This window comes from Rhinoderma darwinii, chromosome 5 (assembly GCF_050947455.1).
Source record: "Rhinoderma darwinii isolate aRhiDar2 chromosome 5, aRhiDar2.hap1, whole genome shotgun sequence".
Taxonomy (NCBI): Eukaryota; Metazoa; Chordata; class Amphibia; order Anura; family Rhinodermatidae; genus Rhinoderma; species Rhinoderma darwinii.
This window is the reverse complement of record NC_134691.1, coordinates 40,089,908-40,234,086: the sequence shown is the minus strand read 5'-3', so window position 1 is coordinate 40,234,086 and position 144,179 is coordinate 40,089,908. Positions and strand designations below refer to the sequence as shown.

The window sequence follows — 144,179 nt, the reverse complement described above, 5'->3', positions numbered from 1 at the left end:
CATGTATAGAAGCCTGCCGTGAAGTTGACTTAGATACAGGGCGCCAGCAGACAGTATCATACATGGCCATACATACATATATACAAACATACATACAAGCATGCACATATATACATGCAAATATACATACATGCAAACATACACACATATATACATGCAAACTATCATACATACATGCATACACACACACATGAAAACATACATACATACAAACAAACATGCAAAGATACATACATACATATATACAAGCATGCACAAATATACATGCAAACATAAATACATGCAAACATAATTACATACATGCACATATATATAAACATACATGCAAACATACATGCAAAAATAAAAACATGCAAACATACATACATGCACATATATACATACATACATGACAACATACATACAAACATACATGACAACATACATACATGCAAACATACATACATGCAAACATACATACACACATGCAAACATATATACATGCAAATATACATACAAACATGCACATGTATACATACATGCCAACATACATGCAAACATACATGCACATATATACATACATACATACATGACAACATACATACATGCAAATATATACATGCAAATATACATACATACACACATGCACATATATACATACATGCCAACATACATGCACATATATACATACATGACAACATACATACATACATACATGACAACATACATACATACATACATACATACATACATATATATATATATATACACACATGCAAATATACATACAAACATGCATACATACATACAGGCAAACATACATTCATGCAAACACACATACATGCAAACATACATACATTCATGCAAACATACATACATACATACAAATATACATACACATATATACATACATACATACATACATGACAACATACATACATACATACATACATACATACAAAAATACATACATGCAAACATACATACATACATGCAAATATATACATGCAAATATACATACAAACATGCACATGTATACATACATGCCAACATACATGCAAACATACATGCACATATATACATACATACATGACAACATACATACATGCAAATATATACATGCAAATATACATACATACACACATGCACATATATACATACATGCCAACATACATGCACATATATACATACATGACAACATACATACATACATACATACATACATGACAACATACATACATACATACATACATACATATATATATATATATACACACATGCAAATATACATACAAACATGCATACATACATACATGCAAACATACATTCATGCAAACACACATACATGCAAACATACATACATACATACAAATATACATACACATATATACATACATACATACATACATGACAACATACATACATACATACATGACAACATACATGCAAAAATACATACATGCAAACATACATACATACATGCAAATATATACATGCAAATATACATACAAACATGCACATATATACATACATGCCAACATACATGCACAGATATACATACATACATACATACATACATGACAACATACATACATGCCAACATACATACATACATACATACATACATACATACATGCCAAAAAAAAATTATAATACGTTCATACTTACTTTCCTCCTGTCCGGCCTCCAGCGATGACGTTTCATCCATGTCGCCGCTGCAGCCTGTGATTGGCTGCAGAGGCGGTCACGTGGGATGAAGCGTCATCCTGACGTGCGTGACCGCCACTACAGCCTGTGATTGGCTGCAGCGGCGAAAGGGATGAAACGTCATCGCTGGAGGCCGGACAGGAGGAAAGTAAGTACGAACGTATAATTTTTATTTTTTTATTACATTTATTAAAATTGTATTTTCCGCGCGCCGAGCATGTACTGTGAAGGTTGCTGAAAGAGTTAGTGCAGCCCATTAACTCTATCAGCACCCCGGACAGTAGCATGCTCGGCGCACGGAAGTGACAGGTTCGGTCAGAACTAGTTCGATCCGAACCGAACTTTTTTGTGAAATTCGGCGAACTAGCCGAACCGAACTTTTGATAAGTTCGCTCATCTCTACTCCTGAGGCGATCGCGGCTCTGGAGGCACCCATTTCCCCGGAAGAACTGGCATGGGCACTGAAGGACTCACCCACTGGGAAGGCACCGGGCCCGGATGGTCTGCCCCTACAATATTATAGAGCCTATCTGGACTTGCTCTCGCCCCACTTCTTCCAGGCATTAAATTCTATTACTGAGGGGGGGTCCATTCCCCGAGACATCTTGAGGGCCCATATTACGGTCATACTGAAGGAAGGGAAAGATTCCTCCCTGTTTTTCGTCCCATTTTGCTACTTAATGTGGATTTAAAACTATTTGCTAAGATCCTGGCACAGAGGTTGACTCCGCTCTTGCATAACGTGATACATAAAGACCAGGTGGGCTTTATGCCATCGCGGGAGGCACGGGATAATACCACTCGAGCGATTAATTTAATGTACCAAGCAGCCATTGCTACCCCTCCCACTTGCTTTCTGTCGACGGATGCGGAAAAGGCCTTCGACAGAGTCAACTGAGATTTTATGCAGGCTACCTTGCGGCACGTGGGCTTAGGGGCACACATGATAGACTGGATTTCGGGTCTCTACTCTTCCCCGTCGGCACAGGTCAAGGTCACATTGCGGGCATAACCCTGGGCGAACGGGTCCATAAGGTTGCCGCCTATGCGGATGACCTACTCTTCTTCCTCACGTCTCCCAGGATTTCCTTGCCCAACCTAATGGCGGAGTTAAATAGATATTCGAAATTATCTAACTTTAAGGTCAACTATCAGAAGTCCGAGGCTCTCAACATTTCGTTGCCGCAGAATCTGGTCGACGATTTGTCAGAGTCCTTTCCATTCAAATGGGCAAGAGACTCCCTTAAATATCTGGGGGTGCAGCTTCCTGGGGACCTGTCTCGCCTTTATGCAGTGAACTTCCCTCCGCTGCTTCAACGGGTGAAAGGTGATCTGGACTCGTGGACTTCGGGAACTTTCACATGGTTTGGGAGGTGCGCAATTTTCAAAATTTATATTTTGCCGCGGATTCTGTATCTCTTTCAGGCCCTCCCGATACAAGTCCCACGCCCGTTCTTTCAATCTCTGTTGTCTCTCCTACACAAATTTATCTGGGCGGGGAAACCTGCGTGTATTGCCCGTTCCATGCTTTTTCGTACAAAGCGGGAGGGGGGTGTGGTTCTTCCGGACTTTATCTCCTACCATCACGCCTCCCACCTGGCACAAATCCTAGACTGGTTCAGACATAATGAGATCAAGGAATGGGTGTCCATGGAACAGGCATTTCTAACGGTCCCCTTGCAGACTTTACCGTGGTTAGGTAAACATACTCCCCTGGCCGCACGGACACACCCGACGATCGGGCCCACCTTGGCAGTTGCGGCACGGCTTTTTCCTAGTGCAGAGATCTCTCCGTCCCCCTCTCCCCTGTACCCGATTTTGGGTAACCCTGCCTTTCTGCCGGGGCAGGAAGGAGGTCCTTTCCTGCTATGGCTGAGGGCGGGTCAGGGACGTGCGACGCACTTCTTGCAGGAGGAGTGTTGGATGTCGGGCGCACAGTTACAGTCCTTATCAGATCCTGTCTCCTTTTCTGCATGGCAGGTCACCCAGCTACGACATTTCCTGGCGAGCTTAATTAATCCGGCGGCGTATTCGCGTGATAGCTCTCCATTCAAACTTTTATGCACAGGTACGGGCACGGTGCGACACTCCCTGTCTAAACTTTACAGGCTTTTGGTTTCGCCCTCTAACCAGCGCATCCCTTCATATCTGCTTAGCTGGGAACGTGACTTGGGGCTCTCATTCACTCCTGAACAGCGAGATCGTCTGTTTATCATGACACATAAGTCCTCAATGGCCAGTAGATATCAAGAGGCAGGGTTTAAGATTCTGTCTCGTTGGTATAGGGTGCCTTCCAGATTGCACGCTATGATTCCAGCGGTTTCACCTCTGTGTTGGAGATGTGGGGACCATGTGGGTACAATCTTACATATTTTTTGGGACTGTCCACTCTTGGCTGATTTCTGGTCCGAGGTGTGGCACATTTCCTCTAAATTTACGGATTTTTCCCTTCCAAGAACACCGGACCTTTTTCTGCTCCACCTGTGTGAGATGCCTTTGTCCAGTGGCGTAACTACCGCCGTAGCAGCAGTAGCGGCTGCTACGGGGCCCGCGGCATGAGGGGGCCCGTGTCGCCCACCGGCACGGGCCTCCACCATGGCCGCAGGCTCCGCAAGCAGCCGCTATGGCTGCTATAGCGCGACGCCACTGAACAGTACGGCAGAGCAGGGAGGTATCTCCCCGCTCTGCCATTAAGCAAAAGACATGTATCCCCTATCCACAGGACAGGGGAGACATGTGTGATCGCTGGCAGCGATAGGGAGAACGGGGGACCGAAAGTCCCCTGAAGTTCTCCATCACAAACCTCGGACTTCCGTGGTCTGTGTCGTCAGCTCCGTAGAAATGAATGGAGCGCCGGTCCCGCTTGTGCGTATGCGTGACCAGCGCTCCATTCATTTCTACAGAGCTGCGCAGACGCCGGAAGTCAGAGGTTAGTCATGGAGAACTTGGGGGGACTTTCAGTCCCCCGTTCTCCCTATCGCTGCCAGCGATCACACATGTCTCCCCTATCCTGTGGATAGGGGATACATGTATTTTATTAGGACACACTGTAGGTCGCATTTTTTTGGGAGGGGGGACGCTGTATGGCGTTCCCTACAGGGGGGGAACGTTGTATGGCGTTCCCTACAGGGGGGGGGGACGCTGTATGGCGTTCCCTACAGGGGGGGGACGCTGTATGGCGTTCCCTACAGGGGACGACGACGCTGTATGGCGTTCCCTACAGGGGGGACGGCGCTGTATTGCGTTCCCTACAGGGGGGGACGCTGTATGGCGTTCCCTACAGGGGGGGGAACGTTGTATGGCGTTCCCTACAGGGGGGGACGCTGTATGGCGTTCCCTACAGGGGGGGGACGCAGTATGGCGTTCCCTACAGGGGGGGGACGCTGTATGGCGTTCCCTACAGGGGGGGGGGCGCTGTATGGCGTTCCCTACAGGGGGGGACGCTGTATTGCGTTCCCTACAGGGGGGGACGCTGTATTGCGTTCCCTACAGGGGGGACGACGCTGCATGGCGTTCCCTACAGGGGGGGGCCGCTGTATGGCGTTCCCTACATGGGGGACGGGACTCTGTATGGTGTTCCCTACAGGGGGGGCTGTATGGCGTTCCCTACAGACCCCCCCTGTAGGGAACGCCATACAGACTCCCTGTAGGTAACACCATACAGTCCCCCCTGTAGATAACGCCAGACAGCCCCCTCTAGGGAACGCCATACAGCCCCCCTATAGATAACGCCAGACAGCCCCCTCTAGGGAACGCCATACAGTCCCCCCTCTAGATAAGGCCATACAGCCCCACCCTGTAGATAGCGCCATACAGTTCCCCCTGTAAATAGCGCCATACAATCCCCCTGTAGATAGCGCCATACAGCCCCCCTGTAGATAACGCCATACAGCCCCCCTGTAGATAGCGCCATACAGTTCCCCCTGTAGATAGCGCCATACAGCCCCCCTGTAGATAGCGCCATACAGCCCCCCCTGTAGATAGTGCCATACAGCCCCCCCTGTAGGGAATACCATACAGTCCCCCCCTGTAGGGAACGCCATACAGTCCCCCCCTGTAGGGAACGCCATATACCCCCCTGTAGGGAACGCCATACAGTCCCCCCGTAGATAACGCCATACAGCCCCCTCTGTAGATAGCGCCATACAGCCCCCTCTGTAGATAGCGCCATACCGCCCCCTCTGTAGATAGCGCCATACCGCCCCCTCTGTAGATAGCGCCATACCGCCCCCTCTGTAGATAACGCCATACAGCCCCCTCTGTAGATAACGCCATACAGCCAGCCCCCTCTGTAGATAACGCCATAAAGCCCCCTCTGTAGATAGCGCCATACAGCCCCCTCTGTAGATATCTACAAAGGGGGCTGTATGGCGTTATCTACAGGTGGGCTGTATGGCGTTATCTACAGAGGGGGCTGTATGGCGCTATCTACAGAGGGGGCTGTATGGTGCTATCTACAGAGGGGGCTGTATGGCGCTATCTACAGAGGGGGCTGTATGGCGCTATCTACAGAGGGGGCTGTATGGCGCTATCTACAGAGGGGGCTGTATGGCGTTATCTACGGGGGGACTGTATGGCGCTATCTACAGAGGGGGCTGTATGGCGTTATCTACAGAGGGGGCTGTATGGCGCTATCTACAGAGGTGGCTGTATGGCGTTGTCTACGGGGGGACTGTATGGCGTTCCCTACCGGGGGGCGGTATGGCGTTATCAAAAGGGGGGTTTGTAAAAAAGGCACTATCTACAAGCGGGGGGTTGTGTGACACCCTGGGGAGGGGGGGCCCCAGTCAAAAGTTTGCTATGGGGCCCAGTCTTTCCTAGTTACGCCTGTTAGGGATCTACCAGGTACTTCATCTAGGTATACTCCTGGGATTAATCAATCCACACCTGAGGCCAGACCTGTTCGACTGACACCATCTCCCACCAACCAGGGTGGCAGGCTCAGGAGTGGGAGAGCCTATCGCGGCCTGGTCTGTCGGAGTTAGCTCCGCCCCCTGTCCTTTATTACCTGCCCTGTTCTCTCCCTCAGTGCTTGTAATTCTTTTGGATTCCTGGCCCCACTGCTGCTTGCTCCAGCCTGCTTCTGCCGTGCTTCTGCCTTGCTGCAGTTCTGCTTGACCTGCTTTGCTTTGCCCCTGGCTTGCTTCTGTCTCCGTGCCCGCTCGGGTGTACTCACTTCGTCCTGGTCCTGACTGTTGGTTCGCCGCTCCGTTTCCTCGTGGCGTTCCGTGGCTACTGCCCCTTCCCTTGCGTGTTCCCTGTTTGTTTTCCATGTCCCCTCGACAACGTAGGGAGTTTCGCAGAATGAATGGTCTCTGCTTCTACTGTGGGGACGACAAGCATCTACTGAACACCTGTCCCAGGCGCAAGAATAAGAAGCCGGAAAACTTCCGCGCCTAAGTGATCATCGGGGAGGTCACTTGGGCGCACAGGTATTTCCCGTTAATGTGAAACGCAATAAAATTTTGCTTCCCTTTCAGGTCTCGTTTGCTGGCCGGTCTGCCACGGGCAGTGCTTTCGTGGATTCTGGCTCATCTGCTAATATCATGTCTGTGGAATTTGCTATGTCTCTAAAGATGCCTTGTATTGATTTACCTTATCCTATCCCTGTAGTAGGAATCGACTCAACTCCCCTTGCTAATGGTTATTTTACTCAGCATACTCCTGTTTTTGAACTCCTGGTTGGCTCCATGCATTTGGAGCAGTGCTCTGTACTGGTGATGCAGGGATTATCGTCTGATCTGGTTTTAGGCCTTCCCTGGTTGCAGTTGCATAATCCCACGTTTGATTGGAATACTGGGGATCTCACCAAATGGGGTAATGAATGTCTTATGTCATGTCTTTCTGTTAACTCTATTTCTCCCCGGGAGGAGGTAAACACGCTTCCTGAGTTTGTTCAGGACTTCGCCGATGTGTTTTCTAAGGAGGCCTCCGAGGTGTTGCCCCCCCATAGAGATTACGATTGCGCTATCGATTTGGTGCCTGGTGCCAAGCTTCCTAAGGGTAGGATATTTAATCTTTCATGTCCTGAACGTGAAGCTATGAGGGTGTATATCCAAGAATGCCTGGCCAAGGGTTTCATTCGCCCCTCGACTTCTCCTGTAGGTGCTGGCTTCTTCTTCGTGGGGAAGAAGGATGGTGGTCTTAGGCCGTGCATTGATTATCGTAACCTGAATAAGGTCACCGTAAGGAACCAGTACCCACTTCCTTTGATTCCGGATCTTTTTAATCAGGTTCAGGGAGCCCAATGGTTTTCTAAGTTCGATCTACGGGGGGCATATAACCTTATCCGCATCAAAGAGGGGGATGAGTGGAAAACTGCGTTCAACACACCCGAGGGTCATTTCGAATACCTGGTCATGCCCTTTGGGTTGTGTAATGCCCCTGCTGTCTTCCAGAATTTTATTAATGAAATCCTGAGAGAGTACCTGGGTAATTTTCTTGTTGTGTACCTTGATGACATACTGGTGTTTTCCAAGGACTGGTCCTCCCACGTGGAGCATGTCAGGAAGGTGCTCCAGGTCCTTCGGGAGAATAATCTGTTTGCTAAGACTGAAAAATGTGTCTTTGGGGTACAGGAGATACCATTTTTAGGGCAAATCCTCACTCCTCATGAATTCCGCATGGACCCTGCCAAGGTTCAAGCTGTGGCGGAATGGGTCCAACCTGCCTCCCTTAAGGCGTTACAGTGTTTTTTAGGGTTCGCCAACTATTACAGGAGATTTATTGCCAACTTCTCGGTCGTCGCTAAGCCTCTTACGGACCTTACCCGCAAGGGTGCTGATGTCCTCCATTGGCCCCCTGAGGCCGTCCAGGCCTTTGAGACTCTCAAGAAGTGCTTTATCTCGGCCCCCGTGCTGATTCAGCCCAACCAAGAGGAGCCATTTATTGTGGAGGTTGACGCTTCCGAGGTGGGAGTGGGGGCCGTCTTGTCCCAGGGTACCAGCTCCCTCACCCATCTCCGCCCCTGTGCTTACTTCTCTAGGAAGTTTTCGCCCACGGAGAGTAACTATGATATTGGCAACCGCGAACTTCTAGCCATTAAATGGGCTTTTGAGGAGTGGCGGCACTTCCTGGAGGGGGCCAGACACCAGGTAACGGTCCTTACGGATCACAAGAATCTGGTTTTCCTAGAATCGGCCCGGAGGCTTAATCCTAGACAAGCTCGGTGGGCACTATTCTTTACCAGATTTAATTTCTTGGTTACCTATTGGGCTGGGTCCAAGAATATTAAGGCTGATGCTCTGTCACGTAGTTTCATGGCCAATCCTCCTTCCGAGAAGGATCCTGCTTGTATTTTACCCCCTGGTATAATCGTCTCTGCCACGGATTCTGATTTAGCTTCTGATATCGCGGCTGATCAGGGTGCAGCTCCCGGGAACGTCCCTGGGGACAAACTGTTTGTTCCCCTGCAATACCGGCTGAGGGTACTCAGGGAAAACCATGACTCCGCTCTATCTGGTCATCCTGGCATCTTGGGCACCAAACACCTCATTACCAGAAACTATTGGTGGCCTGGGTTGCCTAAAGATGTTAGGGCTTACGTCGCCGCTTGTGAGGTTTGCGCTAGGTCCAAAACCCCTAGGTCCCGACCTGCGGGCCTACTACGTTCCTTGCCCATTCCCCAGAGACCTTGGACCCATATCTCCATGGATTTTATCACCGATTTGCCTCCATCTCAGGGCAAGTCGGTGGTGTGGGTGGTAGTCGACCGCTTCAGCAAGATGTGCCACTTTGTGCCCCTTAAGAAGCTACCTAACGCCAAGACGTTAGCTTCTTTGTTTGTGAAACACATCCTGCGTCTCCATGGGGCCCCAGTCAATATCGTTTCTGACAGAGGGGTACAATTTGTTTCCTTATTTTGGAGAGCTTTTTGTAAAAAGTTGGAGATTGATCTGTCCTTCTCCTCCGCCTTCCATCCCGAAACTAATGGCCAAACGGAAAGGACCAACCAATCCCTGGAACAATATTTAAGGTGTTTCATCTCTGACTGTCAATTCGATTGGGTCTCATTCCTTCCCCTTGCTGAATTTTCCCTGAATAACCGGGTCAGTAACTCGTCAGGGGTCTCCCCGTTTTTCTGTAATTTCGGGTTTAACCCAAGGTTCTCCTCCGTCTCCCCTGGTTGTTCCAATAATCCTGAGGTAGAGGATGTTCATCGGGAACTGTGCACTGTCTGGGCCCAGGTTCAGAAGAACCTAGAGGCGTCCCAGAGCGCACAAAAGATTCAGGCGGATAGTAGACGTTCTGCTAACCCCCGGTTTGTCGTCGGGGATTTGGTCTGGTTGTCGTCCAGGAACTTGCGCCTTAAGGTCCCGTCCAGGAAGTTTGCTCCCCGATTTATTGGACCTTATAAGATCATTGAAGTCCTCAACCCTGTATCCTTCCGTCTGGAGCTCCCCCCATCCTTTCGCATACATGACGTCTTCCATGCCTCCCTCCTTAAACGCTGCTCCCCGTCCTGGTCCCCCTCGAGGATACCTCCTGTTCCCGTTCTCACCCCTGAGGGGGTGGAATTCGAGGTGGCCAAGATTATGGACAGTAGGATGGTCCAGGGCTCCCTCCAGTACCTGGTCCATTGGAGAGGATACGGGCCGGAGGAGAGGACTTGGGTACCTGCCCGTGATGTTCACGCTGGGGTATTGATCAGGAGGTTCCACCTTCTCTTCCCCACTAAACCGGGTCCCCTTAGTAAGGGTCCGGTGGCCCCTCATAAAAGGGGGAGTACTGTTAGGGATCTGCCAGGTACTTCATCTAGGTATACTCCTGGGATTAATCAATCCACACCTGAGGCCAGACCTGTTCGACTGACACCATCTCCCACCAACCAGGGTGGCAGGCTCAGGAGTGGGAGAGCCTATCGCGGCCTGGTCTGTCGGAGTTAGCTCCGCCCCCTGTCCTTTATTACCTGCCCTGTTCTCTCCCTCAGTGCTTGTAATTCTTTTGGATTCCTGGCCCCACTGCTGCTTGCTCCAGCCTGCTTCTGCCGTGCTTCTGCCTTGCTGCAGTTCTGCTTGACCTGCTTTGCTTTGCCCCTGGCTTGCTTCTGTCTCCGTGCCCGCTCGGGTGTACTCACTTCGTCCTGGTCCTGACTGTTGGTTCGCCGCTCCGTTTCCTCGTGGCGTTCCGTGGCTACTGCCCCTTCCCTTGCGTGTTCCCTGTTTGTTTTCCTGTGCACTTAGACAGCGTAGGGACCGCCGCCCAGTTGTACCTCGTCGCCTAGGGCGGGTCGTTGCAAGTAGGCAGGGACAGGGCGGTGGGTAGATTAGGGCTCACTTTCCCTTCACCTCCTTCCTGCCATTACAACGCCCCTGCCTTTGTCCATGTATAGGCGCTCAGTCGTCCGCCACTTAGTGAACGCGGCGAGAGCATGTGTACCTGCGTTGTGGAGACAGACCTGTCCCCCGTCGCTCGGCATGTGGTGTCACAAGATCCAGGAGATTATGAGAATGGAGGACCTCACAGCATCGATGAAAGGGTCCCATTCATCCTTCCTCAAAACATGGCGGGAATGGATCAGGTATCAATCCTCTGAGGAATACAAGGCCATCATGGCTCCGGGTCCCCTTCCCTAGGCTCAAGTATGTCAGACTCATGTCTATCCTTCCCTTTCTTTCCCTCTGTCCTTGTATTATTCTTTCTTTCTTTCTTCACTATATCTCTGTTTTACAATGGAGTCTTATGCATCGCTGCGGGTTCAGGGTGCATAGCTCCATGCCTTCCAAAACCATTCTGAGAGATATTGCACTTGTTTTTGTTCTCACTGAAATTTTTTTTTTTTGCTATCTAAGTAACTGGCCTGAGGCCGATGTCAATACCACATTGGTGTGTTCTGAAGGTTTTGTCTGATTGTCTGTTTATCTTTATGTTACAAAACCAAAAATAAAAGAATTTATAAAAAAATAAAAAATAAAGGTGGAAGTCTTCCAATTCTTTCAGGTCACTCTTGGTTGAACTTGATGGACATGTGTCTTTTTTCAGCCGTACTAACTATGTAACTATGTAACTCTTTTATATTAGAAATATATCATCTATGTATCACCACCACCTCAGATCTTGCCTTAACAGATGGGATACATAGATGTATTCCTCCTCCTATATACTCATAAAAATATTAGCAATAGTGGGCGTGGCATTTGCGCCCATAGCAGTACCCCGCAATTGCATATAAAATTCATGCTCAAATAAGTAGATACATGTGAGAACAATCTCGAATAATGTTAACAAGAACTCACAACTTTCTAACGAAAAAGTTGAGTTCAGAAGTTTTTTAGGTACACCCGCCAAACCCCTGTTGTAATTTATAGAGGTGTACAGACTCACCACATCAAACAATACAAAGTAAATGTCACCCACAATCCTCAGATCCACATCCTGTAATTTCAGAAGAAGATCTGCTGTATATTGTATATATGATAAAGTATCCATAGCGAACGATCTCAAAGCTCTGTTCAGAAAAATAGCTGTATGACTCAAAACTGAGTGAGACCCGGAAACTATTTGGCACCCAGGGAGGTTATTTAAATATTTTTGCACTTTCGGAAGTATATATATAACCGGTGTAGCCGGACATTATAATATTACCTACAGTATGCATTATGGGACTGGAAGTCTAAATCCTGAGGCTTGCACCTACCATTTTTATGGACATATATAATGCTGCTCTTTTTGTATTATTTTTTTTAGATAGATATATAGATAGATAGATAGATAGATAGATAGATAGATAGATAGATAGATAGATAGATAGATAGATAGATAGATAGATAGATAGATAGATAGATAGATAGATAGATAGATAGAATTTTGGATAATAATAAATAGATAGCACCCTTCATCTTATCTGAAAACCACACTTTGCCTTTGGAGTGGATTAGAATTCTGGATGTATTATTTTTCGTGGTTCTATGGAACTTTCCAAATTGCCTTTTTAGGGGGCCTGTATTTGTAATTGGTTCATGCATAAGAAACAAACCAATATCCATTACTTCTAATGATCGCCATATGTCTATTAAGATCAGTCAGCCACAAGACGCTCAGTTTACAAGCAAACATCATAGGCATTAAACATTAAAAAGTTAAAAAAATATATGTTGCTATGGGTAGCAGAAAAATCAACATAATAAGTTTGGTAACTACTAAGGTAAAATATATAAATATATAGTTTATTATTGGGCAACATTCAGCAGTGGGACTTCACATAACTTGAATGTCAGATTTGAATATTATCTCCACCTTTTTTACCTAAAATCCAGGCTCTTGCTCCCCCTCCAACTGTGAAGGACTACACCTTTATATGTCGACTACGTTTCTCTAGATAATTAAAAAAGGACACTCTTTTGTCAAATGTTTGGCCCACAGACTATGGAAAAATTGCAGTGTATGTCTGGATACCTTCCAGACGTAGATACAAACACCAAATGTAGTTGGCGAATGTGACGTGAGTATTTTATCACAATGGTCAGATGTGCAATTATAGGCTGTATTCATGCAGTGCAGTTTTATGTGCTCTGTGCCTCAATTATTTGCTATTTGAGGGACAGTATGAGGGGGGTCCCAAATCCAGGAACCCTTGAAGATAAGCTATTACTCTAAGAGAAGTGGCTGCATGGCACTCATTGAAATCAATGGGCCATCAGTGTAATACTCAGTTGAATAGATCCTCCAAAGCCGCTCTGAAGTATTTGATCATAATGGTCAGATGTGCAGTTATAGGCTGTATTCATGCAGTGCAGTTTTGGACAATTTCAACCTATGTGATCTGTGCCTCAATTATTTGATTCTTGAGCTATGAGAGGGTCCCAATTCCAGGAACCCTGTTACGCTGGGATAAGCGGCTGCATGGCACTCATTAAAATCAATGGGCCATCTATGCAATACTCAATTGAGTAGATCCACCAAAGGCAGAGATGCTTGGTACAACAGCTTTCTGTTCTGGCTAATAGAGATGACCTGGTGGGGCCCCAACTTTGTTACATGCATATGCCCTAATGGTTAGGCGTTAGTGTTCCTTTGTTCTCTCTGAAAAATATAATGAAATATACAATCACTCCTGGGATCGAACAATCCTGTGATCAGGCTCCGCTGCACCCAAGTTATGGCAAAATTGTGCCATGACTGATCCAGCTATATATAATACACCAGGCATACTTGACCCCGGTTAGGATATACAAAATGGGACGTTTGCCTTCTTCAGACTGTCTGAGATGCCATGTTCCGGAGGCAGATTTTTGGCATATGATATGGCCATGCACGGTCATAAGGGACTTCCTATCCCTGTTATCGTTATCGTCCTTAATGCATGTAGGCATCCCTTTATGTCCTAAGATATGTTTGTTTGGTGTACTGGATGGGGAGACATGGAATCACCACACTAGAATTTTCTTGAGAGAAACTCTGTTTCTAACACGGAAAACAATAGCACAGCACTGGATGAATGATCGACCTCCATCCATTGGTCATTGGAAGGGATTGGTAAATTCTGTAATACCTTTTGAGAAGGTTGTATTTCTGAATCGTGGTTGTAGTACTACATTTTCTAAGGTTTGGGATATTTGGAATAACTCCCCTCTGACACTCAACCCCGCCGCTGGTTCACCAGATACTGTGAGATAGTAATATAGGTGACCCACAAATTTTTATTATGTATCTCCATGAACTTGATGTACCAGATTTATCAGTTGCTCGTGGGTAACATGGGTCCTAGGTTGTTTTGTTTTCCTTTTATATCTGTTTTTGGTTTTTGTCTTTTTGTTGCAATTGTCATACATACGTCCTAGCAAACCAGTCTAAGCGCCATTATTTGTGGGAAATCATCTTTTTGAAATGCTTTATATGTACTCATTACTTGACTTGCTATTTGTACATCTCCTTGATCCAATATGCCATATATTGTAATTAGTGATGTGTGACTGATTTTATACTTGTTACTGTAACAGTTCTTAATAAAACGAGTTTAAAAAAAAAAATTGTGCCATGACTGCGACTTGTGCTGCAACTTCAATGTTATCCTGCGGGAAAAAAGAGTTGAAAGCGACATTGTTACCATTTTAAAAAAAAACAAACAATAATGTTAGCTATGGCAATGGTAGCAATGTCCGTCCCATGATGCTGTTAGTTCAGGTCATCAGATCCACGGTTGGACTGGGATTTGCGGCTGTAATACGGGGGCAGAAATGTAAAAATCTGTATTATTTAATGTATTATTTTTTACTTCGATTTTTAGGTTGTTTTATTTTTATACGAGTCAAAAATGATGTGAGGGAGATTTGTTTGAAAAATTATGTATATTTTGAAAGTTGATCAAAATAAATTCTACAGCCAGAGCGCGGATACGTTTTGACTCACCCTCGTATTTTTATACTTTGCAAGTCATATAATAGTAAAAAATGGGAGAGGTTTTTGATCAAAGGCAGATGACCACAAAATCTACTGAATTATACCTCAAATCCCTGCACACTACACACTGAGAACATCTGCTGTACAGCAAAGGCAGGATATTGAAAGCTAATATGGTGGAAGAAATAGGATTATTTAGAGACATCACTAAAAAAATGAATACATTTTTCATTTTATTATTTATTAGTTAAAAGGATTGTCCAGAATTAGAAATAAAGATCTGCTTTTGTCCAAAAATAGCACCGCCTTTCTAGACGACCTGTGTCTGGTATTGCACATTCAGGCACTATCCAAATTGTTAGTCCACCCTTGGATGTTTTCCTAATATGTTCAGCATAGGTTGAAACTTTATTTTTTTTAGGTCAGAGAGCAGCTCTAGTCACGAATAATTTAAAAATTTCCATAGCCCTTAAGATAATTTTTATAGTACTTGCATATCCCCCAGTCATCTTAACGAGTATTACTTCTCAAATGCAAAAAAAAAATGGCTGTAAATATAAATTGTCTGTAACCCTTTGAACACCATTTATGTAAGATATTTGTTGTAATCATACATTGTAGGTATGTGTATATATATATATATATATATATATATATATATATATATATATATATAGTTCAAATAGATGCAAAAAACACAGCACTCAATGCAGACTGGAAATCAGGCCATGTGCCAGACAGACGATAAAAATGGATAGACAACAACTTTTAGACAAACAGACAGTGGTGCATAAGAAAAATGTTCGTATACCATTTGTGTCAACTTTTTCTACATCAAGCCCAGAAATTGGCAATATTCTGAGAAGGGAATGGCGTCTATTAACTAGGGCTTTTCCAATGATCAAGGAATTCCAAGAGCCACCATTATTAGCATACCGCAAAGGTAAAACCATCAAAAATAAGCTAGTAAAGGCAGATATTGGATCTAAAACTAAGATGTCACAGAGTGTTTTAGCCCCCAAAAAATATGGATGCTTCCCGTGCTTGGGATGTAATATGTGCAATCATATGATTAAGGGTGACAGTTTTTGTCATCCACGAACAGGTAAAACTTTTAAAATTCATGGCTTCTATACCTGTAAAACCACCTTTGCTATTTACTTATTGATTTGTCCATGTGGCCTATATTATGTGGGTGAGACCACCACGGAAGTAACGCTTAGAATGAGGAACCACAAATCTAGTATCAACACCAAGAGACGAGATCTTCCAGTCTCCAGACATTTTGTAGACTGTAGACATAATGTATCCCAAATGCGTTTTAAAATTATTGATTCAGTACCCCTAAACAGACGAGGAGGTGACAGAGAGCTGGCCCTCAAACGTAAAGAACTTGAGTGGATTTTTACTCTTGATACCATGTCCCCAAAGGGACTTAATGTAGAATATACATATTTCCCACATATTTGAAAGCTCATGTATATATGACATGATTGATTTTGAGTCCGATATATCTATACGATCCATTCTTTTGAGTGTAGGTGGGATCTTTTTGACATTGTTTTTTAATTTATATAACTATAGGTGTATTTTTATGTATATTCATCTTTTCACTTTAAATAAAACATTTTCTATTCACAGATACCAACTTATATGAAGGGATGTACATCATGGGAGCAGAGGTTACGTTTCCTCATCAATTTTTTCCAAGGATTATATATAGATTTTCTTTGATGTATATCACAAACTTTATATGTGTATTATATGCTCTCTGTGGTAATCATGTGGAATAAAGTATAATCAATATATGAAATAAATTATTACTCTTCTATTTTATGTTCATAATGTGGTCCTCAATTCAAAATAAGACATGAGTGGGTGGTTGAGACTTTGTTGTCTCTGTGAGGTTAGGCCGCCTATTTGTAGACATAGCCGTTCTCCCCATTTATGCTGTGATCCGTGGCCATTTCCCTTAGACTATATAAATGATTATTTTTTATTATAGATATTCGAGTATATTTCCCATATATATAATATGGGCTATCTATCTATATATATAATATACTATATTTTGTTGGTTATACACTCTTTTGAGTTTTCTTTCCATATTGATGTGAAACATACGCCGAGACAGAATCCACTTTCTGCGCATGCGCGGCTACACTGCGTTTCAGGTATGCGTTCCACGTGACGCATTTCCGGCAGTTCGCCATCTTGCGCATGCGCATTATCGACTGCGGGACGCCATGGTTTATTCCATGCATCACAGAGAGCTGACACTGTAAGTTTTTTATGACGTAATATTACTTTTTGTACTTGGAACGTTCCCTCTGCTCCTCCCCCTCATTATGAGCTGGTGTTTTTGATTAGGGTAATTATAATATTACCTTATGTTTTTTGCATTATTTTTCATATATTATGAGATGTTGTTTCTTAAACACATGTACTGGACACACATATTGGTATATATTTACTTGTGTATAACTATATGTTGTATATTAATGTATTTTTTACATATATACTATTAATTGCACTGTTGATTGTATATACTTTGTATCCCTATTTATATGTGGCACTATGCACTGTTGTAATTAGCTTGAGAAAGGTTCAGGTGTGAACCGAAACGTCGCTCATTCTTTCCACCTGGTGGTGAATAAACCAACATCTCCCCAACACTGAAGTCCTGGTGCCGTTACTCGCTCTTCATTTCTACTATATATATATATATATATATATATATATATATATATATATATATATATATAATTTGCATAGTTTAGGGATTCTCTTTCTCTTGGGTGGGCCCTCGTGGTATATTGATACTTTTACACAATTTTTGTTGTTTTAAATGTTCTGATTCATCTCCTTTTCTAAATACTATTTTTCTGGTCGATGGGCTCGGATAGGAACCATATACAGTATATTGTGTAGCGTCCACTTATACATATAGATGGTACTTTATCTACCTCTTAACAAGTAAGTTCACTTTGAACCTACGCTTCAGAAAATACTTTTTGATTTTTTTTGGGGGATGCTCTTTAATGACAATAAGAGGTCTGTTGGTCCACAGCGTTTGCACGTGTTCTCTGTGCTGAGGAGTTAAGATTCAGGAGTTGAAAATTTTTCTATCCCCCAGGGGCTGGCCAGTCATAGATGTAATAACACACAGTCCTTCAGTAGAAACAGACAGTGTGTGATTCAGCTGCAGCCCTCACTACCTCCATTCACTGCTGCACAGCTATCCTGTGCCTGAACCGGCGAGGATCCTTTCTTCTCTCCATCTTCTCCTAAGATGATATCGCTTTGGGTTGCTCTTCTCCTAGTCACATCATGTCTTCTTCTACCTTCTGAATCTGAGCCTGACAACCAAAAGGTGAAGCAGAGAGCATTGCGACAGAAGGACTTGGACATCATAGACAGAGTGAGTTGAACCTTCCCAAATATCCCCTGTACCCGTCCCATCTTCAGAATGTATTCCAGTCTTTCCCTATAGGATGTTTCTCCATGAAGAACAGATGGTCATTTAAAAGATTCGGAGAAGTTCCACCGGCTTTGTCTAGACATCAGTAGATAAAGTCTAATGTCCACAATATACTTTCATCTTTCTTCTTCATCGTAGAATGTCTAGTATAAGGACTCTGAGGCCTTGCATGCTCGATACACTTTAGATATGTTTTGTGTGTGATACGTGGTTGGAGGATGTGTCTTAAGTAGATGCAGATGTGTATATAATACTAGTTCTTTATGACTATTTAGTAAGTTTCTATGTATTTGCTGACCTCCCCCATTATGACTAAAGTCATGTGTAGGCTTGGAATGTGTCTTGGTTTTTTTTGTGCTTATTTCATTATAAAATATCTACTTTTATATCATTTGTAAATCTTTATGAACTGGAGAACACACAGAAACGTGTATATATATATATATGTATATGTATATATATATATATATATATATATATATATATATATATATATATATATACATATATATATATGTGTGTGTGTGTGTATATATATATATATATATATATATATACATATATATATATATCTATCTGTCTATATATCTCTATATATGTATGTATATATATATATATCTATCTGTCTATATATCTCTATATATGTATGTATATATATAAATACCACATCCCGAGTTTTTGTAGGGTATCCTCATAATAAAAGTAGTTCATTTTTTTACAGACTTATAGGTCAACTAGTTTCCTGTAAACTCTGCCTTGGAGTATATGTATCTCTGAGATGTGGAAATTAGACTGTAAGCTCATCTGGGTACAATGAGGGGAATATATGAAGACTGGCATGTCAAACCATCCATCAATAATTTACTTTAGTAAACACCTCTTAGTATATTTTGCACATCTTTGGCTGTCTGTGCGACAGAAATGCAAATGTAAACCTACTATGATAAATCTATTGTTGCGGCAGAGCCCCCTTCAGCTAAATTCCTCCCCACTTTTTGAAAGTCTTGAGAAAAGTAAAAAGTCGCAAATTTCTTGTGCAACAATGGTGTGCGTTAAACTTTGTGACTTTTTTTACACCAGAAAACTGTGGTAAACCTCTTGATATATTCCCCCAATGTGTGTTTGTTCTTCTGGTAGTGATGATCATCATGCTCAGTTTTAGCAAGTGACAAACTGAGCAAATGTCCAGGGTCCCTGTTTCTTAGGCTTCGTCCAAGGACTGGACACCCAAGAGCAACCTAAGACTGGCGCATGTAATCCTTCACAGGGACTTTACCATTATGACTGATGACGTCGGCCCCTGTGTTGATGCTGTGACTAGCATCACCTAAGTCATCGGTGCTGGTCCATTGGAGGGCAGTTGAGGGGTTGGGGGCATGTCACAGACTTTTAAAGAAGCACTCCATAGTGTAGTCTGAGACTGCGGCCGCCACATTAGGGAGTGGAAAACGGGCGACCGGAACACAGGCCAGATCATTTAGAAGCGGAGCATCAGGTAAGTTTACTAGACATTTCCAAAGTATAGTAAAACATTTTTGGGGGACTGGAGGGCTGCTTTAAGTCTATGGCCAGCAAAAGGTTGAGAAGCTGGTAGATTATGAGACCATTGTACTTGTTGACCATGGAAGGATATAACTGCAGTTGTCTATATATTCTATTCCCCTGCTCCTGTTATTCTGCTATGCGGGATCAGTACCTTCCAAGAGCTGAGTCAAAGGCAACTCATTCAGCTAACCAGAAACCTACTCTGTGCTAATGAGGAGCAACAACTCTGAAACTGTGCAGTCTACAGATGGAGGTCTCTGGTTTGGCTCTTGACCCAAGTCATGTTTCAAAGCTCTATAAAGGGTCAGACATTGACTTACAGGGTAGCCACCTATAGGTGGCACTAGAGAGACAGATTTCTTCCTTCTGTAAGAGATCTGTTTTGCCCATCTATGACATAGTAACGTGGATCATCTTCATGGGACTACAAGACATTATAAATAAATCTTTTTGCACCCCAGGATACATTTCAAAAAGTCATGGCCATTTTCTTACGAGGTATTAGCAATTGCTTACAGCAAGAGGTATCGAAACATGATCTTAAAGGAGTTGTATGAGATTAGAATAGGGGTCTTATTTTTTCTTGCTCAAGAAACAGTTCATGAGCTATGTCTGGTATTACACTATTCACTTGGATTAGTTTCAGCTGTAGTACCAGCAACAGCCCATGGACAAGAGAGGCGCTGTTTCTGAAAAAAAAAATGCAGACTTTGTGTTTTCTAATCTCACACAACCCTTTAAAAAAACAATCACACAGGATAAAAATACACCCCAAATATAAGTATATATTTCTATGCAGCTACAAATGTGTTGCGATTTCCGATTTAGAATTATCCAGCTCATTTCCGGTGACAGATAACCATTGTCCTTATTGTTTATTTGGTCTGCAAAATTTTTTATTTTATTTCTGTGGTCGTATAAACATTTTGCTTCCGTTAGATATAAACCAGACAGTAAAATAATATCCTACAGTATTTGATGCTATTTTTACCATCTGCTGGCATTATGCTCGGGAATAATATCCTTAAATTATATCCTTGAGGAAATTTTGAACAGTGAAGACATATACAGCTACAGTGTTAACACGTATCTAGTATTGTATGACTGCAGGTCTCTACAGTTGTGAGTGGGCGCACGTGCACACTTTTCTCCTTTCTTATAGCTGTGATAGTGAAATAATTTGTACCAGGGCCCTTAACCCCTTAATGACCAGCCTATTTTAAACCTTAATGACCATGCTATTTTGTGCGTTTTTCCATCGTCGCATCCCAAGAGCTATAACTTTTTTAATTTTGCGTCGACATAGCTGTATAAGGTCTTGTCTTTTTGCGGGACAAGTTGTATTTTTTAATAGCACCATTTTGGGGTACATAGAATTTATTGATTACATTTTATTAACTTTTTTGCGGGGGTAGTGGAAAAAAACCCATACATTTCGCAGCTCCTCTTTGCGTCTTAGACTTACGCCGTTTACTGTGTGGTATAAATAACATAATAACTTTATTCAGTGGGTCATTATGATTGTGGCGATACCAAATGTATATAGATTTTGTATGTTTTACTATTTTTACACAGTAAAAACACATTTTTTTCAAAATTATTTGTTTTTGTGTCGCCATGTTTTAAGAGCCATAATTGTTTTATTTTTATGCAGCTGTATGAGGGCTTGATTTTTTGCATGACAACTTTTAGTTTTTATTGGTACCAGTGTACATGCAACTTTTTGTTCACTTTATATGAAATTTTTTTGAAGGCAGGATGAACAGAAAACCGCAATTCTGGCATTGTTTTTTATTTAATTTTTTACAGTGTTCACCGTGTGGGTTAAATAACATAATCACTTTATAGGTGGGGTCGTTACGGACGCGGCGATACCAAATATGTGTAATGTTTTAATTATTTTTTAGTTTTTTTCATATTAAAGTATTTTATGAGGGAAAAGGTGGGTTTTTCATTTTTTTTATTTGGGATTTTTATTTATTTATTATTACATTTATTAAACTTTTTGATAACTTTTTTTTTAGTCCCACTAGGGGACTTCACTATGCGATCTTCTGATTGCTTTTATAATACACTGCAATACTTCTGGATTGTAGCGTATTATTGCCTGTCAGTGTAAGGAGCCTCACACGCGAGCGTGTTCGGTCCGTGATATGCGGCCGCATTTCCTGGACCGAACACACTGCAGGGAGCCGGGCTCCTAGCATAATACTTATCTATGACGCTAGGTGTCACTGCCTCTCCGCGGAACTACTGTCCCGTACTGAAAACATTATTACAATACGGGACAGTTGTCCCGCAGCGAGGCAGTGACACCTAGCGTGACAGATAACTATGACGCTAGGAGCTCGGCTTCCTGCACTGTGTTCGGTCCGGGAAATGTGGCCGACGTACAGACTGTATATCACGAACCAAACACACTCATGTGTGGGTGGCCTAAAACTGACAGGCACATGCTAGGTCATGCGTCAGGCATGGCTTAGCAGGCATGCACTACAGGCAGTCCTGGGGGCCTTTGTTAGGGCCCCGGCTGCCATAGAAGCCATTTCAGATTACGATTGCAGTTGCAGTTGATGGGGTGCGAAAAACCACTTGGATGCAGCACACGCTATTGAGCTCCGCATCTAATGGTTTAAACGGGTGAGATCGATGTTGAAATTGATCCCACCCGTTAGTGCAGGTGTCTGGATGTCTTTAGACTGCCCGACACCCGCTTTAGCCAGCACAGGACACCCGTGCCGGGCTTATGTCAGATCGCCGTGAAGAGGCGGCGCTCTGGCATAAGTACCCTTAACGGCCGCCGTGAAAAGCCGTATTGGCGGTCATTAAGGGGTTAAAGGGGTTGTCCACTTTGGAGAATTCATTTTTGTTAGAAGGCTTCCCCAACAATCAGATGAACACAGGGTGTTTTGTTACTCGGACCCACAGCGATCAGCTTTAATCAGTAAGGGAACATGACAGCAAATGTTCAATTCCTCTGCAGCGCCACCACAGCAGTAAGGAAGAATTACACAGCTTCTATAGAAATCAGTAGGCTGTCCGTGTAATGCACTGATGTGCTGGTTCCTCCAGAGCAGGAGACTGTTTTTAGTTGCTCTTTACTGTGGCTAATAGATGAGGGTCTTAAACGAGGGAAATACGGGTTAAAAACGTGTGACAAAGGACCCGTATTTACGCCAGTATTTACGGGAGGGAAAAAATACGGTCGTGTGCGTGGGGCCTCACAGAGCATTGTCTAGACTGGATACAATTGTATCCACTTCTCAGCTGAGAGCAGGACTAGGTGTGTATGGATTTCAGTCTGTGACTATAAACAACAGTGTTATTATTCACTGGCAGCAAACAAATATTTTGAAAATAGTGAGGGATCAAAACACAAAGTATCTTAGAAAGTGGTAGAATTTCTGATTTATATAGTGATTAGGAAAACAAAACTGAAACCCCTTTAACAGCAAATGAGGAATCATGAGAAAACTGGTGACATCATCGGAAGAACTTCTTGTTGTCACTTCACTCTTCACCTTTCTGATGTGTCCTGTTGCTGTAGAGGAATGTGAAGTGGCTCAATATGTAGAATGCAAGGATCTCACTCAACACCAAATATTCCCCTTCTTTGTTGGGAAAACAGAGCCTTCTCCTCTTTCTTCTCCAACCCTTCACATTCCAGGCCAGTGATTCAGCCGGTGATGACATGCCAGCTAATTCTTTTAATTAAACTGCACCACAAAATGACTTTACTTCTTACCTGGAGTCTTATGTGTGGTCGTCACTCTGTGTAACTTGCATTGGCGAGGATCATCATTAAAGAGGCGGTATAACCTTCCTAACAAAAGATATTTTGACATTAACATTCTATATAATTTAACTGAGGTCCTTGTCTCATTTCATGGTACATTGCACAGCCTAAGTAATTGCACCCACTAAATATTTCGCCATTTATGGGATTATTTATATGCTCTACTCCTCCTGTCTGTTACAGCATAAACGTGTATGATAAACGCCCAGAATTTTGTCCAAATACTTAAAGTGAACATCATTTTATTTCTAGCTGCAAAATTTGGGGTTGATTCTTTTCATACTAGTAGCTCCGTCTTTTTCTCATACTCTAAATCCCCCTGCTTTCCTTCACCAATCCATAGAGTTAAATAATAAAATTCGGACTTTCTGTAACTGCCAACAGGGGGAGCTTGAGCGCATACTGCATAGGGATTATTGCATTAAAGGGCTCGTCAGGGATTATATTTTTAATCAGCCCTCTCGCTCTTTAAATAGAATTAATCGTTAGAAAATGACATATTATTTAAATCAGGTTTTATTATAAGCATATTTTAAAAAGATCTTGGTGGTGTTTTTATTTTATCTTGCTACAATTCACAAGAAAATAAAATCTTCACATATTCCATTTTCACACAGGCCCCTAGAACAGTCACAATAGGCTGAAGCGTCCTGTTTTTTTTTGTAACTCAGTTGTTGGTTTTGCTGTATAGACAGGGACCGAATGAACAGAGTAATTTCATTATTATTAGAGAGTTGGCAAGTTAATGATAACTCTATTGTACTGCTGGAGGTCTAAGTTAGGATAACAGCACTATAATTTACACACACAAATAAGGCTCTTTATGGCGTTCCCCACTACCTGGTCTCTAGGAGAGAGGGCTGGCCTCTAAATGCTGAAGACTAATAATTTATGAAATTTCTCTGTCAATTGACTACCATTCACTTCAGCTGCCATAAAGCACACCCACCCTGCTGTATTGTCTATACCAGATTCGGAGAGCAGCAACATCCGATGCAATCCCCATCCCCATCCCAGGCTGTGATATTAATCTGATCCCAAAAATGAATGTATGTGGAGAATCCCTTTAAGTATCAACATCTGTGCGATTCAACTTCCAGTGGTTCATAGAATCAGATTTTTTAGAATTTTCTTATAAACGAGCTAATTCTTTATAGTTTCAGCTTAGATTACCACAAGTTTCTAATTGATTTTGAGCAAAGAAAGGACTTGGCAGAGAATTCCATAATGTCTGCAGGCGTTCATAGCAGACATGTTTATATGACTACACAATGTGCGCAGTCAATGTGATGTCTGGCACCAGGGACGTATATGAAATACTCATATATCTTGGCTCAGTTTGGCCGGGACAGAGGCTTCGGGTCTTGCTCGGTCTTCTGGCAGATATACTGCTCGCTTCATTATTTCTTATTTCACAGTTTATTGACTCACATTTTCCAGCTCAGAGAGTGAAATCCACCACCCGAGGTATTTCCCTTTGCCTTCTGCTTTCAGGGTAAAATCAACAACTGGCATCAATTTTGACTTCTAGGGGTGACACGGCCATAATGATTTCACTGTTTAGCTTTTAATGTTTTTGCTGGAAATGCATTTGCAGTTCTAAAGGGATTAAGACCAGAGGATCATAAAGGCAAACTGTATAAACGTTATATGTATTTCCATTTATCAAAACGCAATTTGTTTTTTACAACTCCTATCTATATAAATATTACAGTAAATATCCCTAAGTATGTACACTTTTGCAACCCCTTTTTTTATTGCCAATGCATCTAAAATAAAAAATTAAGCAACTTTGCAAATGGTCTTGATTAGAAGTCTCCAGTTTCATGTATACAGCTCCTATGCAAACCAATGTATCTCTATGGTAACAGACTACAAACAACGCCTTTGTAGCCTGATCCTGCAGTCATATTCCCTTCCACCTTTCCCCTAATTTTAGTTAAAGTGGTTGTCCGGGCATGGGGCCGTATTTCATACATATGACCTATCCACAGGATAGATCATCAGTATATGGTCAGTGGGGGTCCGACCCCGCACAAATCAGCTGTTTTGCCTGCCTCCGGCACCGGAAGTTATGCAGTGGTCGGTGCCGGAAGCAGATGGCTCCGACCACTATATAGTAGCCGTGCTGGGTTACTGCAGCCTATTAACATGAATAGGAGCAGAGCTGCAGTAACCCAGCACGGCCAATATACAATGTATGGAGCCTTCTGCTTCCGGCACTGACCACTGAATCACTTCTGGTGCCGGAGGCAGCTGAACAATGCAGGGTCCGGGTGTCAGACCTCCACCAATCATATACTACTAACCTATCCTATCTATAGGTCAAAAATATACAAATCTGCCCTGTGCCCAGATAACCCCTTTAACCCCTTGCACCATCTGCCATAAATGTACGTTCCTGGGATTTTGTAGTTACCTCAGATATGGCCTAACACCTGACGGTGCACAGGCAGTCATGCATTAGAATACATAGGTATTCCAATGCATTTTAAAAAAATATAAACTTTTTAAAGTAAAAAGTATGGGGAAAAAAATAAAAAATTCACACACAATAAATAAAAATTAAACAATCATTGAATTTTTTTTAATAAATACAAATCATAAAATAAAAAAACACACATACATTATATATCCTCTTAATCGTCACAACCTGTGAAATAAATTAAAAAAATAAAATAATGGTTTTGGAAAACTACAGAAAAAACAACAATGGCAGAAGTGAATTCATTGCGCATTCTGTTACAATATATATATATATATATATATATATATATATATATATATATATATATAAAATTAATTACTTGAATGTTATTAAAAGAAAACAAAAAAAAACAAAATACCCAGACCGCAATGTCAGCAAGAGAATAACTCTTTATTCCTCCTAAAATGCAGTGAAGCAAAAACAGAAAATACGCTGCATCCTCAAGGACAAAATGAGCCACTTCCTTAAGGGGTTAAAGCGTTTGTCTTTAATTGCCATCCTTGCAATGCATGGATGGGCCAGGTTTACCAGAGTGGGACCTCCTCTATGACGCCCATGTGCCTAAATGGGCCATATGGCCTTTAACATACATTAGGTCTGCGTAGGAGATGTAGACAGAAAATAGATATTTGTCAATGGTTCACACTGAATGGGTTCTTTTGACAATCCTACGTACATGGGGACAGTCCACAGTCCTCCAATATTATCATTCCCTTGGAAATACTGTAAACAATATTTTTCAAATGTTTTTTTTAAATTATTAAATCAATGTGTTTTGTTATTCTAAGCACTTTTTAATCAACTTTTATTAAATTTTTTTAATTTTTATGATACAGCTTCTATGTATCCTGTATACATAGAAGCTGGATCAGCCGATTCCATCCATTCAGCTGAACTGACGACTTGGCTGAGAGCTGGTCCTGCATGTCTCTGACACACAGGATAAACCTAATATCGATCACATCTAAGTTGATAACTTACATGTGAACGATATTAGGTGGATCCAGAGGAGATTGATATTAGGCGGTTACTGTGTGTCAGAGACACACAGGACCCGCTTTCAGCCGAGCCGGATGATCGAAAATGATACCGCTTCAATACAAAATACATAGAAGTTGTATCGTACAATGTAAAAAAAAATGTAACAAAAGTTAATTAAAAAAAGTGCTCAAAATAACAAAACACATCGATGTAATTAAAAAAAGCATTCAAAAGGTGTGTACACAATTTTTACAGGGTAGGTATCACCTATGTATTTTTCACTAATTAAAACTATATACTAAAAAATAATATTAGAGGTTACTGGAGTCTCTGTTCCCAATTCTCTTTTATTTATGTTCCCTATGCCATTACACATTTATAAAAGTTCCCTAACTAGGCATCTCCTTCAAGCGGCAAAGTCGGTAATCCCGCGTAGGTAGAAAACGGTGGTTCCCCCAACCTTAGATGAGTGGTTTCAAGAGGTTGCCTTGATACAGAGAATGGAACACCTGGTGGCCCATTCCCCGGCTGCTTCTGTAAGATACACATCTACATGGCCTCCATGGATTATGTACCCTTCTTCTTCCTCCTATCTTACTGCAGTAACTTGAGTCACCCCCCCCCCCTTTTTCCTACGTGTCTTATTTTGAGGAGATGTTCCTTGCAATTCCCTGGGATTTTTCTAGTCCGAATATACCCCTACTATGTGTATTGCGGTTCTTGCTCTTTTCTGTTTTCGTTCATGATAATCCGGAACTGGAGTCCAGGCTCCCCATGTTTTCCTCCTTCCCTTACCTTTCCCTTCCCCTTCTCGGTTAGTTTTTCTATTCTTTCTCTTCCCCTGTCTAGGGTAATGTGCCTCTCTTCCTCTGATTGCATTCATTGGCCTCATTGTACCTTATGTTGTATAGGAGTCTGAGCTGTTATTTTTATGATTCGTCCTTTGCAGTGCTCCTCTTTTTTAGGGTATGTGCACACGATGAGAGGCTTTTACGGCTGAAATGACAGACTGTTTTCAGGAGAAAACAGCTGCCTCGTTTCAGCCGTAATTCCTCCTCCTCGCATTTTGCGAGGCTTCTCTGACAGCCGTAAATTTTGAGCTGTGCTTCATTGAGTTCAATGAAGAACGGCTCAAATTACGTCTGAAAGAAGTGTCCTGCATATAATGTGTATAAGTGTCCTGCACTTCTTTTGACGAGGCTGTATTTTTACGTGTTGTCGTTTGACAGCTGTCAAACGACGACGCGTAAATGACAGGTCGTCTGCACAGTACGACGGCAAACCCATTCAAATCAATGGGCAGATGTTTGCCGACGTATTGGAGCCGTATTTTCAGACGTAAAACGAGGCATAATACGCCTCGTTTACGTCTGAAAATAGGTCGTGTGAACCCAGCCTTAGGCTCATTAACCAGTTAGTGACCGGCCCATCGTGTTTCTACGTCGGTCACTAACGGGCCTTATTCCGATGCCATAGACTTTTTACGTTGCGGCATCGGAATAAGTTTACAGAGCAGGGAGCTGTCAGATCTCCCTGCTCTCGGCTGCTAGAGGCAGCTGAGGGCTGGGAGCGTCCCTGCTCTGCCGTGTGAGATCGATATTAGTATCGATCTCACACGTTTAACACCTCAGATGCGGTGCTCAATAGCGAGCACCGCATCTGAGTGGTTTTGGAGAGAGGGAGGGAGCTCCCTCTCTCTCCCACCGACACCCGGCGATACGATCGCCGAGTGTCTGTGTCTCTAATGGCAGCCGGGGGTCTAATAAAGGCCCCCAGGCTGCCTGGAGTGAATGCCTGCTAGATCATGCCGCAGGCATGACCTAGCAGATGCCTGTCCGTGTTAAACGGACAGGCAGTAATACACTGCAATACAAAAGTATTGCAAAAGTATTGCAGTGTATTATAAATGCGATCGCAGAATCGCATATTATAGTCCCCTAATGGGACTAGTAAAAAAGTGAAAAAAAGTTTAATAAAGTTAATGAAAAAAAAAAAGTGAAAAAAAATGAAAAACCCAGCTTTTCCCCTTACAAAATGCTTTACTATTAAAAAAACCAAATAAAGTTAAAAAGTTACACATATTTGGTATCGCCGCATCCGTAACGACCCCGACTATAAATCTATTAAATTATTTAACCCGCACGGTGAACGCCGTAAAAAAAATAATAAAAAACTATGGAAAAATTGCTGTTTTCTGTGAATACTGACTTTAAAAAAATTTAATAAAAAGTGATCAAAAAGTCGCATCTACTCCAAAATGGTACCAATAAAAACTACAAGTCGTCCCGCAAAAAAAAAGCCCTCATACAACCGCATCGGCGAAAAAATAAAAACGTTACGGCTCTTCAAATATGGAGACAGAAAAACAAATAATTTTGAAAAAAAAGCATTTTTACTGTGTAAAAGTAGTAAAACATACAAAAACTATACAAATTTGGTATCGCTGCAATCCTAACAACCCGCTGAATAAACTTATTGTGTTATTTATATCACACGGTAAACGGCGTAGATTTAGGACGCAAAAAGTGGTGACATTTCAGATTTTTTTCTATTCCCCCCCAAAAAAAAGTTAATAAAAGTTAATCAATAAATAATATGTACCTAAAAATGGTGCTATTAAAAAATACAACTTGTCCCGCAAAAAACAAGACCTTATACGGCTATGTCGACGCAAAAATAAGAAGGTTATAGCTCTTGGAATGCGACGATTGAAAAACTTAAAAAATAGCCTGGTCATTAAGGTCCAAAATAGGCTGGTCACTAAGGGGTTAATGCTGCTGCTGTATAATGTCCTTTGTACTGGGATGTGATGCACACTTTTTTGTATTGGGATTTGGCCTTATTTGTTGTCTTCCTTTAGTGTATGGAGGCCTTCCCTCCACTGTGTTCTGTATCTGTGTGTATTGAAACTCAACAAAAAAAATTGAATATGAAAAAAACGAAAACTATATACTGAAATATATTCTTTTTTTTCCTAATCTTTTTGTTTATTTTCTCATTCTATTTCAAGAAATTGTCTTAATATACATAGGGAAATGGAAAAGTAAACGCAGAATGACATCAATTAAAAAAAAATAATGTTTAATGTACACATTTAATTTAAAAAATAGGTCATTTTCTGATGATACATTCTCTTGTTGCTACCGTTCCTAACAATATGAGTTTAACACTGTGTGGCTGATCTCATGTTTTCTTCTTTTGCAGTATAATGGCCTATGTATCCAAGGCAGCATGGGTCCTTCTGGCCGAGACGGTACTCCAGGAGTGAATGGTATCCCAGGAACACCAGGAATCCCAGGACGTGACGGGGTTAAAGGAGAAAAGGGAGAATGTATGAGAGAGAGTGTAGAAGAGTCCTGGACACCAAACTTCAAGCAATGTGCCTGGAGTGCCCTCAACTATGGCATTGATCTGGGGAAAATTGCAGTATGTAGCTACTTATAATGTAACACTACTGGTTTCTATCGTTGCCATGTTTATTTGTTAGCGAGGGTAATAGGACCAAGTAATACCTCATGTGTAGTACACCACCATAACCATACCTCCCAACTCTCAGTATTGCAAAGAAGGACATTTTTCTCCTGTTAAGCCACATCTCTAACCCCACCCAGTATAATGTCCCTATAGAGCCCCCAAACACAGTATAATGCCCCCATAGTGGCCTCCACACAGTATAATGCCCCCATAGTGGCCTCCACACAGTATAGTGCCCCCATAGTGGCCTCCACACAGTATAATGCCCCCATAGTGGCCTCCACACAGTATAGTGCCCCCATAGTGGCCCCCACACAGTAATTGCACCATAGTGCCACCTACAGTAAAATGCCCCATAGTGCCTCCCACACACAGTATAATGCCCCCATAGTGCCTCCCCACTGAGTATGATGTCTCATAGTGCCCCCCACAGTATAATGCCCCAAAGTGCCTTCCACACACACAGTAAAATGCCCCCATAGTGCCTTCCACACAGTTTAATACTCCACGGCTGCTTTTACATGGTATAATGCCCCATAGCTTCCCCATACAGTATAATGCCCAATGCCCCAATAGCTTTATACACACACACACACACACACACACACACACACACACAGTATAATGCCCCCACAGCTCTCTCCATACACACACAGTATAATGCCCCCATAGCTGCCTTCCATTCCCATATCCCAAATAAATACTCACCTAACCCCATTCCCATCATTAGTGGAGGAGAATCCTCTGCTCCTCCGGGCTGTGCCATGAGTGGCCAGGCACAGACAGGTGCGATGATGTTACTGCAACGTGCCGTGCATGTCTGCGCCGATCCCTCATTGATGGCTCCCTGCTCCAGCATTGGATTCAACTGTATCTGCGTCCTGAGGACACAGACAAGGTTGAATTAGGGACATACCACCAGTAACCTGGGACAGTGGGACACTGTCTGGAATTCGGGACGGGACAGTTGGGAAATATGTCATAACTAGCGTTGGAGGCATGAGATGCTACTAGAGCGACAGGAGAGTCCTCACGTATTTCTGGTTTCTAGGTGAGACTGTCAGACTAACAGGGCGGATGACTATAGATAACATATCAAGCAGCAATCTGCCTAAGGTCACATGCACATGGCCGTAATGTGGTTCCATTCAAGTCCCAAGTAACATAGAGCAGTAAAACGGCACCTATACAAGTCTATGGGCTCGCACTGCACTTCTATTTGCCTCCAATTTCCTACGAAGACATACAGAGGTTTTGTTCTGTCAAATTCATATGAAATCCAACAGATAGAAAAATCGTACCTTGTTCCATCGGATGCTGTATTACGGAGGTATCGCCCTTAGAGGAGAATACCTCCACGGTAGAGTGTATGGGGGTACCATGCAGTGGGACATGGAGTGCTGAACTATTGGGACTCCCTGTGCGGCTGTACGGACTCCTCCCACATGACTCCATAAACATTACGCATAAGATTGCGGTCGGGCAGACAATCATTATTTGTGTGGCTTTCATAGTATTTACTGTGAAAAAAACATTGTATGACATTAATGGCTGCAGGTATAGAGGTGACATTAGAATAGGGTCACATATTTTATAACTATAGTTCTGAATCATTTACATTTTTTATTGATGAGCTGAATCACATTGAATAGTTTTAGATTTTCACCAGTGAGTCAGTATTCCCATATAAAACAGATTTAGATTCTAAGTAACAAAAGTATCTAAAAGTGGATACAACAGAATGTAGAGGGAAGTATAGTCAATAGTAGTCTAGGTGTAGGTCTAGGTGTCTAGCAATGGCTGATCATATTGACCACCAGAATTGGTGATAAGGCTGGCCTTACACATTAGATGTATGTCAGACAGACCCTCCGATTTCAGCGGGACTGGCCGACTATCTAATGTGTATGGTGGCTTCCTGACTCTACCCCAATGCCAGATGTCTTGGAGAGAAGGATCGGGCTGTTGGATTCCAACATGCCCGGTCCCTTTGATTGCAAGGGGTTAAGGCGCTACGAGAAGAGTCTGGTAGCAGCTTTACTCCTTCTCCCTATTGAGAACGCATGCACGTTCGTTCATGTGTATGGGGAATCGGGAGGAATAGCTGTCGACCGAACGATTGTTCGATCAACAGCTTTCTGAAGTGTAGGACCAGTTTAACTGGTAATAGACCTTGGATATAAACCTCTGGTTACTAACAGAACCACTGGACAATGGGCCTTATAAGCTGAAAACTCTGTAGGGAAAGAGTTAAAAGGATCTTTAAGGGACTATGCCCATAAAAGCTGCATTCACAGACAGAATTTGTAATACATTGCAGGCAGAGTCCGCCAGAGTGGCATATACTCTTTCTTAGTGGCTCTCGGCTCTGGCTCATAGAGGAGGTGTCCTGAGCGGGTTCCCCTTTATGATGTCCATATGCCGAAAAAGAGACAAACCCTTTAAAGGGGATGACCCAAAATGGACTTTTAACTCGTAACTATATTTTACTACTGTGACTGTGCATTAGTGGTCAAGATCGGGTCATTCCCAGGATTGATGGGGGCTCCCACCAATCGCTCCCACCAATCTGACTCTTTTGACATTGAGATGTTATAGGACTACTTTGGGACAACCCTCTTAATGTTAATATTTTAGATACAAAATAATTGCCATTTGTCTTCCTCTATAAATCCTACATGAAGCAATCATTGTACATGACTCACGATGAGACTGCAGATCCCGTCACCCATCGATGCCACCCGTCATATGGCTGCCAGCTATGTTTATTTCTGAAGGACAGTCCTAGTTTAAATTATTTATATTGTGGCGTGGAAAAATCTGGTTTCTTGCACATCATTATATTTACTTTCAAGGCATCAGTGTTTGGTTGAATTGGGGGCGACGTGTGCTCCAGGTGCTGGATGCCAGGGGCGGGGGGGGGGGGGTGCACTAACAAGCCACTCTGCCTTGGCTTTGGTATTTAGATACAGGGTTTGGGCAGAAAATTAATCTTTGCTCTGGGTGAAGGAAAGCCTAAATAAGCGTCAGCTCTCTCAGCTTTGTATTAAGTTTGGTTTATTGGCTGTATAATTCACCTACAGATGTAGCAGGGCTGAATCTGTCATTTCACTCTTTGGGGATGAAAAATAATGACGTAATTATTCTTTGAAGCCTGATATAAAACTACCGGTAACACATTGTAATATCGTAACAAGTTGTACCAAATGACAAACTCAGCTCTAATACATCCAAAGTTGAATGTGACAGAGATTCTGGATTTGTTCACTCTTCTGTTGTCCCTTTTTTATGCAGTTTATATGGCAAAGATGTTGATGACTATCGAGTTATGGTGGAAGTTTACATCTAGTGATCTTCATTACAATCTGACTGAGAGTATCCGATCAATATAGACACCTAATGGGTAAATTAAGGACTATAGGTTTAGAAAATATAGTTTGTAATTGGATTGAGAATTGGCTCAAGGACCGTATCCAGAGAGTTGTGGTCAATGATTCCTACTCTGAATGGTCCCCGGTAATAAGTGGTGTACCCCAGGGTTCAGTGCTGGGACCCCTATTATTCAACTTATTTATTAATGATATAGAGGATGGGATTAATAGCACTATTTCTATTTTTGCAGATGACACCAAGCTATGTAATATAGTTCAGACTATGGAAGATGTTCATGAATTACAGGCAGATTTAAACAAACTAAGTGTTTGGGCCTCCACTTGGCAGATTAAGTTTAATGTAGATAAATGTAAAGTTATGCATCTGGGTACCAACAACCTGCAGGCATCATATGTCCTAGGGGGAGCTACACTGGGGGAGTCACTTGTTGAGAAGGATCTGGGTGTTCTTGTAAATCATAAACTAAATAACAGCATGCAGTGTCAATCAGCTGCTTCAAAGGCCAGCAGGATATTGTCGTGTATTAAAAGAGGCATGGACTCGCGGGACAGGGATGTAATATTGCCACTTTACAAAGCATTAGTGAGGCCTCATCTAGAATATGCAGTTCAGTTCTGGGATCCAGTTCATAGAAAGGATGCCCTGGAGTTGGAAAAAATACAAAGAAGAGCAACGAAGCTAATTAGGGACATGGAGAATTTAAGTTATGAGGAAAGATTCAAAGAATTAAACCTATTTAGCCTTGAAAAAAGACGACTAAGGGGGGACATGATTAACTTAAATAAATATATTAATGGCACATACAAAAAATATGGTGAAATCCTGTTCCATGTAAAACCCCCTCAAAAAACAAGGGGGCACTCCCTCCGTCTGGAGAAAAAAAGGTTCAACCTGCAGAGGCGACAAGCCTTCTTTACCGTGAGAACTGTGAATCTCTGGAATAGTCACCGTAGGAGCTGGTCACAGCAGGGACAGTAGATGGCTTTAAAAAAGGGTTAGATAATTTCCTAGAACAAAAAAATATTAGCTCTTATGTGTAGAAATTTTTCCTTCCCTTTTCCCGTCCCTTGGTTGAACTTGATGGACATGTGTCTTTTTTCAGCCGTACTAACTATGTAACTATGTAAATATGTAACTATGTAAATATCTAATCTACTTAAAGGGGTCTTCCCATGACGGACATATATGACATATCCACAGGATATGTCATAAATGTCATGATAGATGCGGGTCCCACCTCTGGGACTCGCACCTATCTCTAGAACGGCGCCCCATAAAGCCCGTTCTATCTTTTTCTGCTCGCTCTGCCTCCCGGGCCACTTCCTGACTATATGGTCGGGAGTTACGAAAATAGCATAACTCGCTGAGCTACGCTGTTTCCGTAAGTCCCATAGTACTGAGCGGCAGTTACGGAAGCAGCGTAGCATGCGAGCTATGCTGATTTCTTCTTCATGGTCGGAATTCTCCTGCTTCTACCGCAACACAGAGCAAGAGAATGGGGATTAGGGGGCCCGTTCTAGAGGTAGGCGCGGGTCCCAGAGGTGGGACCCGCATCTATCTGATATTTATGACATATCCTGTGGATATGTCATAAATGTCCCTCATGGGAAAACCCCTTTAACAATTTTCCTGATCTGATTGCTGCGACTATGCCGATAGGGTGTAAATAGACATGTGATGTCCAGATTATTCCCCATTCTATTGAAGGGACTCGTGTAAGACCCCCATGATATAGTGGTGAGATTGCCAATAGTCTCTAGGACCTCAATATCAAGCCAGGTTAACATGCCCATTATGCCGATGCCTAGGCATCCTGCTGTGTAAACCAGTGCGCAATTGTCCTGGCTTACCAATAAATGTGTTATTTTAGTAGGCGTGTAAAAGTTTCAATGCACCGGACCCCCACAGGTTGCCTTTGTAGTGGGTCGCCAACTAGCTTCATGTAACCCTAAAATGCATATTTGCTAATATATCATATAGAATGTTCTATAAGGTACCACTATTCAGGGACAGTGTTTTGGATCCTAACCCTTCAGCGGCACAGGATAACTTACACTCCACACGTTACGGGTCAGTTCACACGTAGCGTAAATACTGTGGATTTTCCGCAACGGATTTCATGGTGGAAAATCTGCAGCATAATACAGTAGCAGCAAGGTGGATAAGATTTGATTAAATCTCATCCACGCGCTGCGTAAATGCTGAACGGAAAAATGCAGCATGTCAATTGTATTTGCGTATAATCGCTGCTTATTTGATGCCGGTTTTTCCTATTGAATTCAATGAGGAGGTAAAACCCGCAACAAATAGCAGTTGTTGCGTTTTTTTGTGGCGGAAAAGCAGTGATTTCGCCACAAAATTCACAACTCAGAAAAAAAATCTTATACTTACCCAGAATTCTGGGTTTCTTCGTCCAGGCTGGCCTCCTGGGATGACGTTTTATCCCATGTGAACGCTGTAGTCAATCACAGGCTGCAGCGGTCATATGGGATGAAACGCCATTCCAGGGCTGCAGAATGTCAGGACGTCATAGGTTGCCATGGTAAATATCTTCTTTTTTTTTTAAATGAGAATCCCTTGAAGGGTATCATGTTGCCCCCTACTGGTGAAAGTCAGCAAGTGCTGGAGTGGGTAACAACAAGCTATTAACTAAACATGAGTTTAGAAGAAAAGTTTAGAAGTAAGTTAGCCTAGGTTCACATTTGCATTTATGTTTACAATCCATTTTCCCATTTAGCTTAAAGAATGTGCAACCCCAAAAACTGATCCATCACTCCATTACTAAAGATGTTAAAAAAAGAAAAAAAAAAACATAGAAGTTGTGTTTTTTTTAAACTGACCAAATATTACGCCGCATGCTGCAGTAAATAGATCAGATGCCAGACTAAAGGAATTGTTCTGTATTTTGTTTTCTGTCTCCAGGAGTGTACCTTCACGAAGATGCGCTCCCACAGTGCTTTGAGGGTGGTGTTCAGTGGTTCGTTGCGTCTTAAGTGTAAGACCGCCTGCTGCCAGCGCTGGTACTTCACCTTTAATGGAGCCGAGTGTGCTGGACCCCTACCCATTGAGGCCATTATCTATCTGGATCAAGGCAGCGCAGAGTTCAACTCTACAATAAACATCCACCGCACCTCCACAGGTACAACCAGATGAATCATTGCCGAGGAGATCTCAGGAAATACAGCCCCATGTCCAACTAAGGCCTTATTCACACGAACGTGTGCGTTTTGCGCGCGCAAAAAACTTAGCTTTTTTGCGCGTTGCTGATTCGTGTGTCATAAGTATTTGCCGCGTGGCTGCGGGATTTTCACGCATATGCCATCCTTATGACACTCGGTTTTGATGTTTAGAAAAATAAATGAAGGAAGGGGTTTCATTTTTCCCTTCATTTCTTGATCTACTGTTGCGCGAATCACGCGCACCACACGGAAGTGATTTTCACGCACCCCTTGACGTCAAACACGCTCAAGTATAGGACATGTCGTGAGTTTTATGCAGCGGACACACGCTGCGTGAAAATCACGGACTGTCTGAACGGCCCCATTAAGTTACATAGGTCCGTGCGACGTGTGTGATTTTCATGCGCGTATCACGGACGTGAAACACGTTTGTGTGAATAAGGCCTAATAGAATATAAACGCACACATTCTGAGGGGTAATATGCAACTATTAATACACAGCACAAAAAACATTGCGTTACCCATAGGAACCAAGAAATTCTTTGCTTTAATAGGCAACGATGATATTTTATTTTAAAGGGGTTATGTGGGGACCGAAAAGTATTAGCACTGTACTCACTGCAGTATGTCAGTACACTCGCTAATATACATTCCGGTCCCCCGTTGCGCTGATAGTGAGATTTTAATAGATTTTTATAGTGCTGGCGGGGGAACGGAACACTCCCAGTAAAACCTATACATTGTGTTATGCCTAGTGCAGGGTCTGAAGGGGTGGAGCATGACACAGAATCTCTCTCAGTGGTGTTCTTTGAATCCCAGTGTCATGCTCCGCCTCTCCAGGGCTTTCACCAGACATAACACAGTGTATCAGTTTAGCTCAGAGTGTTCCTTTAAGAACTGACATTTAACCTACATTTGAGGGTCATATATATACCTCAATTCCCTAGTTTATACTGATCAGCCATACCATTATAACCACCTGCCTAATATTAAGTAGGTCCCCGCTCATGCCGTCAAAACATGTCTAACCCATCGAGGTATGGACCCTATAAGACCTCTGAAGGTGTCCTGTGGTATTTGGTAGCCTTTGATATAACAACTCACTTGAATAGAGCTGAGCTGCAATACCAAACATGACCCTTATACATAAGAGGCGCAGTTTCTGGGAAAGAAGCAGACCCCTTTTTCTAATCTCAGACAACCCGTTTAATTGTCTAAATAAATGAATTATTTCTGCTTTGTATCTGGCATTTCTGATTTGTCATTTTATAAATTCCTATCAAAAGGCTACACTTCAAAAGCAATCTGACAGATAAAGCTTTTTTGTATTTTCTAGTGGAAGGACTATGTGAAGGGATTAGTGCAGGACTAGTGGACATCGCCGTTTGGGTTGGCACCTGTTCAGACTACCCCAGAGGAGACGCTTCAACAGGATGGAACTCGGTGTCACGGATCATCATCGAGGAGCTGCCCAAATAAAAATGTCCAAAAACATATTTCCTGTTAGAATATTGAAATTGCAGGCTATCTGTTCTAGGTACAGGAATTCTTACCTCTAGAGAGACGACCATTGTGGAAGGGTCTGGATGAGCTTCTACGTGATGTATAATACGATGATACGGCGCTTCTTACTCATTTCCAATGTTACTACATGTAATAAATTTCCCGCCTGAGCTGGCTTCCAGTAAGTTGCAGGACAATTTTACAGTTTCAGCTCTTAGTCATTAGAAAATCCTCTTCTCAGTATGGAATCCTACATCTTGTATCTTTTATATTCAATCTATTATGGTTGGTTTGATTTTTTATTTCTTACCAGTTTGTTTTTAATAAAAGAAAAAACGAGAAACCAAAATGTTGAGATAAGTGAATTGTATAAAAGGAGGGGATGGTGCAGGTGTTTTAACCCCTTCCCGACATCCGCCGTATATATACGGCGCTGTCAGGCAGGGGTTCCCGGAAAGCGCAGTACCATTACGTCGCAGTGATAGAGCGGGCTCAGGAGCAGAGCCCGCACCATCACCGCCGGGTGCCGGCTATATGTTACGGCTGGTACCCAGATGTAACGGCCGGGACCGGAGCTAGCCTCCGATCCGTCCGATTAACCCCTCAGATGCTGCGTTCAATAGAGATCGCAGCATGTGAGGGGTATTTAGCCACCGGCACCTCAGCAACGTGATCGCTAGGGTTGCCGGTGGCTGCAATGGCAACCGGAAGCCTAATACTGGCCTCCCAGTCTGCCAGCAACGGAAGCCTCCGATACTCCACTCGGCGGCGGGGACTTAAAGGCTTCCGGTACCAGTGGCGGATTAAGTAGACCATAGGCCCTGGACTGTTCCACAAACTTGGGCCCCCCTTCCCCACCGCCGCTCTGCCGTGTCTATAGTGAACATAGGGATGTCACGATACCAGAATTTGGACTTCGATACCGATACTTTGTGCAGTATTGCGATTTCGATACCAAAACGATACTTTGCCAACAGTAATAATAAAAAAAAAAAGTTCTTCAATTTTCTGATATGAGGCGCGTGGTGTGATGAATTTAACCTCCATGTGCCTCACATTAATAGTAATTAACCCATCATGTTTCTCAGTCATAATAGGTTAATGTGTGAGGTACATGATGGGGTTAATTACTATTAATGTGAGGCACATGGAGGTTAAATTCATCACACCACGTGCCTCACAATAAGGGCTTATTCAGACGAACATATAATACGGACCTATGTTAGTCAATGGGGCCGTTCAGACAGTCCGTGATTTTCACGCAGCGTGTGTCCGCTGCGTAAAACTCACGACATGTTCTATATTTGTGCAATTTTCGCGCATCACGCACCCATTGAAGTCAATGGGTGGGTGAAAATCACGCGCAGCACACGGAAGCACTTCCGGGTGCCGCGCGTGATTCGCGTAACAGCAGTAAATTCGAAATGAAATTCGAAATGACCTTCGGGCGTGTTAAACGCAGTCTAAACTATGAATGAAAACAAAAAAGCACCACGTGCTTTTCTATTTACAAACATAAAAACAGAGTGTCATAATGATGGCGGCTGCGCGAAAATCACACAGCCACGCATCATATGCTGATGACACACGGAGCTTTTAAGGACCTTTTGCGCACGCAAAACACCGCCTTTTTTGCGCGCGCAAAACTCACACGCTTGTGTGAATCCGGCCTAAGTGAAAGAAAGCAGTTTTTATTTTATTTTTTTACAGCGTACACATCCTAAATTCCGGAAAATTTTTTGTTGTACAGGTTATTACAGCCGCACCAATACTGAATGTGTATATTTTGTGTATTGAGACTTATTTTAATGTTTATTGTAAAAAAGGTGTATGTGTATTTTTTTATTTATTTAATACTACTTTATGTTTTTACATTATTTTTAAACTTTAATGTACTGTCATATATCTATATGACAGTACATTAGCCTGTGTACAGATAGTACACAGGCAGTTGTTAGGACATACCTAAATATGCCCTAACAGGAAATATGGTAAGACAGCCCTGGGGTCCTTCAATGGACCCTGGGCTGTCTGGCAATATATGTCCCTCAATCCCAGTGACGCGATCCAAGGGTCATCCCCCTTCTCATTTTCCTCTTGAATGCTGCGTTCAGCTTTGATCGCAGCATTCAGGAGAATAGCGGCAGAGATGAGAGGTTTCTCTAATCTCCGCCATTATAGGGAGGGGCTGCGGCTGTGCAATACAGCCATTGTCCGCTCCTCTACAATAAGTGCGTGCGGTCAGCATGAGGTGATGCGGCCGGTGCTGCACTAATGAGCAGCGGTTCAGTCACTGAAGACAACACATGGGGGTGTTTTGCAGTGCGTCCGCCATGTTCTGTCTTCAGTGCCGGCAATCATTAGTGCAACGTTGGTCACATCACATCATCCTGACCGCGCGCACTTGTTATCAGGACTCAGGAGCGCGGCAATGACTGTATCACACAGCCGCAGCCCCGCTCCCATACATTCATGTATTACAATGCTGAGCTGTGCGGCCGCACAGCTTAGTATCGAAATACATAAAATGACGGTATCGAACCGTTTGGGGATGCAAAGTTTCTAAACAGTATTGAAGTTTCGATGCATCGTGCATCCCTGAGTGAACACCACCTTTCTGTGCGTGCGTTGACAAATAGTTGTTACGATTCCCTTTGTCAAAGGGCTGTGTCCCTACATACTGACAGTCTCCAACCATCACTGACAGTATAACACTGTGCAGGGACACTTCCTCTTAACAATGGTAACACGCATTTGTCTATTAGTCCTGGGTACACAGATATGTAGAATACAAGAATTACCTGCGACAGACATGTCTATCTTTGGATGGGTATTAGGATTTGTATGGAGGCAAAATGATGTTCCTGTCAAGTGCAACTATGCCTCTTTTCGTGCTCTCCATGATTGTATTTTTCTTGGCAGCAGCTGCCTGGCACTGGGGTTCCTAGGAACCCTGTTTTTTTAAATAGTCACTAACTTTTCAAACAACTCATTCTAATCGAATAGTATACCTGATCTATATCAACTTTGTAATTTACTTAATTTTAAAATGTAGTTTTATCCATGCAAATTCTGTACTAAGTTACTGCCACAAGGTATCTCCCTTCCTGCAATTTTCTGTTCACCCCCCGAGCAAAGAGAAAGGCACAGACGCTGATGCACATACATGTCTATGGAGAGGGGAGGAGGAGCAGGTGGAGGCAGTAGGAGCATAGAGAGAGAGACACACACACACACACACACACACACACCATGCCCATATAAGTCTATAGAGAGGGAAGGCGGAGCAGGAGGAGAAGGATGGAAGAGAAAGACACAGACACTGCCCATTGAAGTCTATGGAGAGGGAAGGTGAAGCAGGAGGAGGGAGCAGAAGCAGAGTCTACAGAAGGGAAAACTGCTTAATAATGGAGAATTCAAGTCATATAATGGCTAGAAATCGTGTTATTCCTTGTACACACATATGACAGCTTATTCTGAAAAGTGCTCTGAAAGTTAGGTATGCTTTAACCTCTAGCACAGGGAGGATAAGAGAACCTTCACACATTCGTAGGACCACATGTTAAATACATATGGTCTTGTATGTATGAAAACATGAATGATAAATACTGGAGTTGTTGCCCATAGTAACTAATTAGATTTCAGTTTTTATTTGTTTTAACAGGTCTGAAAATCGATATAGTTGACAAGAATGGTTGCTACGGACATCACCTCATGTTTATGTCTGCACTAGTGTTCATATAGGAGGCTCACACTCTTTTACCATCAGGCTTGTCTGGTGTTGAAAATCCATTTTCAAGTGCGTTATTATGTAATTCTGAGTTATTAGAGGGGAGTCTCAGGAGCCTCATCTATTAGCAAGGAGGAGACTGCAGCTAAAAAGAGTCTCCCGCACTGTAGGACCCAGGATTTCCATGCATTACACAGAAAACCTATTGTATTTATAGGGCATCATGGAATATTTCAGTTCCCGTGTTGTGACACTGCCAGGTAATTGCTAGGTTCCCCCGCAGATTACATTTAATGGCAGGAGCCTGAAGGACACATCAGTGGGAGAAATTATTTTCAAGTGGGTTAATTTAACAAGTAGGGGTTGTCAAAAGAGGAAATTGTTCTAGGAAATTGTGGCGCTACGCAGGGCCATGAGGCGAGCATTTTGCATTAGGTGATGGCGGCGCCACTGAAACCAGCTGCCACCTCCTCCTGCACTATAATTGTACCTGCGTCTATAGGACGCAGATATAATTACATGCAGATATAATTACATGCATAAGCGCTTAACGGCGGGACACGTTCCGTGCCCCACTGTTCAGCACCTTTCAATGACGTAAGCAGAGCGATGACGTCACCACGCTGTATGCATCATTGAATGACAGGGCAAGTCACCCTGCCAATCAGCGCCTTTCAACTACGCAAGCAGCGTGATGATGTCATTGCGCCGCTTGCATCGTTGAAAGGCGCTGATTGGCAAGGCAGAACTACTTGCCCTGCCACTCAGTGCCTTTTGATGACTCAAGCGGCGCGATTACGTCATCACATCGCTTGCGTCGTTCAGCCCCAGCAGATCTGCTCAAAAGAGAGCACGCCTGCATTGCAAGAGGACGGAGCGGGAATGGTGAGTATGTAAAGTTTTTTTTTTCTGTTTAAATTGGGAGGGACTACATGTGGAGCACTAACTACAGGGGGTTACATGTGGAGCACTATCTACAGGGGGGTGCTATATGTGGGTGCTATATGTGTAGCACTATCCGCAGGGAGGGCTATAAGTGGATCACTATTTACAAAGGAGCTATATGTGGGGCACTATCTACAGTGTGTGCTATATGTGGGGCACTATCTACAGGGGGCTTTATGTGGGTCACTATCTACAGGAGGGGATATATGTGCTGTATTGTCTTCAGGGGGCTCTATGGGGGCACTTTCTACAGTATGGTGCTATTATAATCAGGGACACAGAGTATTGTGCTTATATAATCAGGCACACAGTGTGTGGTTCTATTATAATTAGAGGTGCAGTTTATATTCAAGGGTGTAGTGTGTTTTGCACCATGGGAATTTTATCTTTGTTTATAGGTGCAGAAATGTTTGAAAAGTGAGAAGCTGAAGACATCTGAGAGGAAAACTGCGGAAATGGGCTGTGGCCAGGAGAAGTCATCATATAGGTCTGGACCGGATGGCGAAGAGAAGAGAAAAAGGAGTCACTCAATGTAACTGTTGATTCTGCCTCTAATCAGAACTGTAGTCACAGTATGATCTGCAGCAAGATGATGGGTGGTATGATTTTTTATTTTTTTTTGTGTGAGGCTGCTAGTGATGTAGAAGAGCCAGGGGGATGTCAATCAAGATCTGGGGGCGCCATTGTAATTTTTTCCTCAGAGAGCAGAAAAGCGAGAATCGACCCTGGTGCTACCTATAATGGTCATGATTGGTTGGGCGTTAACTGTCCGATACTTTTGTTTTCCCTGGGAGATTAACAGCACTAAAAGTGTCTGACAGACATTCATCTCTCTTTTAGACTGAAAAAACATGAAATTGGTCGAGCCAAGTGTGTACGAGGGTGAGTCAAAAATTATTCGCACTCCGGCTGTAGAATTTATTTTAATCAACGGTCAGAAAAGACAAATACATCATTTTTCGACATAATATTTCTGTTTTTCAATACATTTGTCCATCTGTGAACAAGCTTTCATATTCCACATTGAAAAATGTTTTAGGCTGAGGTCAGGGGTGGAGCCTGACCGCGGAGAGTGACGGCAGCTTAGTCTTTCTGCTCCTCACACACATAGCCCAGAACCGCTGAAATAGAGAGGCACAACTTTCCAAAATGGTCAAAATTGGGAAGTACGACTCCAGGGAACAACAAGGGACATCAACATCCCAAAAAAGGTCAGGCTGACCTCGACAAATTCTTGAAAATGAAGCCGGTGCAAAACCTGGCCGCCAAACCAAAATGGCGACGCGCACTGTCCCGGATGCGAGAGCAGAAGATGAGTCAGATGAGGACAGTGATCAGGAGCTTGCATATACCGCCTCAAGTTTTGAGAAGGCCCCAATCTCCCTGGCAGTTTTGAAGAAAACCATCTTACAGGCCCTCAACCCAGTGAGGAAGGACTTCTCGGACATCAAGACGGATGTTCGCCACATTGGTAACCGCGTGGAGTACCTGCAGACTTTAGTCGCGGACTCTGTCAACTTCTGTGATTCACTAAGTCACAAGGTGCAGCAGCAAGAACTGCAGATCAACAAAGCTTTTACTCTCCTGGAAGACCAGGAGAACAGAAGCAGACGCAAGAACGTCAGATTCAAGGGAATACCTGAGTCTTTTGCAGCTGAAGCACTGCACTCAGTAGCAATGCAGATCTTCACAGACCTACTATGTCAAGAACGGGCCTCCGTCATTACAATTGAGAGGATCCATAGAGCTTTACGACCCATGCCAAACCCGATCGACCCTCCCAGGGATGTTATCTGTGGACTGCTCAGCTTTGTAGACACGGCGGCTGTTTTGAAGGCCTGCAGAGACAACACTGAACTTGTTTTTGAGGGCGTGAAGATTCAACTCTTTTAAAATATTGCAGCATCTACTCTGACGAAACGACGCTTGATGCGACCACTGCTGCTTAAAATCAAAGAACTGCGACTGGCCTACAATTGGATGTACCCCTTCGGCCTAGCTGTGGTTAATAATGGCAAAAGGATCGTCATACATATGCCCGAGGATTTACAGGATGGATGGGAGACATTGGGCATCACACCTTTGGATAATTCCTTCGGGGATGCCGGCACATACAGATCTCCGTTTGACCAGTCTGTCGCAGATTGCTTCAGGGTCGACAGTGGGGAAGTTGAGTTCCTAAGTCCAAGAATGCCCAACTAAGAGAGCACGACACACACTTTACTTGAGTATTATCTTGCCTTTACTATTGCAAATTGTGTTGCACAGCACCCGTACCTCAGTACTAAACTGATGAATGTTCTCGTTGATTAATGCCTCACTACATAATGTGACCTGGTTTATATCGCACTATATTTTCTCATTACGTTATTTCTTACTGCTTTATTGCATTATAAGTCAGCTGATACTATTATATTGAGCCTCATATTATACTGTGTATTATCAGGGAGGTTCTGGGCCAGGTATCTGCTCAGGGCTCATGTTTCTCCTTACTTCCAGTTTTAAAATCAGCAAAGATTAGTCCCATCACACTTTTGGATCGTATCAAGAAGGAGAAAAAGTAGAGAGATAAACTCTCTACTAGCGCAAATCTCAGCCATTGAAATGATCCATAAATGTAGAGCGGCACAAGCATCCCAATTTGAGCTCACTTCTTTGAGAAGCAAACTGAAAGATATACTGAACCAAAAATTTGCACAAAATTTACAAACAAATAATATATGCCCATGGAGACAAGGGGGGAAGACTCATGTCAGCCTTGATAAAGAAACGTAAAGAAAAATCTTTCATCTCTCGAATTAAAGGATCTAGTGGCGCTGTGTGCAACTCCACATCTGATATTGCAAAATAATTCACTGCCTTCTATTCTTCACTCTATATTATCACTGTAGATGCAGCGAACCTTACTCCGTCCGGAGCTAAGAAACTCACAAATCTTAAATTTTTTGGACTCCAATGACATGCCAGGTCTCTCAATAGAGGAGGCGGACGCACTTTTGCAACCGATTACCATAGCGGAGGTAAATACAGTTCTCTCTTCCTTCCCCCAAGGTAAAAGCCCTGGCCCTGACGGGTTTTCTATTGCCTATTACAGAACATTTCAAGATATTCTATTGCCTCACCTCACGCAAACGTGTAACGCACTTCTACAAGGCACTCCTCTTCCAAATCAATCCCTAGCACCATATATCACTGTGATACCTAAGGAAGGGAAAGATCTGTCACTTTGCGTTAGCTACAGACCGATTTCTCTACTGAATATAGATTTAAAAATATGGGCCAAACTTCTAGCCCTTCGGATTAGCAACTATCAACCTAATCTTATTGGTCTGGATCAGATGGGATTCGTGAGGGGGAGGGAGGGTAGACATAACGCCAGGAGACTACTAAATGCTATATATTATGCTAACCATTCTAGTACACCGCTGATTTTAGTGGGTACAGACAATGAAAAAACGTTTGATAGAGTGGCGTGGGACTTTATGAAACATGCCCTTCTTAAATGTAACTTTCCGCAACAATTTTTAACAGCAATATTCTCACTGTACGATTCCCTGCATGCACGCATAAATGTTAATGGTGTTTTGTCCCCCTCCTTCTCCATCATGAATGGTACCAGGCAGGGACGTCCCTTATCTCCCACCCTTTTTGTTCTGACGATGGAGACACTACTGCTAAGACTGAGATCTGATGAACTTATTAAGGGCATACGGATTGGGGCACATACTCACTTAGTGGCTGCCTTCGCAGACGACCTGCTTCTGATGGTCACTAACCCATGCCAGGCTCTACCGAGAATCTAATCTATATTTGACCAATTTAGGGTGGTCTCCAACTACAGAGTAAATTATGATAAATCTGAAATACTTAATATATCCCTCCCAACTAATGTTGCACTTGACCTGAAGGAAAACTAACCCTTTTCCTGGCTCTCCCACTGCATTAAATATTTGGGCGTTTACATACCTAGGCAATTAAAAGACCTTTACAAATTGAATTTTCAGCCTCTTTTGAAAAACTTTCTGCATATAATATACTCTTTATGTCATGGATGGGGCGGAAGAATTTTTACAAACATATATTTTCCTGGCTCTATTATATGTACTGTTAATGGTCCCGATCCACCTCTCAAAAACTTTTTTTCTACTGGTGAGACGTCTCTTCTCATCCTTTTTGTGGAAGCAGCACATGTCCTACTAATTGCTGTCACGGAAGAAGATTGTGGGTGGCTTGGGCCTGCCGGATGTGGAGTTGTACTACAGGGCCATCCATTTCCAGAGACGGCTAGATCTTGTGTCGCCGGGCAAATTCTAATGGTGTGTGTCAGCTGAGATAAATACTCTAGATGAAGATTCCTTGAAAATATTATGGCTTCCTGAGCAAAAAGGTCCATCTCAAATCCTTTATTGAAAGGCACTCTATCAGTCTAGAATAGCTATAGAACCTCTGAGCATATCTGGTTGACCACTTCACCTATTATGCCATCTTCCCTAATACTGTACACTTTAAAAAATAAAGACCGCCCACAGAAAGATATTTGGAATCTGTTCCAAAACGTCACTATTGCGGATTTGCTGGTCGATAATAAGGTACCCTCTCGTACGAGTATCCAGTCTCTGGTCGTCACCAGGGGCGTAACAAGGAAAGACTGGGCCCCATAGCAAACTCTTGACGGGGGCCCCCCAGGTGCCACAAGCAGCCCCCCTTATAGATAGTGCCCCCTGAAGAATGTGCCATGCAGCCCCCCTGTAGACAGTGCTATAGAGCCCCGTCTATAGACAGTGTCACACCCCAATTGTAGATAGCGCCCCCACCTCCCTTGTAGATAGTGCCATACAGGCTCCCCTGTAGATATCACCATAATGCCCCCCCTGTATATAGCGCTATACAGCTCCCACTGTATATAGTGCCACACAGACCCCTTAGTAGATCGTGCCACACAGCCCCCCTCTTAGTAGATAGTGCCACACACAGACCCCTTGTAAATAGTGGCATACAGCCCCCTATAGATAGTGCCACACTGCCCCCCCCCTTAGTAGTGCCACACAGCCCCTTGTATATAGTGCCACACAACTCCCCCATGTATATAGTGCCACACAGCTCCCCCATGTGTATAGTGCCACACAGCTCCCCCATGTGTATAGTGCCACACAGCCCCCTCCCTTGTAAATAGTGCCACACAGCTCCCCCTTGTGTATAGTGCCACACAGCCCCCCCCCTTGTGTATAGTGCCGCAAAGCTCCCTGAGAAACTTGTATCAGCCAGGAGGTTTCAGTCAAAAATGGAAAGGTGGGTTTGGAGGCAGAACTATGTGACTCTTCATAATGTGTTTAGAAACCATATGTTAGGCTCTGTTCACATCTGCATTGGGGTCCCGTTCCGAGCTTTCCGTCAGAACGGGACCCTGAACAGACGGATCCGGTGCCCATGGTTTCCGTTTGTCTCTGTTGTGCACCGGACCTGTAGTTTTGCCAGAAGCAATAGTGTAGTCGACTACGCTATTGCTTCCGGCAAAACAACGGGTCCGATGCACAATAGAGACAAACGTAAACCATGGGCACTGGATCTGTCACCATTGAAATGGTGATGGAAACGGAAACCTCTGTTTTCCGTCTATGTCAGTTTGTGTCTGTTCAGGGTCCCGTTCTGATGGAAAGCTCCAACGGAACATCAGAACGGAAGCTATCTACAGAGGGCACTACTTTACAATGTTTGACACAATTATATTCGTTTGACACAATTATATTCAGGGGCACAATGTTTGGTACTATTTTATTCAGGGACACAGTGTATGGTGCTATTATATTTAGGGGCACAGTGTGTGGCAACATGAGAATTTTATCTTTGTTTATAGGTGCGGAAACGTTGGAAAAGTGAGGAGCTGAAGACATCGGAGTGGCAAAATCTGCAGAAATGGGTCATGGCTGGGAGAAGTCATTATGAAGTCTGGACCGGATGGAAAAGAAAAGAGGGAAAAAAACCTCCTAGAATCTGAGACGTTGTTACCTGTGAATCACTGGATTTATAGAGAATCTGTCACCTCTCCTGACATGTTTATTATTGCAAATCCTTGTATTTCACAAAAAGCATTTGTGCAGTCCAGAACTCATAGACAAATGCATGTTACCATTCCCCTTGTCAGGAGGATGTGTCCCTGCACAGTGTGAAACTGTCAGCGATGGTTGGAGACTGTCAGTATGTAGGGACACAGCCTTGACAAGGGGAATTGTAACAACCATTTGTTAATGCTTGCACAAAAAGGTAGTGTTAACAATAGTTACGGTGCGGCAGGGCAGCGGTTAAGAAGGGGGTCCAAGTTTGGGTAACAGCCCAGGGTCTACTTAATCTGCCACTGGAGGCTGCCATTGTTTCTCGCACCACAGTCAAAAATAAACTGACTTAACGCGTTCAAACCTGCACAGCAGTGACTGGGGAGACAGCGACCTCGTACAGAAAGCACTGATAAGACAGTGCGGCCAACAGAAGTTTTAATATAACCGGAGTGTGGATAATTTTTTTTGACTCAACCTTGTACTCTATTGGGAAGTCAGATGAGCAATGCTTCTGATGTCTGTGGCGGCCTTAAAGGGGTTGATCCTGAAGACAACCCCTTTTCAAGAACAAGCCGGCATGGCGATCAGCTGATCAGCAATGGTCCAGCTTCTCTCACGCCAGGCGATCAGCTGTAATAACTGGGGGAAGCTGTGGCCAGTTACATATTTCCATTGCAGGGAAAATCTAGCATTACATGCCTGCCATTTACACGATTGGTCATCCATGTAATGCAAGGACAAGCTTGGTCCGCCAGGGTAGGAGCTGCCCTTACAGAGTGACTCTTTGTTCTGATACATAGATAGGTCTCCCAAATGGGACCCCCCCTCTATGATGGTACATAAGGACAGGAGTTGTCCCCATGGAACAATCATTTTAATTCTCTCAGTCACAACAGTCCCGGCAAAAGTTTTCATTGTAAGTTGTAGCTTTGCCGTGACCCATATCATCTAACAAAGGCAATTATAGGAATTAATTTCCATTTCCGTATACCTTGGTATTCAGTGGCGGATCATCATTAGGGCGGTTCGGGTGGCCGCCCAGGGCCCAAGCCTCCTGGAGGGCCCATGGCCGCCCAAACCCCCTCATGCCCGGTGGCATCGCTAGCACCGGAAAGGGCTCCGGTGCTAGCGGCAGCCACATTCATTTGTATTTGAGCAGTGTTGGGTGCTATTATATTTAGGGGCACAGTATGTGGCACCATGATAATTTTATTTTCGTTTATAGGTGTAGAAATGTTGGAAAAGTGAGGAGCCGAAAACATCGGAGTGGCAAATTCTGCAGAAATGGGTCATGGCCTGGAGAAGTCGTCATGAGCAGAAAAGAGAAGAAAAAAGGAAAAAAACGACTAGAATCTGAGACAGTCACCTGTGAGTCACTAGATTTATAGAGAATCTGTCACCTCTCCTGACATGTTTATTATAGGAAATCCTTGTTTTTCACAAAAAGTCTTTCTGCAGTCCAGGACTGATAGAAAATTCCGCTTGTCAGGAGGATGTGTCCCAGCACAGTGTGATAGTGTCAGTATGTAGGGACACAGCCCTGTGACAAGGGAAATCGTAACACCCATTTGTTAATGCTTGCACAAAAAGGTAGTGTTAACAATAGTTATGGCGCGACAGGGCGGTGGTGCGGAAGGGGGGTCCAAGTTTGGGTAATAGCCCAGGGCCAGTGGCGTAACTACCGCGGTAGGAGCCGTAACAGCTGCTACGGGGCCCGGGCCTTGAGGGGCCCGTGCCTCCAGGCGACACACCCCCCCATATGCTGGGTGGCGCCGCTAGCAGCCGTTGTGGCTGCTACAGCGGTAGCGCCGCTAATATGGGGCCCGCGCCGCCGAGCATCCAAGTATGGGCTGGGCGACACAGGCCCTCTCATGCCTGTAGGTGTCACTAGCACTGGAGGGGGCCCCAGTGCTAGCAGCAGCCAAATACATGCATTAGCACTGAATGGCCCGACCATCCAGTGCCTTACAATGACGCCGATTGGCTAGCGGCGCGATGACATCATCGCGCCACTTCCGTGCTTGAAAGGTGATGATTGATGGGGCAGGTCATTCTGCCCCGCCAATCAGCGTCATTGGACAACGCTCGTTCAGCTCCAGCAGACATGCTCTGAAGAGAGCATGTCTGCATTGCCAGTGAACAGCGTGGGAACGGGATCAGTATGTCAAGTTTATATATATATTTTTTCTATAGTGGGGGGTCTATCTACAGGGGGGGTTGTTTTTATGTGGGCCATTATATACAGGGTGGGGTCTATATGTGGGACACTATATACAGGGGGGTCTATATGTGGGGCACTAGCTACAGGGGAGGTCTGGATGTGGGGCACAATCTACAGGGGGTCTATATGTGGGGATGTGGGCCACTATATACAGGGGGCTCTATATGTGGGCCACTATATACAGGAGGGGTTTATATGTGGGGCACTATATGTGAGACACTATACAGGGGTGGCCTATATGTAGAGAACTATCTATAGGGGAGCTATTTTTTGGGGGTACTTTCTATAGGGGTGGGCTATATGTGGGACACTATATACAGGGGTGGGTTTCCTGTGGGGCACTAGCAACAGGGTGGCTATATGTAGTGCACAGTCTACACTGGTGGGCTATATGTGGGACACTATATACAGGGGGAGCTATATGTGAGACACTATCTACAGAGGTGGGCTATACGTGGAGCACTATCTATAGGGGAAGCTATATGTAGGGCAGCACGGTGGCTCAGTGGTTAGCACTATTTCCTTGCAGCTCTGGAGTGCATATGTGGGCGATATCTACAGGGGCTTCTATATAGGACACTATCTACAGGGGCTTCTATGTAGGTCACTATCTACAGAGGCTCTATGGGGGTCACTATCCACAGGGGGCTATGGGAGCACTATCTACATGGGGCATGGTGTGTGTGTGACAGTGTGTGGTACTATTATAATCAGGGACACAGTGTATGGCGCTATTATAGTTAGAGGTGCAGTGTATGGTGCTTTATTATATTTAGAGGTGTTGAGAATTTTAGCTTTGTTTATAGGTGCAGAAATGTTTTAAAAGTGAGAAGCTAAAGACATCTGAGCGGAAAACTACAGAAATGGGTCATGGCCGGTTGAAATCCATCATAGATGTCTAGACCGGAGGGAGAAGAAAAGAACTAGAATCTGAGATGTCACCGGTGAGTCACTTAATGTAAATGTTTATTCTGCCTCTAATCAGTATTGTAGTCACTGTGTGATCTGCAGCGAGATGATTATGATATGATATTTTTTTGTGAAACAGCATCTCCCGGAATATCCTTACCATTGTTCAGGCCATGCTGGGAGCTGTAGTTTTACGCCGTACAAACCTATACGGCAGGGGTTGCACTAAATTGAGCTGTATGTGTTCTGGTGTTGTATATATGTACTGATCTTGGTTCTGATGCTGTATGTAAGTACTGAGCTTGGTTCTGGTGCTGTATATACGTATGAGATTGGTTTTGGTTGCTGTGTATATATGTAATGAGTTTTGTTCTGGTGCTGTATATACGTACTGAGCTTGGTTGTAGTGCTGTATTTATGTACTGAGGTTGGTTCTGGTGCTGTATATATGTATGGGCTTGGTTCTAGTGCTGTATATATGTACTGAACTTTGTTCTGGTGCTGTATATATGTACTGAGCTTGGTTCTAGCGCTTTATATATGTACTGAGCTTAGTTCTGGAGCTGTATATATGTCAGAGCTTGGTTCTGCTACTGTATATATGTCAGAGCTTTGTTCTGGTGCTGTATATATGTCAGAGATTGGTTCTGGTGCTGTATATATATATGTCAGAGCTTTGTTCTGGTGCTGTATATATGTACTGATCTTGGTTGTGGTACTGTAAATATGTCAGAGCTTGGTTCTGGATCTGTAGTTATATAGGATATATTTATAATAACAAAATTACAGGGCAGATGGAATTGTTCTCAATCAATTGTAAATTTAATAGGAACAAGTCAGGTAGTTTTAACCCCTTGAACCTCCACCATGCGATAATACATGACCTGACAATATTTCCAAACATTCCCTTGTATGTTTTTTTCAGATGCAGCAAAATCCTTAAAATCCACTTTTAAAACGGCGCACACTATATGCTAATTACTCAGTAGAGGGTCATGGGGCGGTGCCGCTATCCTGAAGAGTCACGTAGTCCTGCCTCCAAACCCAACTTTCCATGTTCGAGTGACATCTCCCTGGCTGATACAACTTTCTCGGATGCGCAATTGCCTTGTGGCACTATACACAAGGGGGGTGTAATGACGGGGTAGGGAGACAGACAGGTGAGCCCTAATCTACCCGCCACTCAGTCCCTGCCTACTTGCAACGGGCCGTCCTAGGCCGTCTACAGGGTGCTGAGTGTGGTGCAATCTACAGGGGTCTGTGTGCTGCACTTTCTACTAAGGGGGGGCTGTGACCACTGTATACAAGGGAGTGGGGCACTATATACAGTGGGAACTGTACAGCGCTATATACAGTGGGGGGCTTTATGGCGATATCTACAGGGGGGCTGTATGGCACTATCTACAAGGGGGAGGTGCTATCTACAAATGGGGTGTTACACTGTCTATAGGTGGGGCTATATAGCACTGTCTACAGGGGGGCTGTATGGCACATTCTACAGGGGGCACTATTTATGAGGGGGGCTGCTTGTGGCACCCGGGGGGGGCCCGGTTAAGAGTTTGCTATGGGGCCCAGTCTTTCCTAGTTACACCCCTGCCCAGGGCCTATGGTCTACTTAATCCGCCACTGTTGGTATTATATAGTCCAATGTTCCAATTCTCATTTTTTTTTTTAAAACAAAGCTTAGAACCACACAGCTGCAAAATGTTTAGAGTTGTTTGGAGAGAGATACTGCCACCTAGAGGAAAGACAGAGATCAGCAAACATCTTGCAAGCAAACACAATCACAACAGGAGTAAACTGTCCATATGCATAATGATAAATGATTTTGATGACTTTTCCAATAATTCTACTACAATTAGAATTTTTTTTCCTGTGGACAATAGTTTTAATCCAAAAATAATTACCTATTAAAATTCAGTGACAATTTTTACTATTTGTAAATATTTTCATACCCAACTAGATAGCCCTTTCTTAGAATGAAGCTGCCTCCGCGATCAGCTGATCATTGTGGATCTGGCTTTTCTAAGTCCTGGTGATCAGCAGATATGGTCAGGGGAAGCTCCATCCAGACACTCTTCCCTGCAGCAATTGTTGCGGGGGAAATGTAATATTACTCAGCACTTATTAAAATGAATATACGACCAGGTAATACATGGTTTCAGCGAGACTGCCACAGCAGAAGACCCCCACTATGACGTCCATATGCCCTAAAAGGGTGAACTGCATACAATATCATCATATCTGGGGCCAGTTTAAAGGGGTACACTCATCCTGTAATGTTATGGGATATAATTTGACCTCTAGGGCCCCTGCCTTTCAGTGAGTGGAGCTGTGCTGCAGTTCCCTGCACAGCCAGTAGTTAGGAGTGTCGCTGTGCAGCAAGAATCAGTAAAGGAGCCGCCAAGCTTAACTAGCTCTGCAACCCCTTTATACTAAGGATCGGTGAGAGTCCCAGCCGTTGGACCCCCACTAATTAGAACGTTACGGCATATCCTAGCGATATGCCATTACTTTTCTATGGAAGAAAAAGCCGTTTAGTCTTCCTTCACACACACTTCAGGCCAAAAACGCATATAACGTTATTTAGGAAAAGGGTACATGCGTTTTAAGGCGTTTTTTTCCCCTCAAAAATAGTCACTTTCACTTTACAAATCATGTGATTCAAAATTTATGTGATGTAAAGATTCCACCAAAAATGGCATAAAAAACGCAACACACATGACCCTTGTGGTTTTTTTTTTTAAGGCAAAAAAAACTATGGAGGTCTTGGGAGAAAAATGCCACAAAATTTTGGAAAAAATCTCCATAGTGAGCCTTGCTGCAATTTAGAAAAAACGCCACTGAGCCAAAAAACGATATAAGAAAAAAAGCGCTACCTAAAAAAATGCGAATATAGTGCATTTATTAATTCCCCATTGACTTCAAGCTAACATCTGGACGCAGGTTTTTTTTTTTGCCACAAAAAAGCACAAGAAAAAAACACAGCAAAAAATGTGGCATTTTTCCTAAAAACGCTGCATGTGAAGCCACTATATAAGCCACAGCTATGTTCACACACGTTGGATAGGCTGTGTAATAGTTCTCAGGGTATCAGACCCAGAACCCCCAGGGATTTTCAGTTGAATTTGGTAAATCCGCAGGAAATCCGCTACATGTGAACAAGCCTTAAATAACAATTGCAAAACTACAAAATCCCATATAGAGACTCATTTGCTCAGTAAATGTGTGGCAGTTACTGGTTAGGGAATGTTCACACGCAGAGTCAAAAACGGCTGAAACTTACGGAGCTGTTTTCAGAGAAAACAGCCTCTGATTTTCGGCCGTTTTTGAAGCGGAAAAAACTTTTGGAGGTATTTTTCTAGACATTTTTGGAGCTGTTTTTCCATTGACACAATGAAAAACAGCTCCAAAAGCGGCTCAAGATGTGACATGCTCCTTTTTACGGGGCGTATATTGACGCGCCGTTTTTTAAAATGGCGGCATAAAAAATATGCCTCCCTTGAGCGAAATGCCTTTTTTTTCCCATTGAATTCAATTGTCAGATGTTTGTAGGCGTTCAGCCACCAGTTTTTCTGGCGTATTTCGGGGAGCTTATTCCCCGGAAATATGCCTGAAAACACAGAGTGTGAACATACCCTTAAACTTTTTCTCACTTGCCGTTTAGTTGCTTGTAATTTATTATTATAATGTTCTCGCTGTAATGGAATATACACTCCATGCACTTAGTTCCTGAACTTGTGGTTGTAAACAGCAGCCAATGAGAAAAAAATCAGAGCTGCAGTATAAAACATGGGGGAGAGCAGCAGCCTCATCTAGTGATTTCAGACTGCCTCAAATTCCCATTAGAAAATGCAGAGCAGCGCTACCAAACTGGCAACATAGGGGGGGGGGGTAGTGAATTATACGAAACTTATCTACAATTGCAGAAAACAATTTACATATTGGATGCATTGTCATCACAGACCACTTGAGATGTGAGACACGTACACAGAGAAGGTTTAAAGGGAATGTATTGCCAGCAAAACATGTTTTGTTTTTTTTAATTAAACATTTAGTGTGTAGGTGATTAAACATTGTTCAAATTTTTTTTATTTTTTTCACGAGTCAGGAAATATTATAAATTAGATTCTAATTTATAATATTTCCCATTGCTGGTCACTAGATGGAGCTATTCCCAAAATTGCAGCATTGCATGTGGTAAAGCAACCACATTGCTTTTTGCTGCAAAATTGGGAAAAAAGCACTCGCTCTAGTGAGCTCTGAGAATCCCCCCCTCCTTTATCCTGGCTAGTGCCGGGAGAAACGAGGGGATTGAACGGTCTAACCTCCTACACTGTGTGTCGCCATTTTTTGAGCTAACACACAGTGTAGTAGGTTTACATACAGTAGTAAACACACACAAACACGAACATACATAGAAATCTCTTACCTGCTCCTGCCGCCGCGGCTCCCTCCGGCCCGTCCGCTCCGTCTGCTGCCGCTGGTCCAAGTACACAAGTCCGGAAGCCGCGACCGGAAGTAGTAATCTTACTGTCCGGCCGCGACTTCCGGTCCACAGGAAAATGGCGCCGGGCGCATTTCAAATTGGACTGTGTGGGAGCGGCGCATGCGCAGTTCCCACACAGACGGCGTACACAGAAGTGGATGGGACGGGACCCGTTCGCAGTCCCTATGGGACTGTGGCTGCCGTATTCCATGTCTGTATGTGTCGTTAATCGACACATACAGAAATGGAAAAAAAAAATGGCAGCCCCCATAGGGAAGAAAAAGTGAAAAAATAGAAAAAAGTAACACACAAATAAATAAAAAAGTTTTTAATAAAACACTAACATTAAACTGACATGAAAAAATTTTTTGTGGTGACACTGACAATGATCATTGCTGCAAACCATTTAGTTGCCCCTTACATATCAAAAGAACTGTAGTGCAGGAACATACACTGGCCACACACACAAAGGTCTGTACATACAGATGTAGCAGAGCAGACTGTGTTTTTTGGCACAACTCATCATGAATTTGATTTAACATAGGACTACACTAAACTTACATTATTATCTATACCACAATACACATAACAACTTCAGCTCTGCTACATCTATAGATGACCGTGTCTAGATGTTAGCATTTTTTCCCAGAAACCACTCTAATGCCTGTAAACCACTTGCAGGACACGGCTGGCACAGAGATCATTGATCCCGTACTTGATTCTGCCAATACGGACTATGGTCTGCACATCAACTGAGGCCGAAACATTGCAAACACCAGTTCATGCTAATTGACAGAAGCTAGACAGCCGGGAACAGCGGTCATGGAGACTATTGATTCCTGATAAACATTTTGCAAATAGTCTGGTCGTGTTAAGATATTGGACATGTTATTCTGATAAACCCATATAACCAAGCAATGCCACCGTCACCCACAATACACAGTTTCCCTCCTGTCTTGCAAGATAGAGGCAAACTTTTTATTTTGTGTTGCTTATATAGCGGCAACATATTCCGCAGCACTGTACAGAAAACGTCAGATCCTGTCCCCAATGGGGCTCACACTCTAAATTCCCTGTCAGACACACACTAGGGCCAAATTGTCCCTCCAGAATGCCCCCTTCACTGAACAGTAGTGGAAAAATTGTATGGGACCCTTTGCACCCTCTTTTGGATAAGGAGTACCGTTTATATAAGGATAATTTCTATACTAGCGTACCCCTCTTCAGGTGCCTGTCTGCAAAAAAAACTGTGGCCTGTGACAATATAAGCCACAATCAAAAAGGCCTGCCAAAGTACCAGGCAGGGGTGGCCTTAGGGGTATGCGACCTGTGCCATTTCACAGGGCGCATCACTCCAGCAGGTGGAAGGGGGTGCTGCGCTGGCTCCCTTCCCCTGCTTGTGTTTCAGAAGCGCCCGGGCCCGGCGACTCAGCAGCTGCCTTTTAACCCGGGCGTTTCTTCTCCCAGTGGTGTCGCTACCGATGTAGCAGCCATAGCGGCTGCTAGCGGCAACACCAGGCATGAGGGTGCCCGTGCCTGTGCGGCGGGGCCACTAGCAGCTGCATCCCTGCTCTGCTATAGTGTTAAATAGTATTTGCGTCCTAAGGACACAGATACTATTGAATGTGGCATCGCTAGCACCGGTAGCGATGCCACATTCAATAGTATCTGTGTCCTTAGGACGCAAATACTATTTAACACTATAGCAGAGCAGGGAAGTATCTCCCTGCTCTACTATCTACTAGCGTCACTGTAGCTAGCTGAAGGAGTGAAATCCACGTGTGGTCGGCAACTCTGTCGACGGGGATTCCGCTTCAGGAGTTGCCCCTGATGTCACTGTCCATATATGGACAGAGACATCAAGAACTCCGTCCTGTAGCGGAATACCTGGCCACAGGGGGATACCGCCCCTTCTGGGAGCTACAGTGGCGCTATCTACAGGAAGGGGGGGTGCTATCTACAAGGGAGTGTCTGGCACTACCTACAAGGGGGCTGTGTGGCACTACCTACAAGGGGGCTGTGTGGCACTACCTACAAGGGGGCTGTGTGGCACTACCTACAAGGGGGCTGTGTGGCACTACCTACAAGGGGGCTGTGTGGCACTACCTACAGGGGGCTGTGTTGCACTACCTACAAGGGGGCTGTGTGGCACTACCTACAAGGGGGCTGTGTGGCACTACCTACAAGGGGGCTGTGTGGCACTACCTACAAGGGGGCTGTGTGGTACTACCTACAAGGGGGGCTGCATGGCACTACTTACAAGGGGGCTGCGTGGCACTACCTACATGGGGCTGCGTGGCACTACTTACAAGGGGCTGTGTGGCACTATCTACAGAGGGCTGTGTGGCACTATCTACAGAGGGCTGTGTGCCACTATCTACAGGCGTCAGCTGATGGTCATTTTACGGTGAGTGGCGGGCTGATGGTCATTTTACGGTGAGTGGCGGGTTGATGGTCATTTTACGGTGAGTGGCGGGCTGATGGTCATTTTACGGTGAGTGGCGGGCTGATGGTCATTTTACGGTGAGTGGCGGGCTGATGGTCATTTTACTGGGGGGGCTGATTGTCTCTTTATTGGGGGCTGATGGTCATTTTACGGTGAGTGGCGGGCTGATGGTCATTTTACTGGTGGGGCTGATTGTCTCTTTATTGGGGGGCTGATGGTCATTTTACTGTGAGAGGCTGATGCTCATTTTACTGTGAGTGGGGGGCTGATGGTCATTTTACTGTGAGTGGGAGGCTGATGGTCATTTTACTGTGAGTGGGAGGCTGATGGTCATTTTACTGTGAGTGGGAGGCTGATTTTTTCCATGAGTGCCTCGAGTCCGAAAACGTTGGGAAATACTGTGCTAGGCTACAGGATCACGTCGATGTATGGGGGGAAAAGGGATGAAGCTGGGGAATAGCGATGTAGCAAAAACATGTTTTTTTGTTTTTGTTACATCGCTATTCCCCCTCTTCATCCCTTTTTCCCCCCATACATAACTATATTTTGGTGGTGCACACCTGATGTTACAACACAAGAGGATCCCTGTGGATACTTTTTTCATATATACAGGATCACGTCGGCCTACGCAAGGATCCCGTCGTTGGCGTTGTGGAGCAGCTCAATTCGTCGTGGGAATGGGGCCTAGGTGAGTACAATTTTTTTTTGTTTGGGGGGCACTGTCTACAAGGAGGCTGTATGGCACAACCTACAGGGGAGCACTATTTGCAAGGGGGCTGCGTGGCAGCCAGGGGAGGGGATAATTATACTGTGTGGAGGCCACTAAGCGGACATTATACTGTGTAGGGGTCCTACAGGGGGCATAATACTGTCTGGGTACAATTAGAGGAAAAAATACTGTGTCCTTGAGGGGGTTATAATATATTATTATTATTATACTGTATGGTGGCACTAAAGGGGCATTATACTGTGGGGGGGCATTATACTTTTTTTATGGGGCATTTTTTTACGATGTGGGTTGGGAGCCATCTATTCTAAGGCCGACCCCGGTCCCTGGTCAACCAAAAATTAAAGGCTGGGGAATTCAGGGGACTTTCTAATGAGGACTTGCTGCTTGTCAAGTTTTGTGACAAGAGAGATTTTCTCATGCTCACATCCATTCCCCCAGACAGCAGCAGCCGAACGTTGGGCCACGAGTCCTGGCTCCCTCTCTGTAAACTGGAGCCAGCCTAACCCCAGGAGAAGCTTCCCCCCCCCCAGAACAGACCCCACCCGCTGCAGGAGCTTACCACCTCCGTAGAGGGAAGCGGTGACCGGAAGAGGGGGGGTACCAGCCTCAGGAGAATACCTCCAGGAACACAGGTGAGTACCTGCTGGAGGGTCTGCAAGCCTGGAGAGTGTCTTGATCCACAGGACAATCCCATCTGGAGGACAGGAAACCTGACGGTGTGCGGAGGTGTCCTTTTTTTTTATATCGTAAGGCTTCCTGTCCAACGAATGGGATGTCTCTCCAGGTGTGCTGTCATAGGTAAAGGGGTAAAAAATTATTCTCACTAGATGAATACCTTAGAAGGTGTATTTTTCAAAATGTGGTCACTTTTGGGGGTGTTACATCGTTCTGCCAGCTCAAATCATTTGTAAAGAAGGAGTGGGGCCAATAAGTCATTCAAGCTAAAATTATGTCCTGAAAACCATAGAGGGGTTCCTGTCATTCTGGGCTCCACCATGTGGCCAGGCAATGAATTACATCCCGAGGGCTTATTTAGACGAACGTGTTATGCGCCTCGCACGGACCTATGTTAGTCTATGGGGCGTGCAGACTGTCCGTGAGTTTCACGCAGCGTGTGTCCGCTGCGTAAAACTCACGACATGTCCGTTATTTGTGCGTTGTTCGCGGATCACGCACCCATTGAAGTCAATGGGTGGCTGAAAAATCACGCGCAGCACACGGAAACACTTCCGTGTCACCCGCGTGATTCGCGCAACAACAGTAAAAATTATGAATGAAAACAGAAAAGCACCACGTGCTTTTCTGTTTACAAACATACAGCGTGTCATAACGATGGCGGCTGCGCGAAAATCACGCAGCCGCGCATCATACGCTGCTAAGCTGTTAAGTACCTTTTGCGCGCGCAAAACGCACATGCTCGGATCAAAATGCTTACTACACCCCCTGTGGAAAAGCTTGAGGGGTCTAGTTTTTGAAATAAGGGCATTTTTGTGTGGTTTTTTTTACGTTCTGGAACCTCTGAGCCTCTGCAAACCTTGCTTGGTGCATGAAAATAAAATGTTCTATGTACAATTCTCAAAATGTTCACAATTTCAATAAAATTTGTACGCCCTGTAACGTTTAAAAAAAAATTTTTTTTAAATGCATTGCTGTCAAAATAAAGTAGACATCAGGAAATATACATTTCTAAACGCATTAGTACAGTATATACATTTGTGAAATATTGTACTTTAAAAAAAAACAAAAAAACAAATTCATATTCAAAGTTTCTTTATACATTGTGTTTTTAATTGAAAAAAAATCTAAAATCGTATCGGACTATTTTACCACTAATATATAGTACAATATGTGACAAAAAAACATGGTCAGAATTACTTGGATATGCAAAACCTTTACGGAGTTATTCTCTGATAAAGTCATGCATATCAGATTTTCAAAAATCTGGCCGCACAACATTGTGGTAAGTTTTGTCGGACGGATTTGCCGCTGCGTAAGGCAGCAGTTAAAAACGCTAATGCTTACCTAGGCCGTTGTTATGGCGACGCCTCCCTCCTGTGCAGTCCGGTTACGGCCTCCCTGGATGACAGTGCAGCCCATGTGACGGCTGCAGCCTGTGATTGGCTGCATCAGCGGTCACATGGTATGTAATGTCATCCCAGGAGGCTGGCCCTAGGACGTCATCCATGCCGGTCTCCTGGGATGACGTTTCATTCCATGTGACTGCTGTTGCAGCCTGTAATTGGCTGCAGCGGTCACATAGGATGCAACATCATCCAAGGAGGCCGGACTGGACGAACACACACTTCTGGGTAAGGCCTCATGCACACGACCGTAAAAACTCCCGTTATTACAGGTCGTAATTACGACCCGTAATAACGGGCTCATAGACTTCTATTGGCGACGGGTGCCTTCCCGTTTTCTTACGGGAAGGTGCCCGTGCCGTTGAAAAAGATAGAACATGCCCTATTTCAGGCCGTAATAACGGCACGGACAGCCCATAGAAGTCTATGGAGCTCCCGTAATGACGGGTGGCTACATGTGTGCACCCGTCATTACGGCAGCGTTGCTAGGCGACGTCAGTAAATAGTCACTGTCCAGGGTGCTGAAAGAGTTAACTGATCGGCAGTAACTGTTTCAGCACCCTGGACAGTGAATTCCGATCTGAATATAGAGCAACCTGTAAAAAAAAAAAAAAAAAAAGAAGACGTTCATACTTACTGAGAACTTCCTGCTTCCTCCAGTCCGGTCTCCCGGCCGTTGCCTTGGTGACGCGTCCCTCTCTACATCCGGCCCGACACCCCTGGATGACGTTTCAGCCCATGTGACCGCTGCAGCCAATCACAGGCCAAACACATGCTGCAGTGGTCACATGGACTGCCGCATCTTCCAGGGATGTCGGGCTGAATGTGAAGAGAGGGACGCGTCACCAAGAACCCGGCCTAAGGGGTTAAGACACTTTGTAAGCAATCTACAAGATTATTTTATTTATTGTAGTTACCATTGCTATTCAGAAACAAAATGAACAGAGTAAAATACCTTTAGTCCCGCATCAATGGGACCTGACAGACATGTGATATGTATTTCCGTTGCGTAAATACTGCGGTTTTTCTGCAAATGAATTAATTGTGGAAAATCCGCAGCAACGATCCAGCCGCAAAAAACGCAACTCAGAAAAAAAAAAAATCTCATACTTACGCAGAAGTCAGTGTTCCTCCCTCCAGCGCGGCCTTCTGAGATGACGTTTAATCCCAGGTTACAGCTGCAGCCAATCACAGGCTAGCGGCAGTCACATGGGACAAAACATCATCCTAGGAGGCCGGCCTCTATGATGTCAGAGGGCCGGTCTCCTAGGATGATGCTTCATCCCATGTGATCGCCGCTGCAGCCAATCACTGGCTGCAGCGGTCTCCTGGGATGATACTGAATGCTCAGCAGTTTTTTGCAGCGGACATTCCGGGCAAAAACTGCACCACAATTTGGTGCGCTTTTTCGCCCTGAATTCACTGCGGCGCACTGGGCGGATAGGCTGCGAGCTATTACGCAGCGTATCCGCCCTGTGAGAATCCGCCCCGTGTGAACACAGCCTAAGGGTACAAAACCTCATCAAATGTGAAACCAAATAGGACACTATGACTGTTTCTTGATCAGAGGACTGTTCTCGTCTTGTGAAATTCCACATTATATTGCAATTCTGTCCTGGAAACCAGTGCCGGATTATCAGATGCTGCAGTAAGGACTTGTTCACACAGTGCAGATTTCCTGCAGATTTTGCAGGCGTTTTTAAGCCAAAACCAGAATTGGATCCAGTAGAGCAGAACTATAAAGCCTTCCTTCATATATTTCTTCCGTTTAGGCTTAAAAAAGTTCATGCAAAATCTGCATCAGATCTGCACTGTGTGAACAAGGCCTAAAGGAATTTCACTGCAATATGTAAGCTGAAGTCCCAAGAATAAATGATTATCGGAATCAAGCTTGTCTATGTTTTTTCATTACATTCATTTTTTCTTACAGAACTGAGTGACTGTAGTAGCTTCCAAGGAAATAAAACTAGAATTAGATTGTATAAAAATATAGCAGTCAATGTCCGGATTGCGATGAATGAAAACAGATTTCTCGCTTGATAACGCAGAACAAAATATATATATAAAATAAATAAAACACAAAATCTTGAAAGTGCTGGCAGCGTTGGCTTCTTGGTAAAGTGTCCATTGTCCCTGCAGACTGGCGGATCGCCAGCATTACACCATGCAACCACAAGGAATTTATCCCTTTACTGCTTGGGTTTCCGTAGTCCTAGCAGGAAGCGAGAGACGTTCTCATAAACTACAAAGGTGATACAGCAGGCGGGGGTCACTCGGAGTATGTTGGGGATAATTCCCTTGTAGAAACCATGGAAACCTTCTTTCCTGTAAAACAGAAGGGACAGAAATATAAACTCGCGTTGTAAGGCAGTGTTCCCCAACCCGTGGCTCTCCAGATGTTGCAGCACCCCGCGGCTGTCAGGACATGATGGGAATTATAGTTTTGTAACTGCTGGAGAGTCGAAGGTTGGGCCGAAAGACCGTGTTTGTGAGATACACAAGACACTCGCAGATGCTGTGGCCCTTGACAGACAGACAGACTTCACCCACATCAGTATTATTTACATACAGCCATGGGGTAAGCAATTATTCTGATGATTTGAATGGTGGTATTAGTAATAAATAAAGATAAAAGTAGAATAATGAAAAATATAAGGTACTTTCTATCTTGTAAAATTCAAACTTTTAAAGTCCCGAACACCACGTTTCCTCATAGCCATTTGGCTTTAAAAGGAGACCTAGCAGTATTTTAGAATTTTGTGTTTTGCCTTTCCTCTGTTATTCCTCCCAGAAATATATGAATAAATTAACTTAACGTTACAATTCCTCTTATCAATAGTGTGTACCTACACTCATTGGGCACTGTCAGAATTTATAGGGACACACCCTATTGACATGGGGAATGGTAACACCCACGTGTCAATTTATTCCTATATTTCCAGGAGGAATAACAGAAGAACAGAATGCAACGTTCTAAGAAAAGAAGCTCCTGCATGGTTATTTCCTGGGAAACACAAGTGTTTACTGAAACAGAAATGTCAGGAGAGCGGACAGGTCCTCTTTAAATGGGTTGTCTGACAAGGACAACCCATCATCAGTTCCCCTGATGTAATATGTAAAAAGTGTCCCTAATATATTTCTATTGAAACACCTAATGGTGCGCTGATTATTGGTCACCAGGGGAAGCTGCCATTTAGTATTTCCCAGTGACAGTGAGATCAGTTCTCCAGAGCAGAGAAGCTTAACGCAGAAACTCTCCACTCTGCCGTGTTCGGTTTGTGGGATACGGACCAGATTTCCCGGACTGAACACAGTTCAGGGAGCTGGACTACTAGCATTATAGTTTTCTAAGATGCAGGGAGTCCCTGGCTCCACATGGGAATACCGTCCCGTACTGTAATCATGTTTTTAGTAGACAGAGGATGACTACGATGCTAGGAGTCAGGCTCCCAGAACGGTGATCGGTCCGGTAAATACGGCCGACATATGGTATCTTGCGTTACAAACACGGCCATGTGAAGCAGACCTTTTAGAGAGAGGATTTGAATGGTGGACACCACCCCATACACTACATTCATATGCCCTAAACGGGCAGATGTACAAGGGTTGTCCTAGATGGACAAAATCCTTAAAAGTAGCTCCAAACCAGAGTGTAACATCATAGAGAAAGTTCATAGGTTTAGTTATGGTGATATAGCGCATGACGACTTACCTCCATGTTCTACTCATAACATCTATGACCCCGGAGTATTGATTATGCTGATCCTGTAAACGGGCACGCACCACTTGATAGGGGTAAGTAGCCATCACAGCAAATATCTTGGACAAGGCTGCCATCGTGATGTATTCCAAGGTGTTCTGGAAAGGTAACGCAACGATGGATGAATTACAATGCTGTGCAGAACCACTGGAGTAACCCAAACCCAGCATGGGAAAAAAAAAAAAAAACCCACTAAGAATTTGTACTCTCTTTGCAAAAAAGAACATTTATCCAGGGAAAAAATTACCAACTTAAATAAATGTTTAGTATCACAAGTTTGAGGCAGCCTCCATGTTACGGCCACGAAACCCAGACCCGCCGTGGTTCGATGGGACTAAACAGACCACCATTGGGTTCTATTGTGATCTACACTGGGTTTAGCATGACCGTGGCAGATCGGGGTGTAACAGCCGTAACAGGAGTGCAGCTGTATTGTGGCCGTATACACCAGCCTTAGAAATAGGAAATGATTGGGCAGGTTGGATTTCAGGATGCCCGACCCTTTGTTCTGCAGGAGATAAGCGGCTGTCAGAAGTGTCTGGAAGCAGCTTGTCTCCCTCTCCCCACATGCATGCGGAGCTGGTAAAGATGGAATACAGACAGTTTTAGTGAAGGAATAAGCATGTTTTATTGGGTAACCTATAGGACTAAAAGTTTATCATTTCTGCAAGACTAGAACAGGTATAACCACAAATTCTTAAAATACCCAACTATTGATTACCAAATCTAACCAGCAACAACACATGACCCACATACGGCACCCTATGGAGCAGGGTATAACGACATATGGAGTCCCTGTGGTTTCGGACTCTGCGTCCTCAAACAATACACATTGAGGACTATCCAAATTAATAGAGGCAGGTTCTTACCAGTTTTGTGTCACTGGGTCGATTTAAATGCCTATTATAATCCATCTTCAATTCCTCGTAGGCCATAAACTGGAGGGCACCATGTGACGTTCCCAGCAGGCCGGGTACAAACCCCTACAAACACAAGACGTGAGGGTTACTAGGAGAAAACTGACTTTTTTAGGATTGTAGGACATTATAGACATAGATCACCTTGTACAGTCCAGGAATCCCTTCCTGCCTATAGATTTTAGCCAGAGCATGGAACATGTTCTTGTATTGTCGTCTTGAAGGGTCAACGCCAGCATCGTACTGAAGAACGAGACGCGTCTTTGTAACCCATATTGGGTTAGTGAGACAAAGGGTTAAGGCACCTGCATTAAAGAAAGTATGCGAGAAATTATCCTCATAGGGCTCAATCCAAGAGCAACAATGATGTCCTTATGGGCCTAAACATGGAGGCTCGATGGTTCTTCTTCTTTGCTGCACTGAAGATATGGGTTAGGCTCAGACCAGAACTCGATCTGAAAAATTGGACCTAGCGTGCTGGCCTGGCTGACAGAGAGGATTAGGTTATGAGTTCCCCTGGAAAGAGGGACCAATGCGGGTAGTTATATATTGAAGGATCCAGATGGCGGCTAATATGGTTGCAAATGTGACCAAAAAATATCACTGGGCTCTTGCATTTTTAGACTTAGGAGTCAAAGGCGTCCACGTGAGATTTTTATATACTGGGGCAGATTTATCATTGCGTTACTGTTGTATAACTAGAGAGAGGCTGGATTCACACACAGAATTTTGCTGCGTTTATTGAGGTGTTTCTTTACGTTTGTTTGTTTCTTTTTTAGGTCAAATACGCTGCAGCCAGATGTTAACCTGTCACTAGGTCATACAAGTTGAACTGGTTATATGACCCGAATAGCGCTGTCTCCCTAATTTCAGCGCTGGATTTTTTTTTTCTTGACTCCCCCATTCCAGAAATATGGCCCACTGTTGTGTTGGTTTCCTATATGCTAATTTGCTGTCGTTAGCTAACGGGGTGGAGCTAGCTTTCCTGCCTCTGATGCTGACCAATCAGTGCGAGGCAACTTGAGGGTAGTTCACGCCCTGTTGGCTATCTATAGCAAGATAGCATACAGCGAGTTCACAAAATAGTGGGCCATATCTCTGGAAAAGGGGGTTCTGGAAAAACAAAAAACAGCGCTGGAATCAGGGAGACAGCGCTATTCAGGTGAGTAAACCGGTCCAACTTATATGACCTAGTGACAGGTTCTCTTTAAGACATCTTTCACCGTGCGGCGAAAACGACAACTTGAAGAGGCTCTGTCACCAGATTTTGCAACCCCTATCTGCTATTGCAGCAGATCGGCCCTGCAATGTAGATTACAGTAACGTTTTTATTTTTAAAAAACAAGCATTTTTGGCCAAGTTATGACCATTTTTGTATTTATGCAAATGAGGCTTGCAAAAGTCCAAGTGGGCGTGTTTAAAGTAAAAGTCCAAGTGGGCGTGTATTATGTGCGTACATCGGGGCGTTTTTACTACTTTTACTAGCTGGGCGTTCTGACGAGAAGTATCATCCACTTCTCTTCACAACGCCCAGCTTCTGGCAGTGCAGACACAGCCGTGTTCTCGAGAGATCACGCTGTGACGTCACTCACAGGTCCTGCATCGTGTCGGCCACATCGGCTACAGTTGATTCTGCAGCAGCATCAGCGTTTGCAGGTAAGTAGCTACATCGACTTACCTGCAAACACTGATGCTGCTGCAGAATCAACTGTAGCCTCTGGTGCCGATGTGGCCGACACGATGCAGGACCTGGGGCAGGAAGTGAGTGACGTCACAGCGTGATCTCTCGAGAACACGCTGTGTCTGCACTGCCAGAAGCTGGGCGTTCTGAAGAGAAGTGGATGATACTTCTCGTCAGAACGCCCAGCTAGTAAAAGTAGTAAAAACGCCCCGATGTACGCACATAATACACGCCCACTTGGACTTTTACTTTAAACACGCCCACTTGGACTTTTGCAAGCCTCATTTGCATAAATACAAAAATGGTCATAACTTGGCCAAAAATGCTCGTTTTTTAAAAATAAAAACGTTACTGTAATCTACATTGCAGCGCCTATCTGCTGCAATAGCAGATAGGGGTTTCAAAATCTGGTGACAGAGCCTCTTTAAAGAGGATCTGTCACCAGTTTATCAATTCCCTATCTCCTAACTAAACTAATCTAATAGGCGCTATGATGCTGATAACTACAGTGTGATTTGTTTTAAAAAAACATTATTTGCAAAGTTCGGAGTATTTTTCTAAATATGCTAATGTGGCTATAATAGCTAAATGGGAGGGGACTTTCTTTTCACTCTGGGCGGTGTAATGTTTTCTGTATGATGCTGTCCAATCAGCACACAGCTTCTCCCCCTTCCTTGCCCAGCACCACAGCCTGATCATATAGTATACAGCTTCCATCCCCGACTGTGTATTCAACTGGCGATATCTCCAGTTGTCACAGCTAGAACTGTGATCCTGGTGTTGTATGAAAGATTAGAATCTCATCATTAATATGCCACCAGCTATTCTAGGTGGTCCACATCCCGAGATATGGCTGTTTGTAGTGATCTCCTTCCCTCCAGCCAGTGGCGGATTATCATATGGGCGATTCGGGCAGCCGCCCGGGGCCCGAGGCTCCCAGGGGGCCCATGGCAGCCAGAACCGCACATCGTCCTGTAAACCTATTCAGCGCGCTAGCGCTGCTAACTGCCGAAGATGGGGAGGAGCAGGGAATTGGCCGGGATCCAGGGGTAGGACACGCCTCCCTGACAGTGCGGGCGCCGCCATTGAGTAACAGAACAGCGACGGATGGCTGTTCTGTTACTCCAAAGCTGCAAGAGAAGAGCCGGGCGGTTGGTGACCGGCGCTTAGGTTAGTTGACTTATCCTGCCCAACTGGTTCCCGACCGCTGGCTGTATTTTTACGGCCAGCGGTCAGGGACGGGTCCTTAAAACCCGAGCCATAGACTTTCTACGGCTCGGGTTTTAACTTGCTGCCCGCGCGATCGGGCAGCTGAATGTCGGGTCTCCGGCTGTCAGTGACTGCCGGGGACCCTGAGGAGAAGATAGAAGCAGCTTTCGCTGCTTCTGTCTTCTCTGATGTCTTTTTACACAGCGCTCAATGAACGCGGTGTAAAGAAATAGAGACAGCAGCAGCGTCGCTGTCTCTATTCCTCCCGGTGATCATGTGACTGGTCACATGATCGCCGGGTGCCGTTACTGACAGACTGTTGCTGGGTCTTACTAGACCCAGCACAGCCCTATTAGTGACAATCGTCACTATGAGAGGGCTGATTTCCCCTGTAGCTGGGGCTGCTGTGCCGCTCCAGTTACAGTGGAAAAACATTGTGTAAAAGAAAGAAAAAAAATATATAAAGTTCCCCAAAGGTCTTCTTTGACCTTTGGGGGACAGACCATAGTAATAAAAAAATAATAAAGTAAAGTGCAAAAAAAAATTTAATAATAAATACACATAAAATACCCACCCCAAAAAAAAACGTTCCCCCTGCCAATCATTGTTGTAACGCTAGCGCTGACCCAATGACCCTAATATAGACATGTAATATATAAAAATTTACGGTAGACAATGATGATCACAAATAAAAGGTCTATTTTTGGGTAAAACTATGTTATTACCAAAAAAAATAGCTGAAACGTAAAAAAGCTTATTTTTTTACTATTATTTTCAAACTTTATGAATAAAAATTCTAGGTGTGTATAAAAACGATAAAAAACGAAACCTGCATCGTCTACGGAAAAAACGTTGCAAAAATCACGTCGGTTTTATTTATTTTTTATAAAAATGTGTGTTTGGTGCAACTTTGTAATTCCGTTTTATTAAAAAATATTTTTGCTTTTTGAGATACAGCTGCTTTGTATCCTGTATCCGTCAGGTCAGCAGGACTGACGGGATCAGTGAAACGGGCCCTGCGCTAAATTATAATCTTAGATGTGATAGATTTGAGGTGGATCCTGCGTGTCACTGATCCTGTCAGTCCTGCTGACCTGACGGATACAGGATACAAAGCAGCCGTATCTCAAAAAGTAAAAATATTTTTTAATAAAATCAATCAATCACACTGATATATATATATATATAATATAAAGTTTTTAAATGTGTACATAACCTTGTGGCACTATATACAAGGGGGAGCGCTGTGAGGCACTATATAAAAGGGGGAGCGCTGTGTGGCACTATATACAAGGGGGAGCGCTGTGAGGCACTATATACAAGGGGAAGCGCTGTGTGGCACTATATACAAGGGGGAGTGCTGTGTGGCACTATATACAAGGGGGGGCTGTGTAGTGCTATCCACAGTGGTATGTGTGTGGCGCTCTTTATAGGGGGGGCTTTTTGGTGCTATTTACAAGAGGGGGAGGGCTGTGTGGCGCTCTCTACAGGGGGGCTGTATGGCACTATCTATAGGGGGCTGTTTGTAACGCTCTACGAGGGGGATGTGTGATATATAGAGGGGGCTGTGTATGGCGATATCTATGGGGGTGTGTAATATCTACAGGGGCTGTGTGTGGCACTATGTACAGGGGGCTGTGTGTATGTGGCGTTTTACAGTGTGTGGTATTATATTCAGGCGCGCAGTGTTTGGTGCTATTATATTTAGGGGTACAGTATGTGGCACCATAATAACTTTATTTTCGTTTATAGGTGTGGAAATATTGGAAAAGTGAGGAGACGTCTGAGTGGCAAATTCTGCAGATATGAGTCATGGCCGGGAGAAGTCGTCATGAGCGCTGGACCGGATGGAGAAGAAAAGAGGAAAAAAACTACTAGAATCTGAGACGTCGTCACCTGTGAGTCACTAGATTTATAGAGAATCTGTCACCTCTCCTGACATGTTTATTATAGGAAATCCTTGTATTTCACAAAAAGTCTTTCTGCAGTCCGGGACTGATAGACAATTCCCCTTGTCAGGAGGTTGTGTCGCTGCACAGTGTGATACTGTCAGTATGTAGGGACACCGCGCTGTGACAAGGGAAATCGTAACACTGTTAATGCTTGCCCAAAAAGGTAGTGTTAAAAATAGTTACGGCGCGGCAGGGCGGCGGTGAGGAAGGGGGGCCCAAGTTTGGATAACAGCCCAGGGCCCATGGTCTACTTAATCCGCCACTGCCTCCAGCCTCCGTCTCTCACACTGTGTGAAGCAGCTTCATGCTGATAGGACAGCGTCAGAGGCTGTGAGGAGGCTCCACCCCAGGAGAATCGCTGCTGTTACCTCCCACTTGTCTGGTATAGGCTCATTTACATATTTAGAAAAATGCTCATAACTTAAAACAATAAACGTTTTTGGACACAATTTTCACCATCAGTGTGACAGCGCCCATTAGATTAGCTAGGAGATAGGGCATTACTAAACTAGTGACAGAGTCTCTTTAACTATTATCTGCTGGTCAATACAATTATGGTGATACCAAATTTGCATAGTTTTTATTATGTTTTACTACTTTTACAAAGAAAAAAAACTATTTGTTATGTGTCGCCATATTCTGAAAGCCATAACTTTTTGATTTTTTTGTCAATTGAGCGGTGTGAGGGCTTATTTTTTTAATAAAGACTAATGCGTCATACATCTGGATAGCAAACAAGAGAGAGTAAAATATGACAAATTTATTAAGAGGCCACGTCACTCTTAATAAATTTGTCGCATATTCGGTTGTCCGCGTGCCACCGAGTGAAATCTGCACCAGCTAGGAGCTGGTGTCGATTTCCGCTACAATTCTTTTGGGACTTTTGAGCCATTTGTAACTTACAACACCTGCGTAGAAAAGTTGTCAAATTCCCTCCCACGATATTTTGTCCCACGCTGGGCATATCACTCACCAGCTCCGGCAGCTGACAGGAGGTGTTCTGTTGCAGTCAGGTTTTCCGCTCTCCCTTCCTTTTTGTGGGCCTTGATTGCGTTATAACTGGTAGACACACAAAAGAGACACAACCATTATGGAATAAGATCAGAGAGACTGTAAGAAGTTTTATTGGAGACTATTTATTATGTGTAGCCCACTATTAAATTATGATCATTGATCCAAGCCCAATCTCCCCAGCATCACCATATAGAAGCCAGTGAATCTATTACAAGGGGTTTTAAAGGAACAGTGTCATCACAAATTTTTTTTTTATATGTTAAAGATGTTAGTGCTTTATTAAAAACGTTTATATTCATTTGTGTGTTTGTGTGTTACTTTTTCTTATTTTTACACTTTTTCTTCCCTATGGGGGCTGCCATTTTTTTCCCATTTCTGTCTGTGTCGATTAACGACACATACAGACATGGAATACGGCAGCCACAGTCCCATAGGGACTGCAAACGGCTCCCGTCCCATTGAGTTCCGTGTACGGCGTCTGTGTGGGAACTGCGCATGCGCCGCTCCCACACAGTCCAATTCGAAATTGGCGCCGTCCGGCGCCATTTTCCTGTGGACCGGAAGTCGCGGCCGGACAGTAATATTACTACTTCCGGTCGCGGCTTCCGGATTTGTGCACTTGGACCAGCGGCAGCAAACGGAGCGGACGGGCCGGAGGGAGCCGCGGCGGCAGGAGCAGGTAAGAGATTTCAATGTATGTTCGTGTTTGTGTGTGTTTACTACTGTATGTAAACCTACTACACTGTGTGTTAGCTCAAAAAATGGCGACACACAGTGTAGGAGGTTACACCGTTCAAACCCCTCGTTTATCCCGGCACTAGCCAGGATAAAGGAGGGGGGGATGCTGAGAGCTCACTAGAGCGAGGGCTTTTAACCCTATGTTGCACTGCTGCAATTTTGGGAATATCTCCATCTAGTGACCAAAAATGGGTAGTATTATAAATTTAGAATTAATTTATAATATTTCCTGACTCGTGAAAAAAATAAAAAAAATTTGAACAATGTTTAATCACCCACACACTAAATGTTTAATTTTTAAAAAAAAAACATGTTTTTCTGGCAACACATTCCCTTTAAGGCATGTTGAGCTGCAGTACCGGGCACAGCCACAAGCACGTGTACGGCGCTGTGTTTGGATAAACAATGAAGACGCAGCAGGGCTCCAGTGAGCGCTGCAATCCCCTTGTTACGCTAATCGGTGGGGGTTCCTAAAAACAGGCCCTCAATGCATAGTCCCAGACAACCCATTTGCCTTATATACAATGGAGGAGGCAGCGTGCAATATCAGATGCCAAACCTGGTAAACAAATTTAAAGACCCAGTGGAAGAGCCATCCATCTGCTCAATATTCTGTATGGGGCGTCATTTTTATGTCTATTATCTATAAATTTATTGGGATTTTTCTCACTTTGAAAGTCATTAGAACTATGAAATTGGTGAATATAAGGTGTGGGAACATGGGTTAACAACTAATACGGCCACTCTTCCAGCTACCGCAGAGATGGTCACCCCAGATTTTCATGATACATCCCCCAATAAAGTACTGCTGTATAACTAGATGGCTTTGCTGTTGAGGAGTTTTGGAGAGATGCATGACAGATAATGGAGGAACTGGTGACTTCATCATACGACTAGTCAGAACATCCCGAGACCGGTCCAGTCCGGGACTGTGCAGTGAATCAGCCAGGACTAAAGCCGTGCCCTGCTCAGACTTTTGTTTTAAGACATGAACTACAAAACCCTTAAAAAGTTCTCAATGTCCTCAAGAATGTCACTCACAAGAAGAAGTAAAGTCCCCAGGAGGCACCGGCACCCCACATATTTGGGGTCACCCCCTGATAGAGACCCCGTAGTCCTTCACGTCTCCACACAGTGGACATGCAATGCAAGATGCCATTGTACTTCGGTCGGAGATCCAAACCATCATTCACTGTAAAATCAAACACAACAAACATATTAGTTTCCATTACAGACAGTATCAGGGCGAACAAAGGAGGAATTTTGAGAGTCCAAAGTGTGAAAATCTGCAACAATTCTGCAAAGTGTGAACATAGGCGAGCTCATTCACATAGCTGTATTATTATCATGTCATACTTTATATTTCTTACAAAAAAATAGGGACAGGTCCAGCTGAGAACAGATGAAACCCTTAGGCGGGATTCACACGACCGGGTCGCGTCCGAGCCCGAGTGCCGGCCGGTAAAATCGGCCATTCTGCCCGGCCGGTTTGCATAAAGTTATGCATCCGTGCCGGGCCGGGCAGATCCGGACAGTGACATCATCGGCAACTCCTGAAGGGGAATCCCCATGTGTTCGGGGATTCCGCTTCTGGAGTTTCCCCTGATGTCACTGCCCAGATATGGACAGAGACATCAAGCGCTCTGTCCAGGAGCGGAATCCCCGAACACACGGGGATTCCGCTCCTTCAAGGAGCTAAGTGCGGCTAGCACATAGCAGAGCGGGGAGATACCTCCCCGCTCTGCTATAGTGGCGTCGCTACAGTAGTAGCAGCCGCAGCAGCTGCTGCAGCTGCTAGCGGCGAAATCAAAGGTGTCGCCGGGCCAGGGCGCTTTTAACAAGCAGGAGAAGGGAGCCAGCGCAGCGCTCCCTTCCACTTGCTGTACACCCCGGCCCTGCCACACCGTGTACAGCGATGCCATTCGTCAGAATGGCATCAACTCCTCCTCCTCACATGCACTCTGCGCTGTGAGGAGGAGGAGATAGAGCGCAAGAGCCGGAAAACCCGGCCGTCACTCGGGACACATCCCGGTGATGGCCGGGTATTACCCGGCCCCATAGACTTCTATGGGAGCCGGGCGGCCGGGTACCCGGGCGAAAATAGAGCATGTCCTATTTTTTGACAGGCGGTTTTCCCGGCCGTCAAAAAATCGGCCGTGTGAATAGCCCCATTAGGAGTATATTATTCCTAATGCAGCCGGGTGCCGGCCGATTTATGAACGGCCGGCACCCGGCCGGGAAACCCTGCCGTGTGAATGAGGCCTTAGGCGGGATTCACACGACAGGGTTTCCCGGCCGGGTGCCGGCCGTTCATAAATCGGCCGGCACCCGGCTGCATTAGGAATAATAGACCCCCAATTGGGCTATTCACACGACCGATTTTTTGACGGCCGTCAAAAAATAGGACATGCTCTATTTTCGGCCGGGTGCCCGGCCGCCCGGCTCCCATAGAAGTCTATGGGGCCGGGTAATACCCGGCCATCACCGGAATGTGTCCCGAGTGATGGCCGGGTCTACCGTCGCTCGCACACTCTCTCTCCTCCTCCTCACAGTGCAGAGTGCATGTGAGGAGGAGGAGGGTCTTTTATTGCTCGCTGTAGGAGTCGGAATCCCCAATCCCCGGCCGGGGATTGGGGATTCCGCTACAGGAGAAGTGCGTGACTACACTGTCCATATATGGACACAGCAAAGTCACGTACTTCTGCAGCGGAATCCCCGACTCTATGGCCGGGGATGCCGCTACAGGAGAAGTGAGTGACTACACTGTCCATATATGGACACAGCGAAGTCACGCACTTCTGCAGCGGAATCCCCGACTCTATGGCCGGGGATGCCGCTACAGGAGAAGTGAGTGACTACACTGTCCATATATGGACACAGCGAAGTCACGCACTTCTGCAGCGGAATCCCCGACTCTTGGTGTAATTACTTTTGGTGTAATCTATAGACCCCCCAATATAACTGAGGAGATGGAAGTTCAGCTATATAAACAGATGGAGCGGGCTGCACAGACTGGTACTGTAGTGATAATGGGAGATTTTAATTTCCGGGATATTAATTGGTGTCATGGTTCGGCTTCAACTGCAAAGGGGAGACATTTCCTCAACCTGTTGCAGGAAAATTTTATGGGCCAGTTTGTGGAAGACCCGACTAGAGGTGAAGCTCTGTTGGATCTGGTCATTTCTAATAATGCAGATCTTGTTGGGAATGTCAATGTTCGTGAAAACCTCGGTAACAGTGATCACAATATAGTTACATTTTACCTATACTGTAAAAAACAAACGCAGGCTGGGAGGGCAAAAACATTTAATTTTAAGAAAGCCAATTTCCCCAGGATGAGGGCGGCAATTCAGGATATGGACTGGGAAGAACTAATGTCAAATAATGGAACAAATGATAAATGGGAGATTTTCAAATCTACTTTGAGTTATTATAGTGCAAAATTTATTCCTACAGGTAATAAGTATAAACGACTCAAATTAAACCCCACATGGCTTACACCTTCTGTGAAAGGGGCAATACATGACAAAAAAAGGGCATTTAAAAAATACAAATCTGAGGGTACAGCTGTAGCCTTTGTAAAATATAAAGAGCTTAATAAAATCTGTAAAAAGGTAATAAAATTAGCAAAAATACAAAATGAAAGGCAGGTGGCCAAGGATAGTAAAACAAATCCTAAAAAATTCTTCAAGCATATAAATGCAAAAAAGCCAAGGTCTGAACATGTAGGACCCCTAGATAATGGTAATGGGGAGTTGATCACAGGGGATCAAGAGAAGGCAGAGTTACTAAATGGGTTCTTTAGCTCTGTATATACAACTGAAGAAAGAGCAGCTGATGTAGCCGGTGCCAGTGCTGTTAATATATCGGCTGATATACTGAATTGGATGAATGTAGAGATGGTCCAAGCTAAATTAAATAAAATAAATGTGCACAAGGCTCCGGGACCAGATGGGTTACACCCTAGAATTCTTAAAGAGCTTAGTTCAGTTATTTCTGTCCCCCTTTTCATAATATTCAGAGAATCTCTAGTGACTGGTATAGTGCCAAGGGACTGGCGCAGGGCAAATGTGGTGCCTATTTTCAAAAAGGGCTCTAGGTCTTCCCCGGGTAATTATAGACCAGTAAGCTTAACATCCATCGTGGGGAAAATGTTTGAGGGGCTATTGAGGGACTATATACAGGATTATGTGACAATAAATAGCATTATAAGTGACAGCCAGCATGGTTTTACTAAGGACAGAAGTTGTCAAACTAACCTAATCTATTTTTATGAAGAGGTGAGCAGAAGTCTAGACAGAGGGACCGCTGTGGATTTAGTGTTTTTGGACTTTGCAAAGGCATTTGACACTGTCCCCCATAGACGCCTAATGGGTAAATTACGGACTATAGGTTTAGAAAATATAGTTTGTAATTGGATTGAGAATTGGCTCAAGGACCGTATCCAGAGAGTTGTGGTCAATGATTCCTACTCTGAATGGTCCCCAGTTATAAGTGGTGTACCCCAGGGTTCAGTGCTGGGACCACTATTATTCAACTTATTTATTAATGATATAGAGGATGGGATTAATAGCACTATTTCTATTTTTGCAGATGACACCAAGCTATGTAATATAGTTCAGACTATGGAAGATGTTCATGAATTACAGGCAGATTTAAACAAACTAAGTGTTTGGGCGTCCACTTGGCAGATGAAGTTTAATGTAGATAAATGTAAAGTTATGCATCTGGGTACCAACAACCTGCATGCATCATATGTCCTAGGGGGAGCTACACTGGCGGATTCACTTGTTGAGAAGGATCTGGGTGTTCTTGTAAATCATAAACTCAATAACAGCATGCAGTGTCAATCAGCTGCTTCAAAGGCCAGCAAGATATTGTCGTGTATTAAAAGAGGCATGGACTCGCGGGACAGGGATGTAATATTGCCACTTTACAAAGCATTAGTGAGGCCCCATCTAGAATATGCAGTTCAGTTCTGGGCTCCAGTTCATAGAAAGGATGCCCTGGAGTTGGAAAAAATACAAAGAAGAGCAACGAAGCTAATAAGGGGCATGGAGAATTTAAGTTATGAGAAAAGATTGAAAGAATTAAACCTATTTAGCCTTGAAAAAAGACGACTAAGGGGGGACATGATTAACTTATATAAATATATTAATGGCACATACAAAAAATATGGTGAAATCCTGTTCCATGTAAAACCCCCTCAAAAAACAAGGGGGCACTCCCTCCGTCTGGAGAAAAAAAGGTTCAAGCTGCAGAGGCGACAAGGCTTCTTTACAGTAAGAACGGTGAATTTATGGAATAGCCTACCGCAGGAGCTGGTCACAGCAGGGACAGTAGATGGCTTTAAAAAAGGGTTAGATAATTTCCTAGAACAAAAAAATATTAGCTCCTATGTGTAGAAATTTTTCCTTCCCTTTTCCCTTCCCTTGGTTGGACTTGATGGACATGTGTCTTTTTTCAGCCGTACTAACTATGTAACTATGTAACTATGTAACTATGTAACTATGACTCTATGGCCGGGGATGCCGCTACAGGAGAAGTGCATGACTACACTGTCCATATATGGACACAGCAAAGTCACGTACTTCTGCAGCGGAATCCCCGACTCTATGGCCGGGGATTCCGCTACAGGAGAAGTGAGTGACTACACTGTCCATATATGGACACAGTGACGTCACTCACTTCTGAAGCGGAATTCCCGACCTGTGGCAGGGAATTCCTCTTCAGGAGAAGTCAGTGACTACACTGTCCATATATGGACATTGAAGTCAGTGACTTCTCCTGGAAGGGGGGGGGGTGGGTGCAACCTACAGGGGGCTGTGTGGGATCACCTACAGGGGACTTGGTGGCATCACCTACAGGGGACTTGGTGGCATCACCTACAGGGGGCTGGGTGGCATCACCTACAGGGGGCAGGGTGGGTGGCATCACCTACAGGGGGCAGGGTGGGTGGCATCACCTACAGGGGGCAGGGTGGGTGGCATCACCTACAGGGGGCAGGGTGGGTGGCATCACCTACAGGGGGCAGGGTGGGTGGCATCACCTACAGGGGGCAGGGTGGGTGGCATCACCTACAGGGGGCTGGTGGGTGGCATCACCTACAGGGGGCTGGTGGGTGGCATCACCTACAGGGGGCAGGTGGCATCACCTACAGGGGGCAGGTGGCATCACCTACAGGGGGCAGGTGGCATCACCTATGGGGCAGGGTGGCATCACCTATGGGGCAGGGTGGCATCACCTATGGGGCAGGGTGGCATCACCTACAGGGGGCAGGGTGGCATCACCTACAGGGGGCAGGGTGGCATCGCCTACAGGGGGCAGGGTGGCATCGCCTACAGGGGGCAGGGTGGCATCGCCTACAGGGGGCAGGGTGGCATCGCCTACAGGGGGCAGGGTGGCATCACCAACAGGGGGCAGGGTGGCATCACCAACAGGGGGCTGGGTGGCATCACCTACAGGGGGCTGGGTGGCATCACCTACAGGGGGCTGGGTGGCATCACCTACAGGGGGCTGGGTGGCATCACCTACAGGGGGCTGGGTGGCATCACCTACAGGGGGCTGGGTGGCATCACCTACAGGGGGCTGGGTGGCATCACCTACAGGGGGCTGGGTGGCATCACCTACAGGGGGCTGGGTGGCATCACCTACAGGGGGCTGGGTGGCATCACCTACAGGGGGCTGGGTGGCATCACCTACAGGGGGCTGGGTGGCATTACCTACAGGGGACAGGGTGGCATCGCCCTACAGGGGGCAGGGTGGCATCACCAACAGAGGGCAGGGTGGCATCACCAACAGGGGGCTGGGTGGCATTACCTACAGGGGGCTGGGTGGCATTACCTACAGGGGGCTGTGTGGCATCACCAACAGGGGGCTGTGTGGCATCACCAACAGGGGGCTGTGTGGCATCACCAACAGGGGGCTGTGTGGCATCACCAACAGGGGGCTGTGTGGCATCACCAACAGGGGGCTGGGTGGCATTACCTACCAGGGGGGCTGTGGCATTATCTACAAAGGGCTGTGTGTGGCAACAAATTTAAATGAAATTCATCCGATTTTAAAACGGACAGGGAAAAAAACGGATGCAAATCGGGTCCAAATCGGCCGGTAAAAACGGCAACTCGGCCCGGAACGGAATCGGAACGGATGCAAATCGGTCGGGAAAATCGGCCAAAAACGGCCGATTTTCCCGGCCGACACTCGGACCCTGTCGTGTGAATGAGGCCTTACCAGAACACAGGCCAATAATAGGGACTGTCGAAAACCCCCAAGACCCACACCATCAAGAATTCATGTAAGATCTCTCAGGTCTGTGCCAGGTACAGTGCCCAAATCTTAGCGCCGGACATACAATTAGGAGAGATTGGCACCTCGTGACACGGGCAGTGAGGTCCTAGTTGTACGGTGATATTATTTAGATGGTGCGTGGCACTAATATTTAATATCTATATGAGTCTTGTATTGCACTTTTTGGATATTGGTAGTAAAATTTGATCATTTTAGGATTCACACACATGTAGCCGATTATTTGTTGTGGATTTTCCACATGTAATTCGCAGAGAAGCCGCAGCAAAATCTAATCGTGTTACATTCGGATTTTTCCCCTTCTACATTGAAAAGGTTGAAATCCGCGGTAAACACCCGGATCAGAACAAGCATGAAAATCCTCATCATGCTCCGATTTACACGCAAAAAATATTCAGCAGCGTGTGGATAAGCTTTGTTATATCTCATGCACTCGCCTGTAACAGTCTCACGCTCTGGATTTTGCGCCCATAAATCCGGACCAAACTCCGCTCTATGTATAGGTATCCTAAAGAGGATCTGTCACCTCTCCGACATGTCTGCTTTAGTAAATAATTGTATTTCCCATGAAATAACAATTCTGGAAAATCTTTTCTTAGAACTTGACATGGTGCCGTTCCTCTGTTATTCCTCCTAGAAATGTAGGTATACCTTGACAACTGGGTGTTACCATTCCCCTAGTCTATATGATGTGTCCCTACACAGTCTGACAATGTCCAATCATCATCACTGACAGTGTCAGACTGTGTAGGGACACACCACTTTGGATTGGGGTATGGTAAGGCACAGTTTTCAATTTATTAATAAATTTCCAAGAGGAATAACAGAGGAACGACACAATCCCGAGTTCTATAAAAAGATTCTCCAATGTCAATGTAAGTAGATATGTCAAGAGCTTCCAGATCTTCTTTAAGGGTTGTGTTACAAGGGCACTGCATAATACGGTTATTAGGAACAATTTTTTTTAACGATATTTTCCATTATCCTCCTTTAAGAAAAAGGGGGAGTGGAAGCCCAACATTGTTTTGCCCAGGGGCATCCACATGCCCCCGCCCAGATATCTACATTTCTTGCATATATCATATTTGCCTACACCAGAATGTGGAAAATCTACCCAAAATAATACAAGAATTCCCATCAGAGCAGACAGATGTCCAGCACCGCCCGGAGGCTGACCAGCAGGAGTGGTCAGTCAGAGTTTTGTTTTGCTGGATAAACCCTGTACCAGAGGTAACAAGCGAGAGGCCATCCACATAACACTTTATGGTAATGGAAGAGATCAGCGGGATCGCTGCGGCGGAGGGAATGATGCTATGTGGCACTGGCAAGGAATAATGGGGGGGGGGGGTCTGGTCAGAGTAAGAATGTTACATGTTTTTTAGTTGGTGTCATCGAGCATATTTTTTTTTAGAACTTTGCGTTGTGCTGTTCCTAATTTATTCCTCCTGGAAATGTATGAATAAATGAACAACTGGGTGTTAACATTCCACTCGTCAAAGGGGCGTGTCTATACATGGTTAGCACTGATTGGACAGTGTCAGTCTGTGTAGTTTATTAATTTCTAGGAGGAATAACAGAGGGACGGCACAACGTACAATTCTAAGAAAAGCAGCTCCAGAATTGTTATTTCATGGGAAATACAAGTAGTTAATAAAGCAGACACGTCAGGAGAGGTGACAAGTCCTAGGAGCCATGCAATGTCTATTAGACAGGATTATCAACCTCTGGAAAAACAAGAATATCTCCATCCACTGAATGCAAACAGAGATCTTGAAATTGGTTAAGAATTGAAGTACAAAGTATATGAGAAAGTTACATAACTCAATATACAGTGATAACACTTTAGTTTTAGGAGACCATTTAACAGCAGGAAGTTTGGTAATTTGCAACCTGTGGCTCTCCAGCAGTTGGGGTACTACTACACCCAGCAACTCCAACATAGGTCTTCAGTGACTTGGCACAGAGGGAGTGTTGCTGCGCTGGATTATATCAGTATTGTGGTTATACCTGCAAAGCGGATCTTGACCAGGTCCAGCGGGTGAAGCACCAGGGTGGAGATGACGCCCCCGCTCAGGCCGGCCACCAGGTTCTCGTACTGGACATGTCTGAAGAGCTGTCTCACTGTGGTGACCGGGGAGGGTGCAGGCAGTGCTGGCTCGGCAGCCGGTCCGGATGGTGCGGCCATGTGGATATCCTGACACTTACACACGTTACATCAGACTCGGGGGGGCTCGCCAGTGACCTCTAGCGCTAGCCCCGCCCCACTATTCCCCATTCTGCGCGTTTTCTTACCTGTTGCCCATAACAAAGATGGTGGCGCGAATACCAGCGTACACTATGACCTTAATTCCGGAAGCAGAATCTTACTGTATGGGCTAACCAGACTAAAGATGGCGGCCGTGATGACTCTGACGTACAATACGTGATTCATGGATCTTTCACTTCCGGTCCATGTGGTTTCAGAGAGATAGAGGAACCCTCGATAGTTCTCGCCATGAAGGTGAAGGTGTTGTGCAGGAATCCCGATGATTATGTGCGAGAGACCAAAAAGGATCTGCCCAAAGGTGAGGCCTGGAAGAGCGGGATTGCCTGCGGAACGGGGAGTCTTGTTCATGACGCTGGGCCATATTGGTCACGTGATCACTTGGGGCAAGTCAAGTTTTACAACTTTTATTTTCTTCTCATCTGACAAATCAGTTGAGGGCAACTGCTACCTGCCCGTTATCCATGTGCGCCTGGTCTGAAGGCATTGTCCTGCTCTGCCATCTTGCAGCCTAAGTGGTTCTCCACCTTGAACAGTGGTGGGCTAATTTCTGTGAGGTTGGCTGCTGGGACCCCCAACAATAGTTTGGCATTAACCCACCGGAGTGTTACTGCTGGGAAACGTAATATTACGTTGCGGCGGTCAGTGGGTGACCATGCTTTTGCAGCGTCCTTCCGTTTTAGCTAATACAGGGGGGGGATTCCATGTCTATGCTGTAATGGATGACCCCTTTAAGTTTCTGTTTGGATGCTGAAAGTTTCCTGTGAGAAATTGTGATGTCCGGTTACTGCTTTTTCTACATTATAATATGTCTAACAGGATTTTCTCGAGCTGTTGCCTAGCAACTGTCCATGAATGCAGCGGGTGACAACCGATCTTCATCAGCCAGTGTCACGGAGAGATCTCCCTGGTAAAGGACACGTGCCTATTACCATATTGTCCATACAGAGCTCTCCAGGGCATAGACGTGGCATATACCAGCGGGGGGATATGATGGGGGTCTAGTTGAGCGGCTACAGATAATTGTAGAGAAACAAAGGTACAAATGTTTTACACTATAAATGACTTCTCTTCCAGTTCCACGTAACTATGACCCTTCGCTCCACCCTTTTGAAGTGCCACGTGAATACGCCCGAGCCTTAAATGCAACCAAGCTGGAGCGCTTGTTCGCCAAGCCTTTTGTGGCCGCACTGGAAGGTCACAGAGATGGGATCAACTGTTTGGCAAAACATCCCAAGAGCTTGTCCACTGTGCTCTCAGGAGCCTGTGACGGAGAGGTAAGCACGGAGCAATGGAGTTGTAGGGTGTGTATACTTTTGCAAAAATATTTAAATGTGCAATAAACGAAAAAAAAAAAACCTGAAGCAACCATGCAAATTGTGTTGCTCAACCCCATGCCTCACCTTGACATGTAGCCGTTCCCACAGCAGCGGGTTTGAGAAACCTCCTATCGTGGCTGTTTAACCCCTTAAAGAGGCTCTGTCACCAGATTTTGCAACCCCTATCTCCTATTGCAACAGATCGGCGCTGCAATGTAGATTACAGTAACGTTTTTATTTTTTTTTAAAACAAGCATTTTTGGCCAAGTTATGACCATTTTTGTATTTATGCAAATGAGGCTTGCAAAAGTCCAAGTGGGCGTGTTTAAAAGTAAAAGTCCAAGTGGGCGTGTATTATGTGTGTACATCGGGGCGTGTTTACTACTTTTACTAGCTGGGCGTTCTGATGAGAAGTAACATCCTCTTCTCTTCAGAACGCCCAGCTTGTGACAGTGCAGACACAGCGTGTTCTCGAGAGATCACGCTGTGACGTCACTCACTTCCTGCCCCAGGTCCTGCATCGTGTCGGCTACATCGACTTACCTGCTAACGCCGATGCTGCTGCAGAATCATCTGTAGCCTCTGGTGCCGATGTGGCCGACACGATGCAGAACCTGTGAGTGACGACACAGTGTGATCTCTCGAGAACACGGCTGTGTCTGCACTGCCAGAAGCTGGGCGTTCTGAAGAGAAGTGGATGATACTTGTATACACAACGCCCAGCTAGTAAAAGAAGTAAACACGCCCCGATGTACGCACATAATACACGCCCAGTTGTACTTTTACTGTAAACACGCCCAGTTGCATATATACAAAAATGGTCATAACTTGGCCAAAAATGCTCGTTTTTTAAAAATAAATACGTTACTGTAATCTACATTCCAGCGCCTATCTGCTGCAATAGCAGATAGGGGTTGCTAAATCTGGTGACAGAGCCTCTTTAAGGCCTTTTTACACGGGCCAACGCTAGTTTCTGAACACTTTCCTACGTAAACAGGACACCGATCAGCCGATGAACGAGCAAACGCTCGTTTATGCAGCCAATAAATGGCTGCTATTTGGCAGCACATATCTCTGTATAAACCGGGAGATGTGCTTCCGACATGACGGAGATGAGCGTCCGTAGTAACAATTGCTCGTCACCATACATTACTGATCATATCAAGGAGCAAACGAGTGCCTATCAACGAGCTGTGTCGGCGATCGGCACCCGTTTTCACGGATACACATGGTTTCTTTGTATTCTGTAACCATGGAGACACGCAGGTCTGCATAAGAGCTGTATACACAAAACATGATGATATTTTTCATCATATTTTTAATATAGGACCAATGGTGGCAAAAGTGTACTCACTCCTTAGAGCTTTTTCTCAGACACATAGTTGGCTTTTCAGAACGTGACTGGCGCCCCTGTGGATAATGGGGATTACTTTGGTTGTCACTCTGCTTTTTAGCTGTGTTTTATGTTAATGTTATTTTCAAATAATTATTTGCGCAGGTCAAGATATGGAATCTGGTTACGCGAAACTGCACGCGAACAGTCCACGCACATGAAGGCTTTGTCCGAGGAATGTGCGTCCGATTCTGTGGGACTTCTTTTTTCACGGTACGTAGACGTGATTCTGACAATCTCAATTTAATATCATGAAAGGCTTTGTACACCTTGGAAGGCAGCTTTTTAATTGTTTTATTTAAAAAAATAAATAAAACATGTTACTTTTGAGATACAGCTTTTATGTATCCTGTGTACATTGACGGCAAGATACAGCGTCTAAGCCGAATCCGTCAGTCGAGCAGGACTGACTGTTTCGGTGAATGCTGGTCTGACAAGCAGGATCCGCCTGTTTTTTGAGAACTGAGATGTGATCGGTAACGGGTGGATCCCGCACGTCAGACACACGCAGGACCATTGTTCACCGAAGCCGTCAGTTCTGCTTGCCTGACAGATTCGGCTTTGACGGCAATATACAACTTCTATGTATGCGGGATACAGAAAAGCTGTATCTCAAAAGTAAAATTTTTTGTTTTTAATAAAAAAACAATTAAAAAGTTGCCTTCAAAAGTGTACAAAGCCTTTCATTATATTAAATTGACATCGTCGGGATCCATAAAAGTTGTATGTAAAAAAACTTATTTTTTTTTTTCTGTTCAAAATAAAAATAAAACATTGATTTATTATTAAAAAAAACCTTAACTAAGTGTTGCCCCCAACCAGTGAGAGTGATCGTGGTACAGACTCCACTCCTCTTTTATTAGGTTAGGGCTACATCACTGCGACTTAAAGGGTTTTGCCCATCAGGGACATTTATGACATATTCACAGGATATGCCATAAATGTCAGATAGATGAGGGTCCCACCTCTGGGAGCCGCACCTAACTCTAGAACGGGGCCCCTAAGCCTCGTTCTACCTTTCTAGTTTCCTTTTGCCTCCCGCGCCACTTCCTGATTATAGTCAGAAATTACGAAAACAGATACCTATCACATGGTGCTATATAACGTGAGGACAACACAAAGGGTTATGTTTACTGGGGACTATATTTTATTGTTTTTGGGGAGTGCTTTTGTTTTGGGGGTTTTCCGGAAATGTTGCCGGTTGTCAGTCAGCCCCGCACGATTGATAGTATGATTACAACCACCCTCATGTATTAGTTTAATGTGTTTTTTTTATTTGTGCCTTAGGTCGGTGATGATAAAACAGTGAAGCAGTGGAAGATGGAAAGTCCGGGATATGGTGAGAAAGAGGAGCCCATCCATACAGTTCTAGGAAAGGTAACATATTCAATTGTTAATCGGATCAGCTCTTTCTTAAGGGGGTCTTCCCATAATCCATGTTTATCACCTGTCCTCAGGATAGGTGATAGATATTTGATTAGTGGGGATCTGACCAATGGCACACCCACGGATCACGGGAATGGGTTTACCTCGCCGTTCCTGGGGAATGGAGCGGTACTGTGCATTCTCGGCCACCACTCCATTAATTTCTCTGGGCCTGCCGAACATAGCCGAGCGCTGGATATGTAATAAATATCAATTATGGGAAATCCCTTTCGATTTGTCAGCCGTGTTAGATCTGGGTGCATAAAATACCTATTAGTGTCTATTATAGCTGTGATTCCCTTCCTGGATAAGTCTGATAGGATCAGGATAGGATTGTTATGTGGTTGGCTATCTATGGAAAATGACTGTATTAGGGGGTATGTTACGTTTTGAATATCAATTTACAGTTTATATATAGAATAATCGACATAAAAAGTTGAGTAACTTTTTGTAAACTCATTACATTACTTATCTTGTTCTGATCCTGAGTTACAGCCTGTATTGTAGTCCAGAGCTGCATTCACAATTCTGCTGATTGTTATTGCAAACTGTTGACAAGCTTGTCATCAGACACACCTCTAATAGCAAAGCTAATGCAGGGGGTTATTTTTTTTTTTTACGTCTGAGTACAGTGCCTGGTGCAAAGACTAGAGTTTCCAGACTGTAATTTACCTGAGCACGTCTATATAGATTTTGAAACGGCAAGGAATGCTGGGTGATTGCAGCCAGGGCCGGCCTTAGGGGTGTGCGACCTGTGCCTTCGCACAGGATGTATCACTCTAGCAGGAGGAAGGGGGCGCTGCGCTAGCTCCCTTCCCCTGCTTGTTTCAGAAGCGCCCGGGCCTGGCGTCTTAGCAGTTGCCTTGCCGCCCGGGCGCTTCTTCTCTTAGTGACAGTCGCTACCGCTGTAGCAGCCATGGCGGCAAGCTAGCGGTTACAACGGGCATGAGAGTGGTAGCGCCGCTAGCAGCGGCTGCTACAGCGGTAGCGACGGCACTATAGCAGAGCAGGGAGGTATCTCCCTGCTCTGCTGTCTACTTTCGCCACTGTAGCTCCCTAAAGGAGCGGGAACCCCGTTTGGACGGGGACTTGCGCTTCTTAATGTCTCTGTCCATATATGGACAATGACGTCATTGGCTTCTCCTGAAGTGGAATCCCCGTTCACAGTGTATGCAACGCTGTGGACAGGGATTCCGCTGCAGGAGATTCCCCTGATGTCAATGTCCATATATGGACAGAGACATTAAAGGACCAGTGTCACGAAAAAAAAAAAATTTATATCAATTTGCTTTTAGTGTTTTATTAAAAAATAAATTATTTATTTGTGTGTTTGTGTTTTACTTTTTTTTTTTTTTTTTTTTCACTTTTTCTTGTCCATGGGGGCTGCCATTTTTTTTTCCATCTCTGTATGTGTCGATTAACGACACATACAGACATGGAATACGGCACATACAGTCCCATAGTGAATGCGAACGGGGCCCGTTCCATCCACTATGCTGTACGCCGTCTGTGTGGGAACGGCGCATGCGCCGCTCCCACACAGTCCAAATTGAACTGTGCGAAGTCCGGCGCCATTTTCTTGTGAACCGGAAGTCGCGGCCGGACAGTAAGATTACTACTTCCGGTCGCGGCTTCCGGACTTGTGCACTTGGAGCGGACGGACCGGAGGGAGCGGCGGCTGGAGCAGGTAAGTTAGGTCTGTGTATGTACGTGTTTTAGTGTGTGTTTACTACTGTATGTAAACCTACTACACTGTGTGTTAGCTCAAAAAATGGCGACACACAGTGTAGGAGGTTTGACCGTTCAATCCCCTCGTTTCTCCCGGCACTAGCCAGGATAAAGGAGGGGGGATTCTGAGAGCTCACTAGAGCGAGGGATTTTTCTCAAATTTTGCAGCATAAAGTAATGTGGTTGCTTTACCACATGCCAATGCTGCAATTTTGGGAATTGCTCCATCTAGTGACCAGCGCTGGAAAATGTTATAAATTAGAATCTAATTTATAATATTTCCTGACTCGTGAAAAAATTAAGTTTAGTTTAAAATAGTTTAATCGCCTATATACTAACGATTTAACAAAAAAAAATAAAAAAAATTTCTAGCGACACATTCCCTTTAAGGAGCACAAGTCCCTGTCCACACGGGGATTCCACTCCTTCGGGGAGCTATGGTGGCGCTATCTACAAGGGGGCTGTAAGCTGTGTGGCGCTCCCAACCAGGGGGAATACTGTGAGTGGCGGGTTGATGGTCATTTTACTGTGAGTGGGGGGCTGATGGTCTTCAAGTGGTTTCCGCCTCTGACCTCCAATTGAAATGAATAGAAGGCAGTAAATCCCTGCGTCGCTCGTTTGGAGCTTTTTTTCCCTGCGCCCTTTGCATTCGCTTCAATGGCTTAAGAAAAAAACCCCCCCAAAAAAAGGTTAAATAACGCTGTAGTGCTTTTTTTTTTTTTTAAAGCCGTTTTTGGTCTTTCTCTAAACAATTTTTGGTAGGGGGGCCCTGAGCAAATTTTGTTATTCCAGTGCTGCCTCGAGTCCGAAAAGGTTTGGAAACTCTGTTCTAGGCTACAGGGTCCCGTCATGGAGCAGCTCCGTTCATCATGGGAACGGGACCTAGGTGAGTAAAATGTTTGTTTGGGGGCACTGTCTACAAGGGGGAGGTGGGGGACAGTATTGCACTGTCTACTAGGGGGAGGTGGGGGATTATGGCAAAATCTACAAGGGGGCACTATAATATGTGGGGGCCACTAAGCGGACATTATACTGTCTAGGGGTACTACAGGTGGCATAATACTGTGGGCACAATTAGAGGACAAAATACTGTGTCCTTAAAGGGCTTGTAATATATTATATTATTATACTGTATGGGGGCACTAAAGGGGCATTATAATTTTTTTTTATGGAGCATTTTTTTTAATGATGGGGGTGGGGCGCCGAAAGATCATTTCACACAGGCGCCATCTATCTTAAGACCGGCCCTGATTGCAGCTCTGATCTATAATACAGACTGTAACTCGGGATCAGTACAAGATAAATAATGCAATGTATTTAGAAAATTACTTCACTTTTTAATGTAGATTAATTGTAATATACACATTAAAGGCTATGTACACCTTTTAAATTCATGTATTTGTTTTTAGTAAAACTGTATCGGTGGTGTTTGGTGCAACTTTCTAAATACTTTTTATTAAAAAATATTTTTTGCTTTTGAGATACAGCTGCTTTGTATTCTGTATCTAGCGCTGAAACCTATATCCGTCAGGTCAGCGGGACTGACGGGTTCAGTGTCAGCGGGTCCTTCGTGTCCCTTACACGCAGGATCGATCTGTTAGGGCACATTCACACGTGGCAGAATTGCTGTTGAATTCCGCTGCGGACAGTCCGCAGTGGAATTCTGCAGCAGCCGCTTTTTAGGAAACTTAGTTCAGACGTTGCAGAAAATAACTGTACGGAAATTGGGCTGCGGTGCAGCTTTTTTCCTCTGCAGCATGCTCATTCCATTGCGGCGAAGAATCAGACTTTCACTGCGGATCTCAGAATTTGCATTGCAAGGCTGAAATCTGCAGCAGGTCCGGTGTGATATCCGTAATGTCTGAATTACCTGTCACACATGAAAATGTTGCTGCAAATTGGCAAAGAATCTGAAGCAACATTTTCAGCGGAAAAATTCCGCCACGCCACCGATCACATCTGAGTTCAAAACTTACATGTGATCAATAACAGGTGGATCCTGAACCGATCAGTGCCGCTGACCTGACCGATACAGGTTTCAGCGCTACATACAGCTGCTTTGTATACAGAATACAAAGCAACTGTATCTCAAAAAGGAAAAAAAATAAATAAGTATTTAGAGAGTTGTACCAATCACACTGATTTACGTACTAATTAACCATTTCCGACAAGCAGCCTAAGACCGGATTCACACGAGCGTGTTCAGGTCGTGATATACAGTCCGCAGGTCGGCCGCATTTCCCGGACCGAACACAGTTATCTATGACTCTAGGAGTCTCTGCCTCTACGCAGAACTACTGTTCCGAACATGTTTTCAGTACGGGACAGTTTTCCCGCAGAGAGGTAGTGACTCCTGGCGTCATAGATAACGATGACGTTAAGAGCCCGGCTCTCTGCAGTGTGCTCAGTCCAGGAAATACTGCCGACATACGTATATTCCGGACTGAGCACGCTCGTGTGTATCCGGCCTAAGAGGAAAGTTTGGAAAGTACATGGAAAGAAGTTCTTGATCAAAACATTTTTTTCTTCAATATATTTAAATGGGACTTTTTACCACTTGTTACCCTATTGCAGTATAAAGGTCCGATAAGCATCACCCTGCAGAGGACATTGGACCCAGAAAAATCTTTCCTATTACCAATGCAATGAATACTTGGATTGGATGTGTTTTTAGCCAATCGCATTATAAATAGTGTTGCTTATTTGTCATGTGATTGGCTCAATAGATGAATGTGATGAGTTGAGGGGAACTGCTCTGCTAGTATAATTTGTATCGGGAGCATGAAAGATTTTGGGGTTAAAGTAAAGAGAAGAAACCCCTATCATGGTTTAAGGGACCTGTGCATCCCATTAATGGGGAAGGGGCGCCGGGTCCTGCAACCTTTACTTCTTTACACTGTCTGGAATAGTAACAACCTCTGACCGCGCCAGCTGGGCCATCACTCCGCTTTATAAAGAGTTATTTATAGTACGTTTCTGAAATTACTGAGAAGACACTTTTTCCGAACTAATAAAAAAAAAAAAAAACAGTTTCAATGTTTTTTTTCAGGACAATTTTTCTAATTGTCTTTATTTATTTTTTAACCCCGTCTCGCTGCAGCCATTTTTCAGATTTACATTTTTTCCCTGCCAAAAGCCATAACTTTTACATTTTTCCGTCGATTATAGTCCTATGAGGGCTTAATAGGAGCACAAAGATGGCAGACCTGGGGGCCTTCATTCGGCCCCCTGATTGCCATAGCAACCATCGCCACCCTGCGTTTGCAGGCCTCTTTCTAACAATTTAAATACCGCGACATACAGCACCCGACACCCGCATTGTATGGAGCGGGCTCAGCCTGTGAGCCCGCTCCATACTTCCCCTGGCTGGCAATGACGTATGGATACGTCAAATGTCGGGAAGGCGTTAATATATTTTTTGTTTTACTGCATACCATGTTCCTATACGGTGTTGATTTCTATTCTTTCTCTTGCTCTCGTCTTTGCAGACAATATATACAGGAGTGGATCACCACTGGAGGGAGGCAGTGTTTGCTACATGTGGACAGAATGTGGATATCTGGGATGAACAAAGAACGAGTCCTATGCAAACCTACTCCTGGGGAGTCGACAGCATCACTACTGTTAAATTTAATCCCATTGAGGTAAGACTTACTGAAATTAGTGGTAAAGTGATTGTCTCAAATTTAAAGGGGTTTTCCACTTCCTGAAAACTGATGACCTATCCTCTGTCACCCACACCTTGTGGTAAGAGACACCCGGACCCCACTCCGGCTGCCTCCGTTCACCGGATGTTTGGGACTGTATGCAGTAATTGAAGCCGGAAGCAGATGGCTCCGTCCCCTGCAGCTCGGCAGCTGTTCTTTGACCGCAGCTATCTGCTTCCGGCAATGTTGTCCGGTGCCCGGAAACAGCTGGAGTGGCGGATCAGTGCGGGGTCCAGGTGTCGGACACGCACCCATCATATACTGATGACCTATCCGGTAGATAGGTCGTCAGTTTTCAGAAAGTGGAAAACCCCTTTAAAGAGAATCTGTCACTAGGTCATATAAGTTGAACTGGTTTACTGACCTGAATAGCGCTGACTCCCTGATTCCAGCGCTTGTTCTCTTTTCCCCAGACCAAACAGCACCCCCCCCCCCCCCCACCCCATTCCAGAGATATGGCCCACTGTTTTGTTGGCTGCTTATGTGCTAATTTGCTGTAGTTGGCCAACGGGGTGGAGCTAGCTTCCCTGCCTCTGATACTGATCAATCAGCGCGAGGCAGCATGAGGGTAGTTCACACCCTGTTGGCTAACTATAGCAAGATAGCACGCCAACACAACAGTGGCCCATATCTCTGGAACGAGGTGGATCCAGGGGAAAAAAAACAGCACTGGAATCGGGACAGCGCTACTCGGAATACTTAAAGAGGCTCTGTCACCAGATTTTGCAGCCCCTATCTCCTATTGCAGCAGATCGGCGCTGCAATGTAGATTACAGTAACGTTTTTATTTTTAAAAAACGAGCATTTTTGGCCAAGTTATGACCATTTTCGTATTTATGCAAATGAGGCTTGCAAAAGTCCAACTGGGCGTGTTGAAAAGTAAAAGTACAACTGGGCGTGTATTATGTGCGTACATCGGGGCGTGTTTACTACTTTTACTAGCTGGGCGTTGTGTATAGAAGTATCATCCACTTCTCTTCAGAACGCCCAGCTTCTGGCAGTGCAGACACAGCCGTGTTCTCGAGAGATCACGCTGTGTCGTCACTCACAGGTCCTGCATCGTGTCAGACGAGCGAGGACACATCGGCACCAGAGGCTACAGATGATTCTGCAGCAGCATCGGCGTTTGCAGGTAAGTCGATGTAGCTACTTACCTGCAAATGCTGATGCTGCTGCAGAATCAACTGTATCCTCTGGTGCCGATGTGGCTGACACGATGCAGGACCTGTGAGTGACGTCACAGATCTGCACTGCCAGAAGCTGGGCGTTGTGAAGAGAAGTGGATGATACTTCTCATCAGAAAGCCCAGCTAGTAAAAGTAGTAAACACGCCCCGATGTACGCACATAATACACGCCCAGTTGTACTTTTGCAAGCCTCATTTGCATAAATACGAAAATGGTCATAACTTGGCCAAAAATGCTCGTTTTTTAAAAATAAAAACGTTACTGTAATCTACATTGCAGCGCCTATCTGCTGCAATAGCAGATAGGGGTTGCAAAATCTGGTGACAGAGCCTCTTTAACCGGTTCTACTTATATGACCCAGTGACAGGTTCCCTTTTAAATGAAAACAAAAAAAAGACCGCGCCACCCTTATTCATAGTCTGTGTTTGGTATTGCATCCACTTAATATCAGACCACTCCTTTTAGGCCTCATGCACACAAACATATTTTTTTCCTCCCGTAAATACGGGTCCTTGGTCACACGTATTCGACCCGTATTTACAGGCACGTTTTCGCTGCAAAAGTGCACTGCACTAATCGGCAGCCCCTTCTCTCTATCAATGCAGGATAGAGAGAAGGGGCAGCCCTTTCCGAGGTAAAAGTAAAAGAAATGCATACTTACCCGGCCATTGTCTTGGTGACGCGTCCCTCTTTCCACATCCAGCCCGACCTCCCTGGATGACGCGCAGTCCATGTGACCGCTGCAGCCTGTGATTGGCTGCAGCGGTCACATGGGCTGAAACGTCATCCCGGGAGGCCGGACTGGAGGAAGAAGCAGGGAGTTCTGGGTAAGTATGAACTTCTATTTATTTTTTTACACGTTGATTTATATCGTGATCGGTAGTCACTGTCCAGGGTGCTGAAAGAGTTACTGCCGATCAGTTAACTCTTTCAGCACCCTGGACAGTGATTATCCACTGACGTCGACTAGCAACGCTCCCGTAATTACGGGTGCACACACGTAGTCACCCGTAATTACGGGAGCCCCATAGACTTCTATGGGCCTGCCCGTGCCGTAACTACGGCCTAAAATAGGACACTTTCTATATTTTTCAACGGCCCGGGCACCTTCCTGTTAGCATACGGGGAGGTACCCGTGGCCAATAGAAGTCCATGGGTCCGTAATTACGGGCGTTTTTACGTTCGTGTGCATGCGGCCTTAGAGCGAACCTGTGATTGGGTATAAAATTGCACCTTTCGATGTAGGATTCCTTATGTAGAAGCAAAGTAATAGGTTCTGACAGTTTTCTTGATTGCTAGAGAGATTAAAGGGAAACGGTCAGACGATTTATGTAGCCCTATCTGAGAGCAGTGTATGATAGTGGGAGAGAAGTGGATCTCCGTGATATAAACCTGTATATCCCACAGCTCCACTTCTCTACCTCTATCATACACTGCTCTCCGATAGGGCTGCATAAATCGTCTGATAGGGTCCCTTTAATTGGAGGATGTAGTGCAGGTTTGGAACAGTTACTCGCCAACTCTGCTTAAAAATGTAACCATAATTAATGAATAAACCTTCTGGCTGAGAAGAGGTTGTAGCAGTGGTCTCACACAACACCCCCTAAAAGCTAACCTGGCTTCTCTAACTTGTGTGTTATCTCAGTGTTGTACAATAGTCAAAATCCATACAAGCCCAGCATTGATTTGTGTGTATGATCTCCCGCTCCTGTCACCCCCACCTTGTGGTAAGAGACACATGGACATTTTTCTTTCTAGAACAGTAAATACCATTATTGTCTAATCTGAAGAACTTGATGGTTCTGTTTTCCAGAGAGACATTTTAGGAAGCTGCGCTGCGGACAGAAGCATTGTCTTGTATGATCTGCGGAAGCCTACACCACTGAAAAAGGCAAGTCACCCCCCCCCCCATGACAACTCCTCTTGTTAGTGACCAGAAACCTGTGTACTGCCACGATCCCGCCTACCAGATGTGCCCATCTACGATGCAGCGGGTTCACCACAGACATCCAGCTGTGTAATGAGTCCAGTGGACTCCTCTCAAGGGCCGCACTACATAACCCGTTCATGATTGTAGAGCGCATTTCTCTGCAGTATCCAGTGGTGACACGTGTAGCAGACCCCATTACTACCCTTATAACAGCTTTATATCACTTATGACTAGTGTATTGGGACTTGGGGGCATCAAATAGGCACGTGTGGCATTTCCAGGGTTCACTGCTTCTGAAATGAATGTTATGTTTTTCAGAGCATATTTTATTGACCATTATCACGAGCTTTAACCCCCTTCCCGAAATTTGACGTATGGATACGCCATGGAAAGCCAGTTCTTCCCGCATTTTGCCGTATCCATACGCCAAATGCATGGCACCGGCTCAGAAGCTTAGCCGCTGCCATAATCGCCGGATGTCAGCGGTATCTTACAGCTGACATCCGGCTGTAATGGCGGGGACCGAAATTAGCTTTGATCCCCGCCATTAACCCCTTAAATGCAGCGCTTAAACGCAATCGCTGCATTTAAGGTGTTTGCAGCTCATCGGAACCCCAGCAATGAAATTGCCGGGGTTCCGGTGACTGCAATGGGTACCATAGGCCTAATACTGGCCTCCCGGTCTGCCTAGCACGGAAGCCGTTCAGGACCCGCCCGGCGGCGGAGCCTGAACGGCTTCCGTAGCCGCCGGCAAGATGGCGCCAGCTCAGGAGCTGAGCTGACGTCATCAGTGGTGGATGTCAGCTGTATGTTACAGCTGACATCCACCTGTAATGGCAGGAATCGGAGCTAGCTCCGATCCCTGCCATTAACCCCTTTCGATGCAGTGATCGAAAGCGATCGCTGCATCTTAACAGTTGCTAGCGCAGATCGCCAGCCCAGACAAGGAGACACAATGGCCTTCTGCTCTGCCACTACGGAAGCCGGTAAGGCCCCGTCGGGAGGCGAATCCTAATTGGCTTTGTTGTCCGTGAATAACTGACAGATCTAATACATTGCACTATGTAGGTAGTGCAATGTATTAGAAAAAAAAATCAGACCGTTGGACCTTCAAGTCCCCTAGTGAAAACATAATAAAATAAAACACAATCGCCCTGTTCCCTTATCAAGTCCTTTATTTTTAGAAAAAAAATAATAAACCATACGTATTTGGTACCGCCGCGATTGTAACAACCTGAGCTATAAAAATATTATAATATTTATTGCACGCGGTGAACAGCGTAAAAAAAAACCTTAAACTATACCAGAATTTCTTGGTCACTTTGTCCTACAAATATTGGAATAAAAAGTGATCAAAAAGTCGCACGTATCCAAAAAGGGTACCTATATAAACTATAGCTCGTCTCGCAAAATACAAGCCCTCATACAGCTCCGTCGAAGAAAAAGTTAAAAAGTTATGGTTCTCACAACTTGGCGACAAAAAAAATACATTATTTTTACAAAAGTAAAAACAACTACTACCAAGTAAAAAGCCAAATGGCGCTCCCTCCCCTCTGAACCCTACAGTGTTCCCAAATAGCTTTTTACTTCCACATATATTGCATCGCCATACCCGGGAGAACCCTTTTAACAATTTTTGGGGTGTGTGTCTCCAGTGGCACAAGCTGGGCATGACTTATTTGCCACTGAAATGGCATATCTAGGGAAAAATATAAATTTTTCATTTGCACCATCCGCAGCGCAATCATTTATGGAAAAGACCTGTGGGGTGAAAATGCTCACTGCACCCCTTATAAATGCCTTGAGGGGTGCAGTTTCCAAAATGGGGGTCACTTCTCAGGGGTTTCTTTTTATTTCACATCTGAGCCTCTGCAGTTGTGAACCAATACTTTGTGAATCGCCAAATTAGGCCTCCACTTCGCATGGTACTCTTCACTCCTGAGCCCTGTCATATGTCCAGGCAAAAGATTAGGGCCACATGTAGGGTGATTATAAAACCAGGAAACACCGCATAATAATTAGAGGGCTGTCTTGTTATGGTGGCACAAGCCGGGCACCACATATTGGCATATCTATGGAAAAAAATCCCATTTTCACTCCAACATCGTGTGAACACTAATTTCTACAAAACACCTGCGGGGTTAACATGCTCACTACACCCCTAGGTGAATGCATTGAGGGGTGTAGTTTCCAAAATGGGGTCACTTCTGGGGGTTTCCACTATTTTGGTCCCACAGGCGCCCAGAAACCAATCCAGCAAAATCTGCACTCCAAAAGCCAAATGGCGGTCCTTCCCTTCTGAGCCCTACTGTGTGCCCAAACCGCAGTTTGACCACATATGGGGTATTGCCGTACTCTGGAGAAGTTGCTTTACAAATGTTTTTGTTTTTTTTTTCCTTTATTTGTTGAGAAAATGAAAAATTTTGCACACAACCTACGTCTTATTGAAGAAAAAAGATTGTTTTTATTTTCACTGCCCAATTCTAATGAATTCTATGAAACACCTGTGGGGTTAAAATGCTCACTACACCCCTAGATGAATTCCTCAAGGGGTGTAGTTTCCTAAATGGAGTCACTTTTTGGGAGTTTTCATTGTTTTGTCCCCTCAGGTGATTTGTAAATGTGACATGGCCTCCGCAAACCATTCCTGCTCAATGTGATCTCCAAAATCCAAATGGTGCTCTTTCCCTTCTACTTCCAATAATTTCTGTAAAAAACCTGTGCGGTCAAAATGCTCACTATACCCCTAGATAATTTCCTTGAGTTGTGTAGTTTCCCAAATGGGGTCACTTTTGGGGGATTTCCACTGTTTTGGCACCGCAAGAGCCCTTCAAACCTGACAAGATGCCTAAAATATATTCTAAGAAAAATAAGGCTCCCAAAATCCACTAGGTGCTCCTTTGCTTCGGAGGCCGGTGCTTCAGTCCATTAGCACACTAGGGCCACATGTGGGATATTTCTTAAATCTGCAGAATCTGGGCAATAAATATTGTGTTGCATTTCTCTGGTAAAACTTTCTGTATTACAAAAAAAATGTATTCAAAATTAATTTCTGCAAATAAATATGAAATTTGTAAATTTCACCTCTAATTTGCTTTAATTCCTGTGAAACGTCTAAAGGGTTAAGAAACGTTCTAAATGCTGTTTGGAATACTTTGAGGGATGCAGTTTTTAAAATGGGGTGACTTATTGGGGGTTTATAATATATAAGACCCTAAAAGCCGCCTCACATCTGAACTGCCCCCTGTAAAAATAGCCTTTTGAAATTTTCTTGAAAATGTGAGAAATTGCTGCTAAAGTTCTAAGCCTTGTAACGTCCTAGAAAAATAAAAGGATGTTCAAAAAACGATTCCAATCTAAAGTAGACATATGGGGGATGTTAGTTAGCAACAGTTTTGTGTGGAATTACTATCTATCTTACAAGCAGATACATTTAAATTGAGAAAATTTTTGGTGTCTTTCACAATTAAATACTGAATGTATCGAGCAAATTTTGCCAGTAACATAAAGTCCAATGTGTCAAAAGAAAACAATCTCAGAATCGCTTGGATAGGTAAAAGCATTCCAAAGTTATTACCACATAAAGTGAAACCTGTCAGATTTGAAAAATGAGGCTGTCAGGAAGGTCAAAACTGGCCACAGCGGGAAGGGGTTAATAATACATATTTATAATAAATATTGGTTTTGTAGTTCATCCTCTGTTACATGCAAAATAATTATAGTTATTTTTTTTCTCCCACCATGGGCAGATTATTCTAGAAATGAGGACCAATGCGCTGTGCTGGAACCCTATGGAAGCCTATATATTTACCGCAGCTAATGAGAACTACAAGTAAGTAGAAATGGAAAGACGCTGGCACAGGTGACGACTTGCAAATTCCTGGTGAAAAAAAAACAGACAAAAGGCTTGTTTTTTGCAATTTGCACTTATTGCAAGTTTATGCATGTTGCGCTTTATACCTCTTCCCAGTAAGTATAAATGGCGCACGTATTGTGAGACTTGGCCACCCTCAGGCTGTGTATCTAGTTAGTGAAGAACAGGACGCCCAACTTTTTGTGCGGAGGAGGGCACATTCAGCTTCAGATCCTTCCTCCCTCTAGGAGAGTGTCAGCCTCATGTCTGCCCTCCTCCGTGATCCAGTGTTGTAACTATGAGAAATTAAAGGAAGTCTCACTAATACAATCTCTTTCCAGATGACTTATTAGAGCATATGAACGTCATAAAGCCGGTCCCCGACTATGAACCTCCTCGAGCTAAGAGCTGCTAAGTAGCAGTATCATTGGAATGGCCGCCATGTAGTACTAGACGTTTTTCTTTAATATCATTGCTACCATGGGTATATACTGCTGCGTCTAGGAGGCTGACGCTATGTAGGAAAAGTCTTCGCTTCGCCGAGGAAGGCCATACCCTTCCAACAGACCGCGCTAATTTGTTTTAGCCTTGTGTCTAGTAGGGTTGTCACGATACCAGAATTTGGACTACGATACCGATACCTTGTGTAGTATTACGATTTCTGATACCAAAATGATACTTTTCGAACAATAAAAAATAAATAAATAAAAAAACATTCTGATGTAAAACGCGTGGTGATGGATTTTGAACCTCCATGGGCCTCACATTAATAGTAATTAACCCCATCATGTACCGCAGTCATAATGGGCAACATTGGGTTAATGTGAGGTACATGATGGGGTTAATTACTATTAATGGGAGGCACATAGAGGTTCAAAGTTCATCACACCATGTGCCTCACATTAACAAGTGACCCCATCATCTCCCTAATATAATGGCAACGTTGGGTTTAACCCCTTAGGGACACGGGTAATTTTATTTTTTCCTCTTTGCATCCCGCGCTTGTAACTTTTTTTTTTTTGTTTGTTTTTTTTTAAAATTTTTGCTAGAGGTATCTGTATAATTGTAATGTTTATTGTAAAAAAAAAAAAAAAAAAAGCCATTTGTGTATTTATACAATTTTTTTTTTTTTTTTTTATTACATTGTTTTTGTGTTACTTTTAATTTTTTACTTTAGTGTACTAGCATATATCTGTATGCCCGTACATTAGCCTGTGTATTGATTGTACACAGGCAGTTTTTAGGGCATACCTCACTCAGTATGCCCGAACAGGAAATATGGTCAGACAGCCCTGGGGTCCTTCGATGGAATGGTATGTCCCTCCATCGCGTCACAGGGATTCCCTGTTGTGCAATTAAAGGGGGTCCCCCTGCTCATTTTCGCTGTGACTACCGCGGTCAGCTTTGATCGTGCCATTCAAGGGAATAGCGGCGGCGATCAGAGGTTTCTCTGATCTCCGCCATTAGAGCGTGGCTGCGGCTGCGTAATGCCCTGCTCCTGATTGCGCGCGCACTATTTGTGCCTGCGCCATCAGAATGATGTGATGCAGCCGGCACTGAAAAGTGAGAACATGTGCAGCGCGCCCTCCATGTTCTCTGCCTTCAGCGCCGGTGCTGCTGCTCATTAGCGCAGCGCCGGCCGCATCCCTTCAGGCCAGTGACCACATTCATGTATTACAATGCTAAGCTTCGTATCGAAATACCTGAATCCACGGTATTGTACAGTTGCAGGAGGCAGACATGACATCGTACTCTGGTCTGCTGCTTTTTTATTTTGATCCTGTAGGTTTGGTGGGTCGCACAGTAGTTTTCTTCTTCTTTTCTAAACCTCTGGGACTTAAGGACGTCCATGGTGCGGTGTCCCCCAACGATCTTAACGAGAACACCGTAAAATCTTTCTCGTTGAATTCGTTGGCGGACACAGATCCCGCATTCTTTTGATTATCCTGGGTCCAGGACTTTGTTGATGGTAGATTTTTTTTTTTTTTTTTTTTAACTCTTTCACCAAACGTTACTTACTAGGATTCTCACTGTGTTGTCTCGTCCTGCAGATTGTACACATATGACATGCGAAACATGGAAATCCCCATAAAGATGCACGTGGACCATGTGTCCGCTGTCTTGGATGTCGACTATTCTCCAACCGGGAAAGAGTTTGTGACTGCCAGCTTTGATAAATCAATCCGCCTCTTCTCCATTGCAAGTGGGAACAGCAGGTAAGTTTCTCCTCCGTTATTGGAAAGGGATACAAGATCAAATAAAACACATGTTATGATATGTATACAAGTCTGTAAACTGTTTTTGGAGTAGGTCAAGGAGAGCTGAAATATCAACGTTCACACTAAAAGCCACTAAGTCAATATGAGCATTCAGCCACCCATCATTATAAAGCCTAAGGCTGGGTTCACACGACCATGTTACGTCCGTAATGGACGGACGTATTTCGGGCGGAAGTCCCGGACCGAACACACTGCAGGGAGCCGGGCTCCTAGCATCACAGTTATGTACGACGCTAGGAGTCCCTGCCTCTCCGTGGAACTACTGTCCCGTACTGAAAACATGATTACAGCATGGGACAGTTGTCCTGCAGCGAGGCAGGGACTCCTAGCATCGTACATAACTATGATGCTAGGAGCATCTTTATTTTTCCGTATATTAAGCGGTGTGGGGGCTTATTTTTTGCAGGACAAGCTGTAGTTTTTATTGGTACAATTTTTTAATACATACAACTTTTTGATCACTTTAAAAAAAATTTTTTTTAAAACCAAGTTGACCAAAAAACTGCATTTTAATTTTGGTTTTGACGGCGTTCACTGTGCGAGTTAAATAATGGTATATAGTTCGAACTTTTACAGACGCAACAATACCAACTTCGTTTATTTTTTTACGTTACTTTAGAGGAAAATAGTTTTGTATTTAACTTTTTTTTATTTTTCACTACTAACTTTTTTTTTTTACACATTTTATTAGCCCCCCTAGGGGCCTTGAACCAGCGAGCGTTAGAGCATTGGTAAAATACACTGCAATACTAATTTTACAGGCAGGGTTTAACAGGGGCAAAGTGAAGGCAGTCCTGGGGGCCTTTGTTAGGCCCCTAGGCTGCCATGACAACCATCAGCACCCTGCGATCTGGTTGCAGGGGGGGGCCCCCCCGACATGCTGTCTGAGGGTGGATGCCCCCTCTATTTAACACCTTAGATTCTGCGGTCGCAATTGACCACAGTATTTAAGGGTTTAAACGTCCAAGAACCGCACGATCACTGTTCCTGGCCGTTAGTCCCAGGTGTCAGCTGTATTACACAGCTGACACCCGCTCAGTATGGAGTGCGCTCAGCCCATGAGCGCGCTCCATGCTTCCCTTTAACGCTTATCATGTATGTGATAATGTGTCAAGGGGTTAAAGGGATTCTGTCATCAACATCTTACCTGTTAAACTCGCCTGACCCCTAAATGGCCGCAGCTGTCCAGAGTGCGTTCCTGTTCTCTTCTTTCCTGAAGTCCTCCTCTGTCTGTAAATATCGTTGTTTAAACTTTTCCCGCCTTTTATGGTAATTATTTTTCCCTCTGGGATTCAGCTTCTTAACCACGCCCACTGCCACCACCTGTCCAGCCCTGACTGGCTAAGGAGTTGTCAATCAAAAAGGAGGTGGAGTCCACTCTGAGATGCTGGAGGAATGAAAACCTGACTCTTTTCAGATGAAGATTTGACTCTTTTCTGCTCATTTGCATACGGCGTGGGACCACTGAAAAATGGAATACTAAAGCTACAGAGCTTACTTAGAACATATTTATAGCTTAGATGACAATGATTTTTCACCCACTTTCACCAGGTATTGCTGGCTTTATAGCTAAAATGCTGGTGACAGGTTCCCTTTAAAGTGGAGCTATGATGCAATACCAGACACAAATCAGGGACAGGTGTGGCACTGTTTCTTTAAGAAAGCAGCCATGTTTTCTAATCCCGTACAACTACTTTAAGATTAGGGCTCCACGGCTACTCTAGGCCACGGGCAACGACAACCTCAATGTTTCCCTATGGGGAAAAAGTTTTCGCGTCAATACACGTCGAAAGTCTTGAGATTGTTGAATGTCCCCCACAATCCCCCCCCCCCCCCATAGTATTGCACAACCCTCTAGTTACCCTCCAGAGCCATTATTTTGCTAGCCAGGCAAAAAATATCAGTTGTTACTATCTTATGTCCACAATGTCCATTCTACAGGGGCTGCTAAAGCAGATCTCCGATGTTAGGACCCTGCCAAATAGCACATAGATCTCGTTTACTGGACCCCTGTGAGTGTGGCTGAGTTTTTTTTATTTTAACGGATACCATTTCAATCCACCAAAAGGCTATGGAATTTTTTAAGCAATTTCCTGATGTGGATTTAAAGGGTTGGTCTATGAGGACAACTCCTGTCCATATACCTGATCAGGGCGTGTGGACATCATAAAGGGAGGTTCCCCCGCTTAGGACCCCCCTGTATGAGCCAGAGTTGAGAGATGCTAACAAGCAGCAGCACGTTCTCTGGCGGACTTGAGACGACCATATTGCGGCCGCCATGTAATAGTACAGTTTCCCTGCAGTGGAGGAATGTAGTGTAAATGACTGAACTCGGTGAATTATATTTACGGAGCAGATTCTGTTTTGCAGCACCGTTGCAGTAAATCATGTATTATATGTTCATAAGTAACTTTCAGTAGACCGAAGTCTGAACTGTACCATTAATCACAGGGAAGTGTATCACACACAGAGGATGCAGCACGTCACCTGTGTCCGGTGGTCCTCCGACAACAAGTACATTCTGTGCGGCTCGGACGAAATGAACATTCGTATTTGGAAAGCGAACGCCTCCGAGAAACTCGGCCTGGTAAGATTGACTGCTATGTCCATGAAAGCGTTTCCCATCGCGCAGAGCCTTGGCATATCGCTAGGATATACCATTATTTCTCCATCGGTGGGATCTGCTGCGTTCAAGTGAACAAGGCCGGGGTGCAATTCCCTGCACAGCCCGGTGGCCGCGGCGCCGCTGTGCAGGGAGAGACTTAGAAGGGTGCGCGGGACTAAATCAGTGCTGCAGCCCCTTCATTTTCAGGATTGCAAAGTGCCGGCACATCCTAGAAATATAACCTCTCCATGTGTGATGGGAAGTCATGCAGCTGCAGAGTCACTGCAGTGCACCTATGGGGAGAATACATGGCACAGCTCAGTAATAGAAATGTGAATCGCACCACCGTGTGACTCAGACCGTACAACATCAGACTCCCAAGTGAATGACTCACCCAGCAGCACCTCCACTGCTTTTTTTTTTTTTTTGTCCCTTATTTGATACTAAAATCCAAGTTGACTGTTAAATTCACATTCACAAAATGTTAAATCTGTTCTCTTAATTCAGCAAATAAATGTTATTTGCATATTGAAAAGTTATACAATTTTCAATGTATTTATTGTATCGATTCCTTGCCATTTTCAAGATCTCTGCTTGATGTCATTCAATAGGAATTTTCATTGCCTCTCCCGGTCATGTGGTGGTCACACAGGTGCATGAGTCGTTACAATCTAGTCATCGGCGCGGCGTCCTTCATCAGCCATGTACCAGTGTGATAATCACATGAGAGATAATGAAGGGTCTTATTGAAGGAGAGCAAGCAGAGATCTTGGAAAAACGAGGAGTTGATTCAGAAAGTATATTCAAAATGTTGTATCTTTTCATTAAACAAAGAATAACCTTTTATGTGCTGAAAATGTGATGCCCCTTTAACGATATCTGAATTTTCCATCATTTTTCTTTCTTGAAATAGTAAAGTAAGGTAACTACTAAGAGGAGATAAATATGTGCACGTCCATCTTTCTACATTGATGAGTATATCCGCGTAAACCATATTCATATGAGTTAAAAAAAACAACTTATTTTTCCATGATTTATTACAATCGCTGACCTAGAAATGTACACACGATGTATCTGCTCATAAAAGTCCCTGTCCCTTGGGGGTCTGCTGACACTTGGGCGTTGGGTCATTTTCTAGGAAGCCAGTTGACTCTTTTTGAGTGTCGGGAGGAAACCCACAGCACATGGGGAGAACATACAAACTCCATTGAGATGTTTCCCATTTCAGGTTTCAACCCAGCGCTGCAAAATTACAGTGATAACCACTGATTCTTCGCCCATTCATGCTCAAAATGATTCTGTCTTTTATAAAGCGCCTCTATAAGGACATATTTAAATGGTGCGGTCAAATTACGGTTGATTATAACAAAATCTCGGCAAAAGGCCACAGTTGTGCGATAATCGTTGTAATTAATCTCAATTTGATTACCCCGTTTGAATATACCCTAAGGCTCTGCTCACATCTGCGTTGGAGGTAGAATTGGGTTTCCCATAAAAAAAAAAAAACGATAAACACCCCAGTAGAACCTGACGGACCCCATTGTAAATCAATGGGGTCCATCAGGCACCGCTGGTATCTGTCTTGCGACCAATTCCGGCTATTGTGGTGAACTACGGAAACCATGACACAAGTATGAATATAGCTTAAGATATTCTTATTAGTGTTGCAGATTATGTAGGGACACACCCTATTGACAAAGGCCATGGAAATCCTTAGTTGTCAATGTATTCATACATTTCCAGGAGGAATAACTGAGGAACAGCACCACACATTGCATGGTTCTAAGAAAAGATGACCCAGAATTGTTGTTTCATGGGGAAATGCAAGTATTTAGTAAAACAGACGTGTCCGTGGAGGTGACGGATCTTCCTCAAACATTCTGTAACTTTAATTGTTTACAATTGATGTGACAGAATTAATTTTGGGAATCGAATAGCTTCAGGTTGGGAATTGGGTTTAATGTCTTCTACGGGAAGGAACCGCAGCGTGCCCTCCTCTAATATCTCCCTAAACAACCCCCTTCTTTTACCTTCTCTAGACCCATTAAGGTGCCAGAAATTGTGCTGCAAATCAGTTTACAGATGTTTGTTGGAGTTTGACAAACCGCAAGAGCAAGTAAACATCACAGCCATGAATAATTTAGTATGTTTTTTAGTATTATGCAAATTCATACTACCAGCAGCGTTCCAAGTTAGTCCATCAATGATTTTGGCCACTTGGAGGCGCTCTCCAGCCTCGCACTGCCGCAGGTGACTCAGGGACGCCTGTAAATAGCACCATTTGCTTACTTATTTTTTAGTGTTCAGGTCATTGCTCAACACTTTAACAAGAGAACACAATTAATTGAATCCTAATTTGTTTACCTCCTAGCATGCGTCCAATGCAAATAGCCAAGACAGTCTTACTTTGTAGCCTTTTAATAACGGAGGGCATCCACAGGGGTCTAGAAGGGGGGGTTATTTTCTTCACTTAAGGCACAGATGAGAACACCAGTGTAACGGCGAGGGTGACCTCTTTACATTTTCTTAACGTTTACGTCGCCCCGGGGGCTGAACGCCAAAGAGCTGTCTTAAAGGGAAACACGTACTATATAGGATGTGGTTGAATTCTTCTTGGATGGAAATAGCACCATGCAGGACAACTAGGCAGATGCATATGGAACCTCATGTGAAGGGGCAAAATGAATGTTTATATTTGCTCTTCTTGAATTATATTCGATACAGCAGAAACCTCTTTAACCTCTTCTCGCGCTGCGCCGCAATAGTACGTCCTGCAGCGGGGTTAGTTCCCGCATCCAGACGTACTATTGCGGAGTAGTTCCCGGCGCACACTGTCCTAACGGACAGTGTCCGGGAACCGGGAGGTCAGCTGTCCCTGACAGCTGACACTCCAGCCTTGCCGGTCAGCGGACCATCGCCGCTGATTTCGGCAATTAACCCCATAAATGCGGCGACGGATTGCCGTCGCCGCATTTAAGGGGTTTGAAGCACATCGGCAGCCCCCACGAAGTGATCGTGGGGGCTACCGATGCTTGTCACGGCAATCGGAGGTCAGACAATGACCTCCGGGTTGCCATGTACGGAAGCCTCGGAGGAGCAGCCTCCGGCCGTTCCTCCTCTGCTTCCTGTCAGTGTGACTGTCACGTCACAATGACAGTTGGAGTACATTACACTACGTGTGTAGTGTAATGTGCTCTAGCAGCGATCAAAGCTGCAAGTCTAAGTGTCCCCTAGTGGGACAAGTAAAAAAAGTAAAAAAAAAAGAATAAAAATGTTTTAAAAAAAGTGTAAAAATAAAAGTTATAAGTTATATAAACAAACACTGCATTTTTTTCCTATAATAAGTCTTTCATTATAGGAAAAAAATGAACACGTTAAAAAAAGTACACATATTTGGTATCCCCGCGTTCGTAACGACCCCAACTATAAAACTATAATGTTATCTTTCCCGCACGATGAACACCCCAAAAAAAATCAATAAAAAACGACACCAGAATCGCTATTTTTTGGTCACCACCCCTCCCAAAATAGAGAATAAAAAGTGATCAAAAAGTCGCATGTACCCGAAAATAATACCGATAAAAACTACAACCCGTCCCGCAAAAAACAAGCCCTTACACAGCTTTTTTGAATGAAAAATAAAAAAGTTATGGCTCTCAGAATATGGTGACAGAAAATAAATTATTTTATAAAAAAGTGATTTTATTGCGCAAACGCTGCAAAACTTAAAAAAAACCTATATACATCTGGTATCGCCGTAATCGTACCGACCCGCAGAATAAAATATAATGGTCATTTATAGTGCACGGTGAACGCCGCAAAAAATAAACTAAAAAACATTGTCAGAATTGCTTGTTTTTGGTCACCCGGCTTGCAAAAAAATGTAATAAAAAGTGATCAAAAAAATCGCATGTACCCCAAAATGGTACCAATGAAAAGTACAGATTGTCCCGCAACAAATAAGCCCTCACGCAGCTCCGGTGGTGAAAAAATAAAAAAGTTCTGGCTCTCAGGAATATGGCGATGCAAAATGTGCAGTGTTTTCTAAAAGCGGGTAACATCCGACACCATTTATCAGTGCGACACCGGCCACACATCTATGAATTATTTATTTACCGCATTTTTATACCCTCTTATAATGCCCTGATGTTCTCCGCACAGATTACATATACCCTGATGTACTCCGCCTAGCTTACATATACCCTGATGTACTCCGCACAGATTACATATACCCTGATGTACTCCGCACAGATTACATATACCCTGATGTACTCCGCACAGCTTACATATACCCTGATGTACTCCGCACAGATTACATATACCCTGATGTACTCCGCACAGATTACATATACCCTGATGTACTCCGCACAGATTACATATACCCTGATGTACTCCGCACAGCTTACATATACCCTGATGTACTCCGCACAGCTTACATATACCCTGATGTACTCTACCCAGCTTACATATACCCTGATGTACTCCGCACAGCTTACATATACCCTGATGTACTCCTCACAGATTACATATACCCTGATGTACTCCTCACAGATTACATATACCCTGATGTACTCCTCACAGATTACATATACCCTGATGTACTCCGCACAGATTACATATACCCTGATGTACTCCGCACAGCTTACATATACCCTGATGTACTCCGCACAGCTTACATATACCCTGATGTACTCTACCCAGCTTACATATACCCTGATGTACTCCTCACAGATTACATATACCCTGATGTACTCCTCACAGATTACATATACCCTGATGTACTCCGCACAGATTACATATACCCTGATGTACTCCGCACAGATTACATATACCCTGATGTACTCCGCACAGATTACATATACCCTGATGTACTCCGCACAGATTACATATACCCTGATGTACTCCGCACAGCTTACATATACCCTGTTGCACTCCGCACAGCTTACATATACCCTGTTGCACTCCGCACAGCTTACATATACCCTGATGTACTCCGCCCAGCTTACATATACCCTGATGTACTCCGCACAGCTTACATATACCCTGATGTACTCCGCCCAGCTTACATATACCCTGATGTACTCCTCACAGCTTACATATACCCTGATGTACTCCGCACAGATTACATGTACCCTGATGTACTCCGCACAGATTACATATACCCTGATGTACTCCGCACAGCTTACATATACCCTGATGTACTCCGCACAGCTTACATGTACCCTGATGTACTCCGCCCAGATTACATGTACCCTGATGTACTCCGCCCAGATTACATATACCCTGATGTACTCCGCACAGATTACATATACCCTGATGTACTCCGCCCAGATTACATATACCCTGATGTACTCCGCCCAGATTACATATACCCTGATGTACTCCTCCGCACAGATTACATATACCCTGATGCACTACTCCACACAGATTACATATACCCTGATGTACTCCGCACAGCTTACATATACCCTGATGTACTCCGCACAGCTTACATGTACCCTGATGTACTCCGCACAGCTTACATGTACCCTGATGTACTCCGCACAGCTTACATGTACCCTGATGTACTCCGCACAGATTACATATACCCTGATGTACTCCGCCCAGATTACATATACCCTGATGTACTCCGCACAGATTACATATACCCTGATGTACTCCTCACAGATTACATATACCCTGATGTTCTCCGCACAGATTACATATACCCTGATGTACTCCGCACAGATAACATGTACCCTGATGTACTCCGCACAGCTTACATATACCCTGATGTACTCCTCACAGATTACATATACCCTGATGTTCTCCGCACAGATTACATATACCCTGATGTACTCCACACAGATTACATATATCCTGATGTACTCCGCACAGATTACATATACCCTGATGTACTCCGCACAGATTACATATGTCCCCACATTATAAACTGAAATACCAGCAAAACCCCAAAATCTGCGCTCCAAAAGCAAAATGGCATCCCTCCCTTCTGAGCCCTGCAGCGTGCCCAAACAGCTGTTTGCGTCCACATATATGGCATCGCCATACCCGGGAGAACCCGCTTAAAGCTTTGAGGTATTTGTCTTCAGGGGCACAAACTGGGCACGACATATGCACTAAAATGGCATATCGGTGGAAAATTGCAATATTCACACCATCCGCTGTGCATTAACCCCTTTGAGCACTATGACTTAATAGCACGTCATGGTGCGGGGGTTGATGTATGGAGCGGGCTCACGTGCGGGTATATTACAGCTGACACCCGGGACTAACGGACAGGAAAAGCGATCGCTCTGTTACAGGAGTCTGTAAAAATAACAATATACTGCAATACATTAGTATTGCAGCATATTGTACCCGCGGATCCAATGATCGCTGGTACAAGTCCCCTAAGGGGACTAAAAAAATGTGTGGAAGAATTAAAGTTATTAGTAGTGAGAAAGAAAAAAGTTTAGTTAAAAAAAAAAACCTTTTCCCATTTTTCTTCAAAAGTAATGTAAAAAAATAAACAGAATTGATATCACTACGTCCGTAAAAGGCCGAACTATTACAATATACCATTATTTAACTCGCACGGTGAACACCGTAAAAAACTTAAATAATTTAAACCACCAAAATCGCTGTAGTTTTTTCGTTTTTACCGCACGGCGAAAGCTGTAAAAACGAAAACCCCAAAAAATGGAATCAGATTTTCTTCCTATATTTTCCTATTTTTTTTCAGTTTCCCAGTACTTTTTATGGCACTTTAAATGGTATCAATAGAAACTACAATTCCTCCCGCAAGAAATAAGCCCTCACACCACTCTACTGACGGAAAGAGAAAAAAGTTATGGCTCTTGGAAGGCGGGGAGTGAAAAACGAAAATAAGAAAGCAAAAAAATGGATCAGTCCTGAAAGGGTTAATTCATTTCTAAAGGAAAAAATGTATGACCCCATGTGGGGTATTTCCGTACCCGGGAGAAATAGCTTTACAAAAATTGGTTGTTTATTTCTCCTTTATCCCTTGTGAAAATGAGAAAATTCAACATTTTAGTGGACAAAAATTGTGATATTAATTCTCTCCGCCTAATTCTAATAAATTCTGCAAAAGACCCGTGGAGTCTAAATGCTCACTATACCCCTAGAAAAATTCCTTGAGGGGTGTTTCCAAAATGGGGAAACTTGGGGAGCTTCCACTGTTTTGGTCCCTCCAGGGCGTTGCAAAGGCGGCATGGCACCGAAAAACAATCCAGCAAAATCTGAGCTCCAAAATCCAAATGGCGCTCACTCTCTTCTGAGCCCTGCTGTGTGTCCAAACAGCAGTTTATTACAACATATGGGGTATTACCGTAATCGGGAGAAGATGCGTTACAAATATTGGGGTGCATTTTTCTTTTATTCCTTGTAAAAATTTAACATTTCTATGCTTTTTCAGAAAAAAAGTTGATTTTCATTTTCACTGCCTAATTCCACTAAATTCTGCAAAAAACCTGTGGTCAAAATGCTAACTATACCCCTAGATAAATTCCTTGAGAGGTGTCGTTTCCAAAATGGGGTCACTTTTGGGGGGTTTCCCCTGTTTTGGTCTCTCCAGGGCGTTGCAAACGCGACATGACACCGAAAACCAATCCAGCAAAATCCGTGCTCCAAAATCCAAATGGCGCTCCTTCCCTTCTGAGTCCTGCTGTGGGTCCAATCAGAAGTTTATTACCACATATGGGATATTGCTGTAATCCGGAGACATTGCTTTACAAATGTTGGGGTGATTTTCTTCATTATTCCTCGTAAATATTACAAATTTCTATGTTTTTTCAGAAAAAAAGTAGATTTTCATTTTTACAGACTAATTCCAATATATTTAGCGAAAAACCTGTGCGGTCAAAATGCTAACTATACACTAGATAAATTCCTTGAAGGGTGTAGTTTCCAAAATGGGGTAACTTTTGGGGTGTTTCCACTGTTTTGGCACCACAAGACCTCTTAAAACCTGACAAGGTGCCTAAAATATATTCTAAAAAAAAGGAGGCCCAAAATCCACTAGGTGCTCCTTTGCTTCTGAGGCCGGTGCTTCAGTCCATTATCACACTAGGGTCACATGTTGGATATTTCTAAAAACTGAAGAATATGGGCAATAAAATATTGAGTTGCATTTCTCTGGTAAAACCTTCTGTGTTACAAAAATGTTTTTATTAGAAATGAATTTCGGCAAAAAAAAATGTATTTGTAAATTTCACCTCTACTTTGCTTTAATTCCTGTGAAACGCCTAAAGGGTTAAAACACTTTGTGAATGCTGATTCGAATACCTTGAGGGGTGCAGTTTTCAAAATGGGGTGACTTCTGGCGATTTTCTAATATATAAGGCCCTCAAAGCCACCTCAGAACTGAACTGGTCCCTGAAAAAATAGCCTTTTGAAATTTTCTTGAAAATGAGAAATTGCTGCTAAAGTTCTAAGTCTTGTAACGTCGTAGAAAAATAAAAGGAGGTTCAAAAAATGATGCAAACATAAAGTAGACATATGGGAAATGTTAACTAGTAACTATTTTGTGTGGTATTACTATCTGTTTTACAAGCAGATACGTTTAAATTTAGAAAAATGCTAATTTTTGCAATTTTTTTCTAAATTGTGGTGTTTTTCAGAAATAAATACCAAAATTATCGACAAAATTTTTTCACTAACATAAAGTACAACATGTCACGAGAAAACAATCTCAGAATCGCTTGGATAGGTAAAAGCATTCCAACGTTATTACCACATAAAGTAACACATGTCAGATTTGAAAAAATTGGCTGGGTCCTGAAGGCCAAAACAGGCTGGGTCTTGAAGGGGTTAATTATACACTATCGAAATCCGGCCCTTGTGGCACGGCCAATTTTTTCCCATATCTGATATATCAACTTATGTGGTAAAAACTTGGGAATGCTCTTGCCTATCCAAGCGATTCTGAGATTGTTTTCTTGTGACATATTGTACTTTGTTAGTGGAAAAATTTGGTTGATTAATTCAATAGTTATTAGTGGAAAAACACCAAAATGTAGTGGAAAATTTCCAAAAAGGTGCATTTTTCTAAATGTAAATGGATCTTCTTGTAAAACTTTGTTTGCATCTTTTTTGAACATCTTTTTATTTTTCTAGGACGTTACAAGGCTTAGAACTTTAGCAGCAATTTCTCACATTTTCAAGAAAATTTCAAAAGGCTATTTTTACAGGAACCAGTTTAGTTCTGAAGTGGTTTTGAGGGATTTATATATTAAAATCCCCCAATAAATCACCCCATTTTAAAAACTGCACCCCTCAAAGTATTCAAAACCGCATTCAGAAAGTTTCTTAACCCTTTGGGCGTATCACAGGAAATAACGCAAAGTAGAGGGGAAATTTACAAATTTCATTTTTCTTTTTCCGAATTTAATTTGTAATAAAAAAAATTCTGTAACACAGAAAGTTTTACCAGAGAAACACAAATCAATATTTATTGTCCAGATTCTGCAGTTTTTCAAAATATCCCACATGTGGCCCTAGTGTGCTAATTGACAAACACCGGCCTCAGAAGCAAAGGAGCACCTAGAGGAATTTGGGGCCTCCTTTTTTTTTTTTTTTTTAGATTATATTGTAGGCACCATGTCAGGTTTGAAGTGGTCTTGTGGTGCCAAAACAGTGGAAACCCACCAAAAGTTTCCATTTTGGAAACTACACCCGTCAAGGAATCTATCTAGGGGTATAGTTAGCATTTTGATCTCACAGGTATTTTGCTATATTTAATGGAGTTAGTCTGTGAAAATGAAAATCTACTTTTTTTCTGAAGAAACATAGAAATTTGTAATATTTACAAGGAATAAAGAAGAAAATGCACCCCAATATTTGTAACGCATCTTCTCCCGATTACGGTAATACCCCATATGTTGTAATAAACTGCTGTTTGGACCCACAGCAGGGCTCAGAAGAGAAGGAGCGCTATTTGGATTTTGGCGCTCAGATTTTGCTGAAATGGTTTTCGGTGCCATGTCGCGTTTGCAACGCCCTGGAGAGACCAAAACGGTGGAAACACCCCAAAAGTGACCCATTTGGTAAACTACACCCCTTAAGGAATTTTTCTAGGGCTATAGTGAGCGTTTTGACCCCACAGGTTTTTTTACAGAATTGAGTGGAATTAGGCTGTGAAAATTAATATCGACATTTTTGTCCATTAAAATGTTGAATTTTTTTCATTTTCACAAGGGATAAAGGAGAAAAAGCCGCCCAACATTTGTAAAGCAATCTCTCCCGAGTACGACAATACCCCACATGTGGCAATAATTGTTTTTTTTATTAGAAATTAATTAACCTTTGCAGGACTGATCCTTTTTTGTTTTTCCATTTTAGTTTTTCACTCCCCGCCTTCGAAACGCCATAACGGTTTTATTTCTCCATCAATATAGTGGTGTGAGGGCTTAATTTTTGCGGGAAGAGCTGTAGTTTCTATTGACACCATTTAAAGCATATAATGTACTGGGAAACCGAAAATAAAATTCTTTGCTGGGTGAAATTGGAAAAAGCTGCGACTCCTCCATTGTTTTTGGGTTTCGTTCTTACCGCTTTCACCGTGCGATTAAAAAGACAACTTAACTTTATACGATTTACGGTGATATCAAATGTATATCGTTTTTCTTTATATTTTACTACTTTTACAAAGGAAAAACTATTTGTTAAAAAAAAAATTGTTTTGTATCAACACATTCTAAGAGGCATAACTTTTTTTTATTTTTTTGTCGGAACGAGCTGTAGGTTTTATTGGTACCATTTTTTGGTACATGCAACTTTTTTATAACTTTTTATTACATTTTATTTAGAGCGAAGGTGACCAAAAAAAATGTGATTTTGTCGTTTTAAATTCTTTATTTCTTACGTCGTTCATTATGCGCTATAAATTACAGTTTTCATGTATTCTGCGGGTCGGTACGATTGCGGCGATACCATATATATATAGGTTTTTTTATGTTTTGCAGCGTTTGCACAATATAATCACTTGTCACCAAATCTTTTTTATTTTTCAGTCAAAAAAGCTGTGTAAGGGCTTGTTTTTTGCGGGACGGGTTGTAGTTTTTATTGGTAATATTTTGGGGTACATGCAACTTTTTGATAACTTTTTATTCTAGATTTTGGGTGGGTGGTGACCAAAAAATAGTGATTCTGGCATTGTCTTTTTGTTGTTTTTTTTTGCGGTGCTCATCGTGTGGGAAAAATATTATAGTTTTATAGATTGGGTCGTTACGAGCGCGGTGATACCAAATATGTGTACTGTTTTTTTTAACAGTTTTATTATTTTCTTAGAATAGGAGACTTATTATAGAAAATAAATAAATAACTTATTTTTACACTTTTGTAAAACGTTTTTATTTAGTTTTTTTTTTATTTTTACTTTTTCCACTTTCTCTTTTTACCTGCAGCTCTGATCGCTGCTAGAATACATTACACCACCTAGGTAGTGTAATGTATTCCAACTGTCAGTGTGACGTCTGTCACTCTGACAGTAAATCTATGAGGACCAGCCAGAGGCAATCGATCGCCGCATTTAAGGTGTTCGTTGCCAAAATCAGCGGCGATGAGCTGCTGATCGGCAACCGTGGTACGTCAGCTGTCGTGGACAGCTGGACTCCCGGTTCCCGATGCACACTGTCACCGACAGTGAGCATCGGGAACGACACAGTGACTTCCTGTCACTCTGACAGAAAGCCGATCAGGAGGCTGGTCCTGATAGGCTTCCGTACAGTAACTGTATGTCCTTGTGCGCTAAGACACTGGCCACAGGACGTACAGTTGCGTCGTGTTGCGCCTAGGGGTTAATGATGACCTGTCCGCTCCCCTGACAGGTCTGTTTTAGTAAATACCTGTATTCCCGATTTAAATAGTAATTCTGCAGAATCTTTTCTTAGAACGCTGCTTTGTTCTGTTCCTCTGTTATTCCTCCTGGAAATATATACATACAACTGGATGTTACCATTCCCTTTGTCAATAGTGTGTGTCCCTACAACGTCTGACACTTTCCAGTCGGTGCTGCCAGTTTCAGAGCCACTTATTAGGGTATGTTCACACGCATCGTTTTCAGCCGTTTTTCGGCCCGTAAACGTCCCGGCAAACGGCTGTGAAATTGGAAGCAGAACGCCTCCAAACATCTGCCCATTGATTTCAATGGGAAAAACGACGTTCTGTTCCGACGGGGCGTTTTTTTATGCCTCGTTTTTAAAAAATGGCACTTAAAAAGACGCCTGCGAAAAAGAAGTGCATGTCACTTCTTGGGATGTTTTTGGAGCCGTTTTTCATTGACTCTATAGAAAAACCGCTCCAAACGGCTGTAAAAACTCAACGAAAATCACGAGTGGCTTAAAAAACGTGTTTGAGACGTATTTTGTGTGTGCACCTACTCTTAGATGTAATCAGTGGGGAAACCCAGCAGCAAGTGTTAAAGGGTTTCTCCAACCCCAGCGGACTATGGTATAAAATAGGAGTAATACGTAACTTTACCGCTCCAGTGCTGACTTTTCCCTCCAGTCTTTGGCTCCAGCGATGACGTGGAGTCTCAACATGTGAGCACTGCAGTCAATCGTTGGCCACAGCGGTGACTTCCGTGGAGTCCACATGTCACCGCTGCAGCTATTGTCAGGGAAGTGTCAGCAGGGGATTGGTAAGGTGATTATTACTCCTTTTTTTTTTTGTTTTATACCATTGTCTGCTGTGTGTCAAAGATTTCATGGGGCTGGAAAACCCTTTAACCTCTTCCCGCTCCTGGACGTACTATTAGGTCATGGTAACCATAGCGTTCGCGCTCCATGACCTACTAGTACGTCTCAGGAGTAACAGCCGTTTCGGCCGTCCTCCCGACACATACAGGAGCTTACTGCGGTAATGTAGTGCAGTGTATTAGAATAGCGATCAGGGCCTCCTGCCCTCAAGTCCCCTAGTGGGACAAAGTAATAAAGTTTAAAAAAAGGTGTGTAAAAATAAGAAAATAAAAGTTTTAAAAGTAAAAATCCCCCTTTTTCCCTTATCAGTCCTTTATTATTAATAAAAATATATAAACAAACTATACATAATTGGTATCGCCGCGTCCGTAACGGCCTGAACTACAAAATTATTTTGTTATTTATCCCGCACGGTGAACGCCGTAAAAGAAAATAATAATAAACCGTCCCAGAATCACAATTGTTTGGTCACTTCACCTCTCAAAAAATGGAATAAAAAGAGATCAAAAAGTCGCACGTACCTAAAAATGGTATTGATGGAAAATACAGTTCGTTACGCAAAAAATAAGTCCTCGCACGGCTTTATTGATTGAAAAATAAAAACGTTATGGCTCTTAGAATAAGGTAACACAAAAAGTGAATGATTTTTTACAAAACGTATTTTATTGTGTAAACGCCATAAGACATAAAAAAAAAACTATAAACATCTGGTATCGCCGTAATCGTATCACCCCGCAGAATAAAGTGAATATGTCATTTATAGCGCACGGTGAACGCTGTAAAAAAAAATAGAATAAAAAAACAATAGTAGAATTGCTGTTTTTTAGTCACCACGCTACCTAAAAATAGAATAAAAACTGATCAAAAAGCCGCATGCACCCCAAGAAAACTACAGTGAATTCCTCAAGGGGTCTAGTTTCCAAAATGGGGTCACTTTTGGGGGGTTTCCACTGTTTTGGCACCACAAGACCTCTTCAAACCGGACATGGTGCCTAATAAAAAGGTGGGCTCAAAATCCACTGGGTGCTCCTTTGCTTCGGAGGCCGGTGCTTCAGTCCATTACCGCACTAGGGCCACATGTGGGATATTTCTCAAACTGCAGAATCTGGGCAATAAGTATTGAGTTGCGTTTCTCTGATAAATCCTTTTGTGTTCTAGAAAAAAAATGGTATAAAGAGGATTTTCTGACAAAAATAAATATGTAAATTTCACCTCTACTTTGCTCTAAATTTCTGTGAAACACCTAAAGGGTTCATAAACTTTCTAAATGCTGTTGTGAATACTTTGAGGGGTCTAGTTTCTAAAATGGGGTGTTTGATGGGGGTGTCTAATATATGGGTCCCTCAAAGCAACTTCTGAACTGGAACCTAAAAAAAAAAAAAAAAGACACTACTTCGCTTCTTCTAATGAGCATTGCCTACTCCAAGACGACCCCAGTTTTGACAGTTTGTATAAACGGAGACCCCTATTAGACAGTTTTCAGTGCCCGGTTTTCCCAAGCATACACCCCCGAGAAGTGTATTTCTATTGATGAGTCCTTGGTACATTTTAAAGGGAGGGTTCAATTCCGCGAGTACCTGCCGGGTAAGAGGGCAAGGTATGGTGTGAAGATGTATAAGCTGTGCGAGAGTGCATCAGGGTATACCTACAAATTTAGGATGTATGAAGGGACGGACACCAGTATTCAGCCCCCAGAATGCCCCCCCTTACTGGGAGTTAATGCAAAAATTGTGTAGGATTTGGTGCACCCACTGCTGGACCAGGGTCACCACCTCTACCTGGATAATTTTTATACCAGCGTCCCACTCTTCAACTGCCTCACTCCCAGAAGTCCTGCGGCATGCGGCACTGCTAGAAGGAATCTGAGAGGCCTCCCTAAGACTCTGCTTGGGCAAACACTCAGAAGGGGTGAGAGCAGTGCACAATCCAGCAGCAACATATTGTGTGCCAAGTACAAGGACAAGAGAGATGCCACATCAGTACCCATGTACCCGTACGAGGTACCTGTACAGAGACCCCCAAACCAGACTGCATCCTGGACTACAATAGGTACATGGGAGGGGTGGACTTGTCAGATAAAGCCCTGAAGCGCCATGCGGTGTGGTATAAGAAGCTGGCCGTGCGCATCATACAGATGGCATTGTACAATGTGTACGTGCTACGTCAATGTACAGGCCAGATGGGAACTTTCCTGGAATTTCAAGAGGTGGTTATCAAGAAACAAGTTTTTAGGGACCAAAAAGGGGGGGGCACCCAGTACTTCTGGAAGCGGGGCCACACGCATCGTACCAGGGCAACACTTTCCAGGAGAAGTTTCCCAAACTGGCAAGAAAGGAAAAAGTCAAGAGGTGCAAAGTCTGCTATAAGAGGGGGATAAGGAAGGACACAATATATCAATGTCACAAGTGTCCCGAAAAACTAAGGCTCCGTATGAAAGAGTGCTTCAAAATGTATCACAAATCACTTTTTTAATTTACCCCAGTTTTACTTACCCTGATGCACTCCGCACAGCTTACCCCCTCATCTTTCCCTTCTGAGCCCTGCTGTGTGCCCAGGCAGCTGATAACAGCCACATTGAGGGTATTGCCGTACCCAGGAGAACCCACATTACAGTTTATGGGGTGTATGTCTCCGGTCAAAATGCTCACTACACCTCTAGATGAATGCCTTAAGGGGTGTAGTTTTTAAAACGGGGTCACTTCTCAGTGGTTTCAACTGTAATGGTACCTCAGGGGCTTCTGCATACATGACTTCGCACCAGAAAATCCCCAGTAGGCCAAATGGTGGTCCTTTCCTTCTGAGCCCTGCCATGGGCCAAAACGTCAGTTTATCACCAAAAATTGGGTATTGCCGCACTCAAGACAAATTGGGCAACAAAATGGGGTATTTTATTACTTGTGAAAATAAGAAATTTTGAGCTAAAACTACATATTATTGGAAAAAATTATTTAATTTTTTTTTTAAATTCCCAGCCCAATTCAAATAAGTTCTGTGAAGAAACTATGGGGTCTAAATGGTCACATTACCCATCAATTAATTCCTTGAGGGGTGTAGTTTCCAAAATGGGGTCACTTCTGGTGGGCACCCGAAAACCAATCCAGCAAAATCTGCACTCCAAAGAACACACAGCGCTCCTTCCCTTCTGAGGCCTCCCATGGGCTCAAACTGCAGCAATACCCCATTTGTGGCGATAAACTTCCCTCAGGAGAAATTGGGCAACAAAATAGGGTATTTTGTTCCCTGTGAAAATAAGAAATTTTTATCAAAAATGACATCTTATTAGAAAAAAATTTATTTTTTTAATTTCACAGCCCAATTCAAATACGTGCTGTGTAAAAACTATGGGGTCAAAATGGTAACAACAACCATAAATTAATTCCTTGAGGGGTGTCGTTTCCGAAATGGGGTCACTTTTTTTGTGGGATTCCTACTGTTTTGGCACCTCAACACCTCTTCAAACCTGGCATGCTGCCTAAAATATATTCTAATAAAAAAGAGGCCTCAAAATGGACTAGGTGCTTCTTTGCTTCTGGGGCTTGTGTTTTAGTCCACGAGCGCACTAGAGACACATGTGGGACATTTCTAAAACTGCAGAATCTGGACAATACATATTTAGTAGTGTTTCTCTGGTAAAACCTTCTGTGTTACAGATTTTTTTTTTAATACAATTGAAATTCAGCAAGAAAAATTTAATTTGCAAATTTCACCTCTACTTTAGGCATTTCACAGAAATTAAAGCAAAGGGTTAAATAAACTTTCTAAATGCTGTTTTTTGAATACTTTGAGGGGGTCTAGTTTTCAAAATGGGGTGTTTTATGGGGGTTTCTAATACATAGGTTCCTCAATGCCACTTCAGAACTGAAGAGGTACCTTAAAAACAAGGCTTTTGAAATTTTCTTAAAAATATGAGAAATTGCTGTTTATGTTCTAAACCTTGTAACGTCCAAGAAAATAAAAGAATGTTTAAAAAACGAAGCCAATCTAAAGTAGACATATGGGAAATGTGAACTAGTAACTATTTTGGGTGGTATAACCGTCTGTTTTACAAGCAGATGCATTTAAATTCTGCAAAATGCTATTTTTTATACATTTTCTCTAAATTTTGCAATTTTTCACCAATAAACACTGAATATATCGACCAAATTTTACCACTAACCTAAAGCCCAATGTGTCACGAGAAAACAATCTCAGAATCGCTTGGATAGGTTTAAGCATTCTGACGTTATTACCACATAAAGTGAAATATGTCAGATTTGAAAAATGGGCTCTGAGCCTTAAGGCCAAAACAAGGCTGCGTCCTTAAGGGGTTAAATACCCCTGCAGGGCCACTGCAAGAGAAATGAAGCATTACACAGTTCCAATTGAAATCGGTGGGCTCCACTTGTATTCTGTACTCTGATAGATGAGGACCCTGAGTGGGAAACCCCCTCTATTTATAGTGAGTTTTCTAACCTAAATAATCCCTTTAATCCATTAAACTCCTCAGTGTCCGCTATAAGCAACCCTATTCTCCTGTGCAGGGGCAGCGGAGAGAAGCGCCTTAACCCATTATTGACTGCCAATACGCCTTTTCTCGGCGGTCATTAATGGGCTTTATTCTGATTAATAAGCCTTTTTACGTCGCTGTATCGGAATAAATAAATAGCAGGGAGCCGTTAAATCTCCCTGCTCTCAGCTACCAGAGTGAGCTGAGGCCTGGGGGCATCCCTGCTCGAACGGGTGAGATCGATATAAGTATTGATCTCACCCGTTTAACCCCTCAGATGCGGCGCTCAATAGTGTGCGCCGCATCTGAGTTGATTTGGAGAGAGGGAGGGAGCTCCCTCTCATCCAACCGACACCCGGTGATAAGATCTGAGTGTCTGTGTCTCCGATGGCAGCCGGGGGCCTAATAAAGGCCCCCAGGTCTGCCTGTATTGAATGTCTGCTAGGTCATGCCTCTGGCATGTCCTTGCAGATGCCTGTTCGTTTTACACGGACAGGCAGTAATACACTGCAATACAAAAGTATTGCAGTGTATTATAAAAGCGATCGTAAATTCGCATATTAAAGTCCCCTAGAGGGACTAGTAAAAAAGTGTCATAAAGTTTAATTTAAAAAAAAATGAAAAACCCACTTTTTCCCACTTACAAAATGCTTTACTATTAAAAAAGTAAAGTAAAAAAAGTTACACATATTTGGTATCACCAAGTCCGTAACGACCCCGACTATAAAGTTATTACATTATTTAACCCGCACGGTGAACGCCGTAAAAAATTTAATAAAAAAAACTATGGAAAAATTGCTGTGGTTCCTGACTTTAAAAAAAATGTGATAAAAAGTCGCATCTACTCCAAAATGGTACCAATAAAAACTACAAGTCGTCCCGCAAAAAAAAAAGCCCTCATACAACTACATCGGCGGAACAATAAAAAAGTTATGTCTCATCAAATATGGAGACACAAAAACAAGACCTTATACAGCTATGTCGACGCAAAAATAAGAAAGTTATCGCTCTTGGAATGCGACGATGGAAAAACATAAAAAATAGCCTTGTCATTAAGGTGTAAAATAGGCTGGTCATTAATGGGTTAAACACTGGGGGCCATCACTGGTTTAAATGGATTGTAGAGTTTAGCGAACCCATTTTCATACACCCTATTAGGGAATTATGAGTTAATACACGGGGGGCTTCTGTTCAGGATCCTCATCTATTGGCCAGTGTGGAGAGCGCTTACAAAGAGCGGCTACCTCTCTGGAGGACCTGTCCTGTATTCCATAGACAACCTATTGATGATCTCGACACTATGTAATACTTGACTTCCCCTGTGGTGGAGCTGCTGGGAAATTGAACACTTTCTGCCAGGTTTCCCCCACAGATGACCGCTTGGGGTCTCAGCAGGGGGACACTATGGGATCAACTGATTGTTAAGGGATCCTTCTACCAAGTAGGTTTGTATGGAAGCAGAGAACCCCTTTAAGGAGTCTTTCGAGATCCAATCAAAGTAAGACAACATGACATCTAGGTCTTTAATGTAATTCTTTCGAGATCCCGGCTGTGATGTTTTAGTGTCTTGATGTGCCGCCCGCTTATGATGTTTCCAGGGATAGCCGTTAGTGCTGAAATAGTTAAATCTGCTGCTCTTCTGCATCCCCTGGTAATGTACCGAGCACGCACAGGTTTTGGTCTACTAAACTGTTTAGTTTGTACCAAATCAGCAACATCACTTTACTGTTCTTCAATTAAATTAGAGAAAATCATTGCTTTTAATTAGAATAAAAGCTTCACTTGGAGACCGGTGACAACTTGCTGCACAATGGAAAAAAAAACGCCGGCCCTGTTTAGTCTGGGTCAGGGAAACGGCCAACACTAGAGCATGAGATGGTCTTATTCTACCCCCTACATCTATCATGATCTGATATTTTCATTTAATGGACTTGGCACTTCCCTATTTAATTTGAGGGGTGTACAATACTCTACCTATAACCTGCTATAATAAGGTCTAAAGCTCCAGCAAAACCGCAGCGGCGGGTGCAATGTGTGACTGGTCTGCTGTACATGAAAGCGTATTAATTATATTACAATCCATAATATAGTATCATTTGGCTATTGACGTTTTTGCTGCTGTCGTAGTCTACGATTCTCAATAAAAAAAACAATCAATCAAAACCAACATTTTTACTTCTGTTTAGATGTATGTACACAACGCAAGTCTTTAAAAAAAATAAAATATATATTTTTTAAACATTTTTATTATTTCCCATGGGCGCCAACATATTCCGCAGTGTTGTACGGGTTGTCATCACTCACATCAGTCCCTATTGTGGCTCATAATCTAATTTTCCTGTCACAAAAACCAAATGCATTTCAAACCAATGAAACTTTTGGTATGTTTTTTTTTGGAGTGCGAGGGCAAAGGTCGTATCTGAAGGTAACACACCCAAAAACGGGGCACATATACAATTTCCATGCCAATGTTGCCCTTGGTCAGATTTTAATCCAATCCTGCTTTTTGCTTAAATTCAGTACCAGGCGTATGTATTACCCTGGCGCTCTGTGTAACACTTGTATCATCACTTCCAGTTATCGCCACGAGAGAGGGCCACACAGAACTACAACCAGAAGCTAAAGGAAAAATTCCAGCATCACCCCCAGATCAGGAGAATCGCCCGACACAGACACGTCCCCAAGCCCGTATACAACCAGATAAAGGAGCAGCGCATCATGAGGGAAGCTCGTCGCAAGAGGTACGTACTCCTATATGTCCTGCCCGTACTGTAAGAAGTGTGGATACTTTGATGCCATATATATTTTTAAGTTCATGCTTCAATGTCTGATCGGCAGCCAAAGACCGCGCCACTGCCCCTTCTAGCAACATATGGGGATCAGCATAGTCGGGAGCTTGCCGATTGGACGTTGATGGGGTTTTTTAGTATGCAAATAAAGCTTAATCATTAAAGAAGTAATCCCAACTGACCTTTATGGCATATCGACAGGATATGCCATATATGTCTGCTAGATGTGGGTCGCAGCTCCGGGACCCGCACCTATATCGAGAACGGGGGCTACCCAACCCTTGTTTTGTCTTTTGAGGCGGATGCCGGCCGCAGATGGCGACTAGTGGAGAGGAGGCCGCAGATTCCAAGCAGGGACTAGTGGGGAGGGGGATGTGCATGCGCGCGGCTCTCCCCATTCTACTCTTTAGCACTTACAGAAACAGCCGAGCAAGCGCTGCTCGGTTTTTTCCCGTATCTTCCATAGAACAGAATTGAGAGCACCTTCATTCGCGGCCCCTTCTCCACTAGTCCCCGCCTGGAATCTGCGGCCAGCACCCGCCTAAACAGACAAAATGGGGGTCGGATGACCCCTGTTCTCAATATAGTTGCGGATCCAAGAGTTGGGACGCGCATCTATCAGACATTTATGGCAAATCCTGTGGATGTACCATAAATGTCAACTTTCTAATATATTTTTGTTTTAATTCACGTTTTCAAGATCTTTGCTTACTGCGACTGAATAGAAACATTATTTGTTTACATACATCTATATTACAAAATAGTAGAAGAGGTGGTCCCACCATGAACACCCCATTTTTAAATCTAGCTGGCCTAGCGATCTGCTGTTATTGCCAGGGAAAGTTGCAGCCAGCCATACGTTTGCCCTCAACCACCACTGCAGAGTAAATGGAGTATCACATAGATGGCATCCAATGTAAGAACAGGCCGGGTACTCCAGAGATATTTAGCCGCTATCTAGTCCGGCTCACAGAGGGGATTCTGAGGAGGGGACACCCCCCTATATGACCACCATATGCCCTAATAGGCAGACTACCACTTTGGGGTGGGTTCGGGATAGTTTACGGATTTTCCTTGTGAATTCCTCACCAAAAATCTGGAACGATTTACAGTACAATAAATCTGTAAGGCTTTCACCGCACAATGTGGAGCTTTTCAAAGATCTGCAGCATCAGGTGTGTGTTTTACATATTTAGACGACGGTAGGTAATTTATATGTTTTTACATTATATTAGGATTTCAATACGTAGTCCCCAGTTTATTATAATGCATTGCTATCTTATATATTTAGTTTAACTGTTCCATATGCAGAAAATATGGAGTAGTCCTAATAAAATGTGGCGTCCATTATTATTTTATCCTTCATGATGTGAACATTTTGTATCTTATTGATTTTCAACTTGTTTTTTTTTTTTTCTTCCAGGGATTTGAATCGGCAAAAACACAGCAAACCGGGTACGGTGCCGATTGTGCCCGAGAAGCAGAAGCATTTGGTGGCAGTGTTGGAATAACATGTGCCCTGTTGCCACGTGGTACAGTGCTCCGCTCACACTTCAGTTGTTTGCTCTGGTCGAGACTTTGTATGATGGTACCAGGAGTGTCCATGTATTTACAACTGACGAGATGGCATTTAAGGAAACGGACTTCTAGGGTTGTCCAAAATATCTCATTTACAGTGAAGCTCCATCTATAAAAACAAAACAAAAAAAAACAGCATCTTAATAATCGTCTTTTGCGGTTTTCATTTATTTTTAAAATTTGGTTTTGCAGTGAAGTAAGACATGGAAACTGTCAGCAGGCAGGCATGCTGGCTGCTGATGATGGATCTTGTTATAATTTTATTTTTCAGCTAAATCAAACTGGAAAAACAAGTGAACACTGCTAAAAAGATGTGTATAAAGTTGCTAGACTTAACATTTACAAAGTAATGAAAGCTGGAGCTTATTTCTAAACTTTTTTTAAAATCTTTTTTTTTTTTTTACCTGTTTATGCCTTTTGGATGCAGCATCTTCAAATATAAAGGATATTGATTGAATTGTTATCATTATTACCAATATTATTATGTAATGGTGGTCTTTAAGGAATGTTCCTGGTAAAACTGATACTTTGCTATGCCCAGTGCAGGGCCTGGGTGGGTGGAGCATGACACGGGTTCATAACCCGCATCCACCTGCCCCCTTCACACCCTGCACTTGGCATAGCGCAGTATTTCCGTTTTGAAACCTGTCTGAATATCCCCATCCTATTTTCTTGGCCGCCATGGTTTCTACGTCTTGCTTTTTTATCAGGCAGCAGCCACTTGTCTGCAGAGTAACGCAGGGAATCTTCAGTTTGGACCATACACTGATATTTTAGCAATGGACTATGTAAGTTTTAAGGGCCTGCTTTACCGCAATGATGGCTCATTATATATTGTATGTGTGACAGGTTGTATATTGTATCTTAAAGGTTCTCAATCACTAAAAGGACGTATTCGGCTCTGTTCACATTAGCTTCATGGGTTCCGGTAACTCTTTCACTACCAAGGAAGTATGACTTTTAATGTTTACAACAATTCGAATATAAGGACTAGAGCTTAGATCGTGGTATTATATTAAAGCCCAGAATCTCGGGGCACAGCACTCGTTTGAAGTCGGGGAGCAGAATGGAACGTTTTGCTTCCTTGTTCAGTGTCTGTAAGAGAGGAGTGAGATGGGGGATCTGGAAGTGACAGCAGGAAGAAAGATCCCAGCCTGTTACTGTCATCTCTCCCCTTGCACAGCCCCCAGGGGGATCACCCCCCTAACCAATCAGGTAGGGTGTGTGCTCTCTGATGTTTATCGGCATCTGGATTGGAGAGATTTTTGGTCTCTGATTTTGTGAAGAAGAGTGCGTGTAGACATAAGTGGGGTGTATGAACGCTGCACATCTTGTGCGTCTCAGACTCTGCTTGGGTCAAACTTCAACAAGGACCTGTCACTAGGTCATATAAGCTGAAATGGTTTACTGACCTAAACACCGCAGTGGACCATATCGCTGGAAGGGGGAGGTGGGGGGGGGGGTTGAGGAAAAAAAGAAAAACCTAGCTGGAATCAGGGAGACAGTACTAGTAAGGTCCGTTAACCAGTTCAATGTGTATGACCTAGTGATAGGTCCTCTTTAAATCACAAACATGATGGTGTTTTTTTATTTTTATTTTATACACGTTACACTTTGATGCAAAATTGCATGAAGGTGCCAATCAGTGTACAGTGCTAGGTGGCATTTTTACAATGTGCCAGGTGTCTACTTTCATAAAATGCTATACTATTCTTGCTGTCAAAAACTACAAAAAACCCTGAAGGACTGGCCAGTGTGAACAGAGCCTAATATAACTTTCTAATACCATCTGATAATCCAGCACCTATCAGGTCCCATTGACGCTGGATTAAAATAATTGTACTGTGTGCGTTCTAGATACTGTATGTAATATCAGAACAGTCTTTTCAAAACCAAAGTAGTAAAGCCTCAAAGTAACACAGACTTCTTTCATAATAAAGCCTCGTTCACGGCTCCGTTAGGGACCTCCATGGCAGATGCGGCAGAGAATACGGGAAACAATTGAAACCACAGAAACACGACAGAAGCCATTAAAGTCAATCGGTTCAGTCTCCCGCTGGTTGTCTCCGCGGTGCAGCGAAACTGGCGCTTATAGTTTTTTTTGTTTTTTTTTTCCATGTTTTGCTCCTCTGACAGAACAGAATGGTGAACGCTGGTGTGAACGTAGCCTAAATGATTGTACAAAAATCAAATATAAACTTTTACTTTAAGGGTTAATGACAGTCATCCTATCATAACCTGTATGTATCGATGTCAGTCTGCACGATACTGGTGTAGAATAACTGCACAGTCATCCTAATGCACGTGTGTGTGTGTGTGTGTGTGTGTGTATGTATATGTATGTATGTATGTATGTATGTGTGTATATATATATATATACACACACACACACACACACACACACACACACACACACACACACACACACTTACACCATATACACTCAGAGAAGGTTATGCAGATGTCTGACAGGTATAGGATGACTGTGCCGTTACTCTACACCAGTAAAGCGCAGACCTTGTGACATCTACACCATGAAATTCTTTGATCCGACATTTGACAATCCAGCACCTTTTTGGGTTCTATTGATGCCAGATTACAGGAATTTTAAATATGTTGAATCCTCTGACGGCCTGGTCTAAGTTCACGCTGTCTAAACCTTCCACAGCATTAGTAAATCTCCCCCCGGTGTGCCTTGCAAAAGTATTCACCCCCTAAATGGTTTGTACAAGCTATTAGAGATGTGTCTGATAACCAATTAAAAGGGGTTTTCAGGAATTTATATTTATTACCTTTTCTTTAGAAATAGGCCAGCAATGTGTGATTGGTGGAGGTCTCCCAACTAGGACCCCCCACAGAAAGCAGTGGCCCCTTTCGCTGTTGTGTCCTAGAAAGCGGCGCTTCTCTACCCGGCACAGCTGCATGTACTATATGGAAGTGCCGCTGTGTCTGGTACAATAGTGGGGGGGCAGTGGTACTCCTGCAAGGGCCGTGCGCCCTTTGTTTTGCTTATGGATGAGGGGCCAATCCTAAAAACACTTGCTTGTGAACACCTTCCTGGTTCATTGATCTGGACAGGTAGGCAGATTTGCCATGCAGAATTTTGGAAAAGCGGGGGTTAACCAAAGCAGATGAGTAGAATTTTTGATAATGTGACAGAACACGTTACTGGCTACTTATTTTATGTGGGGGTGGGGGGGTAGACGGGGTGGAGTTTTATAGCAACGCTGTGTTGCATTGACTAACGTGTATAAAAGCAATAACACAGCCAGGTCAATCTCCATAGACAAACATTTTAGTTGGTTGTACTTGGATTCTATTCACACAGTGCAGTCAAATTAAATTTTTGGAAAAATCGCAGAAGAAATCTACGATTTGGCCATATTGCCTGGGAAACAAAACGACATACCCTGGAGTATGCTGCACCACTGACCCCAGAAACTTCAAAAACCGAAATGCTGTATATTGTAGCCAGTCACATATTTAACCATAGAATTTTAAAGGCTTAACTAAACCTTCAACAAACTTCTGACATGTCATAGTGACATGTCAAAAGTTTTGCTCAGTGGGGGTCCAAGGACGGAGACCCCCACCAATCGCTAGAACGAAGTGGCAGAAGTGCTCGGGTGAGCGCTGAGCCGCTTGGTTTCTGATTAGCTTTTTTTTGGAAAGCCTATGTATCGGTGTACGGGCCCATAGACTTTCTATTGAGTCCGTACACCGCTCCGTCAGATTTTCGAGAAAAGCTGATCAGAAACCAAGTGGCGCTTCTGCCGCTCCATTTTAGCGATCGTTGGGGGGTTCAGTGCTCGCACACCCACCGATCAAACTTCTGGCGTCACTATGACATGTCAGAAGTTTGTTAAAAGTTTAGTTACCCTTTGATCTAACATCTGACTGCAATGTTTTTGACCATAAACATGTTTAAAAAAAAATAGTCACAAACGCTGTGTGAAACTGGCTTAAAGGGAATGTGTCGCTAGAATTTTTTTATTTTTTTTTATTTATTTTTTCAGTTAAACAATTATTTAAGTAATTACAAGTCAGGAAATATTATAAATGAGATTCTAATTTATAACATTTCCATGTGCTGGCCACTAGAGGGAGCAGTTCCCAAAATTGCAGCATGGTCAATGTGGTAAAGCAACCTCATTGCTTTATGCTGCAAATTTGGGGTAAACACACTCTCCTCTAGTGTCCTCACACAATCCCCCCTCCCTTATTCTGGCTAGTGCCAGGAGAGGGAGGGGTTTGAATCTTCAAACATCCTACACTGTGTGCCGCCATTTTCTGAGCGACTGCACAGTGTAGGAGGATTAGACACAGGGCTCAGCAGACAGTATAACACGAACATAATACACACATCACAAACACAAACATAAATTACCTGCTCCCGCCTCCGCTCCTATTCCTTGCTCCTTCGCTTCCTTGAACATGTGGCCAGAAGTAGTCCTCTTACTGTCTGGCCACGGCTTCCCGTCCACATGAAAATGGAGCTGGATTTCGCTCTGCGAACGAGCTTTGTTTTGGTCTGTGTGGGAGCCACGCATGCGCCGTTCCCACACAGACGGCGTACACTATAGTGAATGGAACGGCTCCCATTCACATTCACTATGGCGCTGTATGTGCCGTATTCCATCTCTGTATGTGTCATTAATCGACACATACAGAGATGAAAAAAAAATGGCAGCCCCCATAGAGAAGTAAAAAGTAGAACACAAGGACACAAATAAATAAAATTTATGTTATCATATTAAAAGCAATATGATGATTAAAAAAAAAAAAAATCATGACACCTTCCCTTTTAAAGATTGCTGGAGAAGAAGGTCTGGGAGATTTTTCAGGCTTGAATGGAACTGGGAGCTATAATGGTAGTTACATTGGTTGTTACGTAGATTTTCTACACAGATATGAGGTTAGATTCACACGTGGCGTAAAAATCTGCAGCAAATACCGCAGTGGAATTACAGTTGCGTATTTTGTGGTGTATTTGCTGTGGAATTGTGTTGTGGGTTTTGGTGCAGAATTTCCCATAGAGTTGATGTCTTTTGATCAGTCTCAGGGTATGTTCACACGGCCTATTTACGGACGTAATTCGGGCGTTTTTGCCCCGAATTACGTCTGAAAATAGCGCCTCAATAGCGCTGACAAACATCTGCCCATTGAAAGCAATGGGCAGACGTTTGTCTGTTCACACGAGGCGTATATTTACGCGGCGCTGTCAAATGACGGCGCGTAAATAGACGCCCGCGTCAAAGAAGTGACCTGTCACTTCTTTGGCCGTAATTGGAGCCGTTATTCATTGACTCCAATGAATAGCAGCGCTAATTACGGCCGTAATGGACGCGGCGTTCAAGCGCCTGCACATGCCGTAACGGCTGAAATTACGGGGATGTTTTCAGGCTGAAACATCCCCGTAATTTCAGCCGTCACGGACGCCCTCGTGTGAACATACCCTTAGGGTATGTTCACACGCAGTGTTTTCAGACGTAATTCAGGTGGTTTATGCCTGAAAAAAACGCCCCTAATACGCCTACAAACATCTGCCCATTGCTTTCAATGGGTTTTACTGTGTTCTGTTTGTTGTGTTCTTTATTTTATGCGTCGCTGTCAAAATACGGTGCGTAAATAGACGCCCGCGAAAAAGTGCGTGTCACTTCCTGGGACGTTTTTGGAGGCGCTTTTTATTGACTCCATTGAAAAACCGCTCCAATAACGGTCGTAAATTACGCCGCGAAAAACGCAAGTTGCTACAAAAAACGTCTGAAAATCAGGGGCTGTTTACGCCTGAAAACAGCGCCGTATTTTCAGACGTATTTTGGTCACTGCGTGTGAACATACCCTTAGGGTTAGATAAGCATTCAGAGGCACACAAGCCGCTCTACAGCTAAGCCATCAGTCCAGCTTACTGATGGATTCGGCTTAGGGTATGTTCACGCACTTACTAAAAAAACGTCTGAAAATACGGAGCTGATTTCAGAGAAATTTTTGAAGCTGAAAATGAATCATTTCATTTGGAGCTTCTTTTGAGGCGTTTTTCATAGTGTTCAATGGACACTTCTTTTTTAGGGAGCGTATTTTTATGCTCCGTTTTTTAAAACCGCGGCGTAAAAAGAAGCCCCGTATGAACTAAATGCTGTTTTTCCTCATTGATTTCAATAGGCAGATGTTTGTAGGCATTCAGCTTCCGGTTTTTCGAGGCGTAAACGCCACGAAGTACGCCTGAAAGCTCTGCATGTGAACATACCCTTACACGGATGATATGCAGCTTCTATGTAAAGTTGCATCTCTAAAACAAAGGGGTATTTCCAAAATCATAAATGATCACCTAGCCACAGGATAGGGTATATGTTTTCTGCTGCTCCATTCAAGCACCTCTTCAACGTGGCGTTAGGAGGAGTTGGGGTTTGGCGACTCCTGTTCTCACGATCGGTGGTGGACTCTTCAAGCTCATTCTGTTCCATTGTTTTGTTTTTTTTAAATGTCCATTTCTTACATCACTTCTCTGTACTTTTGTGTATATACACCGATCAGCCATAAAAGAAAACGGGATTCATGAGACCAGACCACCTTCTGCCATTGCTCCATGGTCCAGTTCGGACGCTCCCGTTTGAGGACAGTTGGACGAGGGGCAGCATGGGCACTCCGACCAGTCTAGGGGTACACAGCCCCAAATGCAGCGAGCTGTGATGCACTGTGTGTTCTGACCCCTTTCTCTCATAGCCAGCAGTAACTTTTTCAGCAATTTGTGCTATAGTATCTCTACTGTAGGATCGGACCAGATGCAATTCCCACATCCATGAATGAGTCTTGAGCGCCAGCTCACCAATTGAGTACTTTTGGTACAGATGTAGCAAACTTTAATTGGAGGTTTGTTTGTTTTTTTTGTTTTTTTTTAAAGGCTTTTGTTGTGTTCAGTGTCAATTTAAAGTTTGCTGCAACTGTATGTATTAACCACAAGACCTGACGTTTTGAAGATGCTCTGACCCCGTGGTCTCGCCCTCACAATTTGGCCATAATAAAAGTCGCTCAGATTCTTACACTTGCCCATTTTTCTTGTTTCGAAGACATCAACTTCAAGAAGTGACTGTTTACTTGCTGCCTAATACATCCAGTCCTTTGTCAGGCGCCATTGTAACCAGATAATCAGTGTTATTCACTTCACCCGTCACTGGTTTTAATGTTATGGCTGATTAGTATATATGTATTTCTTTTAGATACTTTGTTATAGCATGCCTGAAGAAGAAACATAAGTCGTCTTGAAATCTTGCTGTTTAACATAATTTATTTTATTTCCTTAAGCTATTAAAAGGCATCATAACTGCAATACTTTTATTATGTTTCTCTTATTGACAGCAATGAAACTTTTTTTCTGTTTGTGTCCCACTCTTGGTTTCGGATCTTGATACAAAATACTAAACATGCAAGTGTGAAGCGGCCTTCACTGGCGTAGCTATAGGGGTCGCAGCGGTCGCAATTGCGACCGGGCCCCGAAGCCAGGGGGGCCCACGGCCCCCCGCACCACATCAATAAAAAGTTACTATAGTAACTCGGGCCCCTGTTACTATAGTAACATACTTTACTTACATTCCTGGTTGCGGATCGCAGCGGAGGTCCTGACGTCAAGCGCTGTGCGCAGCGCATGACGTCACAGCGCTGTGCGCCGCGCACAGCATCGAGACAACAGAACTCCCGCCGCGGCCGAAGAGGAAGGTAAGGTTAGCCCTGACTGGCGGGGTCCGACTCCCGGGACCCGCCAATCAGCTGTTTTGAAGGGGCCGCAGCACTCGTACGAGAGCTGCTCCCCTTCATTCCGGTCACTTCATTCCGGTCACACTGTGAATCCGTGTCAGCGATTCACAGTGTGAGCGAGTAGTGAAATGAAGGGGAAGCAGCTCTCGTACAAGTGCTGCGGCCCCTTCAAAATAGCTGATTTGCGGGTCCCGGGAGACACATCAGCTATTGATGGCCTATCCTGAGGATAGGCCATCAATGTTTAGGGACTGCACAACCCCTAAGCCTACGATGTAGCAGGCTTAGGGGGCCCATGAGACAGGATCACAGATTGTGTGATCCTGTCTGCTGGGCCCTGTATCTAAGCCAATCACATGGTAGGCTTAGATACATGGCCCATGCGTGATCCTGTCTGCTGGGCCCTGTATCTAAGCCAATCACATGGTAGGCTTAGATACATGGCCCATGCGTGATCCTGTCTGCTGGGCCCTGTATCTAAGCCAATCACATGGTAGGCTTAGATACATGGCCCATGCGTGATCCTGTCTGCTGGGCCCTGTATCTAAGCCAATCACATTGTAGGCTTAGATACATGGCCCATGCGTGATCCTGTCTGCTGGGCCCTGTATCTAAGCCTACGTTGTGGTAGGCTTAGATACAGGGTCCCACAGACAGTATCACACATGGGCCCTGTATCTAAGCCTAACACACGTGTTACTAATCATTTTTTGTGTGTTTTCTTACAGGTTCGGTCGTTGGACTACGTCGGATTCCAGGACTACTTCGATGACAGCTTTTTTTTTATTATCAATAAAATGGTTAATGAGGTTTGTGTGTTTTTTATTTTTATTTCAATAAAATATTTTTTCTATGTCTTCGTGTTTTTTTTTAAACTATATTACTACCGCCTTAGTAATGGCTGCCGGCTGATTGACAGCATCCATTGCTAAGGCGGGGCTTAGTGTTAGCCGATGCAGAGGCCAACACTAACCCCCTTTATTACCCCGGTACCCCCCGCCACCAGGGGTGCTGGGAAGAGCCGGGTACGATCTAGTACCTGACCATCTGTAGTGATGGTCGGTCACTGGGGTGGCCGCAGGCTGGTATTATCAGGAGGGGAAAGGCCAAAAACAGTGGCCCTTCCCACCCTGGTAATGCTAGGCTGCTGCTGCTTTATTGTATCTGGCTGGTTATGAAAAATGGGGGGGACCCCACGTCATTTAAAAAAATAATTGGAAGGAACGATGTGGGGTCCCCCCCAATTTTCATAACCAGCCAGATACAACACAGCAGCAGCAGCAGCAGGCAGCATTACCAGGGTGGGAAGGGCCACTGTTTTTGGCCTTCCCCAGCCTAATACTACCAGCCTGCGGCCACCCCGGTGCCTGGCTGTCGCTACAGATGGTCGGGTACTGGTTTGTACCCGGCTCTTCCCAGTACTCCTGGTGGCGGTGGGTACCGGGGTAATAATGGGGGTTAGTGTAGCCTTTGCACCGGCTAACATTAAGCCCAGCCTTAGTAATGGAGGTTGTCAATCAGCCAGCGGCCATTACTAAGGCGGTGATAATAAAGTTTAAAAAGATACAAGCACATAGAAAAAATGTTTTATTGAAATAAAAAAACAACCCTCATTAACCATTTTATTGAGAATAAAAAAAACGCAGTCATTGAAGTCCTCGTATCCGAAGTCCAACAACCGATCCTGTAAAAAAAACCACAAACACACAAAAATAATCAGTAACACATAAAGAAGCAAAATTATTATTCTTACCTATCCTGGGTCCAGCGCTGGAGCTGCAATGTCAGCGAGCTGGGCCCTGTATCTAATCCAATCGTGTGATACTGTCTGCTGAGCTGTGTATCTAATCCAATCATGTATGATACAGTCTGCTGGGTCCTGTATCTAATCCTATCATGTGTGGTACTGTCTGCTGAGCCACTGTATCTAATCCTATCATGTGTGATACTGTCTGCTGGGCCACTGTATCTAATCCTATCATGTGTGATACTGTCTGCTGAGCCACTGTATCTAATCCTATCATGTGTGGTACTGTCTGCTCAGCCACTGTATCTAATCCTATCATGTGTGATACTGTCTGCTGAGCCACTGTATCTAATCCTATCCATAGTTTATAGGGTCGTAGTGCTATAGATATGCTATGCTGTCTCCTATACACACATTTTTTTTTGGGCGGACACATATGTATTGGGGCTATTTCCCTGACATTTTAAGCCCTGAGGGTACGTTCACACGGCAGCGTCTGTTACGGCTGAAATTACGGTGCTGTTTTCAGAAAAGATCAGCACCGTAATTTCAGCCGTAATGGCATGTGCAGGCGTCTTTCGCTGCGTCCATTACGGACGTAATTGGAGCTGTTTTTCTATGGAGTCCATGGAAAACGGCTCCATTTACGTCTGAAGAAGTGACAGGCACTTCTTTGACGCGGGCGTATTTTTTACGCGCCGCCTTTTGACAGCGGCGCGTAAAAAAAAATGACCGTCGGCACAGAACATCTTAAGACCCATTCAAATGAATGGGCAGATGTTTGCCAACGCTTTTGAGCCGCATTTTCGGACGTAATTCAATGCTAAAACGCCCGAATTACGTCCGTAAATAGGGTGTGTGAACCCAGCCTTAGTGACGCCCCCGGCTGCTAGTGCTGCATTGTTGGGTCACTTAGGAGACCCAGCGATGCAGCGGAAAGCTGCGGACCGAAGGCCATGAGGAGTTTGCGGGGGGGGGGGGGGGGGGGCCCAGTAAGAATTTTTGCATCGGGGCCCATGAGCCTTTAGCTACGCCCCTGGCGGCCTTATTATGTGTATTCCTATTAGAGATAAAAGAATCTGTGAAATTTCACTTCGCTGGTGGTCACATTTCTATTCCAGCATATAAGATAATGGAGGCTAAAATGAGGATTCACACATCGACTTCCATTGTCTTATATGCTTACTGCATACTGTATATACATTAAATTCAATAAGAAAACATATTAAAGAGGTTTTCCAGTCCCTAAAAATGTATATTAATTTAGCTCTTTCTGCCATTAGCTCCACTCCGTAGCAATGTGCTTTTCCCCCTGGGGATTTGAATTCCCTAGCCTCTTAAAGGGAATGTGTTGCAAATTTAAAAAAAGCTGTATTTCCACTAGGTGGAAAGTATTAAAAATTAACTAATAATTTGACATGTTTTCCTATGTTGGCCACCAGAGGGAGCACTTCCCAGAATTACAGCAAGGTGAATAAGGGAAAACACTCTGACCTACAGCTGCTGTAAATGTGGGAGGGTATCTCACCCCCCCCCCCCCCCCTGCCTATTTTTAGCTACAAGCCAGGGAAAGGTGTCTTCAAATTGCTAAGCATTGACCGGCTCTCATTTTGGGAGTGATTGTACAAATGGCAGCTGGCAGAAGCTATAGGACACACCAAATGGCTAAGAATGATGAAAGTCAAGAGGGGAGACCCTCTGCTGCGCGCACTACGGGCACAGCTCTGCTACACACACATAGCACTGCTACGCACACACAGCTCTACAACACACACACACAAAGTTACAGCAGGTGTGCAAGGGGGCCGCGAGGGGGGGGGATCGTGAGGAGGGAGATGGGGGGCCGTGAGAGGCAGACAGAAACACGCACACACCTTACATGCAGTGCGGCAGGTCTTCAAAATGGCGCCGGCTTTTCCCCTACAAACTTGCGCAGTACAGAGCGAGATGGCAGAGGACATAATGGACGGGTCCCGTTCATTATGTCCTCTGCACTGTCACTGCCGTATTCCATCTGTGTATGTGTCGTTAGGAGACACATACACAGATGAAATAAAACATGGCAGCCCCCAGTACAGTAAGAAAGTGTTAATAAAATAAAACATTGTGTGTGAAAAAAGTCAATATAATATTTTATTAAATAAAAACACATAAATTAAGAAAAAAATTAAATCATGACACCTTTCCTTTAACCCCTCTCAAATTGACAGGAAATGTATTCCCTCTCGGGCAGGGAACTCTTTCACTACCTTCAGATCAAACACTTTGTCTAATCCTTGATACGGAATAGTCATGCGTCTCCTGCGCACTTACAACCTTTGAATTGTGTTATCGTCAAAGCCCACGTTCCCCTGGTACCATCTCCCTCCTGTACTCTTGTCAATCTCAATTCCAATCTAGCCGTCCCCTGACGTATGTTCGCAGGTGGGAGGCTGATATGGAACTCTCGGACACCGAATGGGCACTGATTTGGTCTTCAAGCACCAGTGGTCTGTTGGATACTCTGATGCTCGAAACCAATATGAAAGTCCTCACGAGACGGTATTTGACTCCCTCCCGTATCGCTGAAGCTGTCCCAGGATACTATCCAAGAAACAGGCGATATGGTGCACATTTAGTGGGGCTATCCTAGGATGTGCAGGCTTTGGGTGCCAACATATTTTTTGATCCTGCCACTCACTGGACAGAATTTGGTCAGAAACCCTTGGGAGACCATCCTCCAAAAAAAAAATTACAAACGTACCCCTCCATGCTCGAATCCTAATCTCATTTATCATTTTGGCCGTCAAACTATAGCGATGTCCTGGAAGAAGCCGTCTTTTGATTTGGTTGAGGGCAAGAGGCGGTTATCCTGGCGATCCATGAATAACGAGAAATTTACGGCTATACTATTAGACAAGGTTCCAGGCTATATGGTCCCCATGGGATAATTATGTCAAAAACACCCCATTTGCAGGTATAATAGGGTTGCCCTCGCTTAATATGGCCTTGTCGCTGATGGGTTCTCGGTCCTCTCCCTCACTCTTCTTCTCCCTCTCTCTTTTCTTTTCCTTTATCCTCTTCAGTGCCCTTTACGATATCCCACAGATCTTCTCTGTCCCATGTGATGGGCAGGTAACCTGGTTTGCTAGACCATTACAGGTTATTAGATCTCTGAGTTCCTCTATATTAACCCAATGTGTGATTTATATGTTTTATTCTCTCTCTCCTCCCCAATACATGTACACATTTGGATATGACTCTGATTTTGTAAAAATTGAAAATGTTTATAAATAAGTTTACAAAACAAATTCAATAAGAAAACCGTATACAGAAGACTCCAGCTCCCCCTAATGGTGGCTACTGACATAATTTTATCATTTAACTATGTCTATGCAGAGAATTTGGAGCTCTGTATCAGAAAACAGAACTCTAACCCCTGTGGAGATATAGTATTAGAATAATCAGCACATAATTTTCGACCTGCTGGGCGCCTCCCTCTATGAGACAGAGCTGCTAACAAAAAGCGATTTTAACTCTAGCAGACAGGGCACGTCCATGTATTATAGGGCCGAACAGTCATTTGAATGACTTGCATGTAATACATTTCCCCTACAGCAGTTTCTACTCGGAAAATGCATGGCCTGCTGTAACTTTCCCATGGGATAACACCGGGTATATCTCAACCTGGAACCGTGTCGATCACTGGGCCGACTTCCGTTGTAAAAGTATTATCTTAATGAGACAACTATTCTTGTGCTGACTGTAGTAAATGGATTAGTTTATTTTGACATAGGAATAGAAGGCATAAACTGCTGAAAAAAAAAAGTTTTAAAGTGCTTGGAAATTTTTTAAGAAGTAGAAAAATACAATTCTTGGCAGTAACCAAACTGTGAAAATCTTCATGAATAGAACTGATTGTAGAGATATAGAAAGTCAAGACTGATGAATGAAATAGAATTGATCAGAAAGGATAAAGAATATTAATAGTCATGACTTGTGAATATCTGGAAGTCTAGAGATTTTTATGTAGAAAGAAAAAAACAACACAACAGAATTTGCATAATTTAAATGCTAGAAGATCTTCCCAGCTGTAGTCCTTATAGATACTGACACTATGGCCTCATGTACACAACATATGAAGATATGTGGAGAATAGTTCCATAAGGGCTCATGCACGAGCACTGGCGTAGCTATAGGGGTCGCAGCGGTCGCAATTGCGACCGGGCCCCGAAGCCAGGGGGGCCCACGGCCCCCCGCACCAAATCAATAAAAAGTTACTATAGTAACTCGGGCCGCGGGCCCCTGTTACTATAGTAACATACTTTACTTACCTTCCTGGTTCCGGATGGCAGCGGAGGTCCTGACGTCAAGCGCTGTGCGCAGCGCATGACGTCACAGCGCTATGCGCCGCGCACAGCATCGAGACGACAGAACTCCCGCCGCGGCCGAAGAGGAAGGTAAGGTTAGCCCTGACTGGCGGGGTCCGACTCCCGGGACCCGCCAATCAGCTGTTTTGAAGGGGCCGCAGCACTCGTACGAGAGCTGCTCCCCCTTCATTCCTATCACTGTTTAGGGACTGCACAACCCCTAAGCCTACGATGTATCAGGATTAGGGGGCACATGAGACAGGATTACAGATTGTGTGATCCTGTCTGCTGGGTCCTGTATCTAAGCCAATCACATGGTAGGCTTAGATACATGGCCCATGCGTGATCCTTTCTGCTGGGCCCTGTATCTAAGCCAATAACATGGTAGGCTTAGATACATGGCCCGTGCGTGATCCTGTCTGCTGGGCCCTGTATCTAAGCCAATCACATGGTAGGCTTAGATACATGGCCCATGCATGTGTGATCCTGTCTGCTGGGTGCTGTATCTAAGCCAATCACATGGTAGGCTTAGATACATGGCCCATGTGTGATCCTGTCTGCTGGGCCCTGTATCTAAGCCTACCACACTGTAGGTTTAGATACAGGGCCCCAGCACACAGTAAGCTTATACTGTATAAGATTACTGTCTGCTGGACCCTGTATCTAAGCCTACGTTGTGGTAGGCTTAGATACAGGGTCCCACAGACAGTATCACACATGGGCCCTGTATCTAAGCCTAACACATGTGTTACTAATCGTTTTTCTTGTGTGTTTTCTTACAGGTTCGGTCGTTGGACTACGTCGGATTCCAGGACTACTTCGATGACAGCTTTTTTTTTCTTATCAATAAAATGGTTAATGAGGGCTGTGTGGGGTTTTTTTTTAATTTCAATAAAATATTTTTTCTATGTCTTTGTGGTTTTTTTTAAACTATATTACTACCGCCTTAGTAATGGCCGCCGGCTGATTGACGACGTCCATTGCTAAGGCGGGGCTTAGTGTTAGCCGATGCAGAGGCCAACACTAATCCCCTTTATTACCCAGGGGTGCTGGGAAAAGCCGGGTACGACCCAGTACCTGACCATCTGTAGTGATGGTCGGCCACTGGGGTGGCCGCAGGCTGGTATTATCAGGAGGGGAAAGGCCAAAAACAGTGGCCCTTCCTACCCTGGTGATGCTAGGCTGCTGCTGCTTTATTGTATCTGGCTGGTTATGAAAAATGGGGGGGACCCCACGTCATTTAAAAAAAAAATAATGAAAAGAACGATGTGGGGTCCCCCCCAATTTTCATAACCAGCCAGATGCAACACCGCAGCAGCAGGCAGCATTACCAGGGTGGGAAGGGCCACTGTTTTTGGCCTTCCCCAGCCTAATACCAGCCTGCGGCCTCCCCGGTGCCTGCCCGTCACTACAGATGGTCGGGTACTGGTTCGTACCCGGCTCTTCCCAGTACTCCTGGTGACGGTGGGTATCGGGGTAATAATGGGGGTTAGTGTTAGCCTTTGCACCGGCTAATATTAAGCCTCGCCTTAGTAATGGAGGTTGTCAATCAGCCAGCGGCCATTACTAAGGCGGTGATAATAAAGTTTAAAAAGATACAAGCACATAGAAAAAATATTTTATTGAAATAAAAAAACACAACCCTCATTAACCATTTTATTGAGAATAAAAAAACCGCCGTCATTGAAGTCCTCGTATCCGAAGTCCAACAACCGAACCTGTAAAAAAACACAAACACACAAAAATAATCAGTAACACATAAAGAAGCAAAATTATTATTCTTACCTATCCTGGGTCCAGCGCTGGAGCCGCAATGTCAGCGTGCTGGGCCCTGTCTCTAATCCAATCATGTGTGATACTGTCTGCTGAGCTGTGTATCTAATCCAATCATGTGTGATACTGTCTGCTGAGCTGTGTATCTAATCCAATCATGTGTGATACTGTCTGCTGAGCTGTGTATCTAATCCAATCATGTGTGATACTGTCTGCTGGGCCCTGTATCTAATCGTATCTTGTGTGATACTGTCTGCTGAGCTGTGTATCTAATCCTATCATGTGTGATACTGCCTTCTGAGCCACTGTATCTAATCCTATCATGTGTGGTACTGTCTGCTGAGCCACTGTATCTAATCCTATCATGTGTGATACTGTCTGCTGAGCTGTGTATCTAATCCTATCATGTGTGATACTGTCTGCTCAGCCACTGTATCTAATCCTATCATGTGTGATACTGTCTGCTGGGCCACTGTATCTAATCCTATCATGTGTGATACTGCCTTCTGAGCCACTGTATCTAATCCTATCATGTGTGATACTGTTTGCTGAGCCACTGTATCTAATCCTATCATGTGTGATACTGTCTGCTGAGCTGTCTATCTAATCCTATCATGTGTGATACTGTCTGCTCCGCCACTGTATCTAATCCTATCATGTGTGATACTGTCTGCTCAGCCACTGTATCTAATCCTATCATGTGTGATACTGTCTGCTGAGCCACTGTATCTAATCCTATCCATAGTTTATAGGGTCGTAGTGCTATAGATATGCTATGCTGTCTCATATACACACTTTTTTTGGGGCGGACACATCTGTATTGGGGCTATTCCCCCTGACATTTTAAGCCCAGAGGGTATGTTCACACGGCAGCGTCTGTTACGGCTGAAATTACGGTGCTGTTTTCAGGAGAAAACAGCACCGTAATTTCAGACGTAATGGCATGTGCAGGCGTCTTTCGCGGCGTCCATTACGGACGTAATTGGAGCTGTTTTTCCATGGAGTCCATGGAAAACGGCTCCATTTACGTCTGAAGAAGTGACAGGCACTTCTTTGACGCGGGCGTCTTTTTTACGCGCCGCCTTTTGACAGCGGCACGTAAAAAAAAATGACCGTCGGCACAGAACATCGTAAGACCCATTCAAGTGAATGGGCAGATGTTTGCCAACGCTTTTGAGACGCATTTTCGGACGTAATTCAATGCTAAAACGCCCGAATTACGTCCGTAAATAGGGTGTGTGAACCCAGCCTTAGTGACGCCCCGGCTGCTAGTGCTGCATTGTTGGGTCACTTAGGAGACCCAGCGATGCAGCTGAAAGCTGCGGACCGTCGGCCATGAGAAGTTTGCGGGGGGGGGGCCCAGTAAGAATTCTTGCATCGGGGCCCATGAGCCTTTAGCTACGCCCCTGTGCACGAGCAATTGTGCACTGTGTCGAGGGCTTTCACAGTTCAAGCTTTCCTCTAGGATAACAGAGATCAGTCTGATATATGGCATCTGGTGGAGCATGCTGGAATTTTTTTTTTATACAGTCCACATCTATAAAAAAAAATATCTTTGTATACCACCATAATGCATGGCCCCATTGGTTCTGAGTCCATATGAACAGACAGATACTGATGAAGACTTTCCTTCAATTGTGTCATGTTTAGTACAAGTTCTGTTTTTGTAATATTGTTTTTCTTCTTTTGTACTATGGGATATTCTGTATGGTTATGAATGTTCAAAAATGACAACCGCTTCATATTGGGTCCTCACCTAAAAAAAAACAACTCAATCCAGCTCGAAGCGACTCGACCCTTCTTGTCATGCCTTCCCTTGATTTCTGCAGAGCTGTCAATCATCCAAGAGTGTCACCTCCTATATAACATTCTTCCTCTGCTCCTCCTTGTGTTCTGTATGCAGCGACCAAGGCGAAGAACACATGTAGAACAAGAACTGTGCATAAGAGCTCCAGCACTGTTCGTTTGTGGTGATGTAGCAGATGGAGGAAGTTGATCTCTCCTCCAGCAACAAACCCTACCCCTTTGAAAGTTTCAGTGACGGCTGTGTGCATGAGCCATCAAGGTAGGGAGATGGGAGTGAATAATATATATTTTTAGTATCTCTGCCCAACCACCACTCAAATATATATATATATATATATATATATATATATATATATGTTATAATATATTTGGATATCTGCAAAGAATGAGTTGCTTTTTCTGTCTCATTATAAAGATCAAAGTAGGAAATACCACTGTAACATCCATACTGGCTGCCATGAGGCCT

The 144,179-nt window shown here is 43.9% G+C and overlaps 3 protein-coding genes across 5 annotated transcripts; 2 read left to right on the top strand and 1 right to left on the bottom strand.

Moving 5' to 3' along the window:
- Positions 1-18,221: 18,221 nt before the first annotated feature.
- On the top strand, positions 18,222-39,141 carry CTHRC1 (collagen triple helix repeat containing 1). Its single transcript, XM_075827993.1, has 4 exons — positions 18,222-18,445; positions 30,520-30,741; positions 37,105-37,321; positions 38,698-39,141. Exons 1-4 carry the CDS (start codon positions 18,317-18,319, stop codon positions 38,838-38,840), a joined length of 711 nt encoding a protein of 236 aa, XP_075684108.1. The 5' UTR covers positions 18,222-18,316; the 3' UTR covers positions 38,841-39,141.
- A 23,028-nt stretch (positions 39,142-62,169) lies between these two features.
- Positions 62,170-83,307, bottom strand: SLC25A32 (solute carrier family 25 member 32). The gene is made up of 7 exons (XM_075825897.1): positions 83,055-83,307; positions 74,781-74,931; positions 72,961-73,046; positions 67,290-67,450; positions 67,098-67,211; positions 66,181-66,326; positions 62,170-64,793 (listed from the first exon to the last, which is right to left on the bottom strand). The coding sequence occupies exons 1-7, from the start codon at positions 83,230-83,232 to the stop codon at positions 64,658-64,660; spliced, it is 972 nt and encodes a 323-aa protein (XP_075682012.1). The 5' UTR covers positions 83,233-83,307; the 3' UTR covers positions 62,170-64,657.
- Positions 83,308-83,417: 110 nt separating this feature from the next.
- DCAF13 (DDB1 and CUL4 associated factor 13) lies at positions 83,418-128,203 on the top strand. Of its 3 annotated transcripts, none has more exons than XM_075825894.1 (11): positions 83,418-83,611; positions 84,388-84,587; positions 86,128-86,235; positions 87,310-87,399; positions 92,664-92,819; positions 95,882-95,959; positions 99,748-99,830; positions 101,903-102,067; positions 104,582-104,717; positions 124,497-124,660; positions 126,132-128,203. In XM_075825894.1, exons 1-11 carry the CDS (start codon positions 83,542-83,544, stop codon positions 126,217-126,219), a joined length of 1,338 nt encoding a protein of 445 aa, XP_075682009.1. In that variant the 5' UTR covers positions 83,418-83,541; the 3' UTR covers positions 126,220-128,203. The 3 variants fall into 3 exon arrangements, with proteins under 3 accessions (XP_075682009.1, XP_075682011.1, XP_075682010.1); XM_075825896.1 differs by lacking the exon at positions 83,418-83,611 and adding an exon at positions 83,772-83,848; XM_075825895.1 differs by lacking the exon at positions 83,418-83,611 and adding an exon at positions 84,151-84,220.
- The last annotated feature ends 15,976 nt before the right edge of the window (positions 128,204-144,179 follow it).

Bases quoted from the DNA above. Each gene is read 5' to 3' on its own strand.
- SLC25A32 (XM_075825897.1), bottom strand. From the start codon at position 83,232: ATGGCCGCACCATCCGGACCGGCTGCCGAGCCAGCACTGCCTGCACCC. The intron at 67,451-72,960 runs GTGAGTGATATG...TCTTTAATGCAG, and splicing joins CCTGTCAGCTGCCGGAGCTG to GTGCCTTAACCCTTTGTCTC. The intron at 67,212-67,289 runs GTGATCTATGTC...TTGTGTTTGTAG, and splicing joins GGATTCCTGGACTGTACAAG to GGGTTTGTACCCGGCCTGCT.
- DCAF13 (XM_075825894.1), top strand. From the start codon at position 83,542: ATGAAGGTGAAGGTGTTGTGCAGGAATCCCGATGATTATGTGCGAGAG. The intron at 87,400-92,663 runs GTAACATATTCA...TCGTCTTTGCAG, and splicing joins TCCATACAGTTCTAGGAAAG to ACAATATATACAGGAGTGGA. The intron at 102,068-104,581 runs GTAAGTTTCTCC...CATTAATCACAG, and splicing joins ATTGCAAGTGGGAACAGCAG to GGAAGTGTATCACACACAGA.
- CTHRC1 (XM_075827993.1), top strand. From the start codon at position 18,317: ATGATATCGCTTTGGGTTGCTCTTCTCCTAGTCACATCATGTCTTCTT. The intron at 18,446-30,519 runs GTGAGTTGAACC...CTTCTTTTGCAG, and splicing joins ACTTGGACATCATAGACAGA to TATAATGGCCTATGTATCCA. The intron at 37,322-38,697 runs GTACAACCAGAT...TGTATTTTCTAG, and splicing joins CATCCACCGCACCTCCACAG to TGGAAGGACTATGTGAAGGG.